Source organism: Tamandua tetradactyla, chromosome 1, assembly GCF_023851605.1.
Source record: "Tamandua tetradactyla isolate mTamTet1 chromosome 1, mTamTet1.pri, whole genome shotgun sequence".
NCBI lineage: Eukaryota > Metazoa > Chordata > Mammalia > Pilosa > Myrmecophagidae > Tamandua > Tamandua tetradactyla.
The window spans coordinates 13,602,231-13,746,409 of record NC_135327.1 but is presented as its reverse complement, the minus strand read 5'-3'; the positions used below and the strand labels follow the sequence as shown (position 1 = coordinate 13,746,409).

Here is a 144,179-nt window from a genome sequence, read left to right as displayed (position 1 = left end):
GTCACACAGTAGACTGGTTAGGAGCATGGCTACTTCCAAGCTGTGTGACCTTAGGCCAGCTACCCAATTTCTCTGAGCCCCTGGTTGCAAGAGTTAAGTGTGGTCATGCTGGCACAGAATAACCACTCAATAAAAAATTGTGACTTTTCCATGCCAAAAAAAAAAAAAAAGAAGTCGCCACAGCTGACCCCAAAACAGCCTGGAGCAGCTGAGCTATTTAGAGCAAAACAACACAAGCAGGCAGTAGGATGGATTTATTGGAATATATCAGAATTTACCAGGGAATTAATTACATTTCCTACATAGCGGGCACTGACAGTCAGTGAATATTCAAGGAATGAGTGACTGCTAATGTCTGGAGAACAAGGGATGCTCATATGACACACACAAAAGAAGATACAACCCAACTGATTTGTTCAGTGAACATTCGTCAAGTGCCGGCAAATTCACCATGGCGCATGGTGGCTTTTAAGCAGGAACAGGCCAGGTACCTCACCCTGGTATTGCAGCCTCTTCTAGAAAGCCCTCCAGTGAGACCCTCAGCCACCTCTGGGTCTGGTTCGATACTCAGGTTCCCAGGGAAGCTTGGGGATTCCAAATTCCAAGGCTTCCCTCTGCCCAGTCATACCAAGCTGTCCAGTTGCCAGGCTACACTATAGTTTGGGGGCAGGGACAGCCCAAGAGGTGATCTCTTTCCAGAGTCTTATATAGGAAGCAGAGTCAGTGATTCCCTTCCTTATCCTCAATGTACCCACTAATCCACCCACCCCATTCCAAGCCAAAGTTTAGAGAAAGGAAATTTGGGCACCCATTTTATCCCCTTGTTACCTGCTTCTCTTTCCTCCTTCCCCTTCCATAATCCCACAGAATCAAAAAAGCAGCAGACTTTTCTTTTAGGACTCCTACATTATATCTTTATTCTTTGTAACTCCAGCTAAGCCTTAATAGTGCATGGAAATATTTATTCTTTACCCCTGAAAATTCTATGGAAGCCTTTGTTTATTGGTATAATGGAGAAATAAAATAATTGGGGGAAGAATTTGGAAAAAGTCTGAATCTGACTGGCATAGATTAAGGAGAGCACCTCCGCTCTTTATTTGCCAAACGGAGTTCCCTTGATTGTGGAAGGTCACATCATCTGGAATCTTTATCGCTTTCTCTTTGCAACGTCAAACATCCAATTATCAGGCAAAATTTTCCTTTTAAAATGTTGTATCTTGAACTTGACTTTTCATTTGATTATATAAGATTAGGAGTTAACAGAGGTGTGGGCGTTGCTAAGGGAAACAGGGAGGGATGACGCACAGAGGATGAGCAAGAGCGGGGAGCACTGACTGCCCCTAGACCCAAGGGGCAAGGGAAGGAGCTATTCCTGGAACCTAGAAAGAGCTGCAACCACGGGAGAAGGGCACCCAGAGGGAGCTGTGGCCTTGAGGAGAGGAACCAGCCACTGCCAAATCATGGCCTGCAAGGAGGAAGCCAAGGGAATAAATAGCCTGGTCTCTCTCTCTTCACCCATCACTCTTATCTCCTTCTCCATTGCCTCCCATCGTCTAAATCCAATCCAAAGCTGTTTTCCAACATATTCTCCCCCCAACAGCCAGAGTGACTGCTTTAAATTCTTTATTCTCAGAACAAAATCCAAACTCCTTATCAAGTTCCCTGGACTAGCTGAACTGTGCTGACTTCTCTGACTCCTATTTCCTACCTCCCTTGACCTCACTCTTCTTACTCCAGCCACAACAGCCCCCTCTCTCTTATTCAAACAGCAAGCCCTTGGGCACCTTAGAACACTTGGACTTGCTGTTCTACTTGCATGGAATACTTCCCAGCTAGAACCTTCTTATCCTTCAGTTCTCAGCTCAGTGGTCACTTTCTTAGAGACAGGAGCTATCACTCCGTTTATTTCCTTTGTAAACTTTGCTCTGTCTATACAGGTTGTCAGTGCCCTCCCATCTCCCTCAGACCTTCCAGTGGCCTTGAAACTGCTGTGGAATCAACATACAGAACCCCATGGCCTTCCACTGCTTGGGTGAGACATGCACTTTGTATCATTTCTCAGATTTTCCCTGAAGAATTAAGACCCCATTGCCATTTATGGTTTCTGGCCTAATATTTCACCGTTTATTAGCTACCTACCTTGTATCATTTTATTTGGAGGTATCCCCTGCACCTCCAAAATAAACCATTTACACCCAAACCCTTGTCTCAGGGTCTGCTTCTGGGGAAATCCAAGCTAAAGCACCATCTAAATTTCATGTATAATAACTAGATAAAATTATGTGTTTATCTGGTTGCTTAATATCTTCCTAACAAGAATGTTACTTCTTAGGGGATACGGACTATTCCAGTTCAGGTCCTCCAGAGAGCAGAACGAGGATGGAATGTGCAGTGCAAGTGGCAGCACTTAATCGCCAAAGACAGGGTAGACGTGGCTATTATAGTAGACAGCAAATTCAAAGCAGGAGTCAAAATTATGTGACTCACAGAGATTTGTGGCATTGGCTAGTAAATCATGGGGTATCTAGAAATACAATAGATGGGCAGTCTACTAAATTCTTGTTGGAGCTGTATAAACAAAAGAATTCTAGGTCAAGTGAACAGAAGTCCAACCTGAATTACAAAAACACAGAATCATGGCCCCTTAATCAATTTCCAGACTTGAGACAATTTACAGATCCAGAGCCCATTGAATGAAGGGGAGGCCAGGTCCCTTTGGGGGAGAATCCTGTTACACTGCCACAAATTCATACTGTTTATCTTCCTCCAAATCTTCCCCAAGGAGACCAATGGACTTTTACCAGGGTAACTGTGCACTGGGGAAAAGGAAATGATCAGATATTTCAGGGATTATTAGACACTGTTTCAGAAGTGACATTAATTCCAGGGGACTCAAAACGTCACTCTGGTCTACCAGTCAGAGTGGGGGCTTATGGAGGCCAGGTGATCAATGGCGTTTTAGCTCAGGTCCATCTCACAGTGGGTCTGGGGGCCCCCTGGACCCATCCTATAGTTATTTCCCCAGTTTCAGAATGTGTAATTTGTGTAGACATACTGAGCAACTGGCAGAATCCCTACATGGGCTCTCTAAATTGTCCACTGAGGGCTATTATGGTTGGAAAAGCCAAGTGTAAGCCACTAGAACTGCCCCTACTGAGTAAAATAGTAAATCAGAAGCAATCCCAGATTCCTGGAGGGATTGCAGAGATTACTGCCACTCTTAAGGACTTAAAGGATGCAGGGGTGGTGATTCCCACCACATCCCCATTCAACTCTCCTATTTAGCCTGTGCAGAAAACAGATTGATCTTGGAGGATGACAGTGGATTATCGTAAGCTCAACCAGGTGGTAACTCCAATTGCAGCTGCTGTTCCAGATGTGGTATCATTGCTTGAGCAAATCAATACATTCCCCGGGTACCTTGTATGCAGCTATCGATCTGGCAAATGCTTTTTTCTCAATAGCTATTAGTAAGGACCACCAGAAACAGTTTGCTTTCAGCTGGCAAGGTCAGCAATATACTTTCACTGTCCTACCTCAGGAGTATATCAACTCTCTAGCTCTATGTCATAATCTTGTCCACAGCGACCTTGATCGTTTCTCCCACAAGACATCACACTGGTCCAATATATTGATGATATCATGTTTACTGGACCTAGTGAGCAAGAAGTAGCAACTACTCTAGACTTACTGGCAAGACATTTGCATGTCAGAGGATGGGAGATAAATCCAACAAAAATACAGGGGCCTTCCACCTCAGTGAAATTTCTAGGTGTCCAGTGGTATGCAGCATGTCGAAATATACCTTCTAAGGTGAAGGATAAGTTGCTGCATCTGGCCTCTCCTACAACCAAAAAAGAGGCACAACATCTAGTTGGTCTCTTTGGATTTTGGCGACAACATATTCCTCATTTGGGTGTGCTACTCTGGCCCATTTATCAAGTGACCAGAAAAGCTGCTAATTTTGAGTGGGGACCTGAACAAGAGGAGGCTCTGCAACAGCTTCAGGCTGCTGTACAAATTGCTCTGCCTCTTGGGCCGTATGAGTCAGCAGATCCAATGGTGCTGGAAGTGTCAGTGGCAAATAGAGATGCTCTCTGGAGCCTTTGGCAGGCCCCTATAGGAGAATCACAATGCAGACCCTTAGGATTTTGGAGCAAAGCCTTACCATCTGCTGCAGATAACTGCTCTCCTTTTGAGAAACAGCTTTTGGCCTGCTACTGGGCCTTAGTAGAGACTGAACACTTACCATGAGATCTGAGTTGCCTCTCATGAGCTGAGTGTTGTCTGACCCACCAAGCCATAAAGTCGGGTGTGCTCAGCAGTACTCTATTGTAAAATGGACATGGTATATATGAGATAGGGCCAGAGCAGGTCCTGAAGGCACAAGTAAGTTACATGAAGAAGTGGCCCAAATGCCCATGGTCTCCACTCCTACCATATTACCTTCTCTTTCCTAGACCAGAGCTATGGCCTCTTGGGGAGTTCTTTACAGTGAACTGACTGAGGAAGAGAAAACTCAGGCCTGGTTTACAGATGGTTTAGCATGATATGCAGGTACCACCCAAAAGTGGACAGCTGCAGCACTATAACCCCTTTCGGGGGTGTCCTTAAAGGAAAGTGGCGAGGGAAAATCCTCCCAGTGGGCTGAACTTTGAGCAGTGTACCTGGTTGTTCATTTTGCTTGGAAGGAGAACTGGCCAGAGGTGCATTTGTATACTGACTCATGGGCTGTTGCTAATGGTTTGGCTGGATGGTCAGGGACTTGAAGAGACCATAATTGGAAAATTGGTGACAAAGAGGTCTGGGGAAGAAGTATGTGGATAGACCTTTCTGAGTGGGCTAAAAACATGAACATATTTGTGTCCAATGTGAATGCGCACCAGAGGGTAACTTCAGCAGAGGAAGGTTTTAATAATAAGTGGATAAGATGACCCGTTCTGTGGATACCAGTCAGCCTCTTTCCCCAGCAACTCCTGTTTGCCCAATGGGCTCACGAACAAAGTGTTCATGGTGGTAGGGATGGAGGTTATGCATGGGCTCAGCAACATGGACTTCCACTCACCAAAGCTGACTTGGCTACAGACACTGCTGAGTGCCCAATCTGCCAGCAGCAGAGACTCACACTCAGCCTCCAATATGGCATCATTCCCTGAGGTGACCAGCCACTACATGGTGGCAGGTTGATTATACTGGACCACTCCCTTCATGGAAGGTGCAGTGATTTGTTCTAACTGGAATAGATACATACTCTGGATATGGATTTGCTCTCCCTGCACACAATGCTTCTGCCAAAAGTGCCATCCGTGGGCTTACAGAATGCCTTATCCATCGTCATGGTATTCCACATAGCATTGCTTCGGATCAAGGAACACACTTCACAGCAAATGAAGTGCGGGAATGGGCACATGCTCATGGAATTCTCTGGTCTTACCATGTTCCCCATCATCCAGAAGCAGCTGGATTGATAGAACGGTGGAATGGCCTTTTAAAAACTCAATTACGGTACCAACTAGGTGGCAACGCCTTGAAAGGCTGGGTAATGTTCTCCAGGAAGCTGTATATGCTTTGAATCAGCGTCCACTGTATGGTGCTGTTTCTCCCATAGCCAGGATCCATGGGTCCAGGAACCAAGGGGTGGAAATGGGAGTGGTACCACTCACTATTACCCCTGGTGATCCACTAGGAAAATTTTTGCTTCCTGTCCCTGCAACCCTGAGCTCTGCTGGTCTACAGGTTTTAGTTCCAAAAGGAGGAGTGCTTCCACAAGGATAAACAACAATGATTCCATTGAACTGGAATCTAAGACTGCCACCTGGTCACTTTGGGCTACTCATGCCCCTGGATCAACAAGCCAAGAAAGGGGATTACATTATTAGCTGGGGTGATTGACCCTGACTATCCGGGGGAAATAGAACTGCAACCACACAATGGAGATAAAGAATTGGAATATAGGAGATCCCCTAGGGCATCTTTTAGTACTGCCATGCTCTGTGATTAAAATCAATGGAAATGGGCGGGCCATGGTGGCTCAGCAGGTAAGAGTGCTTGCCTGCCATGCCCGAGGATCTGGGTTCGATTCCCGGTGCCTGCCCATGTAAAAAAGAAAAGAAAAGAAAAGAAAAAATCAATGGAAAACTGCGACAGCCCAATCCAGGCAGCACCAATGGCTCTGAAACTTCAGATGAATGTTTGGGTCACCCTACCAGGCAAAGAACCATGGCCAGCTGCAGTGCTTGTTGAGGGTAAAAGGAACATAGAATGGGTAGTGGAAGAAGGTAGTGATAAATATGAACTTTGACCATGTGATCAGGTACAGAAACGAGGACTGTAATGCTGTTTTGTTCATGTTATACTATTTAAGTTGTAAGATATCAAGTTTAAGAATAATATTACCCAAAGACTTGCACCCTATTCTGGAGAGATTTAATGTGTTTCCAGTTATATGCAGGACAGTTGAGTATTGTTAGGTGAAAGAAAATGTGTGTGTTTTATTGTTTTTTATTTATAAATTAGGTATGGTTTAAGGTGGTATGTATAGCTGCCAAGTTGACATGGGGTAACTGTCATGGTAAGGTTCATGGGTGAACTTGGCCAAGTGGTGGTACCTGTTTGTCTGGTTGGGCAAGTGCTGGCCTGTCTGCTTCAATGAGGACATTTCATAGAATTAAATCATGATCACATCAGCTGCATCCACAGCTGATTTCATCTGTAACCAGCCAAGGGGAGTGTCTTCTGCAATGAGTGATACTCATTCTAATCACTGGAAGCCTTTTTTTTTTATTAATTAACAGAAAAAAAGAAATTAACCCAACATTTAGAAATCATACCATTCTACATATGCAATCAGTAATTCTTAACATCATCACATAGATGCATGATCATTGTTTCTTAGTACATTTGCATCGGTTTAGAAGAACTAGCAACACAACAGAAAAAGATATAGAATGTTAATATAGAGAAAAAAAATAAAAGTAATAATAATAGTAAAAAAAAACAAAAAAACAAAACAAAAACCTATAGCTCAGATGCAGCTTCATTCAGTGTTTTAACATGATTACTTTACAATTAGGTATTATTGTGCTGTCCATTTTTGAGTATTTGTATCTAGTCCTGTTTCACAGTCTGTATCCCTTCAGCTCCAATTACCCATTATCTTACCTTGTTTCTAACTCCTCACTGGAAGCCTTTTGAGGAGGATTCAGAAGAGACAGGCTCTCTTACTGCTTCGGCTGGTGAGCCTCTCCTGTGGAGTTTGTCCAGACCCTCCATTGGAATCGTTGGCTTCACAGCCTGCCCTGCGGATTTTGGACTCTGAGTTCCTGCGGTCACGAGAGACACTTTTATAAATTTTATATTTGCGAGTGTTCCCTGTTGATTGTGTTTCTCTAGAGAACCCTAACTAATACATCCCTTAAGACCTTTAGAAGCTTAAATGGAACTTCCAAAATGAGAGGTGGGCTTCCTAGCTCACGGTGGGCTCCTCATGACTCTTCTCTCTAATAAAAGCTGCCACTTTTGAACTCTGGTTATCTGATGTCTATTGGCCATTGCTGCACTGGGAAAGCTCAGCAATGTCCCTCACAGATATTTTTGTTTCTCCATCAGGATTAGCTACAGAAACTGTTAGGCTGTTAGAGGTACCCTTAAGCCATGACACAGCTCCCATGGTGTCCAGCTTTCATGGCTGATCCCACTTTTGAAGATCTATCCGGAAACAGATCTTCAGAAGTAGGATGCCCCCTTCATGGAAGTAGGATGCCCCCTTCATAGAAAATAGTGTTTAATGAATTCTTCGCAGCATTTGACACCACTGACCATTTTCTTCTTGAAACACCATTCCTTTGGCTTCTGCGATACCACACTCTTTGGGTTTTCTTTCCATATTATCTGGCCAATCTGTTCAATTTTTTTAATCGACTCTACTTTTTTCTCCCATCTTATCAATTTTGGGCTTCCTCAGAGTTCTCTCAGAGACTTCTTTCCTCCACTCTCTGAGTGATCTCATCCATCTTCATGACTACAATCACTGTGTCCTTTTTACTGAACATAAAAATCTCATTCTCTTCCCGGAGACACCAATAAGCAGACACAAAGTATTCAGTAAGTTTTGCTTTTTTTTTTTTTCCTGTAGTTTGTAATACGAAAATGGTTTTTTTAATTTTAAAATGCAAAGTATTATTAAAATATTTAATGTATTAATTGAGGCCTTCCAAGAAGCAGATACAAAAACAGAATTAAACATGTGAGTGTTTTATTAGGGGAATGTGAGAGAAAAGAGGGAAGGATCTGAGGGAGCCTGGGACAGCAAACAGAGCACAATGCAGGTCAGAGCTGAGTGAAGGAGAGAGGGTAGGAAAGTTGAGTGGAAGCATCACAGACCACTGTTTGTTTAATCTAGGTCAAGTTTGAGAAGGCCTTTGGGAAACCTGGAGCCAAAGTTGCTTAGCAGAGGAATCCTGCCTCACCCAAGCATGGGCCTGCCTTAGTATCCCTGTGCACTCATTCATTGGCTGGGAGGCATGGCTTTGGGACAAGTATTATATTGGATTTCAAAGCAGAGCAGCTGGGCTGTCTTGATCAACTATACTCCCTATTCAGCTGCATTCACATGGATGCCACATTGAAAATGTTCTTCTAAATTACACATGTACACATGCCCCCTCACCACTAACTGTTGAGCACTGATCCAAATGCTGATGATGCCACAATGTTTTAATCTATCCTAAACCTCTCTTTCCTAACTCTAGATTTATATCACAATTTTTCTATTGGACAGTTCTATCTGGAACTCTGGACTTTTAAACTCAACACATCCAAATGGAATCTACCATCTACAATACCCACCTCCACCCCCACCAATTTGCTTCTCCTGTTTTTCCATCTCAGCAAAATTGTAAAGCTTTGCAACCAGAAGCTCAGATCTCATCCTTCATTTTCTCTTTCTCTCAATATCACCACAGCCCCAAATAATCAATCACCAAGCCTTACAATTCTACTCTTAGAACTTTCAAATTCAGTCACAGTTCTCCTTCCCCACTGCATTATGTCATTCCTGACCACTATCATTTTCCACCTGGATAGCTGCAACAACTTCTTCACTAGTCTCTCTGTGTCCCTTATTAGCTCTCCAAAACATAAACCTGATACATCATTTCTCTTTTAAAAATCTCACAATGGCTTCCCATTTCCCTGAGGGTACATTACAAACTCAACATGGCTGAAAGGCCCCTGAGGTTCTGGCTCCTGGTGAGAGCTCTAGTCTCGTCTCTTCTCCTTTTCCAACCCTGAATGCTCCTTACAACCACACCGAACTTTCAGTTTCTAGAATGTGCCTAGTTCATTCAGTCCACCAGGTTTTTATATATACTAGCTTCTCTCTCCCATTTTATTGGCTCACTCTTTGTTTATCCTTTGGATCACAGCTTAGACTGGCTGCACTAGAAAGCCTTCTCCGAACCAGTGAGTGAGTTAGCACCTCTTAGGTGTTCCTAAAGCACCTTATACTTCCACAGCCCAGATTTCAGTTCTTATCACTCTAATGTGGCTGCATGCTTAATTATCTTTCAATTCCTTGAGACTATGGCACAGGAATTTCTCAATGCTCAGCTTAAATATAGCAGAGTGTTTGGCTCTCCTGATGAGCTAGGTTTTTTTTCTCTTATTAGCATTTGAGAGCTCTGGAATTAATTATGTTTCCCTCTTGGACCCTACTGCCAGGAAACCACATGTTATTTTATGTTCAATTGCAATAAATTTCCCCAGTCTTGGCTTTCAGTTATATCACTCTTCCTTCTTAATTATTTGGCTTTTGCCTTATTTCTGTTATGCTAAATATATGTTGAATGAACACATATAATTGAATCCATCTCAAATCCTTTCTGGAATCAGATGGATAGATGGATGGATGGATGGATACCTGGATATAGGGTTGCTCTGTATTTTTTTTCATGAATGATTTGTTTGATTTTATTTAATATAGTTTCATTTTAAATTCCTTTCTAAATTTTGATGGCAATATAAAATGGTATTTTAAATGAGGAATATAATACCATAAGACCCTACTTCTAAAGGGTTTTTATTTATCCAAGTTTGTTTTCATCTTTGCCATGAACATATATAGTACTAAACAAATAGTTAAAGAATCATAATTTTATATTCTAAGTGTTTGAGTTAACATTCAAAGTTATTTCCTGATTGATTCAAATATTTGCGTATAAACTGAATGAAAACAAAGCTAGAACATGGCCAACATATTAGATTTTCAGCAACAATATTTGTTGCTTACAAATATGCAGGTACAAATCTGTAGAATTAATGTCACTTCATTTTATTTCTTACAAAATTCATCATTCAGTGTAATACCAATGACACTCCACAATTCTACATAATTTCAATAGTAAGTCATGTTCAAAATTCTTGACTCTTTGCTGAACTGTATTTTTTTAATGGTACACATTGCAGAGCTCTAGGGGCACCATTCACATAGGCTGTGATGTGAATGGAGGTCTCTTGTTTTTTTTTTTTTTCCGCATGGGCAGGCACCGGGAATCGAACCTGGGTCTCTGGCATGGCAGGCAGGAACTCTGCCTGCTGAGCCACTGTGGCCCACCCAACGGAGCTCTCTTGAGTTGAGAATTCAACCTGTACAACCATACAGAGTGATCCTGGGGTTGAATGGATGTATGTGTGAACGAAATGATGGATATATAGATGATGGATGAATGGATGAAAGGATGACTGGATAGATGGATGGATACATAGATAGATGATAGTAGATAGATTACTAGAAGAATGGATGCATTAAGGTAACATTTCCTAAGACTTGGCAACTAATAGATGTGGCTATGAAAGAGGGAGAAGTCACTGAGAAAAGTTAAATCTCTGAATCATTAAGCAAACACCTGAGTAAGACAGTACCATATAAAAGGCCATTTATAGGTCGAAGATAAGTTTAACGTTTGGTCTGTTGAGTACAAGTGCTGTGGAGGTACACAGTTAGGGGAATCTGTGTGCCCAAAATTTCTATCTAATGGCTTGCCTGCCCCCTTCAAAAAGCAGTGCCTATCTTCAAAAATCCCAAATGCCCAGTGTTCCTTCCCACCCAGGGTTCAACTTCCCTTTACAAATAAAATACTGAATTAGAAGAAATAGAGAATGACTTTATTATAATCTTGCGTGGCCCCATCTACCATCCAAACCCAGATCTTCCAACAAAGAGAAAAGGCCTGTAGGATAATCATGAATGATCTTAGGCAGATCAATAAAACTCAGTACTGCAACTTGGGCTCTAAATTCCGTGAAATTTAGGTACCAAAACTCTTACTCTTGCTGATTTACAAATTCAAAGCAATGTCCGTCAAATTTCCACCAGCCCATTTACAGAAATGGAAACGCCAAATGAAAAACTGATATGGAATGGCAAAGGGCCATAACCATCTTGAAATTAGCCAAAGTTGGAGGATTCAACACTTTCGGATTTCAAAACTTACTTCAAAATTACCATAATCAAAATGGTATGTTGTATGGTATGTGAATATAACTCAATAAAATTGCGTTTTGAAAAAATGGTATGGTACTGTATAAGGATACACACATAGAGCAAAGGAATCGACTTGAAAGTTTAAAAAGAAGCCATACATCTATGGCCAACTGATTGTAATAAAGGGTGCTAAGTCCACTCAATGGGCAAAGAATAGTCTCTTCAACAAATGATATTGGGGAAACTGGATATTTTCATACAAAGAATGAAGTTGAACTTTTACCACATACTATACACAAAAATTAACTAAAACTGGATCGATGTCTTAAATATAAGAGCTAAGACCACAGAACTCTTAAAACATAACAGAAAATTTTCAGGACCTTGTATTAGAAAATGGATTCTTAGATTATGATACCAAAAACACAAGAACTAAAGGATAAAAAATAGATAAATTGGACTTCACTAAAATTAAAAATGTTTCTTTATCACAGGACATGATCAAGAATGTGAAAAGACAACCTACACAATGGAAGAAAATATTTGGAAACCATGTATCTTATAAAGGTTTAATATGTAGAATATATAAAAGACTCCCAAAACTCAATAGCAAAAAGACATTCCAGTTTAAAAATGGACAAAAGACTTGACTAGACATTTCTCCAGAAAGGATATGCGAATGGGCAAGAAGCACAAGAACATATGCTCAACGTAATTGGCCACTAGGTAACTGCAAATCAAAACCACAATGAGATACCACTTTACACCTACAGGATGGGTATTATTTTGAAATGAAGAACAAGTGTTCACGAGGCTGTGGAGAAATTGAAACTCTTATGCATTGCTTCTGGGAATGTAAAATGGTGCAGTCTGTGGAAAACATTTTGGCAGCTCCTCGAAAAGTTAAACATAGACTTACCATATGACCCAGCAATTCCACTTTTAGGTACATACAACAAAGAACTGAAAGCAAGGACTCAAACAGATACTTGTATACTAATGCTCATAGAAACATTATTTAAAATAACCAAAAGATATAAACAACTCATGTCCACTGACAGATGAATGGAAAAGCAAAATGTGGTCTATCCATTCAATGAAAAACTATCTAATCATAAAAAGGAATGACATTCTTTATTGAGACCTGTCACACACCATAAGATTCACCCTTTAGAGCATACAATTCAGTGGTTTTTACTGCATTGCCAAGAGTTATGCAGCCATCACCATTATCTAATTCCAGAGCATTTTTATCACCCCCAAAAGAAATATCCATAACTGAATAATCTAAAACAATTCTGAGCCTTTTATAATTTCAGAACTTTTCCATTTTGGAGGCTTCTGACATATTAAAAATGAAGAAATTCCAAATAATAAATTTAATTTATAAATTTATAAAGAGGATTTAATTTATAACATTTACAAAAATTTAGATACTGACTTTTAACAAATAAACTATTAAAAATACAAAGGTACAATGCAAAATGACCAAGTTATTTACAAGATAATTATAGGATCTGTTTTTTAGAAAAAATGAATTCACGGAATACCACAGACAAAGTTAATTCAGTAAGGAGACACAGATGTAACTTTGAGGATTAGCCTCCTGAGAATCTAAATTGGAGAAAGGGAGACCCAGTCACACATAGCCCTTTCCCCACCATCACCCCATCCCTACCCATCCTAGCCTAGCTAAGGTTGTTTTGTAATTATGGAACACTGTATTAAGTGATATTGTCCAAAAAAGACTGCTTTTTATTACCCACCCCTCCTTAGATCCATGCCAATTTTCTCAATCTCCTATGCCTACATGTCCCTACAAATTGCCTGTGGTGCACATGCCCACAAGCTTCAACATTTGTTTACTAATAACATATAGGAAGGAAGAAATTGAGGCACTTCTTGGAAAATGGTCTGTGGTAGCCAGCTTTCAAGGTGGAGAGGGGACAATCCCTCTCTTGAAGTCAGAGTAAGGCTTTGTGGGAGTAAAAGGGATGAATCCTAAGAGATTTATCCTAAGAGAGATGAATGGCCACTGAAGTGTTTTAAACAAGTGACATAATTAAATCATTATTTTTGAAAGCATGACTCTGGCTGCCACATGGAGAATAGGCTAGAGGGGAACAAGTATGAAACCTGGGAGACTGGAGAAGTTATTTTCTATAGTCCAGGCAAAAGATGCAGTGGTAGCTTGGATGATGAGTGCCTAAATATTTGGCTTACCCACTGAATGGATGGAGCCATTTATTGAAATAGGAAGAGAGGTGGGGAGAGTGAATCAAGAGTCCTCTTTTGTCCCTGTAAACTTTAAGATTCCCAGTAGATATTCAAGTTGAGATGTTGGATAGAGAGTTGGTTCGATAAGTCTGGAGCTCAGGAAAGAGGTAGGGGCTGGAGATATAAGGGAGGGGAGGGGTGGCACATGCACATCAGAAGGCATTTAAAGCCAAGAGACTAGAGAGGTCATATAGGAACTAAATAATCCAATATTTAGAGGTTGGAAAGAGAAGATGTGAGCAAAGGACCCTGAGAAAAAATGGCAAATGAGGTAGGGGGAGAACCAGGAAAAGGCATTGTCCTAAAAGCCAGTTAAATTATGCAGTTTTAAGACAAAATAAACTTATGAAGCATGTAATAACATGGATGAACCTAGAGAACATTATGCTGAGTGAGACTAGCCAAAAACTAAAGGACAAATACTGTATGGTCCCACTGATGTGAACTGACATTAGAGAATAAACTTGGAATATGTCATTGGTAACAGAGACCATCAGGAGTTAGAAACAGGGTAAGATAATGGGTAACTGGAGCTGAAGGGATACAGACTGTGCAACAGGACTAGATACAAAAACTCAAAAATGGACAGCACAATACTACCTAATTGTAATGTAATTATGTTAAAACACTGAATGAAGCTGCATCTGAGCTATAGTTTTTTTTTGTTGTTTGTTTTTATATATATTTTTTGTATTCTTTATTTTTATTTTTTCTCTATATTATCATTTTATTTCTTTTTCTGTTGTCTTGCTATTTCTTTTTCTAAATCGATGCAAATGTACTAAGAAATGATGATCATACATCTATGTGATGATATTAAGAATTACTGGTTGCATATGTAGAATGGAATGATTTCTAAATGTTGTATTAGTTAATTTTTTTAATTAATAATAAAAAAAGCCCCCCCCCAAAAAAAAAACCAGTTAAAGAAAATGTTCCAAGGAGGACCAGCTATGCCAAATGCTGCCGAGAGACTGAAGATGAGAAATGAGAACTGATCATTAGATCTGGAAAGATGGCAGTTGTAGACGGCCTCAACAACAGCTTTGGTGGAGCGGTGGGGGTGAAACGTGATTTACCGTGAGTTGGGAAAAGAACAAGAAAGGAGACATTGGAGATAATGGGTCTAGACAACTCAACAAAGGAGTTTTGCTGGGTGCTATTAATTTCCTCTCCTGGTCCACACTCCACTCGTTTCCACCCTGTTCTGTGGCCAGATAGGCTTACCTGTATGGACCACACCATGGGTTTCTTACTCATCGCGGGTCTGGCATAATAAGGGAGGGAGAAAGGAAGGTGAGTTAGGGCATCCTCTGCCAAAGGTCTACACAACTCTCCGCTTCCAGTTCCAGTAATTGCTTCTTCCCTTCTGCTTTTGGGCCCCGGGGTAACAGTGCAGCTGTCACTAACCCCGAGTCCCTTCATTATGCCTCGTGTCTTCACCCCACCTCACCTCCTGCCCATGCCTTTGTAAATCATATATGTATTATATGCTATTAAATGTGAATAAACCCTGCTCGAATAATCCTAACTTGAACGTGTCTTCCATTTCCTGTTGGGACACTGACTTATACATGCTGTAAGCCAAGAATTATGCAGGTAGCTAGGAAACTTTTAAAAAGTTTCATTTTAGTATGGAAAATTTCAACATATATTAAAGTAGAGTAAATAATGTAATAAACCTCCATGGACCCATTTCCCAGCTTTAGCAATTAATTCATGGCCACTCTCCTATCTCATTATTACCCATTTCCCCACCCCACTCCTACTGGGTTATTTTAAAGAAGATCCAGGACATTATGAACAGTCACCCATAAATAGTTCAGTATGGATACTTAAAAAGTAAGAATTTCTTTTACGTAACCATAATACCATTAATACACCTTAAAATTTAACAATAATTCATTAATGTCCTCAAAATATCATCAGTGCTTAAATTTCCCTGATTGACTAATAAATGTTTTTCCTCTACTCAATTCATTTGTATCAAAAGCCAAACAAGATCTTTACACCCCTTAAGTCTCTATAGGGACTTAACGTTTGTGTTTGTATGTTGTTTTGGTTTGTCAATAAAAACAAAATAATAAAGAGTTACAATTTGATGAAGCAATTCCATTCTCAGGTGTACACCCAAGAGAAATGAACATACATGTCTGTATAAAAATTTATATATGAATGCTTATCGCAGTATAATTTATAATAGCTACAGAATGGAAACTACGTAAATACCTACCAAATGATGAATGGATAAATAAAATGTCATGTATCCATACAATGGAACATTATTCAGCAATAAAAATGAAGCACTGATACATGACACAACATGGATGGGCCTTGAAAACATTATACTGAGTGAAATAAGCCAGCCATCATCAAAGATCAGATATCATGTAATTCCATTTATACAAAATGTCCAGAATAGGCAAATCCATAGGTAGTGGGCAGGGGGGGGACCTAGAGGTCTGCCACCTTTCCCTGGGACCCACAAATACATCCCATGCTCAGGACCAGATGCATTAATCTGTGGGGTAAACACAAACCCCTAGTAGATAAGGAGACCACTGGGACATTCCTTCCCCTATTGTCCCAACATGTGTAAATATTCACTGGAGACAGTCTGACCTGGTGGGCATGTTTTATGACAACCAGCTCATATCCCAGTGGTACATCTGTCCCTGGTGGGGAGGGAGCAGGATCCCTTTACTGGGGCAGTGCACAAACACAAGACGGGGCGCTGTGCGTAGAACATCTCCATGGGTCAGCCACAGATTGAGACCCACCGAGGGGAAACCGGCTCCCACTAGTGAAGCTGACCTTGCTCCGTCTTCTTTATATGAGTAAAACTTCTTTCCATAAGAGCCTGTGAGAGTTGTGCTTTCACTAGGGACACCAATACCTGTATTGAAGTGGGTGACAACTCTTTAGGGGTCTCACCTTCTGACCAACAGCCTAGGGCTGGGATTGTAGGGGAATATGAGGAGTGAGTGCTAATGGACATGGAGTTTCTTTTTGGAGTGATGAAAATGTTCTAAGATGGATTGTGATGATAGCGTCACAGCTCTTTGAGTATACTCAATACCATTGAATTTTATATTTTATGCCTGAATTGTACAGTGTGTGAATTATACCACAATAAAACTGCTATAAAGTGATTTCTCTATAGAATACAACAGAGTTCTGTCTTCTCCCTTGCCTTCTCCATTTTATGATCTATAACTTGTATGATGACAGGAATGCCCTACTAATGAAACTGCAGATTACAAAAAGACAGTAGAGAAAACTAATAAGTGGTATTATTAGAATCAGAACTGAAGCAACCCTTATATCCCTTGATACAAGAGATATAACCCTTTTATCCACCTTACATGGCTCAGTTTTACAAAGGCCCATATAAAGAGGCATAATATAGCATCTAGAAGTAATTAAATAGGAATTTCCACTTGTGTTTGTGTCTACTGAAGGACTTTAAAGGGGATTTGTTTTATAAACTATTGCAATTCTTCTTAAATCCCCCTTCTCTCCTCAACAATTCTTCGCTCCATGATTGGTCTTGAGCCTCTCATTTACAAAACTCCAAAGCTGTATGTAAAGATCAAAATGCTTTAAGGCTAGAGTAACAGAATGTACACATAGTCATGGCTTAAACAATAAGGAGTTTATTACCCAACATATCAAGCAGTTTACAAAAGGAAGTTCTAGGGGTGGTTAATTCAGGGGCAAATAATGTTAAGGATCCAGGTGCTTTCCATCCTAACTCTCCCTTCCTTGGGAAGTCAGCATTCCTCTTTGGGCTCGATTGGGCATGGCTGCAAGATGACTGCTTCAATTCTAGGTGTCACATCTTCACCTAACCTTCCTAGAAGAGTTTCTCCTATATAGTATAAATTAAAATACATATCAAGCATATATATTTAATATTCAATATTAAGCAGGGAATAAAAACCTTTCCCAGAAGGTGCATTACAAACCAACACCTGGTTACTGGCGGCAATAACGGAAGCACAGCCGGCTTAGATCAGTTAACATTCCTCCCTCAGGGACTGGGAAGGAGCCTCTCCTCCTCTGTCTTCAGGGAGAGGGTGAGCCAGAAAACAAAATCAGGACACATCAACAGGAAAGACGGGAGTGGAAATGGTTGTGAGCAGGCAATCAGCAGTGTCTGCCCAGCCTTCCTCCAATTTCAGCTTACATGACTTTTTTCTCTCTCCAAGTTCTTTATCAGTTTATTCTTTATTAATCAATTTAGCATCCCTGGCAGAGTCCTTCCTCTTTTCCTTCCACTGCTCAGGTCCTGTCCTTCTGTATTCCTTCTCCCTACACGGCCATCCTCGTGACCAGAAAGGGAACTAGCAAAGATAGGACTTGCCTCAGGTCTTAAGAGAGAGGCAAATCTGGGAAACGAAGGCAGAATTCTTGTTAGTGGATGATGGGACATTGATGAAGAACTGAACACTTTTAAGTGACTAAATTTTGCCTAGTGACATAAAAACTTCTCTACCAACTGGAACAACAGACTGAGCATAATTAACTAAAATGTAATCATATCTGTGGTTCTGCACAGAGGTTGAAACAATCAGCTGCATATGTATAAAGGTTCAAAACAGCATGAATAGAACTCAGCAGGAAGCAGTTTATGTGCAAAAGACTGAGGAGGCTCAGACAGAAACCAAGGCAGTGACTCGGCATCGGGGCCAGGGCTGGGTCAGATGGCCTTCATGGGGGCATCATGTCCAGATCCGGTATGGTTTTAGCTCCACTCACCCCCAGCTCAGTTTAGAACTCCCCCGGAGGATCATGTTTGGTCCCAGGCAGTCCTGGAGAAGAGGCTGTTGACTAACTGGAGTGTTCCAAAGATGCCAGCCAGGATTGGTGAGCTGAGCAAAACCATGCCTCCCGAAGTGCAACTACATGAAGAGTACATGGTGGGAAAACGTGGGCACCACCTTTGCCTATCTGAAGAGTGGACACCTCCCCTGGAACTGCTCTCCCCACAACCCCACCTTCACATCCGAACAGAAACATCATCTCCTCCGGGAGGCTTTCTCTGACCATCACCCTCTCCTTGGCTAAATTAGTGTCCCCTGTCAAAGAGAGGTGGCAAGGAAATAATAGTTAAGGGCTCAGGCAGGCCTGGGCTCAATTCCTAGCTCTACTGCTTACTCGTTGTATGATCCTAGATAAGCTATCTCATGTCTCTGGTCTTCAATTACCTCATTGCAAAACTGAGATAAAAGTTATGACCTACCCTAGGAGGTAGGTGCTTGTCAAGCACTTAGCACAATGCATACCACATGGTAATGTTAGCTATCCTTATTGATATGATTTAACCTTTTGCTTCTCTCTTCAAACCTTGTAATTATTTGTTTAATAACTATGTTCTCCAATATACTGTGTGCTCCATGAGGGTACAGACCATAACTACCTTCACTAGCACATTTAACTAACATGTATTAATTAAGTCCTATCCTGTGCTCTGTGTCAAGAGCTATGTTTGCAATCATGAATAAAATTGGCACAGTGCCTTCCCCCAAGGACCTTATAGTCTGATGGGACAACAATTAAAAATGATCAAAAAGAAATTTTAAAATATGAGTGTAAAGAAGGGAATGAAGTTTCTTCATCAAATATTGGCCAAATGGTTCCTGCGGTGCCACTCTCCCACACAGAACAATTCTAAACCCTGAACAAAATATGAAAAGCAACCGTAGGAAGGCACTGGCAAGCAACTCAAAGCAGGCAGATGCTGGAAAAGAGTTAAAACATAAAATAAGGGATCAACACAGGATGAGTTTCTCTTTTTATGTGGCTTTTAATCTAAGGGAAGGCCTAAGTCTGTGCCAGACAAGACAGTAAAACTGGCTAGTTTGAAGAACCTGAAAACAGAGTTCGTGGTAACTTGAGTGATTAAAAAGTGAAGGGAAAAATCTCTCAGGGAGGGTGGAGCTACAAATTCTCTTTATAAACTCTGCTCAAATATCTGGCTGACACCTGAACTACGCGTGTACAGTGAAGATTCCAAATAGCCCAATTATGCCTAAAATAACTAACCTGAAAGTTCAGCTGCTGCTCAGCACAGAGGAGAGTCTGGAGTTTGAGATCAGCCAAGGAAACTGCCTCCTTTAAAAATAAATCAGTACTCTTCAGAGGAATATAAAAAAATCCACACCATCTACACTACGTCATTCGGTGTATTAGGGTATGAGCCTAAATTACTCAATGTGTGATATATACAGCATCTCCCACTGTGAAATGACCTTGTCCACTTCCTGCCTCCCACCAGCTATCCCTTTGTATAACACCTTGGAAGCATGCCCAGTTTTGGCTACCATAACCCCGAGCAATCTTGTTTCAAGATAAGAGCACATACCAAGATGTTCTCTGAACACTTCACGCAAGACCCTGGCACTCAGTCACCTTTGTTCCTCAGCCATTTTTAATCAGTAGAGCAGTTGCCAAAGGTGCATATATATGCGGGAGAACTTTTCATCATCTCATTGTTGGTCATGAGGTAGTTGCAGCTCTCTGTACATAAGTTCCTCTAATAAATGCATCTGGACTGAACACCCTGGTGTTTAGTGCCTCTTTCTTCAGAATCTTAACTGGCCCCAATGTAGGGCAGTTGAGGGAATCCCACCTGGGTCTTCTCCTGTTTCTTCCTGCAGGGTGAGTCCTACTGCTGGTTCACCTGGACACAACAGTTAGCATAGACAGCAGGATTCCAGATAAATGGGCTGGAGAAAAGAGGAAATGACACTAGGAAATCCCCCACTGACCACAAGGGTCTATTTGGGACTCCATCACACATCTCTCAGACATCTTGCACTGCCCCGGAAGTACAGTGATGACCCCCAGACCCTAGCAGGTCTCATCTATATGCTGGAAGGCAAAAGATGTACTCAGCTGGCAAGTAGGTGAAGCAGTAGGTAGCTGGGGCAGGGTGGCCCCCCTGTTGTGGGCAATAAAGATACCTACTAAAGCACAGTTAACAGCTGAGTCCAGAGTATGTAAACTAGAAGAAGAGGTGCAGTTGTAACAGGACATCAGATCACTTGCAACTTTGCCAGTTTCTGACATGGCAGGGAAGGTGGAAAAGGGGTAGTCTAGGCTGAATGCCTTGGTCTGCCAGTAGGCAAAAGGGGAGCAGTGTAGTTGACAATGGATGCTCTTAGGGTAGAGATGGAAATGGGACATAGTAGTCAATGAGCCAGCTAAGAAGCTTCTGATTGGTTCTTATGAATAAACCATACCCAGTCACCATTTGCGCTGATTTATGGGCAGTTATGAAAAGGTTAACAGTATGGATGGCCCAATGGGAAAGCAATAAATGGCTCATAAACAGGCGTCCCTGGTGGGAGACTGGCAAGATATCTGGAACCACCTACAATGCCCTGGGGTGGATGTTACAGTCTTGCATGTGGCCATATATCCGCTGACCTCCCTCCCGGGAAACACAGAAGCAGATATCTTAGCAAAGACCCAGGCAGTGGAACTGATTGATTATACAGACATAGCTCATTGGATATACTGGAAAGGGGGCACAAGAGTATTCATACAACATGAAGGCAGGCACAAATAGTTGGTTTGCCTATTTCCAGAGAAGACATTGAGAGAGTCCCCTGGGACTGCCCTATTTGCAGCCAAGTGCACCCAAATCTCTGCCCAAGGCACCCTGGCCATATAACAAGAGGAATTAAAGCTTTAGACATCTGGCAGGCAGATTATAACAGGCCTCTTCCAGGGTGCTGAGGGTACTGCTATGCACTTAACTGTGTAGACACTGTTAATGGTCTCATGCAAGCATTCCCCTGCAGACGTGCCAACCAAGCATCCCCTATCAACGTACTGCAGTGTCTACAAACAATGTATGGCATGCCTGGTGTTATTTTAGTGACCTAAGGTCCCAATCACCTTAATACAAGACTGGGTACAAAGGATGGGAACACATGGCATTTCATTTGCCTTATTGCTCTCAAGGGGATAGCCTAATAGAGAGGAAAAATGGCCCTCAAAAGAAAAGATCAAACTGTGCACTGGACAGACATCTCTGAGAGGATGGGCAGTACTCCTACCAGAAGCCTTCAGGAACTTTATGAATCACCCACCAGAGTGGTAGACAAGCCTTTGATAGGATTCTAATGTAATGTGAGCCCTTGGGCAAGCCATGAATGTATGGAAACAGATGGAAGAGGCATGGAACTCTGAGCTAAATGCCACCCAATATGGGATAACATTACAAACTCCTCTCACTATTATTCCAGAAACCAGAATACTTTGGGGTCTGGGTGGACAGCACCCAAAGGATGGATCAGGATTCTCCTGCCAATAAAGCTGGAGGCTTCCCTACTCTAGAACTAATGGTGACATTCCTAGACGAGAGAGGACCCATAGAGACATGGTGGCAAAGGTAAGGAGTGCTCAACTCTGAATGGCATGTCTGTGGCAATGGTGCACTGGATTACTGTTAACACTATTAACATAGACTGGCAGCTTCTCTCCCACCCCTGTAGCAGGATGAAAGTTATGGTATAGTCAGATATGGTGAGTCCATGCTTTGGCAGTGGTCATTGCTGAAGGAAGAACCAACCTAGTCTCATATTAATAGAAGGACAAGATAGCCCCACCTCTGTTCCTACGAAGTTCCTATGTTTTTGCTGCTAGGTTATGCTGCCTTTTATGGCTAACTGCTTATGCTAATGCTTAGTATACCACTGAAACAAAAGATGTTTTTAGCCTGAACCCACTACATGGCAGACATACACATTGCTCATCCAACTTGTGGGATTGTAGCCTCATGCCTTGGGGCAACTATGGAAGTGCTCCATCATGGGTCAGTCCACTTCGAGGTCATGATTGGGCAGCAGACCAATGCTGGATCCGAGAACAACAGAAGGAAATGTCAGCCTTGAGCACCACCAACACCATGGGTGATACAGTCACCCATAAGTGGAACTAACCAGGGCACAACCTAACTTTTCCACAAAGCCTTGGAAAGAGAAATCATTGGGGCACATAATGCCACAAAGGACACCATCTCCCCTGTCACTGGAGAGGTCCTATGTATGCCCAATTGTGGGATGAATTTATTTGGCTAACTCCTACCATGGGGATACTATCACAACCTACCTGCCTGTGCTGGCAACAAAGAAACTGCACAAAAGACCATGAACTAATTGTTACTAGATATCTGGGCTGTCTGACTCTTGAAACATGTCCTAACTAGCAATGACTGGCTTGCTGAATGGAACTGACGTCCTGGCATCTATTGGAGTCCCTCTAACAGTACGTGATGGTTATGCAGCACAAACACATAGTTGTGACTACCACCCAGGTGGATGGGCAATGTACTCTAAGCTTGCCATGAATGCACTCTAGCACTTTTAAATGAGCCTATTTGGAGAGAGAAGTGGAGCAGGTCTGTATTTTCTTGGTGGGATTATTTGATCTTTCTTTTTGTTCCCCAAGGAGGTATTATTGACATCATGCTCAATACGGGAGCCTCCCAAAAGTTTATAACCATCCTCAATGACACAGACTCTCCATACTCAATCAAGAAACTGCAGCTGTGCCCAAGGAGATGCTACAAAACTGCATGGCCCTAGATATTCTCACTGCAGAATAAAGAGGTTCATATACTTTATGAAAAACTCAGTGCTGTGTCTCCATTCAAGATAAAGAAGCCAAAGTGAATAAGTGCTTGGCACACTTTCAAAAACAAATCGCAGCTCATGGGTGAAGACTCATGGTCTTTCAAATGAAATTCTTGTTGCACAGGATGGAATAGCTTGTGGAAAACACTGCTGAGGAGCCTTGTGCACTTGTATATATTGTTGGTGCAGGTTCTTTCTCCAATATTCTTCAGAAAAAGGTAAAAACAGCATTACAAGCTATATCCCCATCCTGCCCGTGGCCCAAGGACTCTTGTGGAAGAGGGAGCATGTGAGATTGTAAGGGTCAGTCAGGGGGGTGGACTGTGTGCACACACAGTCTCTCTTCCCTGATGGAGGATTGATCTCACCCCTGCCATCCTCCTCAGACATCCTTTCCCATGGCACCGTGGAAGCATGCCAAGCTTTGCTGATAGAAACTTGAACACAGCCTGAACCGAGCACATCTTGTTTCGAAAAAAAATGCACACACCAAGATGTTTTCCTAATACTTGTTCACAAGTATTACTTAGCCACCTTTGTTTCTCAACTACATATATTCATAGAGCAGTTGCCACAGTTGCGTACATATGCGAGGGAAGTACTTGCCATGCTGCTGTCTGCTGTGAGGTAGCTGCAGCTCTCTGCTCAAAAGTCCCCCTAATAAAAGCTGTTGAACTGATGACTCTGCTATTTAGTGCTGCTTTCTCAGAATTCAACCAATAGCCAATGTAGGGCGGTTTGAGGCAGTCCCAGTTGAGTCCTATATTTCTTCTTTGGGGGCGAGCCCTATTGCTAATTCAGTAGCTGAATTAGCAATTAACCTAGTCAGCAGGATCCCAGATAAATGGACTGAAGAAAAGAGGAAATGACATTAGAGAAATCGCAGGGTGCCTCTCTTATACATCTGGAGACCAGTCCGGGAATGTGGTAATACCCCCAGAACGCTGGCAAGTCTCACCTATAAGCTGGAAGGCTAAAGATGTACTCAGCTGGCAAGTAGGTAAAGCGGTTGGTGGCTGGGGTAGGGTGGCCCCTGTTGCGGGCAATAAAGATACCTACTGAAGCACAGTTAACAGCTGAGTCCAGAGGACATAAACTAGAAAAGGTGCAGTTGTAACGGGACATCAGATCACCTGCAACTTTGCCTGACATGGCAGGGAAGGTGGAAGAAGGGGAGTCTAGGCTGAATACCTTGGTCTGCAAGTACGCAAAAAGGTGTGGGAAAAGGCTCCCTGAAGTGAAGGTCTGGGCTATAGCAAAGGTCCCTACTGGCATGCAACTACATGAAATCCTTTAGAAAGTGAGAGTGAGTCCAAGGATTCAGTCAAGGCAATCAGCTCAGAGGACGAGGGAAGGGAAGCATCTCTGCACGCTCAGCCCCTTATACACAATGAGGCAAAACAGACTAGACTAGCGGGAGCTCAAGGATTCCCTCTGCCAGCAAATCAACCACACTCCATCTGGGATTATACCCTGGCAGAGCTGACTGACAGTGCAAGATGTTTCTGCCAAAATCCTACAGAGGCACTGACAGCGTGGCTAGTAAGGCTGTGGGACAGTGGAGCTGATGGGACGGTCTTGGCAGGAAGTGAGGCTGAAAGGATGGGTTATATCACCACTCATCTAACCATCAGTCAGTGCTTATATGGGATGTGGGAAGTGCTGGGCACATATACCTTAATTCATTCAGTCACTAATACCTACTGCGATGTATGGCCATCGGGGGAGGGGGAATGCCGGGATATGCCACCACCCTCTAAAAAACAATTGAAGAAACATAAGCGCTACTGAGAGAGCCAACAATACATGTGGCCATTTATGCCCCACTCTTCCCAAGTCCTGACAACACCACTTTCATGGCAGTCATGAGGATTAAATGATTAAAAGTGGCACCTCCTGATTGGAATGGGACCTTCTTCCTATTCTATGTCCTCTTGGTGTATGACAAGCCTTGTTGAGATAGGACAGATCCAGACAGATACCAGGACATCCAGAGTCTGGAATGCTATTTGGGAGAGTGAAATTCAGAGAATAGGAAAACTGTTTTCCCCCAAATCCAATGCAAAAAAGGTTTCCTGTAGCTGAAAGCTGGAATGGTGCAGGAAAAAACCAACGAACAACCCAATGCTATCCTACTGAAATACTGGAAGGGGCTGAAGCTAGAACAGCAGTACACTGAAGGGTCCCACAGACAAGGGATAGAACCTGCTGCCCCCACCCCAAGGAGGAGGATATTTCATATATCACGATAGGAGAATTTCACCTAAGCTTGAGAGACTGGAAGGTGGTGCTGCAGGACGAACCAGTTGGGAACATGACCAGGGAGAATGATGGCTATTAAAGAATATCACCTGCCTGGGGGACACAGAGAAAGATCTGTGACTATCTTGGACTTGAAAAGGTACATGTTATCTAACCAGCCCAGATTCCTTTCAATGGCCCAGTTTGTATGAAAACTAGATGGAATGTTCTCATACCATAGATGACTGGCTTGCTTGATTGGAGCTGATGTCCTGGTACCTACTGGATTCCCCTTAACAGCACATAGTGGTTATGTGACACAAACACATGGCTGTGGCCTCCACCAGGGTGGATGGGCGACGGACTCTTAGCTTCTCCTGGATATACTTTAGGATATCAGATATAATTCCAGTGCCCTTCAGTGAGTCTATGTGGAGAGGGAAGTGGTGCAGGCCTGTGTTCTCTTGGTGGGATTATTTGATATTTTCCTAATACTTACTCACAAGCCCCTAGCACTTAGCCACCTTTGTTCTTCAACCATAGATAAACTGTACAGAGGCTGCCATAGGTGCAGACATACTTGAGTGAACTTCTCGCCATCTTGCTATGTGTTGCAAGGTAGCTGCAGTTCTCTATTCATAAGTTGCCCTAATAAATGCATTTGGATTGATCACTCTGGTGAATAGTGCCTATTTCTTCAGAATCTCAACCCGTCCTGATGTAGGCCAATTTTGGGGCAGTCCTAGGAGGGTTTTCTCCTGTTTCTTCTTTAGAGGCTTCTCCTGCTCCTGGTCATTGGGATACAAAACTCAACATGAGAACAAATAGAAAATATTGGCCTACCCAAAGAGAAAAGATAATCAAGATACCAACACCCAGAGAATCCAGATGTTGGAATTATCAGAGAAGTATTTAAAAATATTTATTATAACTATGTTCAAGGATGTAAAGGAACAAATAGTAAATTGCAGCAGAAATATAGAAACTTTAAAAAAAAAAAAAGAACCAAATCAAAATTCAAGAACTGAAAACTACAATATCTGAAATTTTAAAATTCACTGGAACAACTTAATAGCAGATTGAAGGTAATAGGATAAAAAGAGTAAGAAAGCTCAATAGAAAGCATCCATTTTGAAGAACAGAGAGAATTAAAGATTGAAAAAGCAATGAACTGAGTTCAGGTACCTATGGGACTATACCCAAAGGTCTAACAAATATGTAATTGGAATCTCAGAAGGGGGAAAGGAGCAAATGGAGCAGAAAAAATATATATTTAAAGAAATGATCAGAATTTTCTCAAATTTAGTAAAAGATATGAATGAACAGATTCAAGAAGTTCAATGAACCATAAGCAGGATAAATAGAAAGAAAACCACACCTAGCCACATCGTAACAATTAAGAGAAAATCTTGATAGCAGCCACAGAAAAATATCATATTACATACAGCGGTACACTGATTTGAAGGAACAATGATCTGTCAGAAACAATGGAGGTCATAAAACAGTGTATCAACATCTTTCAAGTATTGGAAGAAAAAACTGGATTCTACATCCATCAAAAAAATACCATCAAGAATAAAGATGAAACAAAGAAAGGTTTGAAGAAGGTGTTAAGGTAGAGCATAATGGGCATGGCATGGAGGTAGGGTCCATTTGTGCAGATAAATGAAAGAAATCCATCAAGAATTTGACTAAGGGCAGGCCTCACTGAGAAGGGGACATTTGAGCTGAAACCTGAGGGATGAGTAGGCATCAGTCTCGGGAAATTTCCCATTCAGTACTATACCTTAGTCCAGTACAGCGACTGGCAAAATGAAAGAATGGATGAAAGAAAAGCTGCATGTGAAAAGGATTAGACCGTTTCTTGACAGTTTTAGAGGCCAGAACTGAGGTCAACAGCTGGAAGTTACAGGGAAGCAAGAAAGAGTTATCAATTAGCATTTTGATAATAGAATGTAATGATGACAAGATCTCTGAGGTATGGGACAACTGACTATAGAGTTAAAAAAAAACAGTGCAAGCTGGGAGACAGAAGGACTGTCATATAACCTACCCCACCCAAGATTGTCAGGGACGCGGTAAACCCAACTCAGGTACCAAGTAGGCAGGTTTCACCTGGCAAGTGGTCTAAGATTACAATAGTGGTTCTTAGGCTTCACCGTGCATCATAATTATTCCGTGAGCTGGTCATAGTTACAGATTCCTGAGCCCCACCACAGAGTCTTCTTTAGTATGACAGCGGCAGGATGTTGACTCTACGTTTTAATATTCTACAGGTGATTTTTATTCAGGTGACTAGAAGATAACACTCTGAGAAACATACCCTCATCACAACACCTGGCCACCACCCTTTGGTCTTTTAGCAACCAGAGAAGAGGCAGGTGAAGTAACTAGACACCCCAACAGGAGAGGAGGAGACTCTAACAAGAAATCCAGATGAGCACTTCCCTGAAAGGCATTCAGTCACCAAGAATTGTATTATGAAAGGCAATCTGATGGCAGACAGAAAAAAAAAACATTTATTCTTACTAAAAAAAATACTATATCACAGTAAGTGTACTTCAGGCATGTCAGTTTCATAAAGTATCAAGTAATAGGTTTCATTTTGGCTTCTGGCTGCCAATAAGAAGAAATTATTATTTTATATCACAGCAGGTGCCACAGTGGTCAGCTCCAGGTTTGGTTCATTTAGTGGCTTCATGGTTCACCAAAGACATAGATTCTTCCTAGCGCTCTGCTCTGCACCGTCGGCCTCTCCTTGGCTGGCCCCCTCCATTTCAGCAATGTGGCTGCCGCAGTTCCGGGCATCATGACTAACATGACAACCTCCAGCAGAAGAGGGGCTATATCGTCCCATACAGATTGCTTTTAAGAATCAGTGAGGACGCCTTCCTCGGAGGACTCCTACACTGACCATCAGCGGTCAGAACCGAATCACATGCCTCTTCTAAGCTAATCACTGGCAAGGGACTTGTATTATTCAAGACTGACTTAGACAGATCAGACTTCCTAAAATCGCACTGGGGAGGAGTGGACACTGGAACAAAACCCAGGCTTTGCTTGTAGGCGAGGGGGAAATAGCTTCGGGTAAGGCAAACAATAGACCCTACTATACAATATTTCTTCATATTTCCTACTTGAGTGTAAGAGATGAAAAATCAAGGTCTTAAATTTATTAGTTCCCATTCACTCATTCATTTATCCATTCATAATTATGTTCCTACTATGTGCCTGAGAGTGTGTGACAGGTAATTATACAGCTGTAAATAAGACAGGGAAGATTATCTCCCCCAGGGTAAATGTACTTTAGTAGGTGTTTTGATGGTGTAACCGCCAAATATTACTTAAGAAGGGAAAACACTTCAAATATTATATGATTCCACTTCTATGAAATATCTAGAATAAGCAAATTCACTTAGACAAAAAGTTGATCAGAGGTTACTAGAAGCCAGGAGTAGGGAGGAACAGGCAGTTAATGCTTAAAGAGTACAGCATTTCTGTTTGGGGTAATGAAAAAAGATTTGCTAATGAAGGGTGGTGATGGTAGCACCATATTATCAATATAATTAATATAACTAACTTGAACACTTAAAAGTGGTTAAAATAAAATTTTCATGTTATATAATACATGTTACCACAATGAAAATTAAAAAGAAAAAATGGTCCATGTTGGGCAGGAAGTGAATATATGATGGAAAACAAGAAGAGGGCTCCAGCTCCTGGCCCTTTCTGAGCAAATTCCCCAGCCTTTCCCAAAATGAAACAGACATGTGAGCAAGTACAACTTGCTCCATGAGAATATAGCAAAATCTACAAAATGTGCACATGCAAATTCTGGGTGATGGAATATTTCCCACAGATATATTTAAATACATACACATTATGCATTTGCACATTGATGCTACCAGCAGTATAGTTTGTCATACCAAGAATGGGACTAATACAAATGTCCATCATGAGAAGATTGGTCAAATAAAATTTGAACTTCCGTATAACAGAATACTCAAGTCATTAAATAGATGAGCCAGATTTGTATGTGCTGATATGGAACCATCTCCAACTTCTATTGTCACTCTAAAGTATAGAGGGCAATTTATGCTTGTGTAGTAATGAAGTGTTCTGGAAGAACAAAGAAGTTGACAAAGGACATGAATATATACATCAGAGAAGTTCAACAAACACCAAATACGATAAATGAAAGAAATCCATCAAGAAACATCATAGCCAAACTACCAATAGACAAAGACAAAAAGAGAATCCTAAAAGCAGTGGGAGAGAAGCAACCTGTCACATATAAGGCATCCTCAATAAGATTAAATGCCAATTTCTCATCAGAAACTAAGGAGACCAGAAAAGAGTGAGATGACATATTTAAAGTGCTGAAAGGAAAAACTGTCAACTGAGAATTCTATATCCAGCAAAACTGTCCTTCAAAAATGAGAAAATAACAAAAAATTTCTAGATAGACAAAGCTGAGGGAGTTTGCTACCATCAGATTTTCCTCAAAAGAAAAGTTAAAGAGAGTCCTTCAGGATGAAATAAAAAGACACTAGACAGTAACTTGAAACCATAAGAAGAAATAAAGATCAATGATAGGGCCACCACATGGGTAAATTTAAATGGCGGTGTTATTATATTCTTGGTTAGCAACTCTACTTTTTATTTCTTACCTAATCTAAAATATAAATGCATAAAAATAATCATAATCCTATATTACTGGGCACAAAAAGTATAAAGATGTAATCTATAACAAGAACAACATAAAAAGGAGAAATGGAGGAATATAGAAGAAAGATTGTGTATGCTTTTAAAATAAAGTAGGTATGAACTATTGTCATGGTCAGGTTCATGTGTCAACTTGGCCAAGTTGTGGTACCTGTTTATCTGGTTGAGCAAGTGCTGGCCTGTCTGCTTCGATGAGGACATTTCATAGAATTAAATCATGATCATGTCAGCTGCATCCACAGCTGACTCCATTTGTAATCAGCCAAAGGGGAGTGTCTTCTGCAATGAGTGATGCTCAGTCTAATCACTGGAAGCCTTTTAAGGAGGATTCAGAAGAGACAGGCTCTCTTCCTGCTTCAGCTGGCAAGCCTCTCCTGTGGAGTTCATCCAGAACCTCCATTAGAATCGTTGGCTTCACAGCCTGCCCTGCAGATTTTGGACTCTGTGTTCCCACGATCACATGAGACACTCATAAATTTTATATTTGTGAGCGTTCCCTGTTGATTCTGTTTCTCTAGAGAACCCTAACTAATACATCTTGGTACCAGGAGTGGTTCTTAAGAAACAGAATCTTAAAAATGGGTTTTTATGAATGGTTTTCTATTCTAACTGGACTCAGAGGCACTAAGGTGTCTGATTCCCATAATCAGAATGACACTCCCAATCCATGGAGTGAGCTGGCAAAAGATAGTCAAAATATCATCATTCGATTCTCCTAATGGTTCACTTGTACAAAGCCAGGCTCTGGGGGATAATGTTTTTTTTTTTTTGGAGGAAAGGAAGGAAAGACAGAGAGAAGGAAGGAAGGATGGAAGGGAAACATTTTTAAACATTTTCTTGTTTTATTATATTTTGTTTGTTTGTTTGTTTTTTACATGGGCTGGGGCCGGGAATCGAACCGGGGTCCTCCGGCACGGCAGGCAAGCACTCCTGCCCGCTGAGCCACCGCGGCCCGCCCCTGGGGGATAATGTTTTTGACACCTTTACAGAGTTTTATAGAAATAAAAGGTATAGAGATTTTGGCTGGTTGTTGTTAGATACACTGGCTACATTCAGAAGTGAGAGGGATGCGCTTAAGACTTCAAACGAGAAGCTTAAGTGCCATCTGACGGATGTAGATGCTTCCATGAGTATCCTGAAGGAAAATCTTATTTCCTGTAGCCGTAGACTTGAGATATCTGAAAATTAGACTCAGAATCTTATTGTTAGAGTAGCAACTTTACAATGTAAACTGAAATCTCAATGTTGCATGGTGTCTGCCATTGCAGTGAGGGCATTGATTGGAAAGGAGTTGGACCCTGAAAAACGGGATGGTGATGTATGGATTGATAATGTTATCAGGGGTGAGGTTGAAACCCTTGATCATGCTGAGTCTTCTCTAGATAATCCTGTAAAACTTTGCCCTGAAGCAAATGGCTTGGAAGATATTTCTAATTCTTTTCATGACCCACCCCCACGACCCCTCATTTCTTCCAGACCTATAAGTAGACTAAAGTCCCAACAGGCCCCTAAAGGTGAGGTACAAGGTATCACACATGAGGAGGTACATTATACTCCAAAAGAACTGTGTGAGTTTTCCAATTCATATAGACATAAATCAGGGGAATATGTGTGGCAATGGATTTTAAGGGTGTGGGATAATGGTGGGAGGAATATAAGTCTGCATCAGGCTGAATTTATTGATAGAGGCCCATTAAGCAGAGATTCTGCATTCAATATTATAGCTCCAGGAGTTAGAAAAGGTATTAATAGTTTGTTTGGATGGTTGGTTGAAACATGGATCAAAAGGTGGCCAATATTACCTGAGGTTGAAATGCCAGAACTGCCCTGGGATAATGTAGATGAGGGGATCCAGAGCCTTAGAGAGATTTGAATCTCACAGTAGATTTATCATGCAAAGCCTGCTCTTACACCCCTGGAATGTCCAGAGGATGCACCTTTTACCAGAACAGTGAGAAATAAATTTGTGAGACTAGCACCATCATACCTGAAGAGCTCTGTGGTTGCACTTCTCTGTAGGTCAGATATTACTGTAGGAACTGCTGTCACTGAGCTGGAATCCTTCAACACAATGGGGATGACAGGACCCCGAGTTGGCAGAAGCCAAGTGGCAGCACTTAATCGCCAAAGACAGGGTAGACGTGGCTATTATAGTAGACAGTAAATTCAAAGCAGGAGTCAAAATTATGTGACTCACAGAGATTTGTGGCATTGGCTAGTAAATCATGGGGTATCTAGAAATACAATAGATGGGCAGTCTACTAAATTCTTGTTTGAGCTGTATAAACAAAAGAATTCTAGGTCAAGTGAACAGAAGTCTAACCTGAATTACAAAAAGACAGAGTCATGGCCCCTTAATCAATTTCCAGACTTGAGACAATTTACAGATCCAGAGCCCATTGAATGAAGGGGAGGTCAGGTCCCTTTGGGGGAGAACCCTGTTACACTGCCACAAATTTATACTGTTTATCTTCCTTCAAGCCTTCCCCAAGGAGACCAATGGACTTTTACCAGGGTAACTGTGCATTGGGGAAAAGGAAATGATCAGATATTTCAGGGATTATTAGACACTGTTTCAGAAGTGACATTAATTCCAGGGGACTCAAAACGTCACTCTGGTCTACCAGTCAGAGTGGGGGCTTATGGAGGCCAGGTAATCAATGGCATTTTAGCTCAGGTCCCTCTCACAGTGGGTCCAGGGGGGCGCCGGACCCATCCTGTAGTTATTTCCCCAGTTCCAGAATGTATAATTGGTATAGACATACTGAGCAACTGGCAGAATCCCCACATGGGCTCTCTAACTCGTGCAGTGAGGGCTATTATGGTGGGAAAAGCCAAGTGGAAGCCACTAGAACTGCCCCTACTGAGTAAAATAGTAAATCAGAAGCAATCCCAGATTCCTGGAGGGATTGCAGAGATTACTGCCACTCTTAAGGACTTAAAGGATGCAGGGGTGGTGATTCCCACCACATCCCCATTCAACTCTCCTATTTAGCCTGTGCAGAAAACAGATGGGTCTTGGAGGATGACAGTGGGTTATCGTAAGCTCAACCAGGTGGTAACTCCAATTGCAGCTGCTGTTCCAGATGTGGTATTATTGCTTGAGCAAATCAATGCATTCCCCGGGTACCTGGTATGCAGCTATTGATCTGGCAAATGCTTTTTTCTCAATAGCTATTAGTAAGGACCACCAGAAACAGTTTGCTTTCAGCTGGCAAGGTCAGCAATATACTTTCACTGTCCTACCTCAGGGGTATATCAACTCTCCAGCCCTATGTCATAATCTTGCCTGCAGGGACCTTGATCGTTTCTCCTACAAGACATCGCACTGGTCCAATATATTGATGATATCATGTTAACTGGACCTAGTGAGCAAGAAGTAGCAACTACTCTAGACTTACTGGCAAGGCATTTGCATGTCAGAGGATGGGAGATAAATCCAATAAAAATACAGGGGCCTTCCACCTCAGTGAAATTTCTAAGTGTCCAGTGGTATGCGGCATGTCGAAATATACCTTCTAAGGTGAAGGATAAGTTGCTGCATCTGGCCTCTCCTACAACCAAAAAAGAGGCACAATGCCTAGTTGGTCTTTTTGGATTTTGGCAACAACATATTCCTCATTTGGGTATGCTACTCTGGCCCATTTATCAAGTGACCAGAAAAGCTGCTAATTTTGAGTGGGGATCTGAACAAGAGGAGGCTCTGCAACAGCTTCAGGCTGCTGTACAAATTGCTCTGCCACTTGGGCCGTATGATCCAGCAGATCCAATGGTGCTGGAAGTGTCAGTGGCAAATAGAGATGCTCTTTGGAGCCTTTGGCAGGCCCCTATAGGAGAATCACAACACAGACCCTTAGGATTTTGAAGCAAAGCCTTACCATCTGCTGCAGATAACTGCTCTCCTTTTGAGAAACAGCTTTTGGCCTGCTACTGGGCCTTAGTAGAGACGGAACACTTAACCATGGGCCACCAAGTTACCATGAGACCTGAGTTGCCTCTCATGAGCTGAGTGTTGTCTGACCCACCAAGCCATAAAGTCGGGTGTGCTCAGCAGTACTCTATTGTAAAATGGAAATGGTATATATGAGATAGGGCCAGAGCAGGTCCTGAAGGCACAAGTAAGTTACATGAAGAAGTGGCCCAAATGCCCATGGTCTCCACTCCTACCACATTACCTTCTCTTTCCTAGACCAGAGCTATGGCCTCTTGGGGAGTTCCTTACAGTGAACTGACTGAGGAAGAGAAAACTCGGGCCTGGTTTACAGATGGTTTAGCATGATATGCAGGTACCACCCAGAAGTGGACAGCTACAGCACTACAACCCCTTTCTGGGATGTTCCTGAAGGACAGTGGTGAGGGGAAATCCTCCCAGTGGGCAGAACTTCGAGCAGTACACCTGGTTGTTCATTTTGCCTGGAAGGAGAACTGGCCAGAGGTGCATTTGTATACTGACTCATGGGCTGTTGCTAATGGTTTGGCTGGATGGTCAGGGACTTGGAAAGACCATAATTGGAAAATTGGTGACAAAGAGGTCTGGGGATGAAGTATGTGGATAGACCTTTCTGAGTGAGCTAAAAACATGAAGATATTTGTGTCCCATGTGAATGCACACCAGAGGGTGAATTCAGCAGAGGAAGGTTTTAATAATCAAGTGGATAAGATGACCCATTCTGCAATTACCAGTCAGCCTCTTTCCCCAGCAACTCCTGTCATTGCCCAATGGGCTCATGAACAAAGTGGTCATAGTGGTAGGGATGGAGGTTATGCATGGGCTCAGCAACATGGACTTCCACTCACCAAGGCTGACTTGGCTACAGCCACTACTGAGGGCCCAGTCTGCCAGCAGCAGAGACCCACACTCATCCCCCGATAGGGCACCATTCTCCAAGGTGACCAGCCAGCTATTTGGTGGCAGGTTGATTACATTGGACCACTCCCTTCATAGAAGGCCCAGCAATTTGTTCTAACCAGAATAGACATATACTCTGGATATGGGTTTGCTTTCCCTGCACGCAATTCTTCTGCCAAAACTACCATCTGTGGGCTTACAGAATGCCTTATCCATTATCATGTTATTCCACATAGCATTGCTTCTGATCAAGGAACACACTTCACAGCAAATGAAGTGTGGGAATGGACCCATGCTTATGAAATTCTCTGGTCTGACCATGTTCCCCATCATCCAGAAGCAGCTGGATGCATAGAACAGGGGAATGGCCTTTTGAAAACTCAATTATGGTACCAACTAGAGGGCAATACCTTGAAAGGCTGGGGTAATGTTTTCCAGGAAGCTGTATATGCTCTGAATCAGCATCTGATCTATGGTGCTGTTTCTCCCATAGCCAGGATCCATGGGTCTGGGAACCAAGGGGTGGAAATGGGAGTGGTACCAATCACTATTACCCCTAGAGATCTACTAGGAAAATTTTTGCTTCCTGTCCCTGCAACCCTGAGCCCTGCTGGTCTACAGGTTTTAGTTCCAAAATGGGGAGTGCTTCCACCAGGAGAGACATCAATGATACCATTGAACTGGAATCCAAGACTGCCTACTTGTCACTTTGGGCTACTTATGCCACTGGATCAACAAGCCAAGAAGGGGATTACATTATTGTCTGGGGTGAGTGACCCTGACTATCAGGGGGAAGTAGGACTGCAACTACATAATGGAGATAAAGAAGAGTTTTCTTGGAATATAGGAGATTCCCTAGGGCGTCTTTTAGTACTACCATGCCCTGAGATTAAAATCAATGGAAAACTGCAACAACCCAATCCAGGCAGGACTACCAATGGCTCTGAAACTTCAGGAATGAAGGTTTGGGTCACCCCACCAGGCAAAGAACCACGGCCAGCTGAAGTGCTTGCTGAGGGTAAAGGGAACATGGAATGGGTAGTGGAAGAAGGTAGTGATAAATATGAACTTTGACCACATGATAAGTTACAGAAATGAGGACTGTAATGCTGTTTTGTTCATGTTATACTATTGAAGTTGTAAGATATCAAGTTTAAGAATGGATATTACCCAAGGATTTACACCCTATTCTGGAGAGATTTAATGTGTTTCCAGTTATATGCAGGACAGTTGAGTATTGTTAGGTGAAAGAAAAAAATGTGTTTTATTGTTTCTTATTTAGAAATTACGTATGGTTTAAGGTGGTATGTATAGCTGCCAAGTTGACAAGGGGTGGACTGTCATGGTCAGGTTCATGTGTCAACTTGGCCAACTGGTGGTACCTGTTTGTCTGGTTGGGCAAGTGCTGGCCTGTCTGTTGCGATGAGGACATTTCATAGAATTAAATCATGATCATATCAGCTGTATCCACAGCTGATTCCATTTGTAATCAGCCAAAGGGGAGTGTCATCTGCAATGAGTGATGCTTAATCTAATCACTGAAAGCCTTTTAAGGAGGATTCAGAAGAGACAGGCTCTCTTCTTACTTCAGCTGGTGAGCTTCTCCTGTGGAGTTTGTCCAGACCTTCCATCTGAGTCATCGGCTTTACAGCCTACTCTGCAGATTTTGGACTCTGCGTTCCTATGGTAACATGAGACACTTATATAAATTTTATATTTGTGAGTGATACCTGTTGATTCTGTTTCTCTAGAGAACGCTAACTAATACAACTATAAACTAGCAATTTATTAAGTTCCCTTTTGTAAAAGCCATTCCATTTTTGGCATATTGCATTCTGGCAACTAGCAAATTAGAACAGGTAGAAAGGGGGAAAACTCAACTTCCCCATTTAGAGAATTCCTGATATTCTTGTAAGCAGTGGGGACAACCAAATCAATAGGCCGAGCCCTCAATCTTGGAGTTTGTTCCTATGAAACTTATCCCCACAAAGGATAAGCTAAGCCTACTTAAAATTAGGCCTAAGAGTCACCCCCAGAGAATCTCATTTGTTGCTCAGATGTGGCCTCTTTCTCTCTCAGCCAACACGGCAAAATCACTGACTTCTCACTCTCTATGGGGACATGACACCCAGAGGTATAAACCTCCCTGGCAATGTGGAACAGAAATCCTAGAATGAGCTGGGACTCAGCATCAAGGACTTGAGAAAACCTTCTTGACCAAAAGGGGGAAGAGAGAAATGAGACAAAATAAAGTACCAGTGATTGAGAGATTTCAATCAGAGTCGAAAGGTTATCCTGGAGGTTATTCTTATGCATTATATAGATATCCCTTTTTTCAGTTTATGATGTATTAGAGTAGCTAGAGGGAAGTGCCTAAAACTGTAGGGCTGTGTTCCAGTAGTTATGTTCCTTGAAGACTATTGTAAATGATATAGCTTTTGCAATGTGACTGTGTGATTGTGAAAATCTTGTGCCTGATGCTCCTTTTATCTACAATATGGACAGATGAGTAAAAAATATGGATAAGAAATAAAAAATAATAGGGGGAACAAAGGTTAAAATAAATTGAGTAGACTGAAACACTAGTGGTCAATGAAAGGGAGTGGTAAGGGGTATGGCATGTATGGGTTTTTTTCCTTTTTTCTCTCTTTTGCTAGAGAGATACAAATGTTCAAAAAAATAATCATGGTGATGAATACACAACGATGTGATGATATTGTGAGCCATCAATTACAACCATGTTAAAATGTTTTTGTGTCAAGAATGTTTGCATGTCTGTTGTTTATAATAAGAATATTTTAAAAAATAATAAAATTAAAATTAAAATTAAAAATTGATAAAGTTGGTATCAATTCAAAATAGATTGTTATAGATTTAGGCTATAAAATGTTGACCCCATTATAACCACAAAGAAAATATAAAAAATATATATAGAAAAGGAAATGAGAAGAGAATTAAACTGTTTTACTACAAAAGATCAACTATATAAAACATGTATACCAGCAATGGAAGAAACGATGGACAAATAAGGTATAAGACAAACCAAAAAAACACCACAAATGGTAAAACGGCTTATATAAGTCCAGCTTATCAGTAATTACCTTGAATGTGGATGGATTAAATTATTCAATCAAAAGGCAGAGACTGGCAAAATGGATTTTTAAAAAAGTATGAGCCAAAATATATACTTTTTAGGACTTTTGCTATTGCCAAAGACACAAATAAGTTGAAAGTGAAAGGATATAAAATTATTATCTGTAAATCGTGACCAAAAGTGAGCTGGGATGGCTACAATAATATCAGACAAAATAGACTGTAAGTCAAAATTGTTACAAAGATAATTTTTTTATAAAAGAGTAAGTTCATCAAGAAAATGTAACAATTATAAACATTTATACACTTAATAATAAGATCCCAAAATACATGAAGCAAACATTGATATGATTGAAGGAGGAAACAGACAGTTCTACAATAATGTTGTAGACTTCAATACATCACTTTCAATATGTATAGAACATTTAAGTAAAAGATCAATGAGGAAAATAGAAGACTTGAACAATAATATAAATCAGCTAGACCTAAAAGTCATATATTGAACACTACACCCCAAAATGGCAAAATATACATTCTTCTCAAGTGCACATGGATCATTATCCTGGACAGACCATATGTAGGTCATAAAACAAATCTCATTACATTTTAAAAATAATTGAAATCATACAAAACATCTGTGGTGGATTGAATCATTACCCCACAAAGGACATGGATCAGATTGTAGTCTGTGTTCCTGTAGGTGTGACCAATTTGTGAATATGACCTTTTGTTATTAGTATTAAGGTGTGGCCAAACTGAAGCAGGGGGATCTTAATCCATGGGTCCATAGGCCTTACAAACAGATAAAATTTGAATGCGGTCAATCAGGAGAAAGCCACAAAAGAAGCTAGAAGTAGAAGCCAGAAATCAGAAGAAGCCAGAGAGGAGAGAGAGAGAGATTTCCATGTGACCAAGACAGAAATGAATCTATAAGCCATAATCAGAGCATGAGACTCTAGGATAAAGCAGACTTTGCCAACCACCTTGATTTTGCCCTTCTAGATTCCAAACTTGTGAGCCAATAAATTTCTGTTGTTAAGCCAACCTAGTATGTGGTTTTTGTTATAGCAGTCCTGGCAAACTAATACAGTATCTTCTCCAACAACAACAGAATGAAGCTAGAGATCAATAACAGAATAAAAACTAGAAAGTTCACACATGTGGTAATTATATTACACTCATAAACAACAGGTCAAAGAAAAAATCACAAGACAAATTAGGAAAGATCTTGAGAGCAATAAAAATAAAACGCAACCTGCCAAAATCTATGTGATGAAGCAAAAGCAGTCTCAGAGGGAAACTTATAGCTGTGAATGTCTACATTAAAAGAAGAGAAAGATCGCAAGTAAATAATTTAGGCTCACATTTTGAGAAACTAGAAAAAAAGAGCAAACTAAGCCAAAACGTAGTAGAAAGAAGGAAATAATAAAGATTAGAGTGGAGATAAATGAAATAGACAATAGAAAAACAATTGAGAGAATCAATAAAACAAAAAACTTGGCTTTTTGACAATGTAAACAAAATTGGGAAGCTTTTACCTAGACCAACAAAGAAAAAGAGAAAGAAAATCCAGATAACTAAAATCAGAAATGAAAGAATCTTGCAGAAATTTAAAGGATTATAAAAGAATAGAATGAGTACTTGTAAGCCAACAAATAAGACAATCTAGGTGATAAAGACAAATTCCCAGAAACACAAAACTTACCAAAACTGACTTATAATGAAATAGATCTCAAAAGACCAATAACAAGTAAAGAGACTGAATTGGTCATCAAAAACCTTGCAAAAAAGAAAAGTCCAAAGATAGATGGCGTTTGTACATTCTATAAACATCAAAAATAACACCAATTCTTCTCAAACTCTTCCAAAGCAATTCTAAGGGAAGAGAACTCTTCTTAGCTCATTATCTGAGGCCAGCATTACTCTGATACCAAAGACAAGTAAAGTTATCACAACAAAAGAAAATTGCACACCAATTTCCATTATATATATAGAGGCCAAAATCCTCAACAAAATACTAATAAAGAGAATCCAAAAGCATATTAAAAGGAGTATACACCATGACCAAAAGGGAGTTATCCTAGAAATGCAAGGTTGGCTCAATATTAGAAAATTGATCAATGCAATACACCACATTAATAGAATGAAAGAAAACAATCATTTGACCATCTCAATTGACAAAAAAGTATCTTACAAAACCCAACACCCTTTCATGATAAAACACTCAGACAAATAGAATAGAAGGGAACATCCGCAACATGAAAAGGGCATATTAAACAACTAACATTATTTTTAATGGTGAAAACTTTCCGCCTAAGATCAGAAAACAAGACAAGGATAGCTCTTTCACCACTGCTATTCAGTATCATACTGCACACTCTAGCCAGAGAAATTAGGCAACAAAAAGAAGTAAAGTATCCAAATTGGAAAGGAAGAAGTGAAACGATCTCTATTCACACATGCATAATCCTTTATATAGAAAATCCCAAAGAATCCACACAAAAACTAGTAGAGCAAATAACAAATTCAGCAAAGTTGTGGGGTAAAAATCAATACTCAAAAATCACTTGTAATGTTTAGACATGGTTAGAAATGATGGTTATTGTGAGTGTAATTAACAGTGCTGGAGTGTGAGTGAATGTGGTGGAAAACGGACATTTAGAATTAAGTATGTCAGGAAAACTGGAGGTTAACATACATGAAATGAAGATATAACAAAATGAATCTCGTGGTGGACGATGACTGTGATTAATTATACAAATATAATAAAGTTCTTTATATTTGAACTGAACCAATGTATGATACTATTACAAGAAGTTAATAATAGAGGGGCACATGGGGAAAAATATACCTATTACAAACTATGGACTATAATGGTTAACAGTAATTTCTTAATATTCTTTCATGGACAGTAACAAATGTGCACACAAATACTAGAGGTCAATAATAGGGAGGATATGGGGTATGGGATGTTTTGGATTTTCTTTTTTAGTTTTATTTCTTTTTCTGGGGTAATGAAAATGTTCTACAATTGATCATGGTGATGTATGTAGAACTGTGGGGTGATACTATAAGCCACAGATTGTATACTTTGGATGGATTGTATGGTATGTGAATATATCTCAACAAAATTGCATTAAAAATTTCCATTTGTGTTTCTATATACCAGCTATGAACAATTCAAAAAGGAAATCAAGAAAATAATTTCATTTATAGTAGCATCTAAAAGAATAAAATATCTACGACTAAATTTAATCAAGGAGGTAAAAGACTTATACAATGAAAACTTCAAAACAATGCTGAAATGAAAGAAATTAAAGAAGATCTAAATAAATGGAAAGGCATCCCACCTTCATTGATTGAAAGACTTAATATTTACATGATGTCAATACTACAAAAAGTGATCTACATATACAACATAATTCTTACAAAATTCCACACCCTCTTTTGCAGAAAGCCAATAGAAAAGCTAATCTTTAAATTCATTTGGAATCTAAAGGGGCCACGAATAGCCAAGTCGATCTTGAGAAAGAACAAATGTAGAGGACTCACACCTCCCAATGTCAAAACTTACTACAAATCCACAGTAGTCAAAACAGTGTAATTCTGTCATAAAGATACACATACAGACCAATGGGATAGAATTAAGGGACAGAAATGAAAACGTACAGGTATTTTGACATGTGCCACATACATTAAGTGAGAGAAAAAAACAGTCTCTTAAGAAATGGTGTTGGGAAACTGGATGCCCACATGCAAAAGAATGAAGTTGGACCACTTCCTTGCCTCATATACAAAAATTAACTCAAAATGGATCAAGAACTTAAAATTAAGATCTAAAACCATAAAACTCCTAGAAGAAAGCATGGGGGGAACTTTCATGACCTTGTTTTTGGCAACAATTTCTTAGCTATGACACCGAAAGCATGAGCAACAAAAGAAGCAAAATATAAAATGGACTTCATCAAAATTAAAAATTTTTCTATGTCAAAGGACATTGTCAAGAGGTGAGAAGACAACCTAAAGGGTGGGAGAAAATGGTAGCAAATCATATATCTAAGAAGAGTTTAATATCCAGAATATATACACAACTCCAACAACACAACAAACAAAATAGCAAACAACCCATCTTAAAATTGGGCAGAGGACTTGAATAGACATATCTCCAAAGAAGATATACAAATGGCCAATAAGTACATGAAAAGAGTCATTATCAGAAAAATCCAAATAAAAGCACAATGAGATACCACTTCACACACCACAGGGTGGTGATAATTTTGAAAATGGAAAATAACAAGGTGAGGATGCAGAGAAATAGCACCACTGACATTGCTGGTGGGGGGTATAAAATGGCGCAGCCACTATGGAAAATAGTTTGTTAGTTTCCCAGGAATTCAAACATAGAATTACCATATAACCTAGAAATCAAATTTCTAGGTATATACCTAAAAGAACCAATAGTAGGGATTCAGACAGATATTTGTCCATCAACGACATAATGGCATCATTTACAGTAGCCAAAAGGTGGGAGGAACCTAAGTGTTCATCTACAGACAAATAGATAAAACAAAATGTGGTATATACATCCAACAGAATATTACTTGACCATAAAAAGGAACCAAGCTCTGGTACATGTGTTGTTTTAGTTTGCTAGCTGCTGGAATGCAACATACCAGAAGCTCAACGGCTTTTATAAAAGGGAATTTAGTAAGTTTCTGGTTACATTTCTAAGGCCAAGAAAATGTCCCAATTAAAGTAAGTCTCTAGAAATATCAATCTAAGACATCCAGGGAAAGATATCTTGGTTCAAGAAGGCTGATGAAGTTCAGGGTTTCTCTCTCAAGTGGAAAGGCACATGGCAAACACAGCCAGGTTTCTCTCTTGGGTGGAAGGGCACATGGTGAACACAGCATCATCTGCTAGCTTCCTCTCCAGCTCCCTGGGAGGCGTTTTCCTTCTTCAGCTCCAAAAGTCGTCGGCCGGTGCACTCTCTGCTTCATGGTTCTGTGGTATTCTGTTGTTCTTCTCTCCTCTCTCTGAATTTCCTCCTTTCTCCAGAACTCTTCCTCTATAAGATTCCAGTAAAGTAATCAAGACCCATCTGGAATGGGTGACGACACGTCTCCATCTAACCCAATTTAACAACCACCCTTCATTGAGTCACATGTCCAGGGAGATAATCTAATTAAAGCTTCAAACATATAGTACTGAATCGGGATTAGAAGAAATGGCTGCCTTTACAAAATGGGATTAGGATTAAAACATGGCTTTTCTAGGGTACATACATCATATCAAACCAGCACAATGCAGCAACACGGATGAACCTGGAAGGCATCATGTTGAGTGAAATAAGCCAGAAACAAAGATTGTCTGATTCCACTCACATGAAATACCTAGAATACACAAATTCATAGAGACCAAAAGTAGATTACAGCTCACAGGGGCTGAGGGGAATAGCGGATGAGTTTTTGCTTAATGGTTACAGAGTTTCTGTTTGAGGTGATGAAAAAGTTTCAGTAATAGATGGTGGTGATGATTTACAATATTGTGAAAATAATTAACACCTCTGAATTCTATACTTGAAAGTGGTAATAAAAGAAAATTTTGAGTTGTATATATGCTACCTGTTCTAGTTTGCTAGCTGCCAGAATGAAACACACCAGAAACGGATTGGCTTTTAATAAAAGGGGATTTATTTTGTTAGTTCTTCAGAGGAAAGGCAGCTAACTTTCCACTGAGGTTCTTTCTTCCGTGGAAGGCACAGGATGGTCTCTGCTGGTCTTCTCTCCAGGCCCCTGGGTTCCAACAACTTTCCCCGGGGTGACTTCTTTCTGCATCTCCAAAGGCCTGGGCTGAGCTGCGAGTGCTAAGATGAGGAATGCTGAGCTGCTTAGGCTGTGCTACATTGCACTCTCTCATTTAAGCACCAGCCAATTAAGTCAAATGTCACTCATTGCAGCAGACACACCTCCTAGCTGACTGCAGATGTAATTAGCAACAGATGAGGGTCACGTACCATTGGCTTATGTCCGCAGCAACAAAACTAGGTATGCTCACCTGGCCAAGTTGACAACTGAATCTAACTAACACACTACCACAATAAAAATATATTTTTTAATTATAAGGGATATGATTTGCACAGAAATATGTGTGAGTTTAGAACCAATCCCTCCCCCACACTATCACAGTGATATTCAACACCCAGGAAAAGAAAAAGAATTCCATGTTCACACTTCATCATGGACTGGTTAATAAGGCCCTTCAGTGGTGAATGCATAACTGTGAGATTGTACTTGGAACCACTGTTTATTCAGGATGGATTGTATGAGGTGTGAATGAAACGGTTTAAAAATAAACAGAAGGATACAAGTGCAGGAGAAAATGTGGAGAGAGAGAGATGTTCGTATTCACTGTTGGTAGGGAAGTAGAGTGGTGCAGCCCCTCTGGAGGGCAGCATGGTGGCTCCACAGGAGGCTAGTGGTGGGGCTGCCGTATGAACCTGCAATCCCATTATTAGCTATATACTTGGAAGGACTGAAAGCAGGGGCATGAATGGACATTTGCACACTGGTGTTTATGGCGATAGTATTCACGATTTGCAATGGATGAAGGCATGAGGCATACAACTAGGTGAATGAAACTTGAGGACAGTATATTGGGTGAAATAAACCAGAAACAAAAGACAAATATTATAATGCCTTACTAATATGGACTAATTATAATTTGCAAACTCTGAGAATTGAATTAGAGAGCATAGGTTATCAAGGGAAGACTTATTTTAAAAGTTCCTAGATTGTAAGTTCTTACAGCAGTCACTTCTATTCCTGAGTTGTAACTGTTATTTCTAAATTCTGAGATGTAGATGTCCTTGTGTATAACCTGGTCATTCCCTAGAACTCTGGGTACATGTGTCACACCTGAGACTCAGAGCTAGAGTTCTGCAGCTATGAAAGTCAGCTTTACCCCATACAGCAACTGTTTTAAAAAAAAGCTGAAAAAGAGAACAAATTTCAATTAGAGATATGAATGAAGAAGCTCTGGTTAGGACTAAGGCAAATCAGACTAAAGGGTAAGGGATGATATTGACTGTGTTGTAAAACTTCAACTTCTGTGTGAGAGCAAAGGAAGAGGTGTTTATTTGGTGCAAAATTTATATTTTCTGTAGCAAACTAATTTAACCTGTATGGTCAATGTATTCGAACACCATAATTACATGGAACTTTGAATAGAGTGTGAGATATTGTTGGTTTGTACAAGTTAGTGTGATGCCCCAATACATTCCAGAGTAATCTGAGTAGAAAATTTTTAAAGTATTAGCAAAGTCCCATAGAAAATTTGGGAAAATGTAGAAATATTAAACTTCCTCACCTGGAGAATTCCTGATACTCTCTCAAGCACCAGGACTACCAATTTAATAGGCTGAGCCCTCAATCTTGATGCTTGCCCTTATGAAACTTATTCCTGCAAAGGCAAAGCTAAACCTACTTATGATTGTGGCTAAGAATCACCCCCAGCAAACCTCTTTTGTTGCTCAGATGTGATCTCTCTCTCTAGGCCAACTCTGCAGGTGAACTCACTGCCCTCCCCCACTACATGGGAATGATTCCCAGGGCTGTATATCTCCCTGACAATGTAGGACATGACTCCTGGGGATAAGCCTAGCCTTGGCTTCATGGAATTGAGAAAGACTTCTTGACCAAAAGGGGGAAGAGAAATGAAACAAAATTAAGTTTCAGTAACTGAGAGATTTCGAGTAGAAATAGAGTCAAGAGGAGTCCCAGGTCAAGATGGCAGCTTAACAACGTGCGCATTTTAGTTCGTCCTCCAGAACAACTACTGAATAACCAGAAACAGTACAGAACAGCTCCTGGGGCCACGTCAGTGACCAGACACAAAGCGTACCCCAGTCTGGACCAGCTGGACCAGCTGCGAGCACCCCCCAGAACCATGAGTTCCCAAAGCTGCGGCGGCCAGTGCCCCTCCCCCACAGGCCGCTTCCCAGAGGGGAAAGGAAAGGACTTTACCAGCAGCAGGGACTGGGCACAATCAAATGCCAATTGTGGAACTAATTAACAAATTCTGACTACTAAAAATAGGCCCCCAGCTTAGGTGAACCTGATCAAAGCAGAGGTTGTTCATTTTTGCCCCAGCACCAAGGGGGTAGGACTGACAGAAAAAGGGGGGAAAAAAAATAAGGAAACAGAGGTTTTTGTGGCTGTGTATCTACAAAGGCTTGACTGCCTGTGGATACAGTGGCAGGACTTTTCAGGCTGCAACTGCCCCAGGTATAGGCAGAAGTGAGCTCTTTTAGGGGCTTATCTGGGGCCTGTGCCTTCCCCTGGGGAGGGGTGAAGCCCCACCTAGGTGGAATCCCTCCATCAAGGAATTCAGACACCAGAGCTTGGTAATTTGAAGCCATTAAAACCAGCCTACAACCTCTCCTCTGTCTCCACCACGCCCCCAGCAGGGAGAGTCTGCCAAAGTTAAAGGTACCACATCATCTTATGCTGGTGGGGCCTGCAGTCAGACAAGTGCCACATACTGGGCAGGACAAGAAAAACAGTGCCCAGAGACTTCATAGGAAAGTCTTTCAACCTGCTGGGTCTCACCCTCAGGGAAAACCAATGCAGGTGACTCTTTCCTCCTGATAGGAGGCCAGTTTGGTCTGGGAAAATCTGACTGGGTTCTATAATATCTAAGTAGACCCTCCTAAGTGTGTGTGTGGGGAAGGCACCACACAGGCAGGGCAACAAACAAGAAAACAAGAACTGAAAAATTCTCCTCTGTTAAACAAAACTTAAGCTAAAGGTCCAGATACAGCTGAATGGAATGTCAAAGAACAGATAGACAACAAATTCATCCAGCAAGAAAACCCTAGATAAAAGAAGTGAAAGCGCTTTTTTTTTCTTTTTCTTTTCTTTCTTTCTTTTTCTTTTTTTTTGGTCTCAAGTAGGAGGCCTCCCCCTTACCCTCACCCCAGCCCCCCACCTTCACCGGCTTAAGCAGCTACCATGGCCGAGCTTCCCGGCGCGGCGTTGTCCCAGGCGGGTTGGTATCTTTCTGATGAAGGCATTGAAGCTTGCACAAGTTCTCCTGACAAAATCAATATAAATGACATCATCCCGATTGCTCTCAATACAGATCTAAGAACAATTGGCAAGAAATTCCTCCCTGGTGACACCAATGGTGGAAAGGTAGAAAAGCTTGAATGTCCCTATGTGTTGCAGATTCAAAAAATTCGCAATGTTGCTGCAGCAAAAGATAATGAAGAATCTCAAGTTGCACCAAGAATGCTGCATTTGCAGATGACTGATGGTCATATAAGTTGTACAGCAGTAGAATTTAATTATATGTCAAAAATAAGCCTGAACACACCACCTGGAACTAAAATTAAGCTCTCAGGCATTATTGACATTAAAAATGGATTCCTGCTCTTGAATGACTCTAACACAACAGTTCTTGGTGGTGAAGTGGAGCACCTTATTGAAAAATGGGAATTGCAGAGAAGCTTGTCAAAACACAATAGAAGCAATATTGGAACTGAAAGTGGACCACATCCTTTTGTGCCATTTGGACACAAGTGTATGTCTCATGTCGAAGTGGATAGTAGAGAACTTGACTGAAGAAAGACCTTGCAAGTTACTATGCCTGTCAAACCTACAAATGATAATGATGAATTTGAAAAGCAAAGGACTGCTGCTATTGCAGAAGTTGCTAAGAGCAAAGAGACCAAGACATTTGGAGGAGATGGTGGTGGTGGTAGAAGCAATCTCAATATGAGTGCTGGTGGTAATCGAAATAGGGAAGTTTTACAAAAAGAAAAGTCAGCCAAATCTGAAGGGAAGCATGAAGGTGTCTACAGAGAACTGGTTGATGAAAAAGCTCTGAAGCACATAACAGAAATGGGCTTCAGTAAGGAAGCATCGAGGCAAGCTCTTATGGATAATGGCAACAACCTAGAAGCAGCATTGAATGTACTTCTTAATAGCAATAAACAAAAACCTGTTACAGATCCGCCTCTGAGAGGTAAAGGAAAAGGCAGGGGGAGAATAAGATCTGAAGATGAAGAGGATCTGGGAAATGCAAGGCCATCAGCACCAAGCACATTGTTTGATTTTTTGGAGTCCAAAATGGGAACTTTGAGTATGGAAGAACCTAAATCTCAGCCACAGCAGCTTCATCAGGGACAACATAGATTGTCAAATACTGAGCAAAATGGAATAAAAGATAATAATCAACCAAGACATCTTCCTTGAAATGATAATAGGCAGCCAAGAAATGAAAAACCTCCTCGTTTTCAAAGGGACACTCAAAATTCAAAGTCAATTTTAGAAGGCACGGGATTACCTAGAAACAGAGGTTCTGAAAGACCAAATACTTCTTCAGGATCCGAAGTATGGGCTGAAGAGAGAAACAAGTATGATAGAACATATTCTAGATACGATAGAACTAAAGATACTTCATATCCTTCGAGTTCTCAGCACAATAATGGTGCTTTTAAGAAAAGAGATAACTCTATGCAAAGCAGACCAGGTAAAGGCCCAACTTATGCAGAGGCAAAAGAAAATCCACTTCCTCAAGAATCCATAGATTATAATTATCAAAAACGTGGAAAAAGAGAAAACCAAACAGCAAATCTTGATCATTTTTATGACAGGAAACCACGAACAATAAATAATGAAACTTTCACTGGTATAAAATCTAAAAAATATTTTGATGTAAATAGTGATTACCAGAATCCTGTTCGAACTAACAGTTTCATAGATCTTCCAAATGGAGAGATGGAAATGGCACCGAAGGGGAGGCGAATAGGACCTATTAAGTCATCTGGACCCATTCCAGCTACACCCTATGATGATAAAATATTTTATAATAGTGGGCCTAAAAGAAGATCAGGGCCAATTAACCAGAAAAAGTACTAGAATCATCTATTCCTATGGAGTATGCAAAAATGTGGAAACCTGGAGATGAATGTTTTGCACTTTATTGGGAAGACAACAAGTTTTACCGAGCAGAAGTTGAAGCTCTCGATTCTTCAGGTATGACAGCAGTTGTTAAATTCATTGATTATGGAAACTATGAAGAGGTGCTACTAAGCAACATCAGGCCAGTTCAAACAGAGGCATGGGAAGAAGAAAGTACCTACGACCAAACCTCTTGAATTCCGAAGAGGAGGTGCTGGCCAGCCAAGACGATCAACTCGGCCAACCCAGCAGTTTTACCAGCCTCCTCGGGCTCGGAATTAATATGAAAAGAATCTTCCAGAAGAAATGAACCACTGACTGCAACAACCAGGCCAAAACTTGTTGCTAGACCTCCTGCTTTCCCTTCAGAGCAAGAGCAGTCACAGTGGATATTGTTATCTGAAGAAAGAGAAAGCAGATTTTGAAAGGAAAAAAAAAAGATTCAACTCTTACAAAGAATGGGAAAAAATACCAAGTTAAATAAAGCAAATACCAAGATTTTTTCTTCAGCCATCAATGAAACCAATGTGCTATTAAAAAAAAAAAAAGAAGTGAAAGCAATCTCCAGAATAAACTAATTAAGGTAATTAAATGCCTAGACGCCAGCAAAAAATAACAAATCACACTAGGAAAATTGAAGATATGGCCCAGTCAAAGGAACAAACCAACAATTCAAATGACATACAGGAGCTGAAACAATTAATTCAGAATGTACGAACAGACATGGAAAACCTCATTAAAAACCAAATCAATGAATTCAGGGAGGATATAAAGAAGGCAAGGAATGAACAAAAAGAAGAAACTGAAAGTATGAAAAAACAAATCACAGAACTTATGGGAATGAAAGACACAGTAGAAGAGATGAAAAAAACAATGGAAACCTACAATGGTAGATTTCGAGAGACAGAACTTAGGATTTCTGAACTGGAGGACGGAACGTCTGAAATCCAAAAAGAAACAGAAACTATAGGGGGAAAAATGGAAAAATATGAGCAGGGACTCAGGGAATTGAAAGACAATATGAAGCGCATGAATATATGTGTTGTGGGTGTCCCAGAAGGAGAAGAGAAGGGAAAAGGAGGAGAAAAACTAATGGAGGAAATCATCACTGAAAATTTCCCAACTCTTATGAAAGACTTAAAATTACAGATCCAAGAAGTGCAGTGTACCCCAAAGAGAATAGATCCAAATAGACATACTCCAAGACATTTAATAATCAGAATGTCAGAGGTCAAAGAGAAAGAGAGGATCTTGAAAGCAGCAAGAGAAAAGCAATCCATCACATACAAGGGAAGCCCAATAAGACTATGCGCAGATCTCTCAGCAGAAACCATGGAGGCGAGAAGACAGTGGGATAATATATTTAAATTATTAAAAGAGAAAAACTGCCAATCAAGAATTCTATATCCAGCAAAATTGTCCTTCAAAAATGAGGGAGAAATTAAAACATTTTCAGACAAAAAATCACTGAGAGAATTTGTGACCAAGAGACCAGCTCTGAAAGAAATCCTAAAGGAAGCACAAGAGACAGATACGAAGACAGAAGATAAAGGTGTGGAGAAGAGTGTAGAAAGGAAAACTATGAGTAAAGGTAAAAAGAAGGAAAATTAGATATGACATATAAAATCCAGAAGGCAAAATGGTAGAAGAAAGTACTACCCATGCAGTAATAACATTGAATGTTAATGGATTAAACTCTCCAATCAAAAGACAGTCTGGCAGAATGGATTAAAAAACAGGACCCATCTGTATGCTGTCTCTACTCAAAGGACACGAGGCCAAGGACACAAATGGACATTTACACACCAATGTTTATAGCAGCATTATTAACAATTACCAAGAGATGGAAACAGTCAAAATGTCCATCAACAGACAGTTAGCTAAACAAACTGTGAAATTTATATAAGATGGAATATTATGCAGCTGTAAGACAGAATAAAGTTATGAGGTATGTAACAACATGGATGGACCTTAAGGACATTATGCTGAGTGTGATTAGCCAGAAACAAAAGGACAAATACTGTATGGTCTCACTGATAGGACCTGACATTAGTGAATAAACTTGGAATATTTCCTTGGTAACAGAGACCATCAGGAGATAGAAATAGGGTAAGATATTGGTATTTGGAGTTGAAGGGATACAGATTATGCAACAGGATGGAATATAAAAACTCAGAAATGGACAGCACAATATTACCTAACTGTAATACAATTATGTCAAAACGCTGAATGAAGCTGCATATGAGAATGATAGAGGGAGGAGGGCTGGGGCATAAATGAAATCACAAAGAAAGATAGACGATAAAGATTGAGATGGTGTAATCTAGGAATGCCTAGAGTTATAATGATAGTGACTAAATGTACAAATTTAAAAAATGTTTTTGCGTGAGGAAGAACAAAAGAATGTCATCACTGCAGGGTGCTGAAAATAGATGGTACTTAATATTTTAAAATTTCAACTGTGTGAGACTAAAGCAAAAAAATGTTTCTTTGGTACAAATCTATACTTTAACTAATGCATCTCCTAATATAACTTATGTAGATAGTTGATTGAACACCTTAAGTACATAGAACTTTGTATAGGACATGAGATTTTGTTGGTTTGTCCAAGTGATGCCCTGATGAATCCCAGAGTGATTTGATCAGTGAGTGGAAAAGTATTTGCAAAGCCCCCTTCCAGGAATGGTGAGAATGGGGGAAAACTCAACTTCCCCAAGTTGAATTCTTGATATTCTCACAAGCAGTGTGGACAACCAAAGCTATAGGCTGAGCCCCCAGTCTTGAGGTTTGTTCATATGAAACTTAACCCCACAGGGGATATGTCAAGCCTACTTAAAATTAAGCCTAAGAGTCACCCCCAACAGAACCTCTTTTGTTGCTCAGATGTGGCCTCTCTCTCCAGCCAACACAGCAAGCAGACTCACCACCCTCCCCCTGTCTACGTGGAACACGACTACCAGGGGTGTGGATCTTCCTGGCAGCGTGGGACAGAAATCCCAGAATGAGCTGAGATTCAGCATCAAGGGATTGAGAAAACCTTCTCAACCAAAAGGGGGAAGAGGAAATGAGACAAAGTGTCAATGGCTGAGAGATTCCAAACAGAGTTGAGAGGTTATCCTGGAGGTTATTCTTACGCATTAAGTAGATATCACCTTGTTATCCAAGATGTAATGGAGAGGCTGGAGGGAACTGCCTGAAAATGTAGAGCTGTGTTCCAGTAGCCATGTTTCTTGATGATGATTGTATAATGATATAGCTTTCACAATGTGATTGTGTGATTGTGAAAACTTTGTGTCTGATGCTCCTTTTATCTACCTTATCAACAGATGAGAGGAACATATGGAATAAAAATAAATAATAGGGGGAACAAATGTTAAAATAGATTTAGTTTGAAATGCTAGTGATCAATGAAAGGGATCAGTAAGGGGTATGGCCTGTAAATTTTTTTTTTCTGTTTGTTATATTTTTCTGTTGTCTTTTTATTTCTTTTTCTGAATTGATGCTAATGTTCTGAGAAATGATCATGATGATGAATATGCAACTATGTGATGATACTGTGAATTGCTGAGTGTATGTGTTGGGAATGTTTGTGTTTCTTGTAATTCTTTTTAATTAATAAAAAATTTAAAAAATAAAAAGAAATAGAGTCATGAGTTCATTCTGGAAATATGCAAAGACTTACTTGATCTGGTTCACTGCTCCACTGGAGGCCAGTGGGAGTCAAGGGTAGTGGGTCTGATGAAGAGGGAGCTGCTGAAGAAGCTGCTGCCAGTCACAGGACAGAACCTCCGCTTCCAGCACCTCTTTACCGAGTTTCAGGAACAACCAAACATCCTGAGAGACAAGTAGACTTCCCGACCTGCCCCAACTGCAGCAGCAACGGCAGGGCCACACTCTCACCGCTGACCATGCCAGGGCCACCTCTCCCATGGCTGCAGTAGGAGGAAAAAACACTGGCAGGAGCTGTGTTGTCCTGCACAGCGCCCAGCCTGGCTCCTGGTTGCCCTTCTACTGTGTCCTGGGCCTCACGTTTCCTCAGAAGGGGGCAGCTCTGTCCTCCACTTGCCTTCCATTCAGGACACCTGTTTGGAGCTGAAGCTGGGGCTCTGTCCTGCTGCCTTGGGGTCAGTGTGGCACTGCCATCCTGCCCTCTCCAGCACAGCCCCAAGGCAGACAGTAGCCCCTGCCTCTGCAGGCACTGCCCTGTATCAGCTGGGAATAATGAGCCATTTGTACAAGAGGATCCTGGAACAGTAACATGTTATGCAGCCAGTGGACGGACCTGAGGCCTGTGCAAAAGGAAAGGCTGTTTCCACAGATGGGCTAATTTTGTACTAGAATTTGCTAACTTGTAATATGGAATTTTTCTTTTGGCCCATAATCAGGATTTCCCTACAAGTCACTTGGACACTGGTCACTTGTAGGAAATATAAACTCTAATTATGACAGCTACAGTGAAAAATAATTGTACTGCAATTAACCTATTTCATTTGGCTTTAATTTTAAAATGTTTGGAAAAAAGAGTCTGTTTGGGGGGGGATGGGACAGAAGGGGTGGGCAATTTCTTTTGTAAGTGTAAAATGAACATACATTGGATACCAAAAAAAAAAAAAAAAAAAAAAGAGTTCATTCTGGAGGCTATTCTTATGCATTATATAGATATCCCTTTTTAGTTTTTAGTGTATTAGAATAGCTAGAAGGAAATACCTGAAACTGCTAGGCTGTATTCCAGTGGCCTTGATTCTTGACTATGATTGTATAACTATATAGCTTTTATAGTGTGACCAGATGATTGTGAAAACCTTGTGACTGACACCCCCTTTATCTAGGGTATGGGCAGATGAGTAAAAAATAAAGACAAAAAAATAAATACTGGGGGCGGGGTCATGGATAAGGATTATGGGATGTTTTGGGTGTTCTTCTCTATTTTTTGTTTTCGAGTAATGAAAATGTTCAAAAATTGACTGTGGTGATGAGTGCACAATTAGATGATACTGTGGGTCACTGTATACTTCAGGTGATTATATGGTACGTGAATATATCTCAATAAAAGTGCATTAAAAAAATACTAAGGTCCTTCAGGAGGTTTCCTGCCCAGGTTCGTGCCTACTCTTCCATGACGCCTCCATCCCCACCCCTCACCCTTTACTCTCTCCACTTCTTTGTCCTTCCCAAATGGGCAGTGTCCCTCAGGTTTTCATTTTTTAGCCCTTGCTGTTCTCTCTGCCTAGGATACCTTTTTCTCTCTATGTCTGTTTCTCAAATTCCTACTCATACTTCAAGACCAAGCTCAAGTAGTTCAGCTACCTTGATTACTCCCTCTCTGTGCTCCTATTGTCCCCAGAATGTAAACTCTCAAAGCACCTTCTATGTCTCCTGGCACTTATTACAGGAGAAAATTAAGTGGATTTGATGGAGAGGAGATAAAGGAACTGGGAAGATGCAAAGGAGGGACGCGGGTAAGACTTTTCATAGTACATCTTTGTATATCGTTTGATTTTTGAACCATGTGAATTATTTCCCATTTGAAGACAATTAAAAACATGATAAAACAAAATAAAAGGACTGTTCTAGCTACTCTATGGACAACTACTCAGCAATAAAAGGACATGAAGTACTGATTTAAGCAACAGCATAGATAAATCTCAAAAACAGAATGCTGCATGAGAGAAGCCAGTCACAAAAGAATACAAACTGTATGATTCCGTTTATATGAAGTTCTAGAACAGACAAAAAGAATCTATGGTAACAGAAAGCAAATCGGTGGTAGTCTGGAGCAGGAGATGTCTACGGAGATTGGCTGGGAAGAGGTCCGAGAGTACTTTTTGGGTGATGGAAATGTTCTTTATCTTAATTATAGGGTAGATACACAGGTGTGTACATGTGCCAGGACTCATTGAACTGTACACTTAGAATGTGTACATTTTACTGCACATAATTTACACCTGAATAAAGTGGATTAGAAACAGATGTAGGCAAGAAAAAAATGTGAAAGTTTCTGGATTCTAGAGTTGTGGAATCCATCCACCATATTTGTGACCAGACTTGAGATGGTCTTGCAAGCGACTAAAGAAGGGGAAACATTCCAGGCAGGGGACGAAGGGCAGACAGATATGAGAACGTGCATGATATAAGAGGAGAACAGCACGATTCCTGCAGAGCTAGAGTGCAGGGCTCAGGTAGGCTGGGGCTATGGGAGATCTGTTTGGAGAGGTCCACTGTAGTCCAGACGTTGTGACCTTTGCTGCTAGGCTGAGTGACTGGATTTCAGACTCCCGACAAGGCGAATGAACAGAGGGTGCTCAGGTAGAAAGAGGTTTTGGGGGGTAGGGGGAGCTCCTCTGGCAGCTGTGGGATGGAAAGCTTAGAGGAAGAAGAGATTGGAGGCCTTGGTACCACTTTCACTATCCTCAGGCCAGAAATAAACCTCAAATGGCTTCACAAGCAACCTTCTCCCCATATCAAATTGCTGGAAACTGGACTGCCCCACAGCCTTGAACCTTTTCCCTTTTAGTCTGTTCACTTACTCTCACTCCTGGTTTTAAAAACATCCCAGCCTCTGCTGTCACCTACAAAGAGACTCTAACCAACCTCTTCCCAGGAAAGAGCTGAGGACAAGAATGGCAGCCAGACTGTATTGTGTGGTGGTGGCCCTACTGCTGCTGGCAGAGGTCTACAGCTTTGGAGAAGAGACCTCTGACCCCGGGATTGTGGCCAGGATCACCAGAAAAGGCCTGAAATACGGTAAGGCAGCTTGGTCGTTCCTCTTGATGTCCCTGTTGTCCACGAGACTGGGATAGTAACAAGGACAAGGAACCACATGATTGGGGGTCTGCTACCGCATGGCTTAGAAACCTTAGATATGTCCCTCTTTGGGCTCAGTTTCCCCTCAGAGGGTAAAGATGGGACTATCTCAGCATTTTTCCCAACATTTTTCTAACATTAGGTTTGCTAGGATACATGTTAAAAATGTAGATTCCTGAGAAACACTTAAAACTGGCTGGAATTTGGCCTGGGAATCTGCATTGTTAACATATGGCCCAGGCCATATTGAAAAAACAGAAGGCTTAACCACAACCACAGTAAGTAATTCCTTAAAAGCCTCAAGATATTCTGTCATTGCTTCCAAAATTTTATTGAATGAATTAATAACAATAATTGCTATTTCTCTAGCACTTTGAGTACATGAACCAATTTAATTCTCAGGTTCAAGCTGTTATCATTACTATCCCCCCATTTTACAAATAGGGAAACTGAGGCCCTGAGATGTTAGGGAACTTGCTTGGGATTATACCAAGAATCAGTGGCAAATCTTTGAATCAAGCCCAATCTATGTGATTCCAAAGCCTGGCCACCCAATTGTAACACTAAGCTGCATCCTACTAAATGAGCTAACTCAAAGTACCTTCTCTTTCTCCCCAGCCCGCCATCATGGACTTGCCAACCTGAAGAAGGAGCTTTCCAAAATCAGGTTGCATGACTTCTTAGGAAAATTTAGAATCAGTTGGATTGGATGGGTGCACTATGAGTTCCACAGGTAAGGTCTCCACTCTCTACCACAGGTGCTGCCAAGGAGGAGGGATGGGGGCCTAGGATCATGGAAGAGAGTGGTCAGGAGCTGGGATGGGGTCATCTCCTAAACTAAAGACAGAAGCATCATAGCCAACTCTTGGTGGGTTGCTTCTAGAAAGTGCTATATGTTTCTTATAATGTCAGTACAGAAGGAAACTATTAGTTTCCCAGCTGCTAAAACAAAAACTATAGAATGGTTTTAAACAATGGAAATTTATTGGCTGACAGTTTTGAGGCTAGAAGTTCAAAATCAAGGTGTCAACAAAGTGATGCTTTCTTCCCAAAGACTATGGCATTCTAGGGCTGGCTACAGGTGATTCTTGGTCCTTGACTTTTCCATCATATGGCAGTGCACATGGTAACATCTTCCCCCTTTCTTTTCCAGGCCATTAACTTCCAACTTCTGGCTGCTCCCCATGTTCTCTGTCTCTATGGCCTTCTCTATAAGGCTCCAATAATAGGATTTAAGGCCATCCTGATTCAGGTGGGCCGAATCTTAACCAAAGTAATCTCATCAACAGGTCCTATTTATAGGAATGGATTAAGATTAATAACATGGTTTTTGAGGGTACATAACTCCAAGCCCACCACAGGGACCCTTAGAAACCATTCATCAGTAGGTTGGATGTGCAGAAAGATCTAGTCCTTGATTTTTGCTCATCCAGGACTCTTGGATACTCTCCTTGTTGCTCAGATTAGGGATCTGAATGAGACATACCATCTACCCATCAAAGGCCCGTTAGGCGTCTGTAGTGAAGGGTCTTAAGTCTTCCCAGAACTTATTTACATTTTATTTGCACGTTCTTTCTATACATATATATCCCCAATAAAGAATAAAGCTGGGGGAGTGGGCGGTGCGAGGATAGTCCAGTGGTAGAATTCTCGACTGTCACGCGGAGATCCGGGTTGGATTCCCGGCCCATGCACGTCCCAAACAAGCAAGCAAACAAACAAAAAACCAAACAAACAAAAATTCAACAAATGGTCCTGCAATAAGGGGAGACTCACATGGAAAAAGAATGAAATGTGATCCCCACCATACAGTATACCAAAAAAAAATAAAAAGAAAGAAAAAGAGTAAAGCCAGGATCTTTCTGGTCTTGGGGAACAAGCCCCAGTTCTTCATATCCATTTCCTGAAGCACTTAACTTACTTTACCTTACAATCTTCTCTCAGCTTTCCTGCATTCAGTAACCAGGGGTCTCACCCTTAACTCTTTTCTTCATCCATTTCTTGGTTACATGGATTTTTCTTCCCCGGTCCTACCAGAGTCCAGATTAAGCCCTGGAGGATCATTAACCATCATTGATAGAAAAAGTTGGCTTGGGATCTACCCCAGGTCCCTTGAGACAAATCCTGAAGGCAGTGGGTAAACTATTCTAAAATTACACACACACACACACACACAAACACACACGCAATATCCAGGCCATGGCACTTGAGGGAGTTGCCCCTCCCCACAGCCCTAGAGCACCCCTCGTACACAGGAACCACCACAGGTTACTGTTGTCTGCTCAGACATCGATCACACCTGCTGCTGACTGTGCGCTTCTCAAGACCAGGGACTGAGTTTTGAATCTCTGTGATCTACGTATCTGGAGGGTTTGACAGAACAGGATTGTTATGAACGGTTGCTGAGTGACTGAATGAGTGTTGATCAGACCCGCCACTGACTTTAATGGCCACATGGGCCTCAAGGAAATGTAGATGAGTGCATCAGGCACAGACACTATATCAGAGACCAGCCAGGAGGGCAGAGGCTACACTAGGTATTTCAATGGAGGGAATTTGCTTCAAAGTGTTAGATGTGGTGATAAGCCAAATGGGAACCAATGAAATCATCCAGGTGTTAGTAAAACTGGAATCACTAGCGCCCCTCCCACTGGAGATGCAAAGACAGGTGGTGGTATTAGTAGAGCAGAGGGGCTAGGGCCTCTAGTTAGGAGGCAAGGTCATGAAGGAAGGGGTTGTCCAGCAGCATCTGGTAGCACTAAAGAAATGGAACCATTGCCATTGACACAGTTCTAGAGCAGAAGAAACACCCTGGCTTTTCCCTTCTTCACATCTGCTAATCTCTCCCTCCTCCCCATGCCTCCCATTGGACAATCCTAACTAAGGCCCATTTCAGAGGCGCCTTGGAAATGTCCATTGTATAGGCCAGTCCTTGTACAAAGGTCAGAGAAAGGGATTGACAGGGAGAGGATTTGAGAGCAAATGGGCAAATGGCTAGCGTGATATTTACCTGGAGGGCACCTGTCCCGTTTAAAGGGAGGCTCCTGCCAAGCTATACACTCTCTTTTGATTCTTTCAAAAGAATTCAGATATTCAGATTTTTTTTTAGTGCAAATATTCCAATTCTAAAATGTTGGCAAGTGAATCAAATTTTTAAAAAACAAAAGCACGTCTGTAGGCACATGTGGCACAGAGGTTATCAGGAGGTAATCTCTGATGTAAATGGGGACGCAAATTTACAATTCCTGGTGTGGGACTGTGGGGAGAGGATAGGCCCCTATCCTAGAGGCACTCAGACCCGGCTGTGGGGACCGACACACAATAGAATGTCAGCCACAGACCCCTCACAGATGTGAGGGTCAAGTGAGCAGGGGGGACAGGAGGCGCTATGGGAGGGCAGAGGTAACCAAGGAGAGAGGAAGGTCTTCGGTCTTGGAAGGTTGGAGCAGGCTTCCTGGAGGAGGTAAAGCCTGAGCAGAAAGATCTTGAAGGAAATGAATGAGATTATTTGATTGTCCTTTGAGGTTTAGATCAATAAGTTTGAAAAACAGAGTGAGAGGTTGGAGGGGACTCTGTGGACTCATTTAGGGGACTGAAGTGCCCCCGGTTTGTCTGGAATTGACAGTGTGCCTTCCTCCCCCAGCCTGAAGATCCAGCACTTCACTCTCGGAAACTCAGATTTGAGCTTAAACCCACAGAAGGGTCTGGGAATTTCCCTGTCCAACAGCTACATTTCTGTCCATGGGATCTGGAAGGTGAAAAAGGCTTTCATGTGAGTAGTGCTTGGGTTAGGACATGTGTCGGCTTTGGGCAAGGGCATGTCCTCCCACCCTCCACTTCCATGCCTGGGTTCTCAAAGTGCAATGTATTATGGGACACAGGTCTGACTTTCCCTAAGCCCATTTATCACCTGTGAAGTGGAGTTAATAATATCTCATTTCAATAGATGGATTTGTAGATTAAATACCCAAAGCAAGACATTTAGTAGTGTGCCTAGTACACAGAGACTACTCAATAAACATTGGCTGCTTCTACTGTGATAAACTGAGGCTCCGGGAGGATTCACAGATAGTGGGGACATGGGAGTCAAACCTGGGTCTGTGTTTTTTGAATCCTCTTCCTGGAGATGCCCCTGATTATACAATCATTTGCTTCAAATTTCTCCCAACCAGCCCTGTGGCAGGCACCTTTAATTTGAGTTTGGACAGCATTTCCACATCGTTTTCTCTGAACTTCAGCAAGGACAACTCTGGACGACCCACTGTCTCCATGACCCACTGTAACAACTCTGTTGGCAATATCAACATCGATCTTTCCAAAACCCTACGGTAAGTGAACCTACGCCCTCACGGGACATCAGAGCTGCGTCCGCATTCAGCTCACATAAGAGGCCTGTGATGGGGTACGAGCAAGATTTTAAGGCTAGTCAAGATGAGGAGTTGGCAAACCACAGTCTGCTGGCAAATCTGCCTGCTCCCCTTTGTTGTTAATAGTGTTATGAGAACACAGCCATGCTTATTTGTCTATGTATTAGCCATGGCTGCTTTAGCACTCTGATAACAGAGGTTAGTATTTGCAACACTATATGGTCTTATCTGGCCCTTAATGAAGAAGTTTGCAGATTCCTAGTCAAGATGCCCCTAACTTTTAGTGGAAACCTAGCACATCAATGTGTCTTGCATGTAGGGGATGCTCAGTGAGTATGAACTGAACGACGGCAGTCATCAGGCTGACCGCTACAGCACTGGGTTTTGTGGGCATCACATTACTCAGGTCCTGGCAGGAAGCAGAGCACACACTTCAAAGATTTAACTGACAATAACTTAATGAAGGGATACTAACTAAGGTGTGGGCAATGTTAAGGAAACCAACAGGAGATGTCCAAGCACTCAGAGACCAGCGACAGCATGGCGCCATTAGCAGCCCTAGAGTTGGAGGGAAGAGAGAAGAAAAGGATGTTAGCAGAGCCTGGAAAAGCTAGAACCTTGGAGAGGGGGCTAGTGGACAAGAGGAGAAACCATAGAGGATTGGAGACACTGCCAGAACAATGGTAGGCAGGGAGAGAACGGGATGCAACTGTCCAACTTCTCTTTCCTTCCTGCCTGTGCTTGCCATTAGCCCAAACGACCAGACGCCAGAGAGCAAGACCACTGAATCTCTAAGTGTCAGCCAGGCAGGACACAGAGAAGGGCAGAGAACGGAACCAGCAGAGGGAAGAGTGACAATAACCAAGCAAGTACCTCTTTGCTTGAAGTTAATTTGCCCAATGATCAAGTTGAAAGGAACAAAATGTCACCAGAAACTGGGAGCCCTTTAATTTGTCAGTCTCGGGGGAATTTCTATTTGGGGAACCCAGAGGCTGTTAGTCATTCATTAATTCAATTGACAAATGTTTTCCACATAAGTACTAGGGGTCTTGAACTCGAGTCTGCCATTTGGGAAAGGAAAATTTAGTTGAACCTGTATAGCTCCAAAGCACTGTGTCATTTTAATTTGATGTGTGAGAGTCCCCCTGTCTCTGGAGCAAAGCCATGAAAATCTATGTACCAAAAATAGACTCAGTGGGGCCAGCAAAATGGGTTAATTATTCTGTTGCAGTGGTAACTGCTGCATGGCTGCGGAAGTACGGATAGGAACATCAGAAAACATGGTCTTGACCGAAAAGGGGGAGTTCGTAGCTTTACTCATTAATTTATTCAACACATGTTTATTGAACCCTTACTATTCGCCAGATCCTGAGCTAAATGCTAGGAAAATAAGAGAGTGCAAAATAAACAGGGTCCCCATCCCAATGCAATTTATATTTTAGCGGAGGAGAGAGACGATGAATATTTTAATGTGAAATGAATTATCCTAAATGTAATTGTGATAACCTGCACAGCAGAATACTGAAAGCTAGAAATGTAGTGAGACTTAATAAGACTTTGGAACAGGGGTGATATATTCCAGGAAAGGAAATCTAAGATGAGTTTTGAATTCGAGCTGATGTGGGGCAAGCTTTCCCAAGGAGGGAGAAACAAGTAGAAAGAGCCTGAGGCGTGAAAAAGCTTGTGTTTTCCGAGAGATGAAAGTAAGTCAGCGGAGAGCCTGGAGAGGGGGAGGAGGGGAGGGGTTCTCAAATTAGAAGTTAAGGAGGTAGGGAATCAAGACTCTGAAGGACAGTGAGAGGCCATGGGATGGTTTTAAGAAGGAGGAGGGGTGATATGATCAGATTTTATTTTCTAAAAGATCTCTTCCTTTAGAAGAGATCAGAGCGGGGCAGAATGTATGCACGAATGCAGGGAGACCAAGGAGGATGCCGAACAGTTGTCCAGGCAAAAGAAGGTGATACCCTGGGCAGGTGATGGCAGTGGAGGTGGAGAGAAGGACTAGGTCCTGGCATATTTAGGAGGTTGGACTGAACTGAAACAACGAGAGGCACGAGGAGTTCAGGAGGACTTTACATAGTCTGATTCATAGAAAATCCCTTACTGCTCCAATCTCTTTTACTTTGATCCATGGTTGGAGAAGTCCCCATGTACAGTAGGGGACAGGAAGGTCTGGAAGCAGCACTCCAACTATGCCTGTCAGAGACACCAGCCGTCGTTTCTACTGCAATAGCCAGGGACTATAATCTGTTTGAGAAGGGGTACTGGGTACCAGAGTCCCAGCTAGGCACAGGGGACAGAGATCAGATGCTTTCTGAAAAACTCCAGGAAACACTTGTGTCTGATTTATCACATGATTTATTCAGCAGAAAATTAGAGAAGGAATCAAAAGGAGAGAAAAATCTAATTAATTTATGTTCTAGATTGCTAGCTGCTGGAATACAATATACCAGAAACAGAATGGCTTTTAAAAAGGGGAATTTAATAGGTTGCTAGTTTACAGTTCTAGGCTGAGAAAATGTCCCAGTTAAAGCAAGTCTATAGAAATGTCCAATCTAAGGCATCTAGGGAAAGATACCTTGATTCAAGAAGGCCGATGAAGTTCAGGGTTTCTCTCTCAAGTGGAAGGGCACATGGTAAACACAGTCAGGGTCCCTCTGTCATCTGGAAGGGCACATGGTGAACACGGGGTCATCTGCTAGCTTCTCCTGGCTTCCAGCTTCATGAAGCTCCCCGGGAGGCATTTTCCTTCTTCATCTCTAAAGATCCCTGGCTGGTGGACTCTGCTTCTCATGGCTATGTCATTCTGCTCTGCTCTCTCTGAATCGCCTTCATTCTCCAAAATGTTTCCTCTTTTATAGGACTCCAGAAATTAATCAAGACCCACTCAAATGGCTGGAGACATGCCTCCAGCTAATCCAGTTTAACAACCACTCTTGATTAAATCACATCTCCAGGGAGATGAACTAATTACAGTTTCAAACATTCAATACTGAATAGGGATTAGAAGAAATGGCTGCTTTTACAAATGGGGTTAGGATTAAAACATGGCTTTTCTAGGGTCCATACATCATTTCAAACCAGCACAATTTATAAGCTAAAAATAAAAAAAATCTCCACCACAAGCACACGTCCAACCAAATTTCAAAAGCAAACCTGCATTGCTGAGCATGACCAATAGAATATATACTGACATTTACTTAATCAGTCAACACAGAATGGTAAAGAAAACTTCATGGGAGAAAAAATTTTTTAAAAAAGTAATTCAACCAACATAGTTCTTTTATTTCCCCACCACCTCTTGCCCTCCCCATAGGAGGAAAAAGGGCCCGTGCAGGAAGGCCTGCCCTGGGCCATGTTCCCAGGGAGTGGGGGCCATGGTTGGGAGGGGCTCAGGGGGCAGCTTTATCTGAAGTGGGTGAGACTCACATCGAGAACGCCATGAGGTTAGAAGGCAAGGCTGCCTGTTCACTGCAGTCCCCTCAGCACCTAACACAGGGTTTAGCATGAAGGAGAGGCTCAGAAAATGTTTGTCAAATGACTGAGTGAGTGAGTGAACGATAATTGCTAGACTGCCAGATAAGTCGTTGAGGGAATATGGGGGCGGGTATACAGGATAGGTCTTACCCACTCTTTAAAATGTTTTTGGGTAGGCAATTCATTCATAGTTCATAATTTCACAGCTGCAAAACAGTACAGACAGAAAAAAATCACTACTCAAGCTTGTTCCCACGCCAACTAGTTCCAGTGCTGGAAGTAACCAATAGTACACTGCCTTGGGGATTGTTTCTGAGAGAATCCATGCCTGTACATCTAGATATTCTATTATTTTGCTTTTTACACGAATAGCAGCATGCTATAAAAATATTAGGTCCCTAGCTTTTTCATTTAATGATGTATGTAGAAGTCCCTTCACATCGAAACACAGGACCATCCTTTAAAAAATGCTCCATTATATGAAGACACTATAATGTATATAACTAACCCCCCACTCATGAACTTTTAGCTTGCAGATCTTCCCCCATCCCACTCCATACAAATAATGCTAAAAGGCTAATCTTGTGCATAACGTAATTTTGCAAATTATGGCAAATATATTGTAGCCTAAATATTTTAAACAGAATTGCTGGGTCAGAAAGTATGTGCATTTTGTAATTTTAATATATACTGACAAATTGCCTTCTAAGGATGTTTGAATCTTTCCACTCCCACTAGCAATATATGAGAGTGTCTATACTTTAAACCATTCCCAACATGGCGTATAGTCAAAGATTTAGCTTTTGCCAAGTAAAAGATGAATTATGTTAGTTTCAATTAGTGTTTATCTAGTCATGGATGATGGTGAGCAGCTTTTTGTGTATTTCAGAGCCACATATAGTTCATTTTTTCCAAACAGTCTATTCATGTCCATTCCTATCCCTTCAGTCCACCTTTTCCCCCCTCAAGACTTTTAACATCTAAATTCATCCAACTGCTTTAAGTTGCAAGTTAGAAAAAATTCAATTCAGATGTTTAAGCACTGAGGGACTTGACTGGCTCCCATATGACTGACAAGTCCATGGTTGGTACAAGCCTATCACTGGATCCAGGTGTTCCACCAGTGACACCGGGAGTCTCTCTGTCTCTTGGATCTGCCTTTTATCTCTGTTGGCTTCAGTCTCAGGGAGTGACCCTAACTCTTAGAGTGGCTAAGATGGTCTCCAGGAGCCCATTTATTTTGCCCTTAGTGCTTAAATCTCAGCAAAGGAGAAAAGTGGCTCCCACAACAAATCCAAGAAAAGCCCTGAGAAAAGCTGTGTTGGGTCACACGCCCAGCCCTGGACCCATCATCGTTGATATAATCAACTGAGCCCAGGCAGAAGGGCAGGGTCAGCCCCAGTGAAAAAGGACTGAAATGGGGAAGGAGTAAGTTTTCAAAGAGGGAAGAAAAGGATGCTGGAGAAATAAAATCCACAGGGGCACATCCTTAACAAACCCATCCTCAACCAGCCTACACCCACTTACTTTTCTGATTTGGGGATTACCATGGACCACCCTCCTTGGATTAAAGTTATCAAGCTGGGTCCCTTCTTGGACAGGATGGGGAAAGGACAGAGCCATGGCTAGCCCTCCTTTCCTAAAATAAGTTAATCAATAAGTGTAACTTAATCATCTTTGCTTCTCTCTCTAGGGGGATCCAGACCCACTTCCATGAAATAGTTGAAAAAAAGTTGATAAAGATCTTGGACCAAAAGGTAAACAATTGGATAAGCACACTATTGGCACGTACATAACTCATGTTCAAAAACAGTCTTTTCTCTTAAGTACCTTGACACTTGAATTTGCTAGGCAAAGCTGTTCTCATTTGTGGTACAAAGACAAATTTCAAATCATTACCGAGTTCCTACGACTACATTGGATAAACTAGCATTTGGAACCAATGGAATGCTTTCCGATTTGTAGCAGTAGATAATATTAGACACAGATGGGGAGAAATGAGTTTGGATCCCTCCCTCTCACCATACATAAAAACCAACTCCAGATGGTCTAAGGAGTTAAATGCCAAAACAAATCTTAAAATCTTTAAGGAGAGGGCGGGCCACGGTGGCTCAGTGGCAAGAACGCTTGCCTGCCATGCCAGAGAACCCGGGTTCGATTCCCGGTGCCTGCCCATGTTTAAAAAAAAAAAATCTTTAAGGAGAAAACTAAGTAAATCTTGCTTACCTTGATATAGGAAAATACCTCTTGAACAGGACATGGTAAGAAAATGTGAGGCACACTGGGAACGGCAGTGGGAGTGGCCCTAAGTGTCACTCACCTCTGGAAAAGCCGGGAGTGTGAAGGAAAAGAGGGGTCCTCGTCCATTTCCCTGTGTCTCTGGGCATGCTTGTGCACCCCCTGCAGCCTCTCCTAGTCTTGAGTGGAGTGGGGTCGAGGCCCCGACCAGAAGCGCTGGTGAGAGGCAGTTAGATGCTGTCACGGAGCCGCTGGCGCACGGCGTCTGCTCAGAGCACTCATCACTGCAGTGTCAGGGCCGGTTGTCAGGCGGGTTTCGCCCCTGGGACTCTTCCTGCGATGGTGAGCCACAGGCAGACACGCTGGATGTCAACCCCAGTTCTGCCACGGGGCTGGCTGTGAGGCTCTGGTGACCGGCTCACCTCTCTCAGCCACAGGATTCTCTCTGCAAACAAGGAATAAGCATAGCGCCCACCTCATGGCTGATGTGAGGACGGAATGACGTCGTACACAGGGACACTCATTGCCTGGCCCAGTGCACAGGGCGAGGTTCCTTTCACTGCCATCTGTGCTCTCTGATACCCACGAGAGCTGGTGGCTGAGGCCAGGGAGGGTTGTTGTCTCTGCCCTACCAATATGGGAATGGAGGGCCAGAGAAATGTGGATTCCATGTAACTGGGGCTGGGGGAGGCTGACCCTGCGGAAGGGACAGTTCAAGAGGAGATGGTCATTGGTTTCAGGCTCCATGGGGACAATGGACAAAGTGCTCACTGGCTGTGCAGGAGAGGATACCTGATCAGGGGGCTTAGCTGAGGACAGGTGCTGACCCCAGGGAGTCCACACACCCCAGGCCCAGGGACTGTGCTGGCAGCGCTGGCCTCACTCAGGGCTCAGAGGAGGCCATTCGGGTGCATGTGCCAGACGTGCTGTCGCCTGCTTGGAGCACGTACTCAACACTGATCCCAGAAAGGGGAAGCTTCCCTCAAAATGAGAGCTGAGGCTAAGTGATGTGAACCTTGGTATTAAATCATGCAGAAAACAGAATCAACAAGTGATTCCCTAAACAGTCCTCTTCCTCCTCCTTCTTACGTCAAGGGAAACTCTCAGTTTGAGACTAGTGAGTCCTGAATACTTCCCTTTGTAACAAAAAGCTGGCAATAACTATCCAGGCAACAGGATCTACAGAGACATCCTTAGTGTTCCCTCAATTCCCTTGTATTCATTTTTCCAGCTTATCCTATTCATGACAAGGGATCCCAGTTTTCCACTGATGAGAGCATATAAAGTTGCTCTGTGTTTTGTCAAGCCTAGGCAATTCTTTAGAGGCTGTATTGGCGTAGAGCAAATAAGGAGTAAGTAACGACAGGAGCAAAGTGGGAAAAGATGAATCCCCAGGATGGTATAGGAATAGCCGAGGTTAGGGAGCTGCAGGACTAGGGGCTTCCTGGACCTCCCCCAGCTGGAATCCCTGCCTTCCCCAGGAGGAAGCTAGTGGAGGCTGAGGAATGGGATGCTTGGGTTGACCCTCCTGCTGGCTTTGCGTCGGCTCCCTCTGGTGGTCGCAGTAGGTACTGCCTGCAGACCAGGCCACACTCCTTGCTGGGTCCCTCATCTTCCCAGATGGCCTTGGCCATGTCGTGGCAATGGTTTCAGGCATCTGTGAGTAGGCAGAGGAGGCAAAGGGGCTGGGGAATGGGCTGGTGGACCCAGAGTCAAGAGCTGCCTCCTGTCCTCCACGTCTCCCCTCTGCGCTCTAAGAAACACCATGTGTCCTGCACCACCTGCCACGGTAACTGCCGAGACACTGAACTGAGGACCGTGAGAACAGGAGGCCCTGGGCAGTATCGACTTTACCAGCATCTGCTTTTATTGTGTGTGCCCCAAATCCCAGGAGCTTTAGCCAGGCCCAGCTGCGTGAGACCAGCCCAGATGAGCCAGTGACCGGTTCGGTGTGCTGATGGGGACAGTGACCCCTTCCCCCTTCTCTCCACCCCTCCACATGTGCCTGTACAGGGCGGGGCCGTAACTATGGGTGCTGGAGTGGGAGTGGGGAAAGTGACACCTTGCCAAGGAGAGAGGAGGGGTTCACCTGGTGTTCTCACCCAATTCGGCAGATCTGTGGTGTGGTCAGGACGGCAGTAACTTCACGTCTGCAGCCCTATCTTCGGACTCTGCCAGGTTTGGAGCCCCTTACTACCCTGGGTGTCATCAAATGCCACAGTGCCCAGCATCCCAGAACCCTCTCACCTCAAGGGGCCTGGAAACCTTCCCCATCCAATATCTCTCCATCCTACAGAGTTAGACATGGGGTGTCCCACTCCCTGGTGATCTGCTGTCTGGGGGTAGTGGAGGGAGGGTGGTGGATGAGGGGATCAGAGGTTATTACTCAGAAACCTGCCAGAAGAATGAGGAGGTGGGCCGAGGATTACAAATGCGTGGTGGAATCTAGGGTTGGCTGTGGCCTGGCTGCTGTGACCTAACAGGCATGCACAGGGCTGCCAGGGTAGGGCTAGGAGACCTCCCGGTCCTGCCCTCTGGCTGCCACCAAAACTTTTCCAATCACACATCAAGCCAAGTCAGCCCCCCTTCTTGAAACTCATCAAAGGCTCTTCTGCTTCTCAGAATACTGAGCCCGGGCGGTGCAATGGTGGCTCGGTGGCAGAATTATCACCTGCCATGCCGGAGACCTGGGTTCCATTTCTGGAGCCTGCCCATGCCAAAAAGAAATACTCAGCCCAGCTCAGTCCAACGAGGGTTCGCATGGTCCCATCCGTCCACCATGCCTGCCTCCAGGTTCATTTTGCTCCCTTCTCCACTTGTCCTCTGTGCTTCCATCACATTGGCAGCTAGAAGTTCCTTTAATATGCCATGTTCCATAGCCCTCCAGGATCTATAGCATGCCACTCTCTCTGCTAGGAATGCCCTTCCTCCACATCCGCCCCCTTCACCCAGTTAACATTTATTCTGCAGTAACTGGCCCAAGCAACATCTTTTCCAAGAAACCCTCCATGACTGTGTATAGATCATGTTCCTGTCAGCCCATCCACCACTGTATGGTTGTCATCATCCAATGGACCACTCTAGCCAGAGTTGCAATTTTACATTTATTTGCTCAGTTATTCCCCCATGGACTCTCAGTTCATTGAAGAAGGGCACTTTAACTTCTTCAGCCATGGCATGGTGCCTGACACATAATAGATGCTCAATAAATATTGCTTGAATGAATGAAGCAATTTTTCTGCATGGGACAAGGCACCATGTTTCAGCCCCAGCTTCATTTCCTTTCTCCAAAGTATAATCCATTGCAACAGAGCTCCCTGAAGTTGTGCAGCGCACACTGTGTAAAACTGTGTTTGGCTGCCCATTCATAACCCTGCATCTTTTTGTCCCACAGTCAGCACAATGATCGACTATGTCGCCAGCATTGACTACAGGCTGGTCGGCGTCCCCAAAGTGTCGTTCCGGGGCCTGGACACGCCTTTCAAGGTGAGTGACTAGGGAAAAAGCTTTGGAGCAGATGGCTGGCAGGACATCAGCTCCAGCTCCCAGAGTTGACTCCCCTCCTTCCTCTCCAGTCCATCTGCCTGTCAGTCCACATCCCTGACCCATGCCCTCAATGTGCAGACCTGTTACTAGGCAGTGTCAAGTACAACCTATGTCTAGGTCTCTCAACCAACATGGTAAATCCGTTTGGAGCCTAGGCATCCTGACTTCGAATCCTGGGATTTCGTACCATGGGAACTTGGGAAAATTACCTAACTTCTCTGACCCTCTATGAAATTAGAATAATAATCATAGGCATATCTTGTAAGGTTGTGGCAGGAATAAAATGAGATGATGTGTATAAAGAGCTCAGCAGGGTCTGGCACATGTTAAACATAGAAGGTAGTACTATTGTTACTATCCCCCTCACCCCTTGTTGTAGCCCAATCCCCAGAACTTGTGACTATGTTACCTGATGTGGCAAAAGGGACTTTGCATGTACAGGCAATGTAAGGATCCTGAGGTGGAGAGAGGCTCCTGGATTATCCTGGAGGAGCCCAACATCATCACAGGAGTCCTTAGAAGTGGGAGGCAGGAGATCACAGGGACAGAAGTCAGTGAGATGACAGGAGCAAGAGTAGGAGGGGAGCAAGTGAGTGGAGTGAGGAAGGGGCCATGAGCCCAGGAGTGCAGGTGGCCTCTAGAAGTTGGAAAGCAAGTTTCCAGAAAGAATAGTTATAAACAACAACTATGAACACATAACCAATTGCAGAAATGAGGATTTTAATTCATAAGAGTATTTCTTTTGTTAAAAATGTTTTGGTTATTTATAATGCAATATTTTTGTTTTCTATTCTCTTACCCCTTTATCGTATAGCATAAGTTATAGTAACTTTACATGATAGTATTTAGGTTACAAGATATCAAGGGAAGAATGACTATCACCCAGGGACTTCATCCTCTTCTGGGGAAAGAGTTAGTAATTTTGGGGGTGTATATAGGATATTAAGGAGATGTATGACTTTGCTATTGTCTGTATTTGGCGATTAAGTATCATTTAAGGAGATGTGTCTGGGTGCCAAACTGACAAGTGATGGACTGTGATCATTAGCTTGATGTATCAACTTGACTAGATCATATTGCTCGGCTGTTTGCCCAATCACTGCTCTAGTTGTTACTGTGGAAGCATTTCACAGATGAAATGAGCATCTAAATCGGTAAGCAGAGTACCTTCCTTAGTAAGAATGTGCCTCATCCAACCATTTGGAAGTCATAACAGCAAGAACAGAGAGTTCCAGAAATCAGAAGAAATTCTGCCTCAAGACTTGATAAACTCTTACCAGAGTGTCCAGGTCCTACGGCTGGTCAGATCCAGGATTCACACCCAAGCCTTGCAGCCCAGAGCCCCTGCCTGCGCCCCCAGGCCCTGCTTCCTCGGCCACTTCCTGGGACCTGCGGGAACACAGACTCACTTCCCCGCTGCAAAGGGATGGAGCTCGAATAGCGGGATTCCGGGCACCTCTGCAGGGCCTGCATGTCGCGGGGAGGGAGGGAAACTAGCAGCACGCCTGGGCCCCGTTCCGTTCCGGAGAGGACCCTCCTCCCAGGCCACCAGCTCGGGCCCAGGAGGCGTCTCCCCAGGAGGCTGTGGCTGCCTCTGCCTGACACGCTCTGTGGTAGGACCCTAGGGTGACTGACATGTCCTGCCGTCACCAGGGTGAATTCTTCAGCCGAAAAAGGCACACCCCAGCCCCCACGGAAGTGCCAGCCATCGAGATGCCCCAGAAGAAATCCCGCATGGTCTACTTCGCCGTCTCTGATTACGTCTTCAACACGGCCAGCTGGGTCTACCAACAGGCCAGACAGATGCATTTCAACATCGAGACGACGCAGGTACGCAGTGGGGGGGAGGCTGGGGCTGAGCGGAGGAGGGAACAGGGGAGGCACGTGGAATTTGGAGCCTTCCAGACATAGGTTCCAATTCAAGTTGTTCCTCGGTTTCTTTATCTGGCCACGTGGATCCTGCTAGTCCTGGCCCTGGGATTATGTGAGATATTGTCAGTAAAGTGCCATAATAGAGGGATTCTGACACATAATGCACATGGCTGTTTTTAGCAGTATTTTTAAAAGACAGACTGGGGTATGTCATATCAGCCCCCTGAGAAGCATTTGCCAAGGGCATTAGGCTCGCAGGAGACTGGTTAGGGAAAGGCCTGGGAAGGAGCAGCCAGAGAAGAAGGACGAGTTGGTGGGGCTGGCCCCAGCCCAAGATGGGGGTGCGACATCTGTGAAGGAGAGGGGGAAGGGAGTGGGGGTGGGGGAGGAGGCTCAGGCTGCACCGCTGGAGAGAGTCTCAGCCCCCTGAGATGCTCAGTTGGACCAGCAGGCAAAGACTTCTTATTCGAGGAGACCCAAGCCAGGCAGACATTGCAGACCCTGTTAGCTACCATGCCCAGCCCCGGGCTGCAACCCTCTGGGGAGAGCGTGGCCGCAGTGTGAGCGGTGCAAGGCTGTGACACGAGGCAGCTGGTGGCGTCAGCTCCCTGCCCTCCTCGTAGCCAAGCCCCCTGAAGGGTGAGCTGAGCGGGGCCCCTCCACGGCCACCACACAGAGATGAGTGCCCAGGAGCAGGCCGGGCAAAGAGGGAGGTCAGGAGGCAGGAGCTCAGGGAAGGGGATGTGGACAGGATAGACAGGGTTTGCCTGGCAGAAGGGTCAGCAAGTGATGGGTGGGTCTGGCCTGGGGGGTGGCTGGACAGGCTGACTGGGGCCCCTGTTGGAAGGGCATCAGCAGCTCGAACGTGATGGTGATAAACTCCACGGGGCTCTTTAGGGACAGTCCCAAGAAATAGTAAATAACAGTGATGGTCATTTACTAAGCATTCACCATGTGGCAGGCACTGTCCTTAGCACTATTTTTATATTTATATTTACATGCATATACATATATATGCATACATAATCTCATTTATTCCTCACAAAACCTGTGAGGTAAGTGCAATTACTATCTCCATTGAACAGAAAAAGAACCTAACAAAGCTGGCCAACCATCAGTCAGCTAAAAATGGCAGAAGCAACAGCTGAGCCCAAGCTATCTGACCCAATAAAAAACACACCTCTTCCTACTCCTCTGTCCTGCTTCTCAAGTAACTTCCTGCTTCTTCTGCTACAGATTCCCCTGAATGCTCCGATTCACCTGAATACCAACTCATTCCAGACGCTGGTTCCCCAGGTAAGACCTCTGCTTCCTCATCTCAGGGGGTAAGACAAGCTCCTCAGCATAGTCCAACCTAGAAATTGTATTTGGAAACTATGAGGCTGCGTGTAGACTTGTCCAGACAATCATCTTACCTATTAGAGCAGTGGGTATTACGACACTATCTCTTTTGTACAACATCCTCATCACTCTTGGACTTCTTATGGCACAGAAACACTGGGTCTGGATTCAGTCTGCCTGGGGTTTAAATCCTGAATAAGCTATTATCTAGCTATCTCTGTCAACCTCTCTGGACCTCAGTTTCCTCATTGCCAAATGGGACAATTGTACTATACCATTGGCCTGCTGGAGAATCCAATGTGAGATTAAAACCTTAACTAGTGCAAATGTATAAGGTTCCATCCAGGGCACAAAGGGGAGAACCGTGAGCAAGCTAATAATTGGGAGCCAAGGCAACAAGTATCAATATTTGTTTGATGTTTATTAGAGGCATAGCTAGAAATTGGTGAGGGTGGAGTGGAGAAGAATATTCAGGTTCCTCTCTCTTGACCCAGGCAATTCAGCTCTGGCCCCAAACTTGCACACTAGTCAACACCAGCTGGCCTGCCGAGAAAGCAGTATGACTATCCCTGTTGTTCAAATATGGCCTTTGGGAGTATCTCACCCACCCCAGATATTTTCTCAAAGTCCCTGCTTGGAAAGGAGTGCTGAGAAATGCAATTCACTCCCACCTGGGATATTTCCAATGCTGGCTTAGGGTCTTCAGAAATTTGAGCCTTGGGTCCTGTCCTCTGGGCTTCCCCAGTACAGCTCATCATCCCTCTGTGTGTCTTCTTCCCTCCCCTGAGTTTGTGCCCTCTCTCTAGCTGGGCAAGTTGTACCCCAATATGAAGATGGAGCTTGACGTAGCACCCGAATCAACACCATTCCTGATATTCAACCCTGGAAATGCATCCCTCATGGCAGTGATGGTAGTCCAGGCCTACGCCCTCCGGCCCAAAACCTCTGATCACATTCCACTCTTCCAACTCAGGGCGGTAAGTCTGGTCCTGGCCAGGGCAGCAAAGGGTCATGGGAGTAAGCCCCTCTCTCAGCAGTGGTGATGTTCCCCTTGGCTGAAAGGTCATGAGACTACACAGCTGATAGAGGCTGGAGGCTATCTATTTCCACCACCGGCATCAATGGGTGTAGTTCATCAAGTCATACATTGTCAGGATTGCAGGAAACCTTAAAAGTCATTCACTCCACCTGAGATGAAGATTTTAGTCCTCTCACTCAGTTATGTTTGCTGTAAAAGTATTAAAGCATAACTCTATATCACTATAGGTAAAAATAATCAAATTACTTTTAAAAAGAAGATGTAAAATTTAAAGAACTTAAGATGGCAATATTCCCCAAATTGATCTAAAGAGTCAACACAATCTTTATAAAATAAAAGGAATAAATTAACGAGATGATCCTAAAATTCATATGGAAATGCAAGGTATTCTGGAATAGGCAAAACAACCCTGAAAAAGAAAAAGTTGGAAGACTCATATTTGTCTATTACAAACTTAATACAAAGCCACAGTAATCAAGACAGCATGATACTGGCACAAGGACAAACATAAACATCAATGGAATAGCATTGAGCGTCCAGAAATAAGCCCTCACTTTTATGGAAATTCCAATTTTTGATAGAAAAATCATCATCATACCATTAATCAGGCGTGAATAAAAAAATGACAGTAAATGCCAATGCCAAGATGACAGAGAGAATGATCTGACAAAGATTTCAAAGCAACCATGATAAATTGCTTCAACAAGGAATTACAAACATGCTTGAGACAAAGAAAAATAGAAAATCTCAGGAAAAAAATAGAGAAGGAAGATGTAAAGAAGAACCAAATGGAAATTTTAAAATGACAAATACAGTAACAAATAAAAAGCTCACTGGACAGGCTCAACAGAGGAATGGAGCAGACAAAGAAATCAATCAGTGAACTGGAAGACAGAACAACAGAAATAAATTACCCCAATCTGAAAAGCAGAGAGAAAATACACTTTTCAAAAAAGTGAAAAGAGGGACTTGAAGACTATAACAAAAGATATAAGATTCATTTCATTGGAGTCTTAGAAAGAGAAGAGAAATAGGGCAGGGCTGAAAAAGCACTTGAAGAAATAATGGCTAAAAATTTTCAAACTTTGTTTAGAGGCATAAATCTAAAGATTCAAGAAGTAGGATAAACCCAAAGAAATCTATGTCAAATTCATCATAATTAAATTTCTGAAAACTAAGGACAAAGGAAAAATCTTAAACCAGCCAAAGAAAATGACCCCCTATATACAGGAGTAAAACAATTCCAATAACAGCTGACTTCTCGTCAGAAAACATGGGGGTGGCAGAAGGATGTAGCACTATAATTTTCAAGAACTGAAAGAAAAGACCTGTCAACCCAGAAACTTATACTCAGTGAAAATAAAGAATTTGTTGCCAGCAGACCTATCCTAAAAGAATGACTAAAGAAAGTTCTCTAAACAGAAAGGAAATACCTAGAAGAAGGACCTTGGAATATTAGAAAAGAAGAAATAATATGATAAGCAAAAATATGGTAAACAGGCTTTCTTTCTCCTCTTGAGTTTTCTAAAATATGTTTGATGACTGAAACAAAAATTATGACACTGATGTGGTTAAAAATGTATGTAAACAAAACTTTGTGATATTATGAGCCAGTGATTGTATAATTTGTATGGGTTGTACGGTATGGGAATATATCTCAATAAAACTCAAATAAAAATGTATGTAGAATAAGTATTTTAAACAATCACATTATAAATGGGGGGTAAAGAGAGGCAAAGGTAGGTAAGACGACAATGCCAGTAGACAATAAGTTTATATACATATATGGGAGAGATAGAGAGAAAACAGACATTAAAAAAGCTACACAAGAACAGAATGATCAAAATAGGAATGTTTGCGTTTGGTGTTTTTTGGCATTTAAAAAAATAAAATAATTTTTAAAAAACTACACAAAAAAAATACACTCAAAAAGTACAGATAAGTCAAAATGGAATTCTAAAAGCAACGCAAGTAACCCAATGGAATGTAGGAAAAAGAAAACAGAGAAATGAAAAAGAGAGAACAAACAGTAGACAAAAAATAAAATGGCAGACTTAAGCCCTAACATATCAATAATCACATTAAATGTAAATAGTCTAAATCACCTATTAAAAGCAGAAATTGGCAGAGTGGATTGAAAAAAAGGATACAACGATATGCTGGCTACAAGAACCTCACTTCAAATATAGCAATATAGTCAGGTTGAAAGTAAAAAGATGAAAAACAAGTATCAAGCAAACACTAATCAAAGGAAAGCAGGAGTGGCTATTTTAATATCAGATAAAGTAGACGCCAGGGCAAAGATAATAACAAAAACAGAAGGGACACTAAATAATGATAAAAGGGTCAATCCACCAAGAAGATATAGCAATCCTAAATGTGTATGCACAAAACAACAGAGCTACAACATATGTGAAGCAAAAACTAATAGAATCTTTTGTTTCTTGGCCCATGCACCCCCACCTGACCCCAAAAAAAATCTAACAGAAATTAATGGAGAAATAGACAAATTTGAAATTATAATTGGATACTTTACTACCTCTCTCTCAACAACTGATAGAACAATGGACAAAAATGGCAAGGATATATAATAAGTCACCATCATCAACCAATTGGATCTAATGGATGCTTATGGAACACATCATCCAATGACAGCCAAATACACATTCTTTTCAAGTGCCCACAGAACCACAAAGACTGTATCAGGAGCCCTAAAACAAACCTAAACAAAGCTAAAAGAAATGAAATCCTCCAGAGTTTATTCTCTGGCCACGATGGAATCAAACCAGAAATCAATTATAGAAAGAGAACAGGAAAATCTCTAAATGCTTAGAAATTAACAAGACCCTTCTAAATACCTTGGGTAAAAGAGCCTCATTAGAAATTTTTAAATACATGGAATTGAATGAAAAAAAAAGTACAATGTTTCAAAATTTGTGGGACACAACTAAAGCAATGCTAAGTAGGGAGAATTATAGTACTAAATGCATGTATTAGAGAAGAATAAAAGTCTCAAATCAATAATCTTAAGTTTCCAGCTGAATAACTTAGAAAAGGGAGAGCAAGATAAGCCCAAACCAAGCAGAAGGAAGAAAGTACTAAAGATAAGAGCAGATATCAATGAAATTGTAAACAGAAAACAGAGAAAAATCAATGAAATATCTGATTGTTTTAAAAGATCAACTGACAAATCTCTAGCATTACCAACAAAGAAAAAAAAGAGAATGAACAAATTACAAATAGCAGTAATTAAACAGATAATATCATTACAGACATCAAAAGCATAAAAGGGAATACTACAAACAACTTTAGACACATAAATTTGACAACTTAGATGAAATTGACCAATTCCTCAAAAATCACAAACCACCACCATTCACCCAATATGAAACAGATAATTTAAAATATCCCTATAATTAGTAAAGAAATTTAATTCATAATTTTTAAAACTCCCCCTAAAACGAAATCTCCAGATCCAGATGGTTTCACTGGAGAATGCTACCAAATATTCAATGAGAATTAATTCACTTGCAGAAAATAGAAAAGAGAAAACCTCCCAGTTCATTTTTTGAAGATAATATTACTTGATATCAAAACCAGACAAAGCACATAAAAAGAAAACTACAAACCAACATTCCTAATAACACAGAAGCAAAAATCCTTAACAAAACACTAGGAAATAGGATTCAGCAATATATAAAAATAATTACACACCTTAACCAAATGGAATTTTTTTTCCAGGTATGCAAGGCTGGTTTATTGTTTGAAAATCAATCAACATAACTCTCCATATTACCAAACTAAAAAAGGAGAATCACATGATCATAGCAATTGATGCAGAAAAAGCGTTTGACAAAATTCAACACCTATTCATGATAAACACTGTCAGAAAAAATAGGAACAGGAGGGAACTTCCTCAATTTCATAAACAGCATCTAGAAAACCCTACAGCTAACATTATCTTAGTAGAGAAAGGCTGAACACTTTCACCCTATGATTGGGAACAAGGCCAGGATGTCCATTCTCACCACTCTTATTCAACGTTAACATAGTGCTAGAAAGTCTAGCCAGTGCCATACGGCAAGAAAAGGAAATAAAAATCATATAGATTAGAAAGGTAGAAATAAAATTGCCTCTATTTGCAGATAACATGACTGTCTTCATAGAAAAAATCCCAAGAAATCTATTCACAAAAAAAACCCTCCTAGAACTAATGAGGTCATCAAGGTCACAGAATACAAGATGGACATACAAACATGAACTGTATTTCTACACACTACCAAGGAACATATGGACACTGAAATTAAAAATGCAATACCATTTACAATCATTAAAAATGAAACATATATGGGCTACAAGGGTAGCTCAGTGGTAGAATTCTCACCTGCCATGCAGGAGACCCGGGTTCGACTTCCAGCCCATGCACTTCCCCAAAAAATAAACAAACAAAAATTCAACAAATGGTGCTGCAATAATGTACTCATGTGGAAAAAGAATGAAATGTGTTCCCCGCCATACAATATACAAAAAAAAGTATTTAAAAAAATTAAACAGATATAAATGTAACAAAAGATGTATAGGAGTTGTATGCAAAAACTACATAATGCTGATGAAAAAAATCAAAGATTATCTAAACAAATAAAGAAACAAACTGTATTCATGGAATGGAAAGTTCAACATATTAAAGATGACAATTTATCCAAATTGGTATACAATTTAATGAAATTCTTATCAATATCTCATTAAGATCTTTTGTACAGAAGAGATTATACTATATAGAATTACTCTGAATAGAAAATATATTCTAAAATTTAAATGGAAAGACAAGATAATTCAAATAGTTAATTTTGAAGAAGAAGAATAAGTAAGAGGAATCAAACTACTGATTTCAAGATTTATTATACAGATACAAATCAAGACTGTGATAATGATGGAGAGTTAGAGAGATAGATCAGTGGAACCAAATAGAGAACTCAGAAATAGATCCACATAAATAATACCCAACTGATTTTTTACAAAGGTGCAAAAGCAATTCAATGGAGGAAAGATAGCCTATTCAACAAAAGGTGTTGGAGCAAAAAATAAAAGGCAAAATATAATAACTAACCTCAACCCAAGTCTCACACCTTATACCAAATATCACTCAAAGTGAATCACAGACTTAAATGTAAAACTAATAAGCTTTTAGATAAAAATAAAGGAGAAAATCTTTGGGAGCCATGTTTGGGGAAAAGTTCTTAGAAGCATGATCCATAAAAAGAAAAGTTTATAACTTCATCAAAATTTAAAACTTTTGCTCTTTGAAAGATCCTGTCAAGAGGTTGAAAAAAGCTAGAAAGTGGAATCCAACAAAGAAATAGTATCTAGAATTATGCAGAACTTTCTAATTTAACAGTTAATAAAACTAACAAATTAGAAAATGGACAAAAGACATGAAGAGACATGTCACCGAAGAGGAAAAACACATGAAAAATATTCAACATCATTAGTCATTAAGGAAATACAAACTAGAACCACAGTGAGATATCAGTACATACCTATCAAAATAGCTAAAATAAAAAACAGTGACAACACAAAATGCTAGTGAGGATGCAGAGTAACTGGATCTCTCATACGTTGCTGGTAAGAATGTAAAATGGTCCAGCCTTTCTAAACAACAAGCCACTTTTTAAAAACTTAGCATGTAACTACCATATGACCCAGCAATTCCACTCCTGGGCATTTAACCCAGAGAAATGAAGATTAATTTGCATTTAAAACCTACCTGAATATTTATACCAGCTTCACTCAAAAAAGCCAAAAACTGAAAACAACTGAGATGTCCTTCAATAGGTGAACAGTTAAGCAGTGGTACATCCATGCCATGGAATACTACACAGCAACAAAAAAGGACTTATTGATACATAAAACAACCTGGATGAATCTCTAGAGAATTGTGCTGAATTTGTAAAGTCAATTCCAAAAGGTTATGTACTATATGATTCCATTTATGTAACCTTCTTGAGATGACAAAATTACAGAAATGGAGAAAAAATTAGTGGTTTCCTGAGTTTAAGTAGGGGTTAGGGGTGGGAGGGAAGCAGATTTACCTGTAAAAGGGCAGCAGGAAGTATCCTTGTGGTGATGGAAATGTTCTGTATCTTGACTATCTCAATGTCAGTATTTTGGTTATGATATTGTGCTATGTTTTTTTTAAATTTCTTATTGATATATATTATATATTCACATACCACATAATCATCCAAAGTGTACAATCAATGGTTCATAATATCATTATATAACTGTGCATTTATCATCACAATCGACTTTTTTTCTGAAAAATAGCATGTCATGGTCAGTTTCATGTGTCAATTTGGCCAGATGGTGGTGGCGCCTGTTTGTCTGGTTGGGCAAGTGCTGGTCTGTCTGTTGCTATGAAGGTATTTCATAGAATTAAATCATGATCATGTCAGCTGCATCCACAGCTGACTGCATTTGTAGTCAGCCAAGGGGAGTGTCTTCTGCAATGAGTGATGCTTAATATAATCACTGGAAGGCTTTTAAGGAGGATTCAGAAGAGACAGTTTCTCTTCTTGGTTCAGCCGTTAAGCCTCTCTGTGGAGTTTGTCCAGATGCTTCAGCCGAGTCATCAGCTTCACAGCCTGCCCTATGGAATTTGGACTCTATGTTCCCATAGTTACATGAGACATTTTTATTAATTTTATATCTACGGATATTTCCTGCTGATTCTGTTTCTCTAGAGAACCCTAGCTAATACATAGCATATATACAAAAAAGCAATAAATTTCAAAGCACATCATAACAATTACTTGTAGAAGAGATTTCAGAGTTTGGTATGGGTTACAATTCCACAATTTTAGGTTTTTACTTCTAGCTGCTCTAAGATACTGGAGACTAAAGTAAATATCAATACAATGAATCAGCAATTATACTCATTTGTTAAACCCTACCTTCTCTGTATACCTCCACCATCACTTTTGATCTTCCTCTCTCTTTAGGGGTATTTGGACGATGCCAATTCTAACTTTTTCATGTTGGAAGGGGCTGTTGATAATATGGGATAGGGGGATGGACCTAGTTGATGTTCTGGAGATGCTGGCCCCTCTACATTTCAGGACTTATCTGATCCAGGGACCCATCTGGAGGCTATAGGTTTCTAGAAAGTTACCCTAGTGCATGGACCATTGGTAGAATCTTATATAACATCCTAGGTGTTCTTTAGGATTGGCAGGAGTGGTTTTGGTTGAGGTTTGGCAAGTTATGATAGGTAGCAATGTCTACCTGAAGCTTGTGTTAGAGTGACCTCCAGAGTAGCCTCTCGTCTCTATTTGAAATCTCTCAGCCACTGATACATTATTCGTTATACTTCTTTCCCCCCATTTGTTCAGGATGGTATTGTTGATCCTATAGTGCCAGGGCCAGACTCATCCCTAGGAGTCATCTTCCACACCACTAAGGAGACTTTCATCCCTGGATGTCATGTCCCACGTAGGGGGAGGGCAATGATTTCACTTGAAGAGTTGGGCTTAGAGAGAGAAAGGCTACATCTGAGCAACAAAAGAGGTCCTCCAGAGGTGACTCTTAGGCACACCTATAAGTAGGCTAAGCTTCTCCGCTATATACATAAGCTTCACAAGAGCAAGCCTCAAGATCAAGGGCTCGGCCTACTGATTTCAGTTTTCCCTAATGTTTGACACAGTACCTGGGGTTTCCCCAGTGGTAAAGTTAATAGTTCCATATTTTTTCTCCCATCCCTCAAGGGACCATGCCAATGCTTTTGATTCTCTGCTTAATATACTCTGGGATGTACCCAGGCATTACATTCAGCTATACAGGATTAAAGGCCCTCATTCTTATTCTGGGCTCCCTGTGTTGGGATTGTTTAAATGATTTATCCAGACAGGTAGAGTTAGATTATGTGCTACAGAACATTTAGATTCTGGACAAAATAAACCCTTCTTCCCTTGGTCTCAAAGAGTAGATGAAGTTCTAAACTACAGATAATATCTTCCTTATCTCTAAATTCTGAATGACCTTAATCCTGACATGAATCATTCTTATCTCTAACTAGCAGGTTATACATATATAGAACAGCCTCTCAAACTCCAGAAATAAGAATTACAGCTCCAGACTAAAAGTGACTGCTATAAGAGCTTACAATCTTGGCCTCAGTTTCCTTATAAATATTTTCTAAATGAGACCATACAATATTTGCTCTTTTGTTTCTGGCTTATTTTGCCTCACCAAATGTCCCACAGGTTCATGCACAACATGGCATGCCTCATAACTTCATTCCTTTTTGTAGCAGTGCAACATTCGATCATAGGCACACACCGTCATTCGCCAGTCTCCTTCCTCATCAGTGCATCCACCAGCCACCTCCATTCATTGGGCATCATGTATAATGTTCAAAGTCAACAGTCCATCAACACTCAATTTTAGATAACTTCACCATTTCTAAGAGAAAGATAACCAATAAACACACCCTCACCGAACAGAAAATCCAAACCCCCCCTTAATTCTTGTCCCTCCCCCCATTATTTACCCCTGATATTGCTGTGGTACTGTTGATATTTTCATGTTAAACATAGCCCATAGCGTGCGATAATAGTTTCACCCCATACCCTGAAATTATACACTCTTTGTACAAGAGTCATATCTTTGAAGTAGTTCATGCAATAACTTATTTTTATTTCTAGTATTAATCAGTGGGACTCATGGATCTATACAACTCCTTTCAATCATGTTCAGTTTCAATACGGTAATATTACTTACAGACCCACTAGTGAACTGCCTTCCCTTTTATCTATTCCTTTACATTTGAGTTCAATCTCATTAACTAACCATTCACCCACCTCTAGCTTCCATGTATCTCTAGGTCCCCTATATTCTATACTATAAGCCTCTGATTTTACCTTTACCAGGGTCACAAAAGTGGAATCATACAGCATCTATCATTTGGTGTCTGGCTTATTTCACTCAGCATTATATCCTTAAAGTTCACTCATCTTGTCATGTGCTTCAGGACGTCGTGTCATCTTACTATTGCATAATATTCCATTGTATGTATATATCACATTCTGTTAATCCACTCGTCTATTGATGGGTACTTGAATTGTTTCCATCTTTTGACAATATTGAATAATGCTGCTATAAACACCGGTGTGCAAATGTTTATTTAGGGTTCTGCTTTCAGCTCTTCTAGGTATATACTGAGTGGTGGTATTGTCAGGTCAAAGGGCAACTCAATATTTAGTTTTCTGAGGAACCACCAGACTGTCTTCCATAGCGGCTGTACCATTATACATTCCCACCAGCATGCATAAGTGTTCCAATTTCTCCACATTCTCTCCAACGTCTGTAGCTCTCTGTTTGTTTAATAGAAACAATTCTATAGGTATGAGGTGATATCTCGTTGTAGTCTTACATAATGTAATCTGCATTACCCTTATAGCTAATGAAAATGAGCATCTCTTCATGTGCTTTTTAGCCACCAGTATTTGCTCTTCAGAAAAATGCCTATTAATATCTTTAGCCCATTTTATAATTGGGTTGTTTGTTCTTTTGTTGTCTGATTTCTTTATGTATAGAGAATATCAAATCTTGATCCGATGTGTGATTTCCAAATATTTCCTCCCATGAGTCAGCTGCCTCTTCACCTTTATGACAAAGTCTTTAAAGGCACAAAAGCACTTTGATTTTGAGGCGTTCCCATTTATTTTTATCTTTTGTTATTTTGCTTTGGGTGTAAAGTTTAGGAAGCTACCTCCTACTGCTAGATCCTGAAGATGTTTCCCTACAGTTTCTTCTAAGAACCTCATGGTATTAGTTCTTATATTTAGGTGTTTGATCCATTTTGCATTAATTTTTGTATAGGGTGTAAGGTAAGGGTACTCTTTTCATTCTTTGCCTATTGATATCTTGTTCTCCCGTGCCCATTTATTAAAAGACTATTTTGTCCCCAGTTCAGTGGATTTGGGGGCCTTGTTGAATATCAGTTGACCATAGATTTGGTAGTGTATTTCTGCACTCTCAATTAGATTCCATTGGTCAATACTTCCATCTTTGTGCCAGCAGCATGCTGTTTTGACCACAGTGGCTTTATAATGAGTTTTTAAATCAGGAAGTGTTAATCCTCCCACTTCATTCTTTTTTTAGGATGCTTTTAGCTATTTGGGGTCTCTTTCCCTTCCAGATGAATTTGTTAACCAGCTTTTCCAAGTCTTCAAAGTAGGTTGTTGGAATTTTGACTGGTACTGCATAGAATCTGTATATCAATTTGGTAGAACTGTCATCTTAACCAAATTTAACCTTCCTATCCATGAGCAGGGAATTTCTTTCCACCTATTTAGATCTTCTTTGATTTCTTTTAGCAATGTTATGTAGTTTTCTGTGTACAAGCCCTTTACATCCTTAGTTAAGCTCATTCCTAGATACTTGATTCTTTTAGTTACTATTTTGAATGGAGTTTTTTCCCTACTTGACTCCTCAGTTAGGTAATTGCTTGTATATAGAAACATTACTAATTTTTGCACATTAATTTTATATCCTGTAGATAGTTGTTCATAGTATTCTCTTATGATTTTTTTATTTCTTCAGGGTCTGTGGTAAAGGCCCCACTCTCATTTCTGATTTTGCTTATTTGCATCCCCTCTCTTTTTTTCTTTGTCAGCCTTGCTAGTGATCCATCAATATCACTGATTTTCTGAAAGAAACAACTTTTGGTTTTATTGATTCTTTCTATTGTTCTTTTGTTCTCCCATTCATTTAACTCTACTTTAATCTTTCTTATTTCTCCTCTTCTATTTGCTTTGGGGTTAGTTTGCTGTTCTTTCTCAAATTCCTCCAGGTGAGCAATTAAGTCCTCGATTTTTACTCTCTTTTTTCTTTTTTAATATAGACACTCAGGGCAATAAATTTCCTGCTCAGCACAGGCTCTGCCACATCCCGTAAGTTCTGATACGTTGTATTCTCATTTTCATTCATCTCCAGATAGCTACCAATTTTTCTATTAATTTCTTCTTTGACCCACTGGTTGTTTAAGAGTATGTGATTTAATCTTCATATATATTTGTTAAAGTTCTTCTTCTGTGGCTATTGATTTCCAGCTTCATTCTGCTGTGATCAGAGAAAATTCTTAGAATGATGTCAATGTTTTTAAATTTATAACAAGTTGTTTTGTGCCCCAGCAGATGATCTATCCGAGAAAATGTTCCATGAGCACTGGAGAAGAATGTATATCCTAGTGTTTTGGGGTATAAACCTTATATATGTCTATTAGGTCTAATTCATTTATCAAATTGTTTAAGTTCTCTATTTCCTTGTTGATCCTCTGTCTGGTTGTTGTATCTATAGAACAGAGGAGAGTGGTGTACTGAAGTCTCCTACTATCATTGTTGAAACATTTACTGCTCCCTTCAGTTTTGCCAACGTTTGTCTCATGTACTTTGGAACTCCTTGATTGGGAGCGTAAACATTTCTGGTTGTTATTTCTTCTTGGTGAATTGTCCATTTTATTAATATAAAGTGTCTTTCTTTGTTTCTTATGATGTCTTTACATTTAAAGTCTATTTTGTCCGATATTAGATTAGCAACTCCTGCTCTCTTTGGTTTACAGCTTGTGTAGAACATCTTTTTCCATCTTTTCACTTTCACTCTATTTGCATGCTTATATCTAAAATGAGTCCCTTGTAAGCACTATAGAGCTGAATTATATTTCTTAATCCATTCTGCCAATCTGTACCTTTAAATTGGTGAGTTTAGTCCATTAACATTCAAAGTTATAACTGTAAAGGCATTTCTTGAATCCACCATCTTATCCTTCGGATTTTATTTGTCAGCTATATATATTCTTTTCCCTATTTCTCTTTTTATCCTTTAAGCTATCTTTACAGGTATTCTTCAATTCTGTGCCCTCCTCCAGACCTCCCTCTCCTGTCTTTTTTTTAAGCCAGCAGAACTCCCTTTAGTATTTCTTGTAGGACCAGTCTCTTGTTGACAAATTCTCTCAGTCTTTGTTTGTCTGTGAAAATTTTAATCTCTCCCTCAGTTTTGAAGGACAATTTGGCTGGATACAGAATTCTTGGCTGGACGCCTTTCTCTTTCAGGATCTTAAATACATCATACTGCTGTCTCCTCATCTCCATGGAGCCCGTTGAGTAGTCTGAACTCAGTCTTACGTGGTTTCCCTTGTATGCAGTAAGTTGATTTTGTCTTGCCACTTTCAAGATTTTCTGCTTCTCTTCAACATTTGACAGACTGATTACTGTCTTTGAGTAGGTCTATTTGGATTTATTCTATTTGGAGTTCGTTGGGATTCCTTAATTTGCATATGTGTGTTTTTTATAGGGTTGAGAAGTTTCCCCCCATTATATTCTCAATTAATCTTCTTAGCCTTTTCCTCTTCTCTTCTTCTTCTGGGACACTAGTGATTCTTATATTTGTGTGCTTTGTTTTGTCCATCAGTTCCCTGAGATCCAAAATACAAATTTTTCCATCTTTTTGCCACTTGCTCTGTTGAGTGTTCAAAATCAGTTGTCTTGTCCTCTAGTTCATTTATTCTTTCTTCTGCCTCTTCAGATCTGCTGTTTTGTGTCTCTAGTATATTTTCGATTTGGTCTACAGCATCTTTAATCTTTGCAAAATCTGCTATTTTTCTATTTATTCCTTCAAATTCCTCTTTATGCTCTTCTAGTGACTTCTTGATCTCCTTTATGTCATTAGACAACCCATTGATTTTATTTAGTAGAGTTACATGAACATCTTTAATTAGTTGTTCCAAAGTCTGTGTCTCCTCTGGTGTTTTAATCTGGTCATTAGGTTGGGCTATATCTGTTTGCATCTCCATTTTCTTTGTGATCTTCTATTGCCTGTGAGGCATGTAAATATTTTTTTTTCTTTTCTTTATTTCCTCCTTTCTCCTTGTGCTGGTTTGAAAGGATTATGTATCCCAGAAAAGCCATGTTTTACTCCTGATTCATCTCATGGAGGCAGCCATTTCTTTTAATCTTTATTCAGTGCTGTAGGTTGGAAACTTGATTAGATTTTCTCCACAGAGATGTGATGCACCCAAGTGTGGGTATTAATCTTTGATTAGAGGGAGATGTGACTCTACCCATTCTGGATGGGTCTTGACTAGTTTACTGGAATCCTTTAAAAGAGGAAACATTTTGAAGAGACCCACAAGAACCAGGAGAGCCCAGACAGCCAGAGACCTTTGGAGATGAAGAAGGAAAATGCCCCTGGGGGAGCTTCATGAAATAAGAAGCCTGAAGAGAAAACTAGCAGATGTCACCATGTTCACCATGTGCCTTTCCAGTTGAGAGAGAAACCCTGAACATCATCAGCCTTCTTGAACCAAGGTATCTTTCCCTGGAGGCCTTAGATTCTACATTTCTATATCCTTGCTTTAATTTGGACATTTTCACAGCTTTAGAACTGTAAACTTACAACTTAATAAATTCCCCCTTTTAAAAGCCATGCCATTTCTGGTATATCACATTCTAGCAGCTTTCAAACTAGAATACTCCCTATTCCCCCAAGGGGACTTTATAAATACCTCTGTATTCACAGCTGAAATTACTCTAGAATTTATTGGAGCATCACACTAACCTGGACAAACCAACAAAACCTCATGCCCTATTCAAGATTCCATGTACTTATGGTGTTCAATGAAACTGACCATATAAGTTAAATTAGAAAATGCACTACCCAGAACATAAATTTTGCACCCAATAAACATTTCTCCCTTTAGTCTCACACAGAAGTTGAAGTTTTAAAATGTGGATGATATCATCCTTTACTCTGTATTCTGATACAACATAGTCCTATCCAGATCAGTGTCTTTCATATATCTACTTGAAGTCTGATCACTTTTTCAACTTTTTAAACAGTTCCTGTATGGGGTACTGTTGACTTTCATAACTTCAGAGTTCTAACTCTAAGTCTTATGTGTCACATAAATACCCAAAGTTTCTGCGAACAGACATATTATATACAAACAGCTCAGTATCTCAGGATTTAGAATTAACAGTTACACCTCATGAATATATGTGACTACTATAAAAGCTTATAATCTAGGACCCTTTACAATAGGCCCCAACCTGAAAACCCATGCTCTCAATTTTAAAATTTTTATATTGGTTAGTCCATAAGACTGAAGCATGATAACATTTGTCTTTTTGTCTCTGACATTTCATTCAACATACAGTCCTTAAGGTTCTTTCACCTAGTTGCGTGCCTCCCAATGTCATTCCTTCTTGCGGCCACTCAGTAGTCCACTGTATGTATATACCACAGTTCCCCCTTCCATTCCTCAATTTTTGTACCCTTAGGCCACCTTGATTTATTGTGGATCAAGAACACTGCTACCATAAGCACCAACATGCAAATGTCCATTTGTATTCCCACACTAAGTCCCTCCAGGTATACACTTAACTACAGGATTTCAGGATCACACGGCAAACCCAGCCCTAGTCTCCTGTGAGGCACGTAAATACCTTGATAGGTTTACTTTGAGAGTTGATTTCCTTCAGTAGTCTAAAGCTTTGTATTTGCCGGATGGATGCGGAGCAGGATGTAGGGTGGTAGGCAGGGTACAACAGTGTGGTGACGGGTTGCAGCACAGGTATAGGCACGGTTGGGGATGCTACACTGGTGCCTGTGAGTGTAGGGTGTAGGACATGGGGTTGTGGAGGTGAGGTGTGGGGGTCATGGGAGTGGACAACTCAGGCAGACCTTGGAGTGAAGGAGCAGAGTGTGGTGTGGGGGACACAGAGGTAGGGTGAGGTTAGGGTGGGGATGGGGGACTATGCGGATGCACAGGGACTGGTGTGCAGGCAGGATGTGGGTGGGCGTGTGGAGCACAGGGGTCATGGGTATTAGGGTGTAGGGTACGGGGCACAGAGATCAGGGCACAGAGAGGGCAGGGCACAGGAGTGTCCCTGAGTAGAAGTAGTGTTCCAGGGAGGATAGGATGTGGTTGTGCAAGGGCAGGGCACAGGTTGCAAGGGTGGCAGGACATGGGTCAGGGGCAGTTGATGTCAGGTGGGCAGGGCCCTGGCATGGGTGTGCAGGTGTGGGGTGAGGGGAGGGCAGGGGTGCACATGGGTACAGGGCAGGGGCTATGTGGCACAGATGTGCATGTGGGCACTTGCCAGATGTGGGGGCAGGTTGCTTGTGCCAGAGGGTAGCACAAGGATGTGCATGTGCGCAGGGCAGGGGGTGGGGTACAGCGGTCAAGTGGCCGGTGCACAGATGATTAGGTGGCCTCCTATGCAGGGAGGATGTGGATGTGGATGTGAGCAAGTCTGTGGGGTGGGGCCCTGGTGTGCATGTGTGCAGAGCTCAGGGGCAGCAGGGTAGGGTTGCACATGTATAGGCTGGGGGTAGGTGTGGCCCATATGCACAGGTCAGTGCTTGCCCAGAACTGGGGGAGCACGGTAGGTGAATCGTGTTTATGCATGCATCTGGGAGTATCAGCTCTGTACGCATGCTCAGAGCTCAGGAAGGGTGGGGCAGGGTTGTGTGACTGTATGGCCTGGGGCAGGTGTGGACTGGGTATGAAGGTGAGCACAGCAGCCTGGTCCTGCAGGTGACTGTCTACAGGGGGCATGGAAGAAGATGTGAGGATGAAGGAGCTGGGCATGGATGCATGGGTGCCAGAAGAGGCTGGGTGAGACTGTGTGCTTGTGCAGGAGAGGTGGGTTGGGTTGGGGCAGATGCGCATGCTTGCACAGCGCAGGGGTGTGGGACGGGGATCGGGAGCAGGGCGGAGGTGCTTTAAGTGTGGTGGAAGGGGCAGGTGACAGGGTTCAGTTGCGTGGGGGGTCGCGGGTCACAGGGTGGGGGTGGTATGTGTGGGCTTCCTTGTCCCCATCTCCGTGTCCGTGACTCCTAAGGGCTCCAGCCTCCGTTTGGAAAGCATTAGGCTGTGTGCACTAGCTGGGTGGTCTCTGGTTCTCTGCATCTCAATTCTTCAGCTTTTGAAACCAGGGCCTCGCTATGTGGTGAAGAAGATCGTCCCAGGTCACTTTCATGCTGGAACCACTGTCCCAGTCGTTTTCCTGTCACCTCTCAAGATAAAAAGTTCAATTAAAAATAGTCAAACTCTCTGAACAGGCATTTCTCCAAAGAAATATGCAAATAGCCAATATACACACAAAAAGCTCAAAACCATTAGCCATTCAGGAAATGCATCCAAAACCACAACAAAACATCACTTCACACCCACTAGGATGGCTATGATCAAAAGAAAGATAATAACAAGTGTTTGCAAGGATGTGGAGAAATTAAAACCTCATACATTGCTGACAAGAAAGTAAAATGGTGCTGACACTTTGGAAAACATTTGGTGGTTCCCCAGAATGTTAAATGTAGAGTTACCATATGACTCAGCAACTCCACTCCTAAGCCAAAAGAAATGAAAATATATGGCTACACATAAACTTCTGTGCAGATGTTCATAACAGCAATACTCAAAATAGCAAAAAAAGTGGAAACAAATGTCCATCAATTGATAAATGGATAAATAAAATATAGTTACATAAAATGGAATATTATTTGGCCACAAAAAGGAATGGAACACTGATATTTGTTGAATGTGGATGAATTTTGAAAAGATTATGCTAAGCAAAAAGTCAATCGCAAGCAGTATGATTCCATTTATATGAAATACCCAGAATAGGAAAATCTGTGAAGACAGAGAGCAGATTAGTGATTGTATACAATGTGAGGAATTGGAGGGAATGGGGATTGACTACTAGTAGTGGGTATGGTATTTCTTTTGGGGGTGATAAAAATGTTATAAAATTGACTGTGGTGATGAATGCACAACTCTGAATATACTAAAAATCACTGAACTGTATATTTTAAATGAATGAATTGTATACTGTATGATTTATATCTCAAAAAAACTGGCTTCAAAAAAAGTTTAAAGTCATGCAGGAGACCCAGGTTCGATTCCTCGTCCATGCACTTCCCCAAAAACAAGCAAACAAACAAGGAAAGGAGGGAGGGAGGGTAGGTGTAAAGGCAGGAAGGGCAACTAAAGAGACAGTGAAAATTAAATGTAATACATGATCCCGGACGGAATCTAACAAGGATAAAGAGACGGATTAAAGAGACATTACTGGGACAAATGAAAAACTTGGAATATAGATTGTAAGCTATGTATTATTGTTAAAGTTCTTGAACTTTATAACGTCACTGAAAGTGATTACACAAGTTAATATCCTATCCTTGGGAAATGTACACCAAAGTATATTCTTTACACTTTACATAAAGAAGCACAATGTATACAATCTACTCAAATGTTCAAAAAGGAGGCAGAGGACTGATATAGATAGATGTAGATAAATAGATAAATGAAAAAATTACATGGCAAATGTGGCAAAACATTAAAATTGGTGGATCTGGGTATCTGGGGGGAAGGAGTGTGTGGAAGTTCTCTCTATGGGGTTTATTTTCACACATAGCCTATAAGTTTGAAATTATTTCAAACTAAAAAGTTTAAAGGAAAAAAAGAGTTAATGAATTCAAAAAACCTGGTTTTAATTAGTTATATGTAGTTAGGGTAGTTTAATAAATTACCTCAAAATTTGAAGTAGTCTAACCCAATAGAAGTTTATTTATCACTCACATAAAGTTCAATCCAGTGCTCCTTGTTGGCTGACAGACTTCCACATGCTCATTTATGGACAAAGGCCTCCTTCACGTTGAGCCGCCTACCACCTCTAGGGCTTTGGAATCTAGCCAATGGATAGAAAAAGTTACGAGAGGATCACACAGGTGTTTTCATGACCCAGGACTAGAAGTGATGCACATCACCTGTGCCCACATTTCATTGGCCAGAACCAAGTTACATGACCACACCTAACTGCAAGAGACGCTGGAAATTACAGTCCAACTGGCTGCCACGTGGATAAAGGAAATGGGCCTTAGTAAACCCACAGGAGTCTCTGCCACAGAACCTTTCTTATCCATCTTCAATACTTCTTTATCACTGCTTCAAGCCAATCTGAGATTGGCCACAATTGAGAAGAAGCCAGCCTTCTGTCCTTTGGATGGAACACAATAGTGTTACCTTTTACCTCCCACCAGCCAGCTCAGTGGCATAATTTAGATTTCAAAGTGGAGTTTTTCAGTGATGCTGTTGCAAACACTCTCCCAAGGGTTGCAGGTAAGTGCTCACCTCCTGATAAGAGGAAATGGACTCAGGTAGAAGACTAGATGATTGTAGTTGGGACAGAGCTATGAGAAGCCTCCAGAGGTTTCCTAGTTCAATCTCTCCAGTCGGCAGACCTGTCTTCACCCTCAGAGACAGGTAACAGCAAAATGCCCCAGGATTTGCAGATGGCATGATCTTATGTTTGGAAAATCCCAGGAAATCTACCACAAAGCTACTTAGAGGTAATAAATTCAGTAAAGTAATGGGATACAAGATTAATACACAAAAATCAGTAGTGATTCTATACACTAGTAATGACCTAACACAGGAGGCAATTAAGAAAAAAATTCCATTCACAATAGCAACTAAAAGAACCAAGTATCTAGAAATAAACTTAACCAAGATGTAAAGGACATGTACATAGAAAAGTACCAAGCATTGCTAAAAAAAAAAAAAAAAAAGCAAAGACCTAAATAGGTGGGAAGACATTCTGTGTCCTTGGATAGGAAAGCTAACATCATTTAAGATGTCAATTCTACCCAAATTTATCTACAGATTAATGCAAAACCAATCAAACCCATCAATTAATGTAATACACCATATCAACAAATCAAAGCAGAAAAACCACATGATCATCTCGATTGATCCAGAAAAGGCATTGACAAAATTCAACATCTTTTCCTGTTTAAAACACTTCAAAGGATAGGAATAGAAGGAAGGGAACTTCCTCAGAATGATAAAGGGAATATATGAAAAACTCACAGCTAACATCATCCTCTATAAGGAAAACCTGAAAACTTTCTGCCTAAGATCAGAAACAAGACAAGGATGTTCACTATCATCACTGTTATTCAACATTGTGTTGGAAGTTCTAGCCAGAGCAATTAGACAAGGAAAAGAAATACAAGGCATCAAAATTGGAAAGGAAGAAGTAAAACTCTCACTGTTTGCAGATGATAATGATACTATATGTCGAAACCCTGAAAAATCCACAGCAAAACTACTAGAGCTAATAAACAAGTACAGCAAAGTGGCAGATTATAAGATCAACACTCAAAAATCTGTAGTGTTTCTATACACTAGTAGTGAACAATCTGAGGGGGAAATCAAGAAACGAATTCCATTTACAATTGCAACCAAAAGAATAAAATATTTAGGAAAAGATTTAACTGAAGAGACAAAAGACCTATACAAAGAAAACTACAAGAAATTGTTAAAAGAAATCACAAAAGACCTAAATAGATGGAAGGGCATACCGGGTTCATGGATTGGAAGACTAAATATAGTTAAGATGTCAATTCTACCTAATTGATTTACAGATTCAATGCAATATGAATTAAAATCCCAAAAACTTACTTTTTAGAAATAGAAAAAACAATAATCAAATTTATCTGGAAGGGCAGGGTGCCCCGAATTGCTAAAAGTATCCTGAGAAAAAAAAATGAAGTCGGAGGTCTCACGCTACCTGACTTTAAGGCGTATTATGAAGCTACAGTAGTCAAAACAGCATGATACTGGCATAAAGATAGATATATTGACCAATGGAATTGAATAGAGTGTTCAGATATAGACTCTCTCATCTATGGACAATTGATCTTTGATAAGGCAGTCAAGCCAACTCACCTGGGACAGAACAGTCTCTTCAATAAACGGTGCCTAGAGAAATGGATATCCATTTGCAAAAGAATGAAAGAGGACCCATATCTCACACCCTATACAAAAGTTAACTCAAAATGGATCAAAGACCTAAACATTAGATCTAAGACCATAAAACTGTTAGAAGAAAATGTAGAGAAATATCTTATAAATCTTATACTTGGAGGCAGTTTTCTAGACCTTATACCCAAAGCAACAGCATTGAAGGAAGAAAGAAAGAAATGGGAACTCCTCAAAATTAAACACTTTTGCGCATCTAAGAACTTCGTCAAGAAAGTAAAAAGACAGCCTACACAATGGGAGACAATATTTTGGGAAATGGTTTATCAGATAAAGGTCTAGTATCCAGAATTTTTAAAGAGATTGTTCAACTCAACAACAAAAAGACAGCCAACCCAATTACAAAATGGGCAAAAGATTTGAACAGACCCTTCTCAGAAGAGGACATACAAATGGCCAAAAGGCACATGAAGAGATGCTCAAATTCCCTGGCTATTAGAGAAATTCAAATCAAAACCACAATGAGATATCATCTCACAACCACCAGAATGGCCATTATCAATAAAACAGAAAATAACAAGTGCTGGATAGGATATGGAGAAAGAGGCATACTTATCCACTGTTGGTGGGAATGTCAAATGGTACAACCTCTGTGGAAGGCAGTTTGGAGGTTCCTTAAAAAGCTAAATATAGAATTGCCATACAACCCAGTAATACCATTTTAGGTATCTACTCAGAGGACATGAAGGCAAGGACACAAATGGACATTTGCACACAAATGTTTATAGCAGCATTATTTACAATTGCAAAGAGATGGAAACAGTCAAAATGTCCATCAACAGATGAGTGGCTAAACAAACTGTGGTATATACATATGATGGAATATTATGCAGCCGTAAGAAAGAATAAGGTTATGAAGTATGTAACAACATGGATGGACCTTAAGGACATTATGTTGAGTGAGATTAGCCAGAAACAAAAGGACAAATACTGTATGGTCTCAGTGATATGAACTGACATTAGTGAATGAACTTGGAGAATTTCGTTGGTAACAGAGACCATCAGGAAGTAGAAATAGGGTAAGATATTGGGTAACTGGAGCTGAAGGGATACAGATTGTGCAACAAGACTGAATGTAAAAACTCAGAAATGGACAGCAGAATACTACCTAACTGTAATACAATTATGTTAAAACACTGAATGAAGCTGAATGTGAGAACGATAGAGGGAGGGGGGCTTGGGGCACAAATGAAATCAGAAAGAAAGATAGATGATGAAGACTGAGATGGTATAATCTAGGAATGCCTAGAGTGTACAATGATAGTGACTAAATGTACAAATTTTAAAAATGTTTTTGCATGAGGAAGAACAAAGGAATGTCATTCCCGCAGGGTGCTGAAATAGATGATAATATTTTAAAATTTCAACTTGTGTGTGAGACTAAAGCAAAAAATGTTTATTTGGTACAAAATTTGCATTTTGACTAGTGCATTTCCTGGGACAAGTTGTGTAGACAGCTTAATTGTACACCATGGGTGCATGGAACCTTGAGTGGGAAATGAGATTTTGTGAGTTTGTCCAGAGTGATGCCCCAATAAATCCCAGAGTGATTTGAACAGTGAATAAAGGATTGTTTGCAAGGTCCTCTTTGGGGAGTGGTGAAAAAGGGGGAAGGTTCAACTTCCCCAAATTGAATTCTTGATGTTCTCACAGGCAGTGTGGACAACCAAAGCTATAGGCTGAGCCCCCAGTCTTGGGGTTTGTTCATATGAAACTTAACCCCACAAAGGATAGGTCGAGCCTACTAAAAATTAGGCCTAAGAGTCACCCCCAGAAGAACCTCTTTTGTTGCTCAGACATGGCCTCTCTCTCCAGCCAACACAACAAGCAAACTCACCACCCTCCCCCTGTCTCCATGGGACATGACTTCCAGGGGTGTGGACCTCCCTGGCAACGTGGGACATAAATCCTAGAATAAGCTGAGACTCAGCATCAAGGGATTGAGAAAAACCCTAGAATGAGCTGAAACTGAGCATCAAGGGATTGAGAAAACCTTCTTGACCAAAAGGGGGAAGAGTGAAATGAGACAAAGTGTCAATGGCTGAGAGATTCCAAACAGAGTCGAGAGGTTATCCTGGAGGTTATTCTTATGCATCAAGTAGATATCATCTTGTTATTCAAGATGTAATGGAGAGGGCGGGCCGCGGTGGCTCAGCGGGCAAGAGTGCTTGCCTGCCGTGCCGGAGGACCCCGGTTCGATTCCCGGCCCCAGCCCATGTAAAAAACAAACAAACAAACAAAATATAATAAAACAAGAAAATGTTTAAAGATGTTTCCCTTTCTTCCTCCCTTCCTTCCTTCCATCCTTCCTTCCTTCTCTGTCTTTCCTTCCCTTCCTCAAAAAAAAAAAAAAAAAAAAAAAAAAAAAAAAGATGTAATGGAGAGGCTGGAGGGAACTGCCTGAAAATGTAGAGCTGTGTTCCAGTAGCCATGTTTCTTGATGATGATTGTATGATATAGCTTTCACAATGTGACTGTGTGATTGTGAAAACCTTGTGTCTGATGCTCCTTTTATCTACCTTGTCAACAGATGAGTAGAACACATGGAATAAAAATAAATAATAGGGGAAACAAATGTTAAAATAAATTTAGTTTGAGATGCTGGTGATGGATGAAGGGGAGGGGTAGGGGGTATGGTGTGTATAAATTGTTTTCTGTTTTTGTTTTGTCTCTTTTTCTGAATGGATGCTGGTGTTCCGGCAGGTGATCATGATGATGAGTGTGCGGCAATGTGGTGATATTGTGAATTGCTGATTGTGTATGTAGAATGGCATGATCAAAATGGGAGTGTTTGCGTTTGTTTGATGTGGGGTTTTTTTTTTTGGTATTTAAAAAAAATTTTTAATTAAAAAAAATCAAAACCTACTTTGCCTACTTGGAAAATTTAGTTATCAAATTTATTTGGAAGGGAAATCATCAAAAACATCCTTAAAAAGAAAACGAGGTGGGAGGACTTACATTTGCTGACTTTAAAGCTTATTATAAAGCCACAGTGGTCAAACAGCATGGTTTTAGCACAAAGATAGACATACTGATCGATGGAATTGTAGTGAAGTTCAGAAATAGACCCTCAGATCTATGGTCAATTGATTTTTGACAAGACCCCAAATCCACTGAACTAGACAGAATAGTCTCTTCAATAAATGAGGCTGGGAGAACTGGATATCCATATCCAAAGGAATGAAAAAATTAACTCAAAGTGGATAAAAGACCTAAATATAACAGCCAGTACCAAAAAACTCCTAGAAGAAAAACAGGGAAACATCTTCAAGATCTAGTGATAGGAGGTAGCTTCTTAGACCTTACACCCAAAGCACAAACAACAAAAGATAAAAAAGATAAATGGGAATTCCTCAAGATTCAACTCTTCTCTGCTTCAAAGGACTTTGTCAAAAAGATGAAGAGGCAGCCAAGTCAATGGAAGAGAATATTTGGTAACCATATATCTGAAATTGATTTGATATCAAGAATATATAAAGAAATCCTACAACTCAACAATAAAAGAACAACCCAACTATAAAATGGGCAAAAGATATGAATAGACATTTTTTCCAAAGAGAAAATACAAATGGCTAAAAAAGCACATGAAAAGATGTTCATCTTTTCTATTAGGGAAATGCAAATAAAAACTACAATGAGATTATCATCTAACACTGATAAGAATGGCTGCTATGAAACAAATAGAAAACTACAGCTTTTAGAGAGGATGTGTAGAAATTGGAACACTTATTCACTGCTGGTGGGAATATAAAATGGTACAACCAATGCAGAACATAGTGTGGCAGTTCTTCAGAAAACTAAATATTGAGTTGCCTTACCACCCAACAATTATGCTACTCAGTATATACCCAGAATATCTGAAAGCAGGAATATGAACAGACATATGCATACCAATGTTCATAGCACTGGCATTATTTACAATGCCAAAAGATGGAAACAATCCAAATATCCATGAATAGATAAGTGGATAAGCAAAATATGGTATATACATGCAATGGATTATGCAGTAGTAAGAAGAAATGACTGATGTCCAGAAGTACATGACAAGATGGATGAACCTTGAGGACATAAGGCTGTGTGAAATAAGTCAGACACAAAAGGGCAGATTTTATATGATTTCACTAATAAGAACTAACTAAAATATGTAAACTCACAGTTTTAGGGTGCATGGGGAGTTCAGTGGTAGAATTTTTGCTTGCCATGCAGGAGACCTGGGTTCAATTCCCAGACCATGCACTCCAAAAACAAACAAAAAAATTAAAAGTCTTAAAAGATAGAACATAGGGTATCCAGAGAGACTGAAGCTAAAGAAAGGAGAGCGATTACTTAATATGTACAGAATTGTTAATCAGGTTGAACTTAAATTTTGGGGAATGGATAGAAGTGATGGTAGCGCTTTACTGGGATTACAAATAATAGTGCCATATTATAGGTGAATTTGATTGAAAGGGGTTGTTTAAAGTTATGTATGTCACCAATTACCACTACAATTAAATACATTCTTACATGAACCACACCAAATATATGACACTTGTACAAAGAGTTAATAATAGAGGGAAATCCCCTATACAAATTATGGACTACATTTAACAGTAATATTAATATTCTACCATCAACAGTAACAGGTGTAATGAGAGGATACTATGAACAACTTTATGCTAATAAATTAGACAACATAGATGAAATGGACAACTTCCTAGAAAGGCATGAACAACCAACACTGACTTAAGAAGAAATAGATGACCTCAACAAACCAATCACAAGTAAAGAAATTGAATTAGTCATTAAGAGGCTCCCAAAAAAGAAAATTCCAGGACCAGATGGCTTCACATGTGAATTCTACCAAACATTCAAGAAAGAATTAGTACCAATCCTGCTCAAACTCTTCAAAAAACTGAAGAGGAGGGAAGGCTACCTAACTCATTCTACGAAGCCAACATCACCCTCGAACCAAAGCCAGACAAAGATACTACAAGAAAAGAAAAGACTAATCTCTCAAATGAATACAGATGCAAAAATCCTCAACAAAATTCTTGCAAATCAAATCCAGCACCACATTAAAAGAATTATACACCATGACCAAGTAGGATTCATCCCAGGTATGCAAGAATGGTTTGACATAAGAAAATCAAATAATGTAAAACATCGTATCAACAAATCAAAGCAGAAAAATCACATGATCATCTTGATTGATGCAGAAAAGGCATGTGACAAAATTCAACATCTTTTCCTGTTGAAAACACTTCAAAGGATAGGAATAAAAGAGAACTTTCTCAACATGATAACGGGAATATATGAAAAACCCACAGCTAGCATCATCCTCAATGGGAAAAAAACGGAAAAATTTCTCCCTAAGGTCAGGAACAAGCAAGGATGTCCACTATCATCATTGTTACTCAACACTGTGTTGGATGTTCTAGCCAGAGCAATTAGACAAGAAAAAGAAATACAGGCATTAAAGTTGGAAAGGAAGAAATAAAACTCTCACTGTTTGCAGATGATGTGATACTATATGTTCAAAACTCTGAAAGATCCACAGCAAAACTACTAAAGCTAATAAGTGAGTACAGCAAGGTGGTAGGTTACAAGATCAACACTCAAAAATCTGTAGTGTTTCTATGTACTAGAAATGAACAATCTGAGGGGGAAATCTAGATAAAATTGCATTCACAATTGCAACCAAAAGAATAAAATATTTAGGAATAAATTTGACTAAGGATACAAAAGACCTATACAAAGAAAACTACAAGAAATTGCTCAAAGAAATCACAAAAGACCTAAATAAATGGAAGGGCATACTGTGTTCATGGACTGGAAGACTAAATATAGTTAGGATGTCAATTCTACCTAAATTGATTTATAGATTCAATGCAATAACAATTTAAATCCCAAAAACTTCCTTTTCAGAAATAGAAAAAACAATAACCAATTTATCTGGAGGGGCAGGGTGTCCCAAATAGCTGAAAATATCCTGAGAAAGAAAAATGAAGTTGGAGGTCTCACATTACCTGACTTTAAGGGGTATTACAAAACTACAGTGGTCAAAACAGCATGGTACTAAATTTTTAAAAAATGTTTTTACATGAGGAAGAACAAAGGAATGTCATTACTGCAAGGGGCTGAAAATAGATGGTAATTAATATTTTAAAATTTTACCTTATGTGTGAGACTAAAACAAAAAAATGTTTATTTGGTACAAAATTTATATTTTGACTAGTGCATTTACTAATATAACTTATGTAGACAGCTTAACTGAACACCATAAGTACATGGAACCTTGAGTAGGACATGAGATTTTGTTGGTTTGTCTAGAGTGATGCCCCGATAAATCTCAGAGTGACTTGAACAGTGAATAAAAAAGTATTTGCAAAGTCCCCTTCAGGGAATGGTAAGAAGGGGGGAAAATTCAACTTCCCCAAGTTGAATTCTTGATATTCTCACAAGCAGTGCGGACAACCAAAGCTATAGGCTGAGCCCCCAGTCTTGGGGTTTCTTCATATGAAACTGAACCCCACAAAGGATAGGTCAAGCCTACTTAAAATTAGGCCTAAGAGTCACCCCCAGGAGAACCTCTTTTGTTGCTCAGATGCGGCCTATCTCTCAGCCAACATGGCAAGCAAACTCACTGCCCTTCCCCTCTCTACATGGGACATGACTCCCAGGGGTGTAAACCTCCCTGTTATCATGGGTCAGAAATCCTAGAATGACCTGGGACTCAGCATCAAGGAATTGAGAAAACCTTCTTGACCAAAATGGGGAAGAGAGAAATGAGACAAAATAAAGTGTCAGTGGCTGAGAGTTTCAAACAGAGCCAAGAAGTTATCCTGGAGGTTGTTCTTACACATTATATAGATATCCCCTTTTAGGTTTAAGGAGTATTAAAGAGGCCAGAGAGAAGTGCCTGAAAATGTAGAGCTGTGTTCCAGTAGCTGTGTTTCTTGAAGATGATTGTATAATGATATAGCTTTCAGAAGTGACTGTGTGATTGTGAAAACCTTGTTCTGATGCTCCTTTTATCTACTGTATGGACAGATGAGTAAAAAATATGGATTAAAAATAGATAATGGGGGGAACAAATGTTAAATAAATTGGGTACAGGGAAATACTAGTGGTCAATGAGAGGGAGGGGTAAAGGGTATGGTATGTATGAGTTTTTTCTTTTTTATTTTTATTTCTTTTTCTGGAGTGATGTAAATCTTCTGAGAAAGATCATGGTGATGAATATACAACTATGTGATGATATTGTGAGTCATTGACTGCATACCAAGTATGGAATATTCATACGTAAAAATGTTTGCATTGTATATTGATTGATTTTATTAATAAAAATTTTTAAAAAAAGATGGAGATCTCTGAAACTTTAGCTCCATCTTTCTTAAAGTCAGCTGTGCAGCCACTTCTGACTTTTATAAGTCCCACATCTGGCTGTGCCTTTCATTTCTGGTGACTTACCTCGAGCCAACAAGATACCTGAAGTATCTGAGTCACCCTCTTTTGCTTTTCTAGAAAACCACTCTATACCCAACTTTCAATGTGATCTCTGGCAGAATCGTTGGTTTTGTGAACACAGGAAGGTAAGAGGCTTTGGGAGAGTAGAGGAATGATGATTGATGAGGACACCCCCACAGTGGCTCAAGCATCCAGTCTAGATCACTGAGAGAGCTAAGAATGGGCCTTGGAAACTAAGATTCCCACTGGAACCAGCTCATCCTCTAAACCGAGCAACAGGGAAGGCATGTTGACAGCACTTTAGAAGCTGGGAAAAGTCTGCAGGTAGCAGAGGTTACTTTCAGGTCCTCTATCACTTTGGGCTCTTCACTTGCCACACTCAGGCATCAGTGGAGGAGCTGGTTCTACAAAGGAGGCACTTAGGGATGATACGCAGGCTGGAGGGAGTTGAGATTAAAGCTATGTTTCTAAAGACTTTGCACATAAGATGAAGAAAACCCAGAGAGATTTGAGGGTTAACAGAATCCCCAAGCCACTCCTTACTGACTTCACTGCCCAGATACCCAATCAATAAGCAGGTATTTATTTAATCAGTGAGTCAAGGAGGAAAAGAGTTTGGGCTTTAGAATCAGATTGCCCAGTCCTTGAATCCCAGCCCTGTCCCACACCTGATTTAAACTTACCCAAGTTTCCTTATCTGAGCCTTAGTTCTCCCATCTATGAAATGGGTCAGTACATTCCCTAACTCATCGACAGTGACTACCAGGGGTAATGAGGCACTGCTTGTAAAGAGCGTGGCATGTGGCTTGACACTTGGCAAGTGGTCAGTGTACTAGCAGCTCTTCCTGCACTGCACATTGTGGGTGTGTGCTAGGGGAAGGATGCAAATGGTTCAGGCCTCAAGAGGCTCACAGGTGGGGAGCAGAGGCCATGTCCTTACCTGGGGAGCCAATGCTCACCCAAGTGGAGTCTTCTTGCCGAGCCTTCCTGTCACCCATGTCTCAGCCACTCTGGCTCTGCCCCCACTGAGGCACACATGCAACGGAATCATCAGATGGACTGATTCCTGGTCTTGGGGTTAGATGCCTGCTGGCTGATAGAATACCCTGACCCCATTAAAATGAACATCTCCTTAAGAGGTCTTTAAAAAGAGAAGATACTGGTTTGCATTTGGGGCAGTGTGGAGGACAAGCAGGGAGCTGTTTTGGCACAAATGGATTCCTGGAGGCCCCTGGAGTTTGAATTTACGTATAGACCTGGCTGGGGGTCTCTGCACTGTCAGAGAAGATGGCCAAGGGTATAGACAGAAAGCAACAAGGACTTTGATGAGGCTTTGAGAGGACCTTACTCAATGACGTCACCAAGGAAATATCCAAACTAGTGTCCCTGATGGGCAGAAAGCGAAGAGATCTGTGCCGGGTAATTAGAAGTTCCTGAACAAGGGAAGCAGGGCCAACAGGCCAGAAGAAAGCCTGTTGGGAGGGGGATCAATGGGCAAATTGGGTTCAGCTTCTATAGCGACAGGGATCAGGTACCCTTAGCAGCTCTGCCTTCCTTCCCTCCAGCGGGTGCTGATGCTTGCCAGCATCATTTGCAAGACCTCTCGTTTCTGTTTTTGTTGTCTATTTCCAAATGACAAATAAGATGCATGCTCATTGCAAAAAAAAAAGTTTGGAAAGTATATCATCCACAACCTTTCCAACTAGAGACTACCATTCTTAATGGTTTTATATGTTTCATCCAGTCTTTTTAAATGCATTTTTGTACATAACTGGAGTCATACAGGGCATGCATTTTTGTAGTTCACTTTTTCCACAAAATACATAATAATTTAATTATTTCTTCAGGTTATTAAAAGTGCTCAGTAAACATTATTTTTAACTATACTGCTTTTTAAATCACAGAACATACTTAAAGCTCAAACCCATAGGTCACACACTACAGGAAACCTTTGGGTTCCCAGCCCCCAGAATTGCCCTTGACCATATTCCTGATAGGGTTAACAGTGAAAAAGTACCAACCGTGGCAGGAGGTGATCCGTGATTCTCTTTTTCTCTACACAGTCCGCTGAAACTGGAACTGAAACAATCCAATGTTGATTCCTTCGATGTGAGTTATTTTTCTCCGCATTCCTTGAGTGTGTCCTCCAAGCAGGGCTGTATAGGCTCCAGGAGAAACAGCAAGGTCCCTGAAAGGGATGCACTGCAGTTTCAGAGGGAACAGGACACCCACATTTGAACATTAACTATCCATGAGGGTCCCTGTCTGGGGGGCTAACGGGGTGATTGGATGTGGCCATTAAGGGCGTGAGCTTAGGAGTAAGATAAACCTGGGTTCTTGTACCACCTCTGCCACTTTCTAGCTGTGTGACCTTAGGGAAATCACTTAGCCTCTCTGAGCCTCAGTTCCCTAGTCTGTGAAATGGGAATAAGAAGAGTACCTACCTAAAATGGGGGTTATAATACGAAGAGAGGGAGTGAATGGAGAAAGATGCCTTGATGAGGCATGTCACACCTGGTAAGCTCTCGGTGAGTGGTCTTGCCTGTGACAGTGGTGCCCAGGTACACTGTCCCTCACCCCAGCCCTGGTGGGTTTCAGAATGGAGAATTTCAGAGAATTTGGGAGAACCCTGTACAGTGCTCTGTAGTCTAACACATGTCAGTTCTGTGATAAAATGTATGAATATTCTCATAAACTGGAATAAAGAAACAACAAATAGCCTTGTGACAGTTCTTGTCAGATTTGCCATAAAATGGGCCTCATACATTTATGGAAAAGTAAGTTTCAGAGACCTGGAGATTTCAAAACAAAACAGCCCATTATTCACAATTACCAAACCTCCATGTGTTGGAGGTTTCACATAATTGTGAATAATGGGCTGTTTTGTTTTGTTTTTTTTAAATATTTTTATTGATGGATCTTCACAAACATACAGTCCATACATGGTATACAATCAGTGGCTCACAATATCATGACATAGTTGTGTATTCTTCACAATAATCATTTTTTTATGAAACATAACCACATACAAATACAAACATTCTTATCATAGGATCATTCCATTCTTGTTATATAATCAATAACTCACAAAATTATGACATAGTTATATATTCATCCTCATGATCATTTCTCAGAACATTTGCATCAATTCAGAAAGAGAAATAAAAAGAAAACAGAAAAAATGCATACATACCATACTCTTACCCCTCCCTTTCATTGATCACTAGCATTTCAATCTACTAAATTTATTTTAACATTTGTTCCCCCTATTATTTATTTATTTTTAATCCATATGTTCTACTCACCTGTTGATAAGGTAGATAAAAGGAGCATCAGACACAAGGTTTTCACAACCACACAGTCACATTGGGAAAGTTATTTCATTATACATTCATTAAGAAACATGGCTAGTAGAACACAGCTCTACATTTTCAGGCAATTCCCTCCAGCTTCTCCATGACACCTTAACTAAACAGGTGATATCTATTTAATGCGTAAGACTAACCTCCAGGATAACCTCTCAACTCTGGAATCTCTCAGCTATTGACACTTTATTTTGTCTCATTTCGCTCTATAAGGGGCTGTTTATCTGTAATTGTGGCAGTCAAGGTCAACCTCTATTTTGTAAATGGATGGCATGTCGTTTCCAAAGGTGGGAGACAAGTGTTCCTCCTTTGACTCCTGTCTTTATTCATGACTATATTTGATTCCTTTGCTCTGGCATCCCCTCTGCTCCAGGTGCGGCCAATGGAAACCATCCTCAATTACTATGCACAGCACACCATATACCCCTCTCTCAATGGTAAGGAACAGCTGCTACTGGTTGGTCCAGCAATGTTGGATTCTACCATCCTGTGGGCTTTGTGGTTCCTCCATTCATTCATTCATTCATTCATTCACCATTTACGAAGCTGAGCCTCTCTTCGGTCCCAGCTGGGGGACTGGCAAGGGTGTTCCTTCCCCCATGGAATGCACACTTTGTTGGGAAGGCAGATGTGTAGCAGGCAGTGACAACACAGTGTGCTGAGTGATGGAAGGAATCCTGGGAACTGCAGGAGCTAGAAGCAAGCACTGAGCACAGGCTTAGAGGTTGGGCAAAGCTTCCAGGAGGAAGGGGGTCTAAGCTGAGGCCCGAGGATAAAGAGTCAGTCCAAGAGAAAAAGCGCATTCCAGGTAACACATGGACAGCACCTGGAATTAGCACACCTGGTTCTGGGCCAGGTCACTGGTTGACTTGGAGGGTGACTGTGATGGAGGCAACACTTGGAAAATGACCATCCAAGAACCCAGCAGACCTTCTGCTATCCCAGGGCCTCTTCAGCCTGTCTAACACCCTACCTTTTACAACAAAGAGAGAACAGCATCATAATCATCCTGGAAAAGAGAAAGTCAGGAGATAGTGGTCCTCAGGGATGAATCCCATGTTACAAACAGCATGCCCCAGCCCTAGCCACTTTGAGTGTTGGTTAAGGGCTGGATTTCATACAAGCTGACAGAGTCCCAACATACTGTCCACCTCAATCCATGCCTGAAGGGGCTTCATTTCCCAGGCTCCCATACCCCCAAACCAGGGCTGAATCCAATTGCATACTGCATTTGAAGAAAGGCCCACTCTCTAGGGCAGCTGCAAAGGCAATGCTACATCTGCACATCTCCTCAATCCTCTCTTTTCCAATCCCCTCTCTCTGCTGTTTATCTTTCAGAAAAGCTTGAGGAGGGCCTCCCACTCCCTCTGCCAAAGGCTGCCTACCTCAGGCACGTGGTGGTCCGAATTCATGAGGTCAGTGAGAAGTGGGGTCTGGGCAGAAACTCAAAATCCTGGATATAGAAGGATCTCCTAAATCTTGCTTGCGTTGTGTATCCAATTTTATGGAAAATAATATATTTTGCATGTTATATTTTTGAGTTTTCAATGTCAGGTTTCAAGTAACTGGAATCTTGGCTTCATGTGTAATTGCTCAGTTACCAATAATCAGTTCAAAAATATTGAACATCTACAACATGCAAGGCACTTTAGCTATGTGTGAGGAAAGGAAACTGAGCAAAAGAGTTGGATTACACACACCACCTCTGCGGTGGCAAGGAGCCACTTGAGCAAGTTTAGAATCTCCTTGGTGGTGTGATGGTCTTGGCTGGGCCACCAACCAGCCCTCCTGCCCACAGCAGCGAGAAATGGTTTCTGACAAAAATCGACCTGGCCTTTCATGCCCAGAATCCATGTCCTCTAGACAGAAGATTCCTGGCAGAGGCAGAGGAGTAGCCTCAGTCCACATCCAGGTGTGCACAGACCTCCTGGGAGAGAAGATTCTAGAATACGTGACATTTATGGATGTCTTCCAGAAAGCAGCAGCTTGGGAAATGCAGGTAAATTCCTAGAGGCAAGCATCTGATAGGGACAGTATTTTATAAAGTCCTCCAGAGCGTCAGGACTTGGTTTCCATGCTGATCTGGTTTTCAGCTTGAATGAGAACTTGCCTCTCCCAACTTGTCTGCTTTCCAAGAAGCTCCTGTGTAGCTCAGGAAATGATCTTCTTGTATGTTCTTTTTGCCTTCTTGCCAGAATTTCTTGTACATTGGGGCCAACCTTGGTTAGGCTGAAGGTGGAGGAAGAGGAGCGACTGTGGCTAGAAGAATGAACGACCCCGCAGCGGGACCTGCCCTGCCCCTGTGGAGGCACCGAGACTGCAGCCATATTGCCTCCTCCCCCTGAGCTCCCTCTGTCCCCATGTGTACAGGTCACCAGGGAGTCTATGGCCCCTGAAGACACACCTGACCACAGACCACCTCCCCTGCCCTTTCTCCTCTTCCTCCTTCTCCTGCCCACGCCCTTACATATTGTCTTTGTAGCTGTCCTCAGTCATACTTTGGGGAACTCAACCCCAACTCCTTACCAGGCAGTCACTAGAACAAACTTTGGTGAGGGAAAAAAGCATGAGCAATGGCCAATCTCTATACTGCCCAAAGGATCCTGCTCAACATTAAACATGTTGAATGATTTAGTTGTATCATTTGATGTTATGGTTAAGGGAACAAGAGTCAGCAGATTCAAAACCTTATTTTTCCACTTATTTAGCATGTAATAATTTTGGGGATGGGGCCATAGGACTATCCAGCCTCTATTTAGATTACACATCTATCTGACAAACCTTGATTTCAACTTTCTGATGCATTTCCTCGTTAGTATCTACCTCTCGGCTTGGCATTGGAGGATTTAAAGGCGAACGAGTAAAACACATGGGCTCTGCCTTCATTAAGCTTACAGTCAAATACAGAGACCTGCAAACATTTTCTGTAAAGGGCCATACAGTAAATACTTCAGACTTTGCAGCTCATATGGTTTCTGTCGCAACTATTCAACTCTGCCACTGCAGCAGAAAAAGCCAAAGAGAGCGAATGAGTGAGTGTGGCCAGGTTCCAATAACACTTCATTCACAAAAACAGACAGCAGACTAGATTTGACCAACTAGATTACACTTTGCCAACCCCTGGCCTAAAAACACCATCCACCATGAATGCAAGCCTCATTTAAAATTGGGAAATTTGCTAATACGTCATAATGGATGCAAGAGCAATAAGGAGCAAGGCTCGGGGCGTAATTGACCTGCTTTAAATTTGGGCCCCACCATTTCTTCACTAGGTCAGCAATTTACTAAAGCTCTCTGAACCTCAGATTCTTCTGTTGGAAAACAGGGAAAATCAGTTTGAAATAAGTAAAGTGCTCTGGATGACTCTTGACATATACTATGCTAAATCAACAAATTATAGTTACCATTGCCATCATCATCCATTTCTAATTTTTAAAAAAATTCTTAATATAGTGGGAAAAATTACATTTTCTAATAAAAAAAAATCTCTGCCTGAAACCAACAAACAGTATCATACTTTTGGCGATCATAGAGATAGTCTTCTGTTTTTATCCCAGAAGCTCCAGGAAATTAGCCAAGTATGTCAATCAATGCCCTTGGCCAGGAAATTCCAAGGCAAAAAAACAGGGAAGAAAGGAAATTGTCAATAAGGGTGGTGAAAGATAATAACCAAAGCCAAATTTTATCCTGGAAGACTCAGTTAATTGACCATGAAAGTTTCCATTTTTCCTGCAGATTATTGTATCTTACCCTATCGCCTTGACCATGGGCTGCTGAAGAGAAAATAATTTATTAAAAAAAAAAAAACGTTTTCCTCCTCTGGCCTCTCCTCCTTTGTTTCTGCATCTTTTGGTTACAGAGGCTCCCCTGTCCTCATGGATAATCACCTCCAGTTTTCCTGGCCAAGGACACTGGGCAATCCTGGCTACTTGCCCAGATCTCCCACAGTGGAGGAGATGCCTCCTCCAATTCAAAGGGCTCGCTTGGCATATGTACCTCTTTTGCTTGCTGAGCGCCTGCTGTTTTAAGTCAACAGGCATGTATGCAGATTGAAAAATAAGGACCGAGTCACAACAAATCCACTGTTGTCTGAAAGCTGTGAGCAAAGGCTGACACTCTTTTAAGAGTTCATGTGTACACTGACTGCAGATTCCTCAGTTAGCCAGGCCAGTGCCATAGGCTAGCAAGTCTTCCTACAGATGCTAACCCCCTGTCAGATCTCCTGTAAGGGCCAGACAGGTAAAAGAACACACTAGTAAGTGGCCACGTTTGGCAAATTTAGAAAAAAACTTGACCTTTGAAAAGACTTGACATGATGCTTTGGGTTGTGGATGACAGGCACCCAATTTGACTGGGCTGATTGAGAAAACAGAAGACTTTTGCAGAAAGCAAACAAGTGGAAGAGCAGGGGAAGAGTTGGGCCTCCAAAACAGTAAGTACTGGAATTCCACCAAGACCCTCTTCTACAGCTCTGCCTCTGTGCCACGTGCGCCTCTTCCTTCTCTCACACCCACTTCCGCTTCTGCTTCCTGCACCTGCAGGTGGAGGGCAGTGCGGGGTTTGCCCCATGGCACACCTCCACCTTCTGCTGCACAGAAGCAGGACTGCCAAATATGACCAGCCCTTGGTTGCACCAGTCACAGCAGGATCCATGGTTGAGATGCTAGGGAATGCTGAGGTCTCTCAACCTCGGCACTATTACATTTTGACCCAGATAATTCTGTGCTGCAGGGGCTGTCCTGAGCACTGTAGTATGTTTCGCAGCATACCTTGCCTCCACCCTCTAGATGACAGTAACATCACTACCACCAACCCCCGTTGTGCCGACCAAAAATATCTCCAAACATTTCCCAGAGCCCTTCGGGGGTTAAAATTGTTGCCAACTGAGAACCACTGATGTAAAAGAAAGAAAAGAGACTCCCCTAGCACATCATCTTCTGCTGGAGAAGGATGGCCCTAAGTTACCCCCATCCCAGGGGAGCACAGGAAATTCCACCCTCTCTAATACAGCCACCAGCAAATATCTCAAGAGCCAAGTCCCTGAGGAGTTTTCTATTCCCAAGTGTCACTCTCTTTAAAAAGGAGACTGTTAAATCTGCTGAGAGCCAAACTCATGCAGGGCTTCACAGAAATGGAGGTGGTTTTCCAAGAAGTATGGGAGTTCTCTAAGAAGTGAAGCAAAGACTGACACACACACTCACCTACATACCTATGTTGCTGAAGCAGCCAAGTCACAAAGATACCTCAAGATTTTTAACTACTAAAGCTATCCACAATAAAGTGACCCATTTCACTGTAAAAAGCTGTCTGCCAATAGGGTAAGATATTGGGTAATTGGAGCTGAAGGGATACACATTGTGCAACAGGACTGAATATAAAAACTCAGAAATGGACAGCACAATACTACCTAACTGTAATACAATTATGTTAAAACACTGAATGAAGCTGAATGTGAGAACGAAAGAAGGAGGAGGGCTGGGGGCATAAATGTAATCACAAAGAAAGATAGATGATAAAAATTGAGACAGTGTAATCTAGGAATGCCTAGAGTGTATAATGATAGTGACTAAATGTACAAATTTAAAAAATGTTTCTGCATGAGGAAGAACAAAGGAATGTCATTACTGCAGGGTGCTGAAAATAGATGGTAATTAATATTTTAAAATTTCAACCTATGTGAGAGACTAAAGCAAAAAATGTTTATTTGGCACAAAATTTTTATTTTGACTAGTGCATCTTCTAATATAACTTATGTAGATAGTTGGTTGAACAACAATAAGTACATGGAACCTTGGGTAGGACAAGAGATTTTGTTGGTTTGTCTAGAGTGATACCCCGATGAATCCCAGAGTGATTTGATGAGTGAGGGAAAAGTATTTGCAAAGTCCCTTTCCGGGAATGGTGAGAACGGGGGAAAATTCAACCTCCCCAAGCTGAATTCTTGATATTCTCACAAGCAGTGTGGACAACCAAAGCTATAGGTTGAGCCCCCAGTCTTGGGGTTTGTTCATATGAAACTTAACCCCACAAAGGATAGGTGAAGCCTACTTAAAATTAGGCCTAAGAGTCACCCCTAAGAGAACCTCTTTTGTTGCTCAGATGTGGCCAGTCTCTCTCCAGCCAACACAACAAGCAAACTCACCACCCTCCTCCTGTCTACATGGGACATGACTCCCAGGGGTGTGAACCTTCCTGGCAACGTGGGACAGAAATCCCAGAATGAGCTGAAACTCAGCATCAAGGGATTGAGAAAAACTCTAGAATGAGCTGAGACCCAGCATCAAGGGACTGAGAAAACCTTCTCGACAAAAAGGGGGAAGAGTGAAATGAGACAAAGTGTCATTGGCTGAGATTCCAAACAGAGTCAAGAGGTTATTCTTACGCATTAAGCAGATATTACCTTGTTATCCAAGATGTAATGGAGAGGCTGGAGGGAACTGCCTGAAAATGTAGAGCTGTGTTCCAATAGCCATGTTTCTTGATGATGATTGTATAATGATATAGCTTTCACAATGTGACTGTGTGATTGTGAAAACCTGTGTCTGATGCTTCTTTTATCTACCTTGTCAACAGACGAGTAGAACATATGGAATAAAAATAAATAATAGGGGGAACAAATGTTAAAATAAATTTAACTTGAAATGCTAGTGATCAATGAAAGGGAGGGGTAAGGGGTATGATATGTAAAATTTTTTTTTCTGTTTTCGTTTTATTTTTCTGTTGTCCTTTTATTTCCTTTTCTGAATTGATGCAAATGTTCTAAGAAATGATTATGATGATGAATATGCAACTATGTGATGATATTGTGAATTACTGATTATATATGTAGAACAGAATGAGCATATACTAAGAATGTTTGTGTTTCTTTCCTGTAATTATTTTTTTTTTAATTAATAAAAAATTAAAAAAAAAAAAAGCTGTCTGCCTTGGACTTGAAAAGAAAACATTTTCTACCACAGAGACTTCCCAACAGTTGTTGGAATACTGACCAAATAGTATCTCTAGTAGATAAAAATCAAACATAACACAAACCCTGGTTTGCTTCAATTCCTCCTACAGATATCAGGTGTGCATCTTATTCCACAAAACGCAAGAGGGAAAAATGTTTTGTTCCTTTACCTTTGCTAAATCAGATATAATCTCCTCTGTGCCCCTTTTTATTGAACCACTGGGAAATTTTACCTCTGCTGTTAATACGATTCCTTTTGCCCTTAGGGGCATGTAAAGATCCTGGGTGTCTCCTGGTCCAGAAGACTGGGGAGGGCCTGCTGGTCCCCAGCCTTCCCTGCTGTGTGCTGAAAAACTCCCTAATGAGTCCACACCAACCCTTGAAGGTTGGAATTCATTTTTTTTTGGTTTAATTTTTATTGATAAAATCAAACAACAAACACGAACATTCTTAACATATGAACGTTCCATATTTGGTGTGCAATCAGTGGCTCACAATATCATCACACAGTCACACATTCATCATTTCTTAGAACATTTGCATCACTCCAGAAACAGAAATAAAAAGAAAAAAGAAAAAACTCATACATACCATACCCCTTACCCCCCCCCTCATTGACCACTAGTATTTCTCTCAACCCAACTTATTTTAACATTTGTTCCCCCTATTATTTATTAATTTTTAATCCATATTTTTTACTCATCTGTCCATACCGTAGATAAAAAGAGCACCAGAACAAGGTTTGCACAACCACACAGTCACTTCTGAAAGCTATATCATTATACAATCATCTTCAAGAAACATGGCTACTAGAACACAGCTCTACAGTTTCAGGCACTTCTCTCTAGCCTCTCTAATACTCCTTAAACTTATAAGGCGTTATCTATGTAATGTGTAAGAATAACCTCCAGAATAACCTCTTAGCTCTGTTTGAAATTCTCAGCCCCTGACACTTTATTTGATCTCATTTCTTTCTTACACTTTATTTTGTCTCATTTCGCTCTTCCCTCTTTCAGTCAAGAAGGTTTTCTCAATCCCTTGATGTTGAGTCCCAGCTCATTCTAGGATTTCTGTCCCATGTTGTCTGGAAGGTTTACACCCCTGGGACTCATGCCCCATGTAGAGAGGGGAAGGACAGTGAGTTTGCTTGTGGTGTTGGCTAAGAGGCCACATTTGAGCAACAAAAGAGGTTCTCTGGAGGTGAGTCTTAGGCCTAATTTTAAGTAGGCTTAGCCTATCCTTTGCCAGGATAAGTTTCACATTAACAAACCCCAAGATTGAGGGCTCAGCCTATTGATTTTGTTGTCCTCACTGCTTGCGAGAATATCAGGACTTCTCCAAATGGGGAAGTTGAATTTTCCCCCTTTCTCGCCAAGTCCTCAAGGGGACTTTGCAAGTACTTTTTTATTCACTGTTCAAATCACTCTGGGATTTATTGGGGCATCTCTCTGGCCCCAATAAATCACACCACAAAACCTACAAAATTTCATGCCCTATTCGAGGTTCCATGTACTTACAGTGTTCAGTTAAATTGTCCATATAAATTATATTAGGAAATGCACTAGTCAAAATATAAATTTTTGCTTTAGTCTTACACATATGTTTAAGTTGTAAAATTTGAATTGCCATCTATTTTCAATATCCTGCAATATATAATGACATTCCTTTGTTCTTTCTCATGCAAAAACGTTCTTTAATTTGTACATTTAGTCACTATCCTTGTACACTCTAGGCATTCCTAGATTACACCATCTCAGTCTTTATTGTCTATCTTCTTTCTGATTTCATTTGTGCCCCCAGGCCTCCTCCCTCTATCCTTCTCACATTCAGCTTCATTCAGTGTATTAACATTGTCGTGCCACAATTAGGTAGTATTATGCTATTCATTTCTGAATTTTTACAATCCGTGAAGGTGGGAATTCTTGCATATCCAAGCCAAGCTTGGGCACAAGAGTCTTTTACCCAAGGTCATATCCTGGCACCTCATTCCATCAGAGGGTCTGCTACTTCTCACGGAGAAAAAAAGAAGCTTTGTAAAGGACCTAGTCACTGCTGGGTAAGGAACCTTCCTAAACAGTGGGTGAATTTTCTAATTTTACTATTTCTGCTTCTCTTGGCTCTTACTTCCAACCCCAAACCTTCTGGGACCAGTTTAGCAAGAGTCCTCCTCAAAGAGCCTGGGGGGTTACCATCCTCTCTCTCCTGCATTCCTGCTTTGGCCGTTTTTCTGGGGTTCTGGGAAGAATAGCTCTGCCCATCTCTGAGGCTCCCTCATCTGACTTGTCTCATTCCTGGGTTTGGGAGACATCTAGCATGCATGAGCCAGCCCCTTCCAGGCTTCCCTGGCTGGCCAGTCATCAGAATGCATTAATGATTTTCAGCTGAAATCCTTGATCAAAGACTGACACAACACTTTTAAGAACTCAGCACATCACCCTGATTGCTGGATTTCTTTGAGCTAAGCCAGTGTCACAGAGAGACAAGTCTTTCTGAAAGAAGCCCACTGGGTCTCATGCAAGCTCTGACCCTGTGAGGGGGTGGGCAGCAAGCCTGTTATGGGGGTTATTAGGTATTAGGGAGACTTCCCAATGATGGGTGCACATCTAAGCTGCATCCTCCTTCTAGCTCTAATGAGTAATAAAGCTACATTTTCATCTCTTATCCGCCTGATTCCTGTTTCGCTCATCTGGTGCAGGACTTAGAGTATTACAGGGGAGTGAGCAATATCATCACCTTAGGACAAGGGGACCTAAACTTCTTCAATTAGAAGTAAAAAGGGATCTGCTCTCCCACCACAGCTCAAACTAAAGCTCCCTCAGGAGGTGGTGGAAGCCTGATGTGCTTGCCTTTGAACACTGGTGCATGGTCCAGACCAAGCATACCAGGGTGGTCACACCAGCAGGACTGCCTTTTCCCAAGACAAGTAGAAATCTGTCAGGCAGAGACCAGGTTTTGAGGGATTTAGGGAGGGTGCTGACAGGGAAATGTCCCAGCTATGCAAAGAGAATCCATTTCTTCAGCTGGAGTCCCTGGGTTGACTTCTCAACCCAGACCTGATGTTAGGACCTGCACACACAACCCTGCTTTAATTTGAGCCCAACAAAACACTAATCTCCACTCTCCCTAGAAATCCTAGAGTAGTCCTGACTCTTCCTTTGTTTGATGAAAGGCATTTTATTAAGGTTCTTTTGGAGTGCCTCCTTTCATTGCAATATGTCAACAAACCTGACCTTGTTGGACTACAGATTCGTCCTTGGTGGTCTTGATCAGCTGGATTTCATCAGGTAAAGGTTTCACTAAGATTTAGTCAACACCCCCGCTGTCATGGACTGCTACTCTCAACTTGGAATGACGTGCACTTCTGAGACCCCCTGAGTCGCTGCATACTCAAGGCTGCTCTGCTCATGGCTGGGATGTAAGTTTCACACTGATTCTGTACTCTCATACGTCTTCTTGGCCCTTCAGTGTTAGGTTTACATCCATTTCCCAGGATTGGGGGATTTTGAGAAACAGGATCAGAATCCTGTTTTGGTGCCCGTTGGTAAAATCTGGCTTTTAGCACCCACCTTTTCCTCATCTATCTGCATGGCCATTATCTTGTGTGTTTTATTTATATATAAAGATTTTCCCTCAGTTCGGTCTGTGTATGAGAAATTGGTTTTGGAAGAGCTCTTCACCCATTCCACCCTGTGAGACCTCTGGCTCTTCAGGCTAGCAGCTGGAAGAGCAGGACCTTACTAGGGACTGAGGGCCCAAGACACAAGCAACACATTCTCTTTTCACCCACCGTCAGCCACTGTCTCTTAGGCTTGTGCTAATAAACTGGCATTTCCTCCTGGCAGAACTCTGGCTACTGTATTCTCATTCCTGTGTTTATTTTTCTAAATGGTATAGCTTTAAAAAGGACTATTTGAAATTGAACAGGCCACTTTGGGAAACTTTTGACATGAACAAGATGATTCACTGGAGTCCCCTTAACACAAAAAAGAGAAAGAGAGAGAAATCCTCACATGGAACTTCTCTTGTCAATCTAAAAAAGAGAGATCAGACATGACATCCAGGGGTGAAAGTCTCCCTGGCAACGTGGGACATGACTCCCAGGGATGAGCTTGGCCTTGGCACCACGGAATCAACAACACCTTCCTGACCAAAAGGGAGAAGAAGAAATGTAACAAAATAAGGTATCAGTGGCTAAGAGAGTTCAAATAGAGTCGAGAAGCTATTCTGGAGGCTACTCTTATACAAGCGTTAGCTAGATATTGCTATTTACTATGGTTTGCCAAACTCCAACCAAAACCATTCCTGCCAACCCTAATGAACACCTAGGGCTCTATCTGAGATTCTACAAAGGTTCCATGCACTTTGATTATTTTCCAGAAAACTATAACCTCCAGATAGGTTGCTAGCCTAGATAAATCCTGAAACCCAGAGAGGCCAGCCTTCCCAGAACATCAACAAGTGCCATTCCTCTATCCCATATTAATGACACTCCTTTCCGACATGAAAAAGTTAGAATGGGCATAGCCCAAATAGCCCTAAAGAGTGGGAGAAGGATCAAAAGAGAAAGCAGAGTTATAACAGAGATAGGATATAACAAATGAGTATGACTGCTGAATCATTTTATGAATATTTCTTTTAGTCTTCAGTGTCTTACAGCAGCTAGAAGGAGAAACCTAAAATTGTGGAAGGGTAACCCACACCAAACTCTGAAATCTGTTCTATAACTAATTGTTGTGGTGTGCTTTGAAATTTATTGCTTTTTTGTATATATCTTATATTTCATAATTTAAAAAAAATAGAGAGAGAGAGAGAGAGAGAGAGATCGCTTTCTTAGTATATGAGATAACCCCTTCCTGTGTTACTGTACATTATGGATTAATAAGTTCTGGCTTTTTAATCGTACAATTTGGATAAAATTGCCAAGGGCTCAAGTTATTGTTTAAGTTAGATATAATGACACTTACTCTGTCGTATATACCTAAATTTTACATCTGAATTTTACATTTGTCAGAAGTTGACTCCCTCTCACTTCTTCTCTTTTTCTATCCTGCTCTATTTCTCTCCCTCTTTTTCCTTCCAGTGGAAAACTTTAAACATTCAGTGATCATACACACAAAATCATCTTGTCATTATGTGCCCACTTGTGAGTATCTAATTCAGTTACGAATTTATAAGACGATTTTTTAAAAATTATTAAATTGTTTCTGTTCCTTTTACTCTGAAATATGTGGTCCCTGAGACATGTATTTAAATAACTGTCTTCATCATTAGAACTTCAAATTAAGAGAAAAAGGTCTTATCTCGATGATAAAAGAGTTTTTAAAATATGATTTAAGCAATCTTTACAATTTAATTCATAAATATGAGGCCCATAGGGCTCATGTAATATTCCTGAGGAGATAAATCTTTTAAAAATTAAAATGAGGTAATATTAACTTACCAAAACTCCATGTTTTCTGTCTAGCTTTATTAAATAAAGTTAATGTCAATGCAATAGCCTAGTTTATAAAAGACTAGGGTTAAAAAAAAAGACTAGGGTTAAACTTCCTATGATTTAAACTCTCTAAATTTCCTATACTGGTTTTATAAGTATAGTTATCATTTTCTTCACAAATTGTCTAAGATTACAAAAATATAAAATTGTGTTTCATTACGTAAAATTGTAATGACAATGTCTATTAAAAGAGTTTCAATCTTATAAAATTCTTACAGTAGTACCAATTATAAGGATTTACTGTATTAGCTAAAATCATAATTTCCAGATCCTAAGTTAATTTTTTAAAACCGCGGACAAATGTTTAATTGAGTCAATGGATAAATAATATTGGATATTGGAAAATTTATAAGTAAAAATACATATATATTTTAAAAACAGTTACTGAACCTGGTTTTAATTTACCCTTATTCTAACACATTTTTTTTTTTTGGCATGGGCAGGAACTGGGAATTGAACCCAGGTCTCCAGCATGGCAGGTGAGAACTTTGTCTGCTAAGCCACCGTGGCCTGCTGTCTAACATATTTCAAATGGCTATAAATTGATGTACAAATCCCTTTGGATAATATTATATAGTAATTATTTTTGTGACCCCACAGTACATAAAGATAATATAAAATGTATGCTTATGGAAAAAAGAAACACCACACAGTTCTTGATTGCCTATCTTTTAGTTTTCTCTGTCTAGAGAAAACAGAAGTTGTTATTTTACTAAAGGTGGTAATTAACAAAAATGATTAAGACTATAGTAGCTATGATAATTACAGAGAGATACAAATATGTATACAAGATAATAAATATCATTTGTTCATGCGAATTAGTACAGTTTATCATGATGGTAAATTCAATATAATATGTACATTGTTAATATGTTGATATGGTTTCATATATATATTTTTTTTACATGGGCAGGCACCAGGAATCGAACCCGGGTCTCCAGCATGGCAGGCAAGAACCCTGCCTGCTGAGCCACCGTGGCCCACCCTGGTTAATATATTTTGAAATTAAAGTTAACAGCTTTAATTTTATAATCTATATACATTTAGTTACATATTTGTGTATGTCTCAACATATGCATGTAAATGTAGATTAAGACTTTTAAAGTCTTTAATGGGAATAATAAAAGACAAATTTAAAAAACAAAAAAAGATACATTAGAGGTATATTATAAATGTAAATATTTCAGTAAAAACTTTCTGGCCTGCATTTATAATACCTATAATTTTTTAAAATTTATTTATTAATTTAAAAAAATTAACAAATGAAATAAAAATTAACATAGATAATCAGTAATTTACAATATCATCACTTAGTTGCATATTCATCATTTCTTAGAACATTTGCATCAATTCAGAAAAAGGAATAAAAAGACAATAGAAAAAGAACTAAAACGAAAACAGAAAAAAAAAAATTATACCTACCATACCCCCTACCCCTCACTTTCACTGATCACTAGCATTTCAAACTAAATTTATTTTAACATTTGTTCCCCCTCTTATTTATTTTTATACCATATATTCTACCTGTTTGTTGACAAGGTAGATAAAAGGAGCATCAGACACAAGGTTTTCACAATCACACAGTCACATTGTGAAAGCTATATCATTATACAATCATCATCAAGAAACATGGCTACTGGAACACAGCTCTACATTTTCAGGCAGTTCCCTCCAGCCTCTCCATTACATCTTGAATAACAGGATGATATCTACTTGATGCATAAGAAAAACCTCCCGGATAACCTCTCGACTCTGTTTGGAATCTCTCAGCCATTGACACTTTGTCTCATTTCACTCTTCCCCCTTTTGGTCGAGAAGGTTTTCTCAATCCCTTATGCTAAGTCTCAGCACATTCTAGGGTTTTTCTCAATCCCTTAATGCTGAGTCTCCATTCATTCCAAGATCTCTCTCCCACATTGCCAGGAAGGCCCACACCCCTGGGAGCCATGTCCCACGTAGACAGGGGGAGGGTGGTGAGATTACTTGCCATGTTGGCTGGAGAGAGAGGCCACTTCTGAGCAACAAAAGAGGCTCTCTTGGGGGTGACTCTTAGGCCTAAATTTTAAGTAGACTTGAGCTATTCTCTGTGGGGATAAATTTCATATGAACAAACCCAAGACTGGGGGCTCAACCTATAGCTTTGGTTGTCTTCACTGCTTGTGAGAACATCAAGAATTCAACTTGGGGAAGTTGAATTTTACCCCGTTCTCACCATTCCCCGAAGGGGGCTTTGCAAATACTTTTCCACTCACTGATCAAATCACTCTGGGATTCATCAGGGCATCACTCTAGACAAACCAACAAAATCTCATGTCCTACCTGAGATTCCAAGTACTTATGGTGTTCAATCAAACTATCTACATAAGTTATATTAGGAAATGCAATAGTCAAAATATAAATTTTGTACCAAATAAACATTTTTTGTTTTAGTCTCACACATAAGGTGACATTTTAAAATATTAATTACCATCTATTTTCAGTACCCTGAAATAATGACATTCCTTTGTTCTTCCTCATGCAAAAACATTTTTAAAATTTGTACATTTAGTCTCTATTATTATACACTCTAGTCATTCCTAGATTATACCATCTCAGTCTTTAACATCTACTTTCTTTCTGGTTTCATTTATTCCCCAGCCCTCCTCCCTCTATCATTCTCACATGCAGCTTCGTTGAGTGTTTTAACAAAATTGTATTACAGTTAGGTAGTATTCTGCTGTCCATTTCGGAGTTTTTGTATTCAGTCCTGTTGCACAGTCTGTATCCCTTCAGCTCCAATTACCCAATATCTTACCCTATTTCTATCTCCTGATGATCTGTTACCAACGAAATTCTCCAAGTTTATTCACTAATGTCAGTTCATATCAGTGAGATCATACAGTATTTGTCCTTTTGTTTTTCGCTAGTCTCACTCAGCATAATGATCTCAAGGTCCATCCATGTTGTTACATACTTCATAATTTCATTCTATCTTAAAGCTGCATAATATTCCATCATATGTATATACCACAGTTTGTTTAGCCACTCGTCTGTTGATGGACATTTTGGCTGTTTCCATCTTTGCAATTGTAAATAATGCTGCTATAAACATTGGTGTGCAAATGTCCGTTTGTGTCTTTGCCCTTATGTCCTTTGAGTAGGTACCTAGCAATGGTATTGCCGAGGAATATGGCAATTCTATATTCAGCTTTTTGAGGAACCGCCAAACTGCCTTCCACAGCGGTTGTACCATTTGACATTCCCACCAACAGTGGATAAGTGTGCCTCTTTCTCCACATCCTCTCCAGCAATTGTCATTTTCTGTTTTGTTGATAATGGCCATTCTGGTGGGTGTGAGATGATATCTCATTGTGGTTTTGATTTGCATTTCTCTAATGGCCAGGGACGTTGAGCATCTCTTCATGTGTCTTTTGGCCATTTGTATGTCCTCTTCTGAGAAGTGTCTGTTCAAGTCTTTTTCCCATTTTGTAATTGGGTTGGCTGTCTTTTTGTTGTTCGGTTGAACAATCTCTTTATAGATTCTGGATACTAGACCTTTATCTGACATGTCATTTCCAAATATTGTCTCCCATTGTGTAGGCTGTCTTTTTACTTTCTTGATGAACTTCTTTGATGCACAAAAGTGTTTAATTTTGAGGAGTTCCCATTTATTTATTTCTTTCTTCAGTGCTCTTGCTTGGGTGTAAGGTCTATAAAACCACCTCCAATTATAAGATTTATAAGATATTTCCCGACATTTTCCTCTAACTGTTTAATGGTCTTAGACCTAATGTTTAGATCTTTGATCCATTTTGAGTTAACTTTTGTATAGGGTGTGAGATATGGGTCCTCTTTCATTCTTTTGCATATGGATATCCAGTTCTCTAGGCACCATTTATTGAAGAGACTGTTCTGTTCCAGGTGAGTTGGTTTGACTGCCTTATCAAAGATCAAATGTCCATAGATGAGAGGGTCTATATCTGAACACTCTATTTGATTCCATTGGCCAATATATCAATCTTTATGCCAGTACCATCCTGTTTTGACCACTGTAGCTTCATAATATGCCTTAAAGTCAGGCAGCATGAGACCTCCAGCTTAGTTTTTTTTCTTCAAGATACTTTCAGCAATTCGGGGCACCCTGCCCTTCCAGATAAATTTGATTATTGGTTTTTCTATTTCTGAAAAGTAAGTTGTTGGGATTTTGATTGGTATTGCATTGAATCTGTAAATCAATTTAGGTAGGATTGACATCTTAACTATATTTAGTCTTCCAATCCATGAACATGGTATGCCCTTCCATCTATTTAGGTCTTCTGTGATTTCTTTTAACAATTTCTTGTAGTTTTCTTTGTATAGGTCTTTTGTCTCTTTAGTTAAATCTTTTCCTAAATATTTTATTCTTTTGGTTGCAATTGTAAATGGAATTCGTTTCTTGATTTCCCCCTCAGATTGTTCACTACTAGTGTATAGAAACACTACAGATTTTCGAGTGTTGATCTTGTAACCTGCCACTTTGCTGTACTAGTTTATTAGCACTAGTAGTTTTGCTGTGGATTTTTCAGGATTTTTGACCTATAGTATCATATCATCTGCAAACAGTGAGAGTTTTACTTCTTCCTTCCCAATTTTGATGCCTTGTATTTCTTTTCCTTGTCTAATTGCTCTGGCTAGAACTTCCAACACAATGTTGAATAACAGTGGTGATAGTGGATGTCATGGTTAGGGACAGGAGTCAACTTGGCCAAGTTGTGGTACCTGTTCATCTGATTGGGCAAGCGCTGGCCTGTCTGTTGCAATGAGGACATTTCATAGGATTAGGTCATGATCACGTCAGCTACATCCACAGCTGATTCCATTTGTAATCAGCCAAAGGGGAGTGTCTTCTGCAATTAGTGATGCTAAATCCAATCATGGGAAGCCTTTTAAGGAGGACTCAGAGGAGACAGATTCCATTCCTGCTTTGGCTGGTGAGCCTCTCCTGTGGAGTTCGTCCAGGCCATCCATTGGAGTCATCGGCTTCGCAGCCTGCCCTGTGGATTTTGGACTCTGCGTTCCTACGGTCACGTGAGACACTTTCATAAATTTTATATTTGCAAGTGTTCCCTGTTGGTTCTGTTTCTCTAGAGAACCCTAACTAATACATCTTGGTACCGGGAGTGGTTCTTAAGGAACAGAATCTTAAAAATGGGTTTCTATGAATGGTTTTCTACTCTGACTGGGCTCAGAGACACTAAGGACTCTGATTCCCGTAATCAGAATGACACTCCCAATCCATGGACTGAGTTGGCAAAGGAGATAGTCAAAATATCATCATTCGATTCTCCTAATGCTTCGCTTGTACGAAGCCAGACTCTGGGGGATAATGTTTTTGACACCTTTACAGAGTTTTGTAGAAATAAGAGTTATAGAGATGTTGGTTGGTTGTTGTTAGATACACTGTCTACATTAAAGGGTGAAAGGGATGGGCTTAAGGCTTCAAACAAGAAGCTTAAGTGCCGTCTGAAAGATGTAGAGGTTTCTATGAGTATCCTGAAGGAAAATTTTATTTCCTGTAGCCGTAGACTTGAGATCTCTGAAAATCAGACTCAGAATCTTATTGTTAGAGTAGCTACTTTACAACGTAAACTGAAATCTCAGTCTTGCATGGTGTCTGCCGTTAAAGTGAGGGCATTGATTGGAAAGGAGTGGGACCCTGAAAAATGGGATGGTGACATATGGATTGATAATGATGTTGGGGGTGAGGTTGAAACCCTAGACCATGCTGAGCCTTCTTTAGATAACCCTGTAATAGTCTGCCCTGAGGACATAGCCGCCCCACCTCCAGCCTGCCTTGAGGAATTGGCCACCCAACCTCCTCCTGAAGGGATTAGCCCTAGAGTTATTAATCCTGTTTCACCAGATGAAACTGCAAATGAAAGCCCTGAAGCAAATGGCTTGGAAGATATTTCTAATTCTTTTCATGACCCACCCCCACCACCCCTCATTTCTTCTAGACCTCTAACTAGACTAAAGTCCCAACAGGCCCCTAAAGGTGAGGTACAAAGTATCACACATGAGGAGGTACGTTATACTCCAAAAGAACTGTGTGAGTTTTCCAATTTATATAGACAGAAATCAGGGGAATATGTGTGGCAATGGATTTTAAGAGTGTGGGATAATGGTGGGAGGAATATAAGGCTGGATCAAGCTGAATTTATTCATATGGGCCCACTAAGCAGAGATTCTACATTCAATGTTATAGCTAGAGCAGTTAGAAAAGGTGTTAACAGCTTGTTTGGGTGGTTGGTTGAAACATGGATCAAAAGGTGGCCAACATTACCTGAGGTTGAAATGCCAGAACTGCCCTGGTATAATGTAGATGAGGGGATCCAGAGGCTTAAAGAGATTGGGATGTCAGAGTGGATTTATCATGTAAAGCCTGCTCTTACACCCCAGGAATGTCCAGAGGATGCACCTTTTACCAGAACAGTGAGAAATAAATTTGTGAGACTAGCACCATCATCCCTCAAGAGCTCTGTGGTTGCACTTCTCTGTAGGTCAGATATTACTGTAGGAACTGCTGTCACTGAGCTGGAATCCTTAAACACAATGGGGATGACAGGATCCCGAGTTGGCAGAAGCCAGGTGGCAGCACTTAATCACCAAAGACAGGGTAGACGTGGGTATTATAATAGACAACAAACTCAAAGGAGGCATCAAAATTATATGACACGCAGAGATTTGTGGCATTGGCTAGTAAATCATGGGGTGCCTAGAAATACAATAGAAGGGCAGTCTACTAAATTCTTGTTGGAGCTGTATAAACAAAAGAGTTCTAGGTCAAGGGAACAGAAGTCTAACCTGAATTACAAAAACACAGAGTCATGGCCCCTTAACCAATTTCCAGACTTGAAACAGTTTACAGACCCTGAGCCCCTTGAATGAAGGGGAGGCCAGGTCTCTATGGGGAAGAAACCTGTTACACTGCCACAAATTTATACTGTTAACCTTCCTCTAAGTCTTCCCCAAGGAGACCGACGGCCTTTTACCAGGGTAACTGTGCATTGGGGAAAAGGAAATGATCAGATATTTCAGGGATTATTAGACACTGGTTCAGAAGTGACATTAATTCCAGGGGACCCAAAACGTCACTCTGGACCACCAGTCAGAGTGGGGGCTTATGGAGGCCAGGTGATCAATGGAGTTTTAGCTCAGGTCCGTCTCACAGTGGGTCCAGTGGGCCCCCGGACCCATCCTGTAGTTATTTCCCCAGTTCTGGAATGCATAATTGGCATAGACATACTGAGCAACTGGCAGAATCCCCACATTGGTTCTCTAACTCATGCAGTGAGGGCTATTATGGTGGGAAAGGCCAAGTGGAAGCCACTAGAACTGCCCCTACCAAGCAAAATAGTAAATCAAAAGCAATACCGTATTCCTGGAGGGATTGCAGAGATTACTGCCACTCTTAAGGACTTGAAAGATGCAGGGGTGGTGATTCCCACCACATCCCCATTCAACTCTCCTATTTGGCCTGTGCAGAAAACAGATGGGTCTTGGAGAATGACAGTGGATTATCGTAAACTCAACCAGGTGGTAACTCCAATTGCAGCTGCTGTTCCAGATGTAGTATCATTGCTTGAGCAAATCAATATATCCCCTGGTACCTGGTATGCAGCTATTGATCTGGCAAATGCTTTTTTCTCAATAGCTATTAGTAAGGACCACCAGAAACAGTTTGCTTTCAGCTGGCAAGGTCAGCAATATACTTTCACTGTCCTACCTCAGGGGTATATCAACTCTCCAGCCCTATGTCATAATCTTGTTCGCAGAGACCTTGATCGTTTCTCCCTCCCACAAGACATCACACTGGTCCATTATATTGATGATATCATGTTGATTGGACCTAGTGAGCAAGAAGTAGCAACTACTCTAGATTTACTCGTAAGGCATTTGCGTGTCAGAGGATGGGAGATAAATCCAACAAAAATACAGGGGCCTTCCACCTCAGTAAAATTTCTAGGTGTCCAGTGGTGTGGGGCATGTCGAGATATCCCTTCTAAGGTGAAGGATAAATTGCTGCATCTGGCCCCTCCCACATCCAAAAAAGAGGCACAACGCCTAGTGGGTCTTTTTGGATTTTGGCAACAACATATTCCTCATTTGGGTGTGCTACTCCAGCCCATTTATCAAGTGACCAGAAAAGCTGCTAATTTTGAGTGGGGACCTGAACAAGAGGAGGCTCTGCGACAGGTCCAGGCTGCTGTGCAAGCTGCTCTGCCACTTGGGCCATATGATCCAGCAGATCCAATGGTGCTGGAAGTGTCAGTGGCAAATAGAGATGCTCTCTGGAGCCTTTGGCAGGCCCCTATAGGAGAATCACAACGCAGACCCTTAGGATTTTGGAGCAAAGCCTTACCATCTGCTGCAGATAACTACTCTCCTTTTGAGAAACAGCTTTTGGCCTGCTACTGGGCCTTAGTAGAGACTGAACGCTTAACCATGGGCCACCAAGTTACCATGAGACCTGAGTTACCTATCATGAGTTGGGTGTTGTCTGACCCACCAAGCCATAAAGTTGGGCGTGCACAGCAGCACTCTATTGTAAAGTGGAAATGGTATGTACGAGATAGAGCCAGAGCAGGTCCTGAAGGCACAAGTAAGTTACATGAAGAAGTGGCACAGATGCCGATGGTTTCCACTCCTGCTGCCACATTACCTTCTCTTTCCCAGACCGGAGCTATGGCCTCTTGGGGAGTTCCTTACAGTGAATTGACTGAGGAAGAGAAAACTCGGGCCTGGTTTACAGATGGTTCAGCATGATATGCAGGTACCACCCGAAAGTGGACAGCTGCAGCATTACAACCCCTTTCTGGGGTGTCCTTGAAGGACAGTGGTGAGGGGAAATCCTCCCAGTGGGCAGAACTTCGAGCAGTGCACCTGGTTGTTCATTTTGCTTGGAAGGAAAACTGGCCAGAGGTGCGTTTGTATACTGACTCATGGGCTGTTGCTAATGGTTTGGCTGGATGGTCAGGGACTTGGAAAGACCATAATTGGAAAATTGGTGACAAAGAGGTCTGGGGAAGAAGTATGTGGATAGACCTTTCTGAGTGGGCTAAAAACATGAAGATATTTGTGTCCCATGTGAATGCACACCAGAGGGTGACTTCAGCAGAGGAAGATTTTAATAATCGAGTGGATAAGATGACCCGTTCTATGGATACCAGTCAGCCTCTTTCCCCAGCAACTCCTGTTATTGCCCAATGGGCTCATGAACAAAGTGGTCATGGTGGTAGGGATGGAGGTTATGCATGGGCTCAGCAACATGGACTTCCACTCACCAAGGCTGACCTGGCTACAGCCACTGCTGAGTGCCCAATCTGCCAGCAGCAGAGACCCACACTCAGCCCCCGATATGGCACCATTCCCCGAGGTGACCAGCCAGCTACATGGTGGCAGGTTGATTACATTGGACCACTCCCTTCATGGAAGGGGCAGCGATTTGTTGTAACTGGAATAGACACATACTCTGGATATGGGTTTGCTTTCCCTGCACGCAATGCTTCTGCCAAAACTACTATCCGTGGGCTTACAGAATGCCTTATCCATCGTCATGGTATTCCACATAGCATTGCTTCGGATCAAGGAACACACTTCACAGCAAATGAAGTGCGGGAATGGGCACATGCTCATGGAATTCTCTGGTCTTACCATGTTCCCCATCATCCAGAAGCTGCTGGATTGACAGAACGGTGGAATGGCCTTTTGAAAACTCAATTACGGTGCCAACTAGGTGGCAAAAACTTGAAAGGCTGGGGTAATGTTCTCCAGGAAGCTGTGTATGCTCTGAATCAGCGTCCACTGTATGGTGCTATTTCTCCCATAGCCAGGATCCATGGGTCCAGGAACCAAGGGGTGGAAATGGGTGTGGTGCCACTCACTATTACTCCTAGTGATCCACTAGGAAAATTTTTGCTTCCTGTCCCTGCTACCCTGAGTTCTGCTGGTCTACAGGTTTTAGTTCCAAAACGGGGTGTGCTTTCTCCAGGAGAAACAACAGTGATACCACTGAACTGGAAGTTAAGATTGCCACCTGGCCACTTTGGGCTACTTATGCCTCTGGATCAACACACCAAGAAGGGGATTACATTATTGTCTGGGGTAATTGACCCTGACTATCAGAAGGAAGTAGGACTGCAACTACATAATGGAGGTAAAGAAGAGTTTTCTTGGAATATAGGAGATCCCCTGGGGCGTCTATTAGTACTACCATGCCCTGTGATTAAAATCAATGGAAAACTGCAACAACACAATCCAGGCAGGACCACTAATGGCTCTGAGACTTCAGGAATGAAGGTTTGGGTCACCCACCAGGCAAAGAACCACGGCCAGCTGAAGTGCTTGCTGAGGGGAAAGGGAACATGGAATGGGTAGTGGAAGAAGGTAGTGATAAATATGAACTTTGACCACGTGATCAGTTACAGAAATGAGGACTGTAATGCTGTTTTGTTTGTGTTATACTATTTAAGTTGTAAGATATCAAGTTTAAGAATGAATGTTGCCCAAGGATTTGCACGCTATTCTGGAGAGATTTAATGTGTTTCCAGTTATATGCAGGACAGTTGAGTATTGTCAGGTAAAAGAAAAAATGTGACTTCTGGAGAAGATGGCGGCTTAGTAAGATGCGCGGGTCTTAGTTCCTCCTCCAGAAAAGCAACTAAAGAAACAGAAACAATACGAAACAGCTCCTGGAGTCACGACAGAGACCAAAAAGACAGCGTACCCCATTCTGGAACGGCTGAATGGGCAGGGAGAATCCGCTGCGGTGAGATACCCGAGGGGCGCGCGTTTTCCCGGCCGGGGTGGCTGGCGACTGGGGTCCCCTCCACGCACGTGGCTCCCCGGTCTGACTGGGAACGTTGGATAGTGGGGCCCTCCCATCACGCTTGGCGTCTCGGGCCAGCTGGGCAATTTGGACCAGCACTCCCCCAAGCCGCGGCGGCTGGCGACCCCCCCTCCACGCGCAGTTTCCCGGGCCGACTGCACCGCAGACAGACGAGCGCCATGAGCACCACCTACTGGACAGGAAAAGAAAAACAGAGCCCAGAGATTTCACAGAAAAACCTTTCAACCAGCCGGGTCCCACACCCAGGGAAATCTGATCAAATGCCCAGACACCAGCAGAAAATAATGGATGACGCTCGGAAAATTGAAGATATGGCCCAGTCAAAGGAACAAACCAATAGTTCAAATAAGATACAGGAGCTGAGACAACTAATGCTGAGTATACGAACAGAAATGGAAAAACTCTTCAAAAACCAAATCAACAAATTGAGGGAGGACATGAAGAAGACATGGGCTGAACAAAAAGAAGAAATAGAAAATCTGAAAAAACAAATCACAGAACTTATGGGAGTGAAGGACAAAGAAGAAAAAAGAGAAAAAACAATGGATACCTACAATGGTAGATCTAAAGAGACAGAAGCTACAATTAGTGAATTGGAGGATGGAACATCTGAATTCCAAAAAGAAACAGAAACTATAGGGAAAAGAATGGAAAAACTTGAGCAGGGAATCAGGGAACTGAATGACAATATGAAGCGCACAAATATACGTGTTCTGGGTGTCCCAGAAGGAGAAGAGAAGGGAAAAGGAGGAGAAAAACTAATGGAAGAAATTATCACTGAAAATTTCCCAACTCTTATGAAAGACCTAAATTTACAGATCCAAGAAGTGCAGCACACCCCAAAGAGAATAGACCCAAATAGGCGTTCTCCAAGACATTTACTAGTTAGAATGTCAGCGGTCAAAGAGAAAGAGAGGATCTTGAAAGCAGCAAGAGAAAAACAATCTGTCACATACAAGGGAAACCCAATAAGACTATGTGTAGATTTCTCAGCAGAAACCATGGAAGCTAGAAGACAGTGGGATGATATATTTAAATTACTAAAAGAGAAAAACTGCCAACCAAGACTCCTATATCCAGCAAAATTGTCCTTCAAAAATGAAGGAGAAATTAAAACATTTATAGACAAAAAGTCACTGAGAGAATTTGTGACCAAGAGACCAGCTCTGCAAGAAATACTAAAGGGAGCAGTAGAGTCAGATACAAAAAGACAGAAGAGAGAGGTATGGAGAAGAGTGTAGAAAGAAGGAAAATCAGATATGATATATATAATACAAAAGCCAAAATGGTAGAGGAAAATATTATCCAAACAGTAATAACACTAAAAGTTAATGGACTGAATTTTCCCAATCAAAAGACATAGAATGCAGAATGGATTACGACCCAGCAATACCACTGCTAGGTATCTACTCAAAGGACTTAAGGGCAAAGACACAGACGGACATTTGCACACCAATGTTTATAGCAGCATTATCTACAATTGCAAAGAGATGGAAACAGCCAAAATGTCCATCAACAGACGAGTGGCTAAACAAACTCTGGCGTATACCTACGATGGAATATTATGCAGCTTTAAGACAGACTAAACTTATGAAGCATGTAATAACATGGATGGACCTAGAGAACATCATGCTGAGTGAGACTAGCCAAAAACTAAAGGACAAATACTGTATGGTCCCACTGATGTGAACCGACATTCGAGAATCAGCTTGGAATATATCATTGGTAACAGAGACCAGCAGGAGTTAGAAACAGGGTAAGATAATGGGTAATTGGAGCTGAAGGGATACAGACTGTGCAACAGGACTAGATACAAAAACTAAAAAATGGACAGCACAATAATACCTAAGTGTAATGTAACTAGGTTGGAACACTGAATGAAGCTGCACCTGAAATATGGTTTTTTGTTTGTGTGTTTGTATCTTTTGTTTTTGTTTTTTCCTTTTTCCTTCTTATATATATATATATTTTTATTAGTATTATTATTTTAATTCTCTTCTCTGTATTGACATTCTATATCTTTTTCTGCTGTTTTGCTAGTTCTTTTCCTAAATCGATGCAAATGTACTAAAAAATGATGATCATACATCTATGTGATAATACTAAGAATTACTGAGTGCATGTGTAGAATGGAATGATTTCTAAATGTTGTGTTAATTTCTTTTCTTTTTTTTGATTAATAAAAAAAAATTTAAAAATAAATAAATAAATAATAGGGGGAACAAATGTTAAAATAGATTTAGTTTGAAATGTTAGTGATCAATGAAAGGGTCAGTAAGGGGTATGGCATGTAAAATTTTTTTTCTTTGTTTGTTATATTTTTCTGTTATCTTTTTATTTCTTTTTCTGAATTCATGCTAATGTTCTAAGAAATGATCATGATGATGAATATGCAACTATGTGATGATATTGTGAATTGCTGAGTGTATGTGTTGGGAATGTTTGTGTTTCTTGTAATTTTTTTAATTAATAAAAAATTTAAAATGAAAAAAAAAGAAAAAATGTGTGCTTATTTGTTTTCATTTGGAAATTAAGTATGGTCTAAGGTGATATATATATATATATGTGTGTGTGTGTGCCAAGTTGACAAGGGGTGGACTGTCATGGGTAGGGACAGGTGTCAACTTGGCCAAGTTGTGGTACCTGTTCATCTGATTGGGCAAGCGCTGGCCTGTCTGTTGCAATGAGGACATTTCATAGGATTAGGTCATGATCACGTCAGCTACATCCACAGCTGATTCCATTTGTAATCAGCCAAAGGGGAGTGTCTTCTGCAATTAGTGATGCTAAATCCAAACATGGGAAGCCTTTTAAGGAGGACTCAGAGGAGACAGGTTCCATTCCTGCTTTGGGTGGTGAGCCTCTCCTGTGGAGTACGTCCAGGCCATCCATTGGAGTCATCGGCTTCGCAGCCTGCCCTGTGGATTTTGGACTCTGCGTTCCTACGGTCACGTGAGACACTTTCATAAATTTTATATTTGCAAGTGTTCCCTGTTGGTTCTGTTTCTCTAGAGAACCCTAACTAATACAGTGGACATCCTTGTTTGTTCCTGATCTTAGGGGGAAAGTTTTCAGTTTTTCCCCATTGAGGATGATATTAGCTGTGGGTTTTTCACCCTTTATCATTTTAAGGAAGTTCCCTTGTATTCCTATCCTTTGAAGTGTTTTCAGCAGGAAAGGATGTTGAATTTTGTCAAATGCCTTCTCTGCATCAATCGAGATGAGCATGTGATTTTTCTGCTTTGATTTCTTGATATGGTGTATTACATTAATTGATTTTCTTATGTTGAACTATCTTTGCATACCTGGAATGAATCCTACTTGGTCATGATGTATAATTCATTTAATATGTTGCTGGATTCAATTTGCTAGAATTTTGTTGAGGATTTTTGCATCTATATTCATTAGAGAGATTGGTCTGTAGTTTTCTCTTTTTGTAATATCTTTGTCTGGTTTTGCTTTGAGGGTAATGTTGGCTTCATAGAATGAATTAGGTAGCTTTCCCTCCTCTTCAATTTTTTGGAAGAGTTTGAGCAGGATTGGTACTAATTCTTTCTGGAATGTTTGGTAGAATTCATATGTGAAGCCATCTGGTCCTGGACTTTTCTTTTTGGGAAGCTTCTTAATGACTGATTCAATTTCTTTACTTGTGATTGGTTTGTTGAGGTCATTTATTTCTTCTCAAGTCAAAGTTGGTTGTTCATGCCTTTCTAGGAAGTTGTCCATTTCATCTACATTGTTGTATTTATTACCATAAAGTTGTTCATAGTATCCTGTTATCACTTCCTTTATTTCTGTGGCGTCAGTGGTTATGTCTCCTCTTCCATTTCTGATCTTATTTATTTGCATCCTCACTCTTCTTCCATCAATCTTGCTAAGGGTCCATCAATCTTATTGATTTTCTCATAGAACCAGATCTGGTTTTATTGATTTTCTCAATTGTTTTCATGTTCTCAATTTCATTTATTTCTGCTCTAATCTTTGTTATTTCTTTCCTTTTGTTTGCTTTGGGGTTAATTTGCTCTTCTTTCTCTAGTTCTTCCAAGTGGACAGTTAATTCCTCGATTTTTGCCCTTTCTTCTTTTTTGATATAGGCATTTAGGGCAATAAATTTCCCTCTTAGCACTGCCTTTGCTGCATCCCATAAGTTTTGACATGTTGTGTTTTCATTTTTGTTTGCCTCGAGATATTTACTGATTTCTCTTGTAATTTCTTCCTTGACCCACTGGTTGTTTAAGAGTGTGTTGTTCAGCCTCCACATATTTGTGAATTTTCTGGTGCTTTGCCTATTACTGATTTCCAACTTCATTCCTTTATGATCTGAGAAAGTGTTATGTATGATTTCAATCTTTTTAAATTTACTTAGACTTGCTTTGTGACCCAGCATATGGTCTATCATTGAGAATGATCCATAAGCACTTGAGAAAAGGTGTACCCTGCTGCTGTGGGGCATAATGTCCTATAAATGTCTGTTAAGTTTAGCTCATTTATTGTAATATTCAAATTCTCTGTTTCTTTATTGATCCTTTGTCTAGATGTTCTGTCCATTGATGAGAGTGGGGAATTGAAGTCTCCAACTGTTATGGTAGATGTGTCTATTTCTCTTTTCAGTGTTTGGCACATGTATTTTGGAACATTCTGGTTCAGTGCATAAATATTTATGATTGTTATGTCTTCGTGTTGAATTATTCCTTTTATTAGTACATAGTATCTTTCTTTATCTCTTTTAACTGTTTTACATTTGAGGTCTAATTTTTTGGATATTAGTATAGCTACTCCTGCTCTTTTCTGATTGTTATTTGAATGAAATATCTTTTCCCAACCTTTCACTTTCAACCTATGTTTATCTTTGGGTCTAAGATGTGTTTCCTGTAAACAGCATATAGATGGGTCCTGTTTTTTCATCCATTCTGTCAATCTGTGTCTTTTGATTGGGGAGTTCAATCCATTAACATTTAGTGTTATTACTGTACAGGTAGCACTTTCTTCTACCATTTTGCCTTTTGGATTTTTTATGTCATATCTAACTTTCCATCTTTCTGCACTCTTCTCCACACCTCTTTCTTTTGTGTTTTCATATCTGTCTATAGTGCTCCCTTTAGTATTTCTTGCAGAGCTGGTCTCTTGGTCACAAATTCTCTCAGTGATTTTTTATCTGAAAATGTTTTAATTTCTCCCTCATTTTTGAAGGACAGTTTTGCTGGGTATAGAATTCTTGGTTGGCAGTTTTTCTCTTTTAGTAATTTAAATATATCATCCCACTGTCTTCTAGCCTCCATGGTTTCTGCTGAGAAATCTACACATAGTCTTATTGGGTTTCCCTTGTATGTGATGGATTGCTTTTCCCTTGCTGCTTTCAATATCTTCTCTTTCTCTTTGACCTCTGACATTCTGATTAGTAAGTGTCTTGGAGTACGTCTATTTGGATCTACTCTCTTTGGGGTACACTGCACTTCTTGGATCTGTAATTTTAAGTCTTTCATAAGAGTTGGGAAGTTTTCAGTGATAATTTCCTCCATTAGTTTTTCTCCTCCTTTTCCCTTCTTTTCTCCTCCTGGGATACCCACAACACGTATATTTGTGTGCTTCATATTATCATTCAATTCCCTGAGTCCCTGCTCATATTTTTCCATTCTTTTCCCTATAGTTTCTGTTTCTTGTCAGACTTCGTATGTTCCATCCTCCAGTTCACTAATCCTATCCTCTGCCTCTCAAAATCTACCATTGTAGGTTTCCATTGTTTTTTTTTCATCTCTTCTACTGTGTCTTTCATTCCCATAAGTTCTGTGATTTGTTTTTTCAGACTTTCCATTTCTTCTTTTTGTTCATTCCTTGCTTTCTTCATATCCTCCCTCAATTCACTGATTTGGTTTTTGATGAGGTTTTCCATGTCTGTTCGTATATACTGAATTAATTGTTTCAGCTCCTGTATCTCATTTGAATTGCTGGTTTGTTCCTTTGACTGGGCCATATCTTCAATTCTCCTGGTGTGGTTTGTTATTTTTTGCTGGTGTCTAGACATTTAATTACCTTAATTACTTTATTCTGGAGATTGCTTTCACTTCTCTTACCTAGGGTTTTCTTGCTGGATAAATTTGTTGTCTATCTGTTCTTTGACATTCAGTTCAGGTTTTTCTGGACCTCTAGCTTAGGTTTTCTTTAACAGAAGAGAATTTTTTGGTTCTTGTTTTCTTGTTTCTTGCCCTGCTTGTATGGTGCCTTTTTCCCCCCATCCTTAGGAGGGGCTAAGTAGGTATTATAGACCCCAGCCATGTTTTCCGAACAAACTGGCCTCCTATCAGGGGGAAGGAGTCACCTGTGTCAGTTTACCCTGAGGGTGAGACCCAGCAGGTTAAAAGACTTTCCTGTGAAGTCTCTGGTCTCTCTTTTTCTTATCCTGCCCAGTATGTGGTGCTTGTCTGGCTGCAGGTCCCACCAGCATATGATGCAGCACCTTTAACTCTGGAAGACTCTCCCTGCTGAGGGCATGGTGGAGACAGAGGAGAGGTTGTAGGCTGGTTTTAATGGCTTCAAATTACCAAGGCCTGGGGTTTGAAATCCTTGAGGGAGGGATTCCACCTGAGTTGGGCTTCACCCCTCCCCTGTGGAAGGCATGGGCTGGAAACAAGCCCTGAAAGGATTTGTTTCTGCCTATGCCCGGGGCAGTTGCAGCCTGAGAAGTCCTGCCGCTTAATCCAGAGGCAGTCAAGCCTTTGTAGAAACACAGCCACAAAAACCTCTGTGTCTTTTCCTTTTTTTCGTTTTCCATTAGCCCAATGAGCAACCTCCGCTTTGACCAGGTTCACCTGAGCTGGGGGCCTATTTTTAGTAGTCAGAATTTGTCAATTAATGCCACAATTGGTGTTTGGTTGGACTCAGCCCCTACTGCTGTTAAAGTCTCTTTCCTTTCCCCACTGGGACGTAGCCTGTGGGGGGAGGGGTGGCCACCGCGGCTTGGGGAACTCACGGATCTGGGGAGGCTGACAGCTGGTCCATCTGGTCCAGACTAGGGTACGCTGTGTGTCCAGTCACTGACGTGGCCCCACGAGCTGTTCTGTACTGTTTCTGGTATTTGGTAGTTGTTCTGGAGGACGAACTAAAACGCGCACTTTGCTAAACCGCCATCTTGGCCCTATAATACCTATAATTTTTTTAAAAAACTATATTAAGATGTTTTACAAAGCTCACTAAATGAATTTAATTATAAGTTAAAAAAACATGAAATCTTTACTGTACATTGTTACATGGTTGATATGCAAAAAGAATAAAATTAGAATTTGGGTTTTCTTTTGGGAAAATGATCACTGTTTTATACCCAGATAATAGACTTCATTTTATCAGCAAGCTATTCTACTAACTCTCTATGTTTCTGGCATTTTTTTATTTAGGGGTGCATGGTCCAGGAATTGAACCCAGGTCTCCCACATGGAAGGTGGGCATTCTAACCACTGAACTACCCATGCACCCTCTCTGTCATACTTTTTATACATTTGAACAAAAAGCTCCTTATTTTTAAAAAAAAAATTTGTTCTGTCTGTATTAACTTTTTCTCACATTTAAAATGTATGGCATATTCATAATTTGTCTATTCTAATGGTTCTTCTCGAGTTTTCCTCAGAATAATAAAACTGTTAAGATGTTTTTTACGCCTCAACTATTTTGGGGTTTTCTTGAATGGCCACCAGGTAACACACAGATTTGCTCCTTCACCATAAAAAGGAAGGATAAGGGGTGCAAAGGTAGTTCAGTGGTAGAATTCTCGCCTGTCATGTGGAAAACCTGGGTTCGATTCCCAGCCCATGCATTTCCCAAACAAGGAGAAAACAAACAAAAATTCAACAAATGGTGCTGCAAAAATGGGATACTCGCATGGAAAAAAAAATGAAACGTTACCCCTGCCATATAGCATACAAAAAAAAAGGATAAAGGAAATAACTAGATTTTAGCATTCTCAAAATGTTAATTCAAAACTATTATAAGGCAGGTACAGACTTCCTGGAAGATGGCGGCTTAGTAAGACGCGAGGATCTTAGTTTCTTCTCCAGGACAGCTACTAGGGGAGTAGAAACGATACAGAAAGCGCCCAAAGCCACAACAGAGATAAAAAAGACAGCGTACCCCATCCTGGAACGGCAGGCTGGCTGAGAGAAGCAGCTCGGGTGAGATCGCCGAGGCGCGTGGGCCTCACCGGGCGGGGCGGGAAGCGGCCAGAGTTACTCCCTTCCCCCTTCCCGGGCTGGCTGGGAGAATTGGAGAGGCGGTCCCCTGAAACCAAGGCGGCTGGCGCCCACACCACGCGCAGCCCCCCGGACCAACTGAGAGAATTGGATCGGAAATCCCCAGGTCGCGGAGAACGGTGACGGGTGGGGGAGGCCCCTTCCAAACCCGTGACTCCCCGGGAACGTGCACTGTCTCGGGCGGGCCGCTGCCGCTGGTGCCCTCCCGCCACGCTTGTCGCCCAGGGCCGACTAGGAAATTCGGACGGGCTCTTTCCCGGGCTGCGGCAACCAGCAACCCTCCCTGCGTTCGGACCCCGGGCCGGCTCAAGCCGCTTCGGCTAGCGAACCCCCCGGACGGCGAGAGTTTTCCAAAGTTTAAGGTCCCACAGCACCTTTTACTGGTGGGACCCGCTGAAAAACGTGTGCCACGAGCGCCACCTACTGGGCAGGATAAGAAAAACAGAACCCAGAGATTTCACAGAAAAATCTTCCAAACTTTTGGATCCAATACCCAGGGAAATCTGTCTAAATGCGCAGACGCCAACAGAAGATAACGGATCACGCTCAAATAATTGAAAATATGGCCCAGTCAAAGGAACAAACCAATAGTTCAAATGAGATACAGGAGCTGAGACAACTAATGCTAAATATACGAACAGAAATGGAAAACCTCTTCAAAAACGAAATCGATAAATTGAGGGAGGACATGAAGAAGACATGGGCTGAACATAAAGAAGAAATAGAAAAACTGAAAAAACAAATCACAGAACTTATGGAAGTGAAGGACAAAGTAGAAAAGATAGAAAAAACAATGGATACCTACAATGATAGATTCAAAGAGACAGAAGATAGAATTAGTGATTTGGAGGATGGAACATCTGAATTCCAAAAACAAACAGAAACTATCGGGAAAAGAATGGAAAAATTTGAACAGGGTATCAGGGAACTCAAGGACAACATGAACCGCACAAATATACGGGTTGTGGGTGTCCCAGAAGGAGAAGAGAAGGGAAAAGGAGGAGAAAAACTAATGGAAGAAATTATCAGTGAAAATTTCCCAACTCTTATGAAAGACCTAAAATTACAGATCCAAGAAGTGCAGCGCACCCCAAAGAGATTAGACCCAAATAGGCGTTCTCCAAGAGACTTACTAGTTAGAATGTCAGAGGTCAAAGAGAAAGAGAGGATCTTGAAAGCAGCAAGAGAAAAACAATCCATCACATACAAGGGAAACCCAATAAGACTATGTGTAGATTTCTCAGCAGAAACCATGGAGGCTAGAAGACAGTGGGATGATATATTTAAATTACTAAAAGAGAAAAACTGCCAACCAAGACTCCTATATCCAGCAAAATTGTCCTTCAAAAATGAGGGAGAAATTAAAACATTCTCAGACAAAAAGTCACTGAGAGAATTTGTGACCAAGAGACCAGCTCTGCAAGAAATACTAAAGGGAGCACTAGAGTCAGAACCGAAAAGACAGAAGAGAGAGGTATGGAGAAGAGTGTAGAAAGAAGGAAAGTCAGATATGATATATATAATACAAAAGGCAAAATGGCAGAGGAAAATATTATCCAAACAGTAATAACTCTAAATGTTAATGGACTGAATTCCCCAATCAAAAGACATAGATTGGCAGAATGGATTAAAAAACAGGATCCTTCTATATGCTGTCTACAGGAAACACATCTTAGACCCAAAGATAAACATAGGTTGAAAGTGAAAGGTTGGGAAAAGATATTTCATGCAAATAACAACCAGAAAAGAGCAGGAGTGGCTATACTAATATCCAACAAGTTAGACTTCAAATGTAAAACAGTTAAAAGAGACAAAGAAGGACACTATATACTAATAAAAGGAACAATTAAACAAGAAGACATAACAATCATAAATATTTATGCACCGAACCAGAATGCCCCAAAATACATGAGGAATACACTGCAAACACTGAAAAGGGAAATAGACACAAATACCATAATAGTTGGAGAACTTCAATTCCCCACTCTCATCAATGGACAGAATATCTAGACAGAGGATCAATAAAGAAATAGAGAATCTGAATTTTACTATAAAGGAGCTAGACTTAACAGACATTTATAGGACATTACATCCCACAACAGCAGGATACACCTTTTTCTCAAGTGCTCATGGATCATTCTCAAAGACAGACCATATGCTGGGTCACAAAGCAAGTCTTAACAAATTTAAAAAGATTGAAATCATACACAACACTTTATCAGATCATAAAGGAATGAAGTTGGAAATCAATAATAGTCAGAATGCCAGAAAATTCACAAATACCTGGAGGCTCAACAACACACTCTTAAACAACGAGTGGGTCAAAGAAGAAATTGCAAGAGAAATTAGTAAATACCTCGAGGCAAATGAAAATGAAAACACAACATATCAAAACTTATGGGATGCAGCAAAGGCAGTGCTAAGAGGGAAATTTATTGGCCTAAATGCCTATATCAGAAAAGAAGAAAAGGCAAAAATGCAGGAATTAACTGTTCAATTGGAAGAACTGGAGAAAGAACAGCAAACTAATCCCAAAGCAAGCAAAAGGAAAGAAATAACAAAGATCAGAGCAGAAATAAATGAAATTGAAAATATGAAAACAGTAGAGAAAATCAATAAGACCAGAAGTTGGTTCTATGAGAAAATCAATAAGATTGATGGGCCCCTATCAAGATTGACAAAAAGAAGAAGAGAGAGGATGCAAATAAATAAGATCAGAAATGGAAGAGGAGACATAACTACTGACCTCACAGAAATAAAGGAGGTAATAACAGGATACTATGAACAACTTTACGCTAATAAATACAACAATTTAGATGAAATGGACGGGTTCCTGGAAAGACATGAACAACCAACTTTGACTCAAGAAGAAATAGATGACCTCAACAAACCAATCACAAGTAAAGAAATTGAATTAGTCATTCAAAAGCTTCCTAAAAAAAAAAGTCCAGGACCAGATGGCTTCACATGTGAATTCTACCAAACGTTCCAGAAAGAATTAGTACCAACTCTCCTCAAACTCTTCAAAAAAATCGAAGTGGAGGGAAAACTGCCTAATTCATTCTATGAAGCCAACATCACCCTCATACCAAAACCAGGCAAAGATATTACAAAAAAAGAAAACTACAGACCAATGTCTCTAATGAATACAGATGCAAAAATCCTCAATAAAATTCTAGCAAATCGTATCCAACAACACATTAAAAGAATTATACATCATGACCAAGTAGGATTCATCCCAGGTATGCAAGGATGGTTCAACATAAGAAAATCAATTAATGTAATACACCATATCAACAAATCAAAGCAGAAAAATCACATGATCATCTCAATTGATGCAGAGAAGGCATTCGACAAGATTCAGCATCCTTTCCTGTTGAAAACACTTCAAAAGATAGGAATACAAGGGAACTTCCTTAAAATGATAGAGGGAATATATGAAAAACCCACAGCTAATATCATCCTCAACGGGGAAAAATTGAAAACTTTCCCCCTAAGATCAGGAACAAGACAAGGATGTCCACTGTCACCACTATTATTCAACATTGTGTTGGAGGTTCTAGCCAGAGCAATTAGACAAGAAAAAGAAATACAAGGCATCAAAATTGGAAAGGAAGAAGTAAAACTATCACTGTTTGCAGACGATATGATACTATACGTCGAAAACCCGGAAAAATCCACAACAAAACTACTAGAGCTAATAAATGAGTACAGCAAAGTAGCAGGTTACAAGATCAACATTCAAAAATCTGTAGCATTTCTATACACTAGTAATGAACAAGCTGAGGGGGAAATCAAGAAACGAATCCCATTTACAATTGCAACTAAAAGAATAAAATACCTAGGAATAAATTTGACTAAAGAGGCAAAAAACCTATATAAAGAAAACTACAAAAATCTGCTAAAAGAAATCACAGAAGACCTAAATAGATGGAAGGGCATACCGTGTTCATGGATTGGAAGACTAAATATAGTTAAGATGTCAATCCTACCTAAATTGATTTACAGATTCAATGCAATACCAATCAAAATCCCAACAACTTATTTTTCAGAAATAGAAAAACCAATAAGCAAATTTATCTGGAAGGGCAGGGTGCCCCGAATTGCTAAAAACATCTTGAGGAAAAAAAACGAAGCTGGAGGTCTCGCGCTGCCTGACTTTAAGGCATATTATGAAGCCACAGTGGTCAAAACAGCATGGTATTGGCATAAAGATAGATATATCGACCAATGGAATCGAATAGAGTGCTCAGATATAGACCCTCTCATCTATGGACATTTGATCTTTGATAAGGCAGTCAAGCCAACTCACCTGGGACAGAACAGTCTCTTCAATAAATGGTGCCTAGAGAACTGGATATCCATATGCAAAAGAATGAAAGAAGACCCATCTCTCACACCCTATACAAAAGTTAACTCAAAATGGATCAAAGATCTAAACATTAGGTCTAAGACCATAAAACAGTTAGAGGAAAATGTAGGGAGATATCTTATGGATCTTACAACTGGAGGCGGTTTTATGGACCTTAAACCTAAAGCAAGAGCACTGAAGAAGGAAATAAATAAATGGGAACTCCTCAAAATTAAACACTTTTGTGCATCAAAGAACTTCATCAAGAAAGTAGAAAGACAGCCTTCACAATGGGAGACAATATTTGGAAATGATATATCAGATAAAGGTCTAGTATCCAGAATTTATAAAGAGATTGTTCATCTCAACAACAAAAAGACAGCCAACCCAATTACAAAATGGGAAAAAGACTTGAACAGACACCTCTCAGAAGAGGAAATACGGATGGCCAAGAGGCACATGAAGAGATGCTCAATGTCCCTGGCCATTAGAGAAATGCAAATCAAAACCACAATGAGATATCATCTCACACCCACCAGAATGGCCATTATCAACAAAACAGAAAATGACAAGTGCTGGAGAGGATGCGGAGAAAGAGGCACACTTATCCACTGTTGGTGGGAATGTCAAAGGGTGCAACCACTGTGGAAGGCAGTTTGGCGGTTCCTCAAAAAGCTGAATATAGAATTGCCATACGACCCAGCAATACCATTGCTAGGTATCTACTCAAAGGACTTAAGGGCAAAGACACAAACGGACATTTGCACACCAATGTTTATAGCAGCATTATTTACAATTGCAAAGAGATGGAAACAGCCAAAATCTCCATCAACAGAAGAGTGGCTAAACAAACTGTGGTATATACATACGATGGAATATTATGCAGCTTTAAGACAAGATAAACTTATGAACCATGTAATAACATGGATGGACCTAGAGAATATTATGCTGAGTGAATCCAGCCAAAAACTAAAGGACAAATAATGTATGGTCCCACTGATGTGAACGGACATTCGAGAATAAACTTGGAATATGTCATTGGTAACAGAGTTCAGCAGGAGTTAGAAACAGGGTAAGACAATGGGTAATTGAAGCTGAAGGGATACAGACTGTGCAACAGGACTAGATACAAAAACTCAAAAATGGACAGCACAATAATACCTAATTGTAAAGTAATCATGTTAAAACACTGAATGAAGCTGCATCTGAGCTATAGGTTTTTGTTTTGTTTTGTGTTGTTTTGTTTTGATTTTACTATTATTACTTTTATTTTTTTCTCTATATTAACATTCTATATCTTTTTCGGTTATGTTGCTAGTTCTTCTAAACCAATGCAAATGTACTAAGAAATGATGATCATGCAGCTATGTGATGATGTTAAGAATTAATGATTGCATGTGTAGAATGGTATGATCTCTAAATGTTGGGTTAATTTCTTTTTTTCTGTTAATTAAAAAAAAAAAAAAGAGAAGGGATAATTGGAGATGAAGGGATACAGACTGTACAACGGGACTGGATATAAAAACTCAGAAATGGACAGCACAATACTACCCAATTGTAATGCAATTATGTTAAAACACTGAATGAAGCTGCATGTGAGGTATAGGTTTTTTGTTTTTGTTTTTGTTTTTTGTTTGTTTGTTTGTTTTCCTTTCTATTATTGTTTTAATTCTTATTCTGTTGTCTTTTTATTTCTTTTTCTAAATCGATGCAAATGTACTAAGAAATTATGAATATGCAACTATGTGATGTTATTAAGAATTACTGATTGTACATGTAGATTGGAATGATTTCTAATTGTTTTGTTAATTCTTTTTTTAATTAATAAAAAAATAAATAAATAAGGCAGGTACATTAATAAATGAATGTGGTATGTACATACAATGGAATATAATTCAGCTGTAAAACATAAAGAAGTTCTGATACATACTATAACATGGAAGAACATTAAAATCATTTTGCTAAGCAAAATAAGTCAGTTGCAAAAGGACATCTATTTATGATTCCACTTATCTGAAATACCTAGAATATTCAAATTCATCAAAACAGAAAGCAGATTGGAGGTGGCAATGGGGCGGGCAAAAAAGAAAATGGGGAATTATTGCTTAATGGGTACTGCATTTCTGTTTGGGGCAATTAAAAAGTTTTGGAAATGGATGGTGTTGATGGTAGCATAACAGTGCAAGTATAATTGTAATACCACTGAACTGTATACTTAAAAATGGTTAAAATGTGAAATTTGGTGGTGTATATATATGCTATCACAAAAAAGTTTAAAATTTTTTTTAATTATGAACGCTCTGTTGTTTACCAAATTTAAGATTAAAAAAAAAAAACAGCAAAAGAAAAGTTCTATCCTCCTGGTTTATTTCTATGCGTATAAACTATATTAATATAAAAACATTCCAACAATTTTGTACTTTTCAGATTAAAAGAAGCATACCCATGGCCAAGCACAAAGACTAGTACAGAGTAATTTTGTTTCTAGGTTTCAACACCCTTGTCAATCAGGGACAATCAATATAAATCCAAAGGAGTTTGCAGATATCTTCACAGTTCAAAACACGATTTTACTCCAAGGTAATCCTTGACTCCATCCTCATAAATTAATTGTGTGTTATTCCTCAAGAAAGGATTCCCCTTTTTTCGCTGGAAGCTACCGACCCGGAAGGACTCCTCAAGGTTTCTGCAGCGTGGTGCTGCTCTCGCAGACAGTAAAATATACATAAAAAAATTTAGGAGACTTCTTGGAAGATGGCGGCTTAGTAAGACGCGCGGATCTTAGTTTCTTCTCCAGGACAGCTACTAGGGGAGTAGAAACGATACAGAAAGTGCCCAAAGCCACAACAGAGATAAAAAAGACAGCGTACCCCATCCTGGAACGGCTGGCTGGCTGAGAGAAGCAGCTCGGGTGAGATCGCCGAGGCGCGCGGGCCTTACCGGGCGGGGTGGCAAGCGGCCGGAGTTACTCCCTTCCCCCTTCCCGGGCCGGCTGGGAGAATTGGAGAGGCGGTCCCCTGAAACAAAGACGGCTGGCGCCCACACCACGCGCAGCCCCTGGACCAACTGAGAGAATTGGATCGGAAACCCCCAGGCCGCGGAGAACGGTGACGGGTGGGGGAGGCCCCTTCCAAACCCGTGACTCCCGGGGAACGTGCACTCTCTTGGGCGGGCCGCTGCTGCTGGCGCCCTCCTGCCACGCTTGTTGCCCAGGGCCGACTAGGAAATTCGGACGGGCTCTTTCCCTGGCTGCGGCGACCAGCAACCCTCCCTGCGTTCGGACCCCGGGCCGGCTCAAGCCGTTTCAGCTAGCGAACCCCCAGGACGGCGAGAGTTTTCCAAAGTTTAAGGTCCCACAGCACCTTTTACTGGTGGGACCCGCAGACAAACGTGTGCCACGAGCGCCACCTACTGGGCAGGATAAGAAAAACAGAACCCAGAGATTTCACAGAGAAATATTACAACCTTGCTGGGTCCAACACCAAGAGAAATCTGAATAAATGCCCAGACGCCAGCAGCAGAAGATAACTGTCCACGCTCAAAAGATTGAGAATATGGCCCAGTCAAAGGAACAAACCAATAGCTCAAATGAGACACAAGAGCTGAGACAACTAATCCTGAAT

At 41.0% G+C, this 144,179-nt stretch overlaps 1 protein-coding gene and 1 pseudogene across 10 annotated transcripts; both read left to right on the top strand.

Annotated features, from left to right (window-relative positions):
* Nucleotides 1-47,232: 47,232 nt before the first annotated feature.
* On the top strand, nt 47,233-49,829 carry LOC143683541 (tudor domain-containing protein 3 pseudogene; annotated as a pseudogene).
* Nucleotides 49,830-55,006: 5,177 nt separating this feature from the next.
* LOC143690990 (lipopolysaccharide-binding protein-like) lies at nt 55,007-107,288 on the top strand. 10 transcript variants are annotated; one of them, XM_077168860.1, is made up of 17 exons: nt 55,007-55,088; nt 55,880-56,022; nt 56,701-56,815; nt 59,726-59,854; nt 60,255-60,410; nt 61,201-61,314; nt 65,620-65,683; nt 68,279-68,342; nt 69,559-69,650; nt 71,364-71,540; nt 72,819-72,878; nt 73,730-73,900; nt 101,351-101,418; nt 103,357-103,402; nt 105,032-105,095; nt 105,997-106,073; nt 106,854-107,288. In XM_077168860.1, the coding sequence occupies exons 1-17, from the start codon at nt 55,021-55,023 to the stop codon at nt 106,884-106,886; spliced, it is 1,641 nt and encodes a 546-aa protein (XP_077024975.1). In that variant the 5' UTR covers nt 55,007-55,020; the 3' UTR covers nt 106,887-107,288. The 10 variants fall into 10 exon arrangements, with proteins under 10 accessions (XP_077024975.1, XP_077025002.1, XP_077024968.1 ...); XM_077168887.1 differs by having other exon boundaries at nt 55,012-55,107; XM_077168853.1 differs by having other exon boundaries at nt 55,018-55,088; nt 55,835-56,022.
* The last annotated feature ends 36,891 nt before the right edge of the window (nt 107,289-144,179 follow it).

Excerpts from the sequence above, each read along its gene's own strand:
- LOC143690990 (XM_077168853.1), top strand. The coding sequence starts at position 55,021 with ATGGTAACAGAAAGCAAATCGGTGGTAGTCTGGAGCAGGAGATGTCTA. Across the intron at positions 61,315-65,619 it reads GGAAGAGTGACAATAACCAA|GGGGATCCAGACCCACTTCC; the intron begins GCAAGTACCTCT and ends TTCTCTCTCTAG. Across the intron at positions 101,419-103,356 it reads GGTTTTGTGAACACAGGAAG|TCCGCTGAAACTGGAACTGA; the intron begins GTAAGAGGCTTT and ends TTCTCTACACAG.